General features: G+C 50.9%; 1 protein-coding gene across 1 annotated transcript in view; it reads left to right on the top strand.

Annotated features, from left to right (window-relative positions):
• The first annotated feature begins 141,695 nt into the window (after window positions 1–141,695).
• LOC119956726 (RNA-binding protein with multiple splicing 2-like) overlaps window positions 141,696–144,179 on the top strand; it is a 75,349-nt gene continuing 72,865 nt past the window's right edge. Inside the window, 1 exon segment of the mRNA XM_038784063.1 lies at window positions 141,696–142,346. Coding sequence (XP_038639991.1) covers window positions 142,302–142,346 — 45 coding nt within the window. The 5' untranslated portion in view covers window positions 141,696–142,301.

Below are 144,179 nucleotides of genomic sequence, written 5' to 3'. Positions count from 1 at the left end.
CTTGTATAGGTCAGGGTCGTCTGACTTGAATGCCTCAGACCTTCAGTAGGGAGTCAATCTCGCGGTTGAGCCATGGTTTCCGGTTGGGGAACGTACGTACTGCTTTCTTTGGCACACAGTCGTCCACACCTTTGCTGATGAAATCTGTGACGGTGGTGACATACTCATTTAAGTTAGTCGCTGAGTTCTTAAATATGGACCAATCCACTGTCTCTAAACAGTCACGTGAGAGCTCTATCAGGGGGCTGATAGTGCACACTAAGGGGCTGGTTTAGCACACTGGGCTAAATCGCTGGCTTTTAAAGCAGACCAAGGCAGGCCAGCAGCACGGTTCAATTCCCGTACCAGCTTCCCTGAACAGGCGCCGGAATGTGGCGACTAGGGGCTTTTCACAGTAACTTCATTGAAGTCTACTCGTGACAATAAGCGATTTTCATTTTTTTCAGGGTGCTCTTTTGGAGCGTCAGTGAAGACTCGATGGGCCGAATGGCCTCCTTCTGCACTGGGTTTGACTGAATTCCTCATTGAACCTGCCTTCCCCTCGGTGCCATGATGGAATGTGGACTCATAACTCCAGACCATTAGGTCAGGCTTCAGGATTGCTCATTCAGTAACATTCCCACTTTGAACGGACAACCTTCTGAGCTGGAGACAAATGGCAGGCTGGGCGGGGAGGGTGGGGGCACTAAGGGAGCTCTGAGTGGCGAATGCGAGGCCGAATGTTCAAAGGGGCCATGGGATAAAGGAATCATAAAGAAATGGGGAGAGCCAGGATGAACCTCACCGGACTGTGCCATACAACCTTCTCAATTCACCGGGCGGACCGCACTGCGTCACCAGGCAAAGCGAAGGGTGGAGGGGTTTGCCTCCTCATCAACTCCTCCTGGTGCTTGGATGTGGCGACCCTGGCGACCTACTGCTCCCCAGACCTGGAATACTTGACCGTGACGTGCCGCCCATACTATCTTCCACGTGAGTTCACTTCAGCCATTATCACAGCGGTGTACATCCCACCCCAGGCAGAAGTGAGGAAGGCGCTGGATGAACTGTACACAGTCATAAACAACTATGAAACAGAACACCCGGAGGCCTTGTTCATCGTGGCCGGAGACTTCAACAAGGTCAACCTCAAGAGTGTACTGCCAAAATTCCACCAGCACATCTCCTGTCCCACCAGGGGCGACAACACTCTTGACCACTGCTACTCAAAAATCAAGGGCGCCTACCGTCCCATCCCCCGACCGCACTTTGGGAAATCAGACCATAAGGCTGCGCTCCTTCTCCCGGCTTACAAGCAGAAACTCAAGTGGGGGAATCCAGCTAAGAAGGTTGTGCAGTGCTGGTCCAGGGAAACAGAAGAGGAAAAGCCCCTAGTCACCACATTCCGGCGCCTGTTTGGGGAGGCTGTTACGGGAATCGAACCGTGCTGCCGGCCTGCTTTCAAAGCCAGCGATTTAGCCCAGTGAGCTAAACAACCCTACCCAGGCTCACTCCCTCGCCCTATTCCCATAAGCCCACCTAATCTTTTGGACACTAAGGGTCCAATTGACCATGGCCGATCCACCTAACCTTTTGGACACTAAGGGCAATTTAGCCTGGCCGATCCACCTAACCTGCACATCTTTGGACTGTGGGAGGAAACCGGAGCACCCGGAGGAAACCCACGCAGACACGGGGAGAACGCGCAAACGCCACACAGTCACCCGAGGCCGGAATCGAACCCGGGTCCCTGACGATGTGAGGCAGCAGTGCTAACCACTGTGCCACCCCAATTAATGCTCGCCTCCTTAATAACAATCATGAAAACTACTGGATCTGTGGTTTAGTAAGGCCCCTTAGGGTGCCGTCCTTACCCAGTCTGGTTGACGTGCCAGCCCTGACCTTTGGCAGTGTGATCAACTCTCAACTGCCCTCAGAAAAGCCGCTCAGTTGTGCCAAACTACTCCAGGAAATACTGTGAATGTACTGGCACCACGTGGATCGCAGTGGTTGAAGGAGGCGGTTTTCAAGGACAATTAGGGATGGGCAACAAACCCTGGGCCTTGCTCACCTCTCAGGAGCAAATTTAAAATATAATCTCATACTTTACTTTCTCTGCTTGCAATGCTGATCTGACACTGACCCCTGTGCTTTGTAAGTCTGTTTCTCACTGCTGCAGGTAAATCGCCAGAAGAGAACTGTGAGCTGAGTGTGTTTCCGTCTGTATATAATTATTAGAAATCCCCACCAACATCAGTCCCGGATCCTCTTACGTAACATGCGCGACAGTAATCAGGACACTGATTAGTTTATTTCCTTAACTCAAGTTGGAGGGTTTGGACGTTTGCGTAAGGGTGACCTCAATGGGGATGGGACAGTTGGCGGCGTTGGGTGTTCTCTGCATTATATCCAGTTCGCACCCCCCCCCCCCCACCGTGACTGTGCCCCCCCCACCGTGACTGTGCCCCCCCCCCCCCCCACCGTGACTGTGCCCCCCCCCCCCCACCGTGACTGTGCCCCGCAGCCACAATCAGAAAACCCCGTTGATCGCAGTGGGGCAACGTACACCCAGCTTTAAATAAAAGCAAAATTACTGCGGATGCGGGAAATCTGAATTCAGCAGGTCTGGCAGCATCTGCAGAGAGAGCAACAGACGTTTAGTGTCTGTATGGCTCTTCTTCAGAGCTAAACATAGATACATGGAAAAGAGGAGCAGGAGGTGGTGTGGTCAATGTATAAATACCATTCATTCACCAGTATACTGTGTTACACTATACCATGCTATTAACCCTGTGGGCTCCATCTATGGGCCACTGTGTGGCTTCACCCACAGGGGGAGATGTGGAGCATGTGTGGGCTACGCCCATGGCTCCGCCCCTTATAGGAAGTATAAGAGCAGCAGACCTGCGGGACCGCCTTCAGTATTGTACCAGTCGCAGGCAGGCAAAGTTGTAAGCTGATTAAAACCACTGTTTACTTCGACTCGAGTCTCCAAGTGGATTGATGGTCGCATCAGGCGGCCATTCGGCCCTTCGAGCCTGCTCCGCTATTCGTCACGATCATGGCTGATCATCCAACTCAACAGCCTAATCCTGCGTTCTCCCCAGAACCCTTGATCCGATTCGCCTCAAATGCCATATCTAGCAGCCTCTTGAATATATTCATTGTCTTAGCCTCAACAACTTCCTGTGGTAATGAATTCCACAGGCTCAACACTCTTTGGGTGAAGAAATGTCTCCTCATCTCTAAATGGCCTTCCCCGAATCTTCAGGCTGTGAGGCCTGGTTCTGGACACGCCCACCATTGGGAACACCCTCTCTGCATCCACCCTGTCTAGTCCTGATAATTTTATAAGTCTCTATGAGATCTCCCCTCATTCGCCGGAACTCCTAACCTAGTCAATCTCTCCTCATACATCTCCCCGTGTCTGTGTGGGTTTCCTCCCACAGTCCATGGATCTGCAGGTTAGGTGGATTGGCCATGATAAATTGCCCTTAGTGTCCAAAACGGTTAGGTGGGGTTACTGGGTTACCGGGATAGGGTGGAGGTGTGGGCTTAAGTAGGGTGCTCTTTCCAAGGGCTGGTGCAGACTCGATGGGCCGAATGGCCTCCTTCTGCACTGTAAATTCTATGATTCTGTCATCCCTTACTCCACTTTCCTGCCTTATCCCTATAGCCCTTAATTCCCTCATTGAATAAAAATCTGTGTATCTCAGCCTTGCGCAACCTGCAATCCTCTGCGGTAAAGAATTCCACAGATTCACTACCCTCTGGGAAGAGATTCCTCCTCATCTCTATCTTAAATGGATGACCCCTTACTCTGAGATGATGCCCTCTGGTCCTAAACTCTCCCACGAGGGGAAAAGATGCATGGCATTAAGGGTAAAGTAGTAGCATGGATAGAGGGTTGGTTAATTAATAGAAAGCAAAGAGTGGGGATTAATGGGTGTTTCTCTGGTTGGCAATCAGTAGCTAGTGGTGTCCCTCAGGGATCAGTCTTGGGCCCACAATTGTTCACAATTTACATAGATGATTTGGAGTTGGGGACCAAGGGCAATGTGTCCAAGTTTGCAGATGACACTAAGATGAGTGGTAAAGTGAAAAGTGCAGAGGATAATGGAAGTCTGCAGAGGGATTTGGATAGGTTAAGTGAATGGGCTAGGGTCTGGCAGATGGAATACAATGTTGACAAATGTGAGGTTATCCATTTTGGTAGGAATAACAGCAAACGGGATTATTATTTAAATGATAAAATATTAAAGCATGCTGCTGTGCAGAGAGACCTGGGTGTGTTAGTGCACGAGTCACAGAAAGTTGGTTTACAGGTGCAACAGGTGATTAAGAAGGCAAATGGAATTTTGTCCTTCATTGCTAGAGGAATGGAGTTTAAGACTAGGGAAGTTATGCTGCAATTGTATAAGGTGTTAGTGAGGCTACACCTGGAATATTGTGTTCAGTTTTGGTCTCCCTACTTGAGAAAGGACATACTGGCACTGGAGGGTGTGCAGAGGAGATTCACTAGGTTAATCCCAGAGCTGAAGGGGTTGGATTACGAGGAGAGGTTGAGTAGACTGGGACTGTACTCGTTGGAATTTAGAAGGATGAGGGGGGGATCTTATAGAAACATATAAAATTATGAAGGGAATAGATAGGATAGATGCGGGCAGGTTGTTTCCACTGGCGGGTGACAGCAGAACTAGGGGACATAGCCTCAAAATAAGGGGAAGTAGATTTAGGACTGAGTTGAGGAGGAACTTCTTCACCCAAAGGGTTGTGAATCTATGGAATTCCTTGCCCAGTGAAGCAGTTGAGGCTCCTTCATTACATGTTTTTAAGGTAAATATAGATAGTTTTTTGAAGAATAAAGGGATTAAGGGTTACGGTGTTCGGGCCGGAAAGTGGAGCTGAGTCCACAAAAGATCAGCCATGATCTAATTGAATGGTGGAGCAGGCTCGAGGGGCCAGATGGCCTACTCCTGCTCCTAGTTCTTATGTTCTTATGTTCTTATGAAACAACCTCTCAATTTCTACCCTGTCAAGCCCCATGAGATTTCTCAATGTCGCAATAAGGTCGCCTCTCATTCTTCTAAACTCCAACGAGCACGGGCCCAACCTACTCAACCTCTCCTCGTATGTAAATCCCTCCATACCCGGGGTCAATGCAGTGAACCTTCTCTGGACTCCCTCCAATGCGAGTTTCCTTAGATAAGAAGACAAAAACTGTTGATGCAACCATCAATTCACCCTGAGACACGAGTTGGGAGTAAACTGTGGCTTTAATCGGCTTACAACTGAGCCTGCCTGCGACTGTGCTGAACTGAGGGCGGTCTCGCAGGATCGCAGCACTTATACTCCCTAAAGGGGGCGGAGCCTAGGGCAGAGCCCTGTACATGCTCCTCATCTCCCCCTGTGGGCAGAGCCGCGCAACGGCTCACAGATGGCGGTCCACAGGGACAACAGTAAGGTACAGTGTGAATTACCAGTTACACATTCACCACACCGGTATTCCTGTTCCTAATCAGGTTTCACTGCATTATCTCCGGGAAACAGCAAACATTCAAACATGCCTTCTGTACGTAACAATGGTGTCATTCTCCTCTTGCTTTGGGAGTTAAGGGAAGACAGGGCAAGAGGCCTTTCAAGCATGTCAATATTTGCAAGAGGTACCCCCACACGGAATGGTTTGAAGTTTCATTGACAACCTCAATCGAGGAAATCTTTTTTTAAACAAGCTGCAGCATTAATCACACTGCCTGAAAAATCAGAGGGCATTTACCAATCTCATCGCTTCAAGGCTGCATCATGTTCATCATTTACAGGTAACCTTGAAAGATCACTCAATCACGTACAGGTTCAGAAACCCGTATCGCTCTTTATGAAGATGGTCCCTTCAATAAATGTTTAAATATTTCACTTGGCCATTATCATATTACTTTGCAAAATGTACCCGCTTATTAGGAATGTTAGCAATTAATGAGATGCCATCAAATTAATTAGATTTTGGTGACTGCATTTTTTTGTGTCCATTATTTATCTAGTCAGAGAAACTGAATAATGAAAGGGCGGTCCCCAAAATTCTAACTTCCCTGGTTTTTTTCACCTGTGAGGGGTCCCTTCTTAGGCCCTTGACGGACTGACCAAGGTTCTAAAATCGTTTTAATCGGGTCTTCCATTCCTTTCTTAATCGCGACAAGAGGCTCTCTAGTTACACAGATTTGTCTCGTTGATTATTTAATCTGGTTAATGATGTTGTTACTGTTGGGGAGTTTATCCATGATAATGATAATCTTTATTATTGTCACAAGTAGGCTGACATTAACACTGCAATAAAGTTACTGTGACAATCCCCTACTTGCCCAACTCTGGCGCCTGTTCGGGTACATCGAGGGAGAATTCGGAATGTCCAATTCACCTAACAAGCACGTCTTTCAGGACTTGTGGGAGGAAACCGGAGCACCCGGAGGAAACCCACGCAGACACGGGGAGAAGGTGCAGACTCCGCACAGGCAGTGACCCAAGCCGGGAATCGAACCTGGGACCTTGGAGCTGTGAAACAACAGCGCTATCCACTCTGCTACCGTGTTGCCCTATCTACAATTGGATAATGGATCTGGGGCCTTCTAACGAAGAGATAAGCCCCAAGACCAGGGAGCAACCGGAGAGGACAAGTCCAATTTTAACCCAGCGGTCAATTCTTATCTCACTGGGCTATCTTCAGGGCATCTGTCCTGTCACAAGTACGCATCCATAGGTTGCGTCAAAAGGGGGGCCACATGAGGGTTATCTGGAATGTTCCAGAATAAACAGATTTATCTCTCTGGATCTGCAGCACACGATATAAACACACATGGGATAAATATTGGCCAGGACACCAGGAAGAATTTTCCCTGCTGCCTCAGCCCAGCTAGTGTCTCATATTTTTTAAACCTCGTGTCAGCAGCTGGTGTGGCTGTATATTCACTGGGATTACCCGGCCACAGCGCACTGTGCTCCCTCTCCGTTTGAGCGCCAGGATTAAGTGTCTTATTTTGTCCTTCGGTTGTGGGAGGCGTTAACAAGGCCGCTCCTTATTGTCCTTGCGAGTTGACATGGGTAGTGAGCGAATGATTGGTCTCGCCTTGATCTGTGACTACTCTGTACAACCAAAAGGTGTCTTCGAAATCGAGCAGGTTTTAAGGGGAACCTCCGAGCTCGACCACAAGGGGTTAATCCGGTCACGTGGGACCGGGGTCAGTCATCAACCAGGCGTGAGCAGACATGGCGAGTTCTATTCTCTGAATAACGTCATTTATGCTATTGTGACACCTCCATAGCCTCTGCCTGCTGTCAGATCAGCAGTTACTGAAGAAGGATCAGATATTTATGTGGGGTCTTTCACAACGTGGGGACGTACCAAAACACTTTCTCTTTTTTCTCTTGATGCACTAAGGCAGGCTTGTTTTTTAATATAAATTTAAAATGCCCAATTCATTTTTTTCCCCAATTAAGAGGCAATTTAGCATGGCCAATCCACCTACCCTGCACATCTTTGGGTTGTGGGAGTGAGACCCACGCAAACACGGAGAGAATGTGCAAACTCCACAACGGACAGTGACCCAGGGCCGGAATCGAACCCGGGACCTCGGCGCTGTGAGGCAGCAGGCAGTGCTAACCACTGCGCCACCCTGCCGCCCCTGCCAATGGCAGACTTTTGTCTATTTCCACAGCTAATATCGAACCCGGGTACCAGGCATTGTGAGGCAGCAGTGCTAACCTATGCTACCAAGCCAAACAAAAATGCACAAGAGGCAATATCAACACAGATTGACCATAAGAACACACTTTTCCCCATTAAGTTATGATATGAAACGCAGGCAGCCATCCTGCATTGTCCCCACTCTGTAACCGGATACACTAGTCCAGTCCCCACCACCTCCTCCGTCCACACAGATCACAACCACCTAAGTCGAGCAAATAGTGTGAACCAATTTCAGATGTCAAATACAAAGGTATAGCAAACAACGTATTGGCCGCAGCAAATATTTCATTCGATTCAATAAATTCCTTGCCTAAATAAGTAACATCGACCAGCTCCTCGCGCTGTTAACAATTACAGGATTTACTTCATTGTTCCAGTCCTTTCATGGCTTTGCCATTCTCCATGCATAGCAGGCAAATCGTGTTAGCACTGACCTGCTCCGTGTCTGTGGGGAGACTCGACACTGGAGTCTGAACTACTCGGAACCCGGCACTCAACCGAGAGTTTGCACACACGTACACGCCCCCACACAATGTCACCGAGGTGCGAAGGGGCAATTCGCCCCTGAGCAAAGCTGGGTGAGATGGGAGGGTGTGGTGAACCACTGTGTGCACCTGTATTAGGGGATGTAAGGTAGGACCTGTACCACAGGTTCGCCATTAGCCCCTGCCGGCCGGCTCCACCCACTAGGAGCTGTATAAATATGCGTGTCCTCCATCTGGAAAGACACTGCTTGATTAGGGATAGTCAGCACGGATTTGTGAGGGGTAGGTGTTGCCTTTCAAGTCTTATTGACTTCTTTGAGGAGGTGACCAAGCATGTGGATGAAGGTAAAACAGTGGATGTAGTGTACATGGATTTTAGTAAGGCATTTGATAAGGTTCCCCATGGTAGGCTTATGCAGAAAGTAAGGAGGCATGGGATAGTGGGAAATTTGGACAGTTGGATAACGAACTGGCTAACCAATAGAAGACAGAGAGTGGTGGTGGATGGCAAATATTCAGCCTGGAGCCCAGTTACCAGTGCCGTACCGCAGGGATCAGTTCTGGGTCCTCTGCTATTTGTGATTTTCATTAATGACTTGGATGAGGGAGTTGAAGGGTGGGTCAGTAAATTTGCAGATGATACGAAGATTGGTGGAGTTGTGGATAGTGAGGAGGGCTGTTGTCGGCTGCAAATAGACATAGATAGGATGCAGAGCTGGGCTGAGAAGTGGCAGATGGAGTTTAAGCCTGACAAGTGTAAGGTTGTCCATTTTGGAAGGACAAATATGAATGCGGAATACAGGGTTAACGGTAGGGTTCTTGGCAATGTAGAGGAGCAGAGAGATCTTGGGGTCTATGTTCATAGATCTTTGAAAGTTGCCACTCAAGTGGATAGAGCTGTGAAGAAGGCCTATGGTGTGCTAGCGTTCATTAGCAGAGGGATTGAATTTAAGAGCCGTGAGGTGATGATGCAGCTGTACAAAACCTTGGTAAGGCCACATTTGGAGTATTGTGTGCAGTTCTGGTCACCTCATTTTAGGAAGGATGTGGAAGCTTTGGAAAAGGTGCAAAGGAGATTTACCAGGATGTTGCCTGGAATGGAGAGTAGGTCTTACGAGGAAAGGTTGAGTGTGCTAGGCCTTTTCTCATTAGAACGGAGAAGGATGAAGGGTGACTTGATAGAGGTTTATAAGATGATCAGGGGAATAGATAGAGTAGACAGTCAGAGACTTTTTCCCCGGGTGGAACAAACCATTACACGGGGACATAAATTTAATGTAAATGGTGGAAGATATAGGGGGGATGTCAGAGGTAGGTTCTTTACCCAGAGAGTAGTGGGGGCATGGAATGCACTGCCTGTCGAAGTAGTTGAGTCGGAAACTTTAGGGACCTTCAAGCGGCTATTGGATAGGTACATGAATTATGGTAGAATAATGGAGTGTAGATTAATTTGTTCTTAAGGGCAGCATGGTAGCATTGTGGATAGCACAATTGCTTCACAGCTCCAGGGTCCCAGGTTCGATTCCGGCTTGGGTCACTGTCTGTGCGGAGTCCGCACATCCTCCCCGTGTGTGCGTGGGTTTCCTCCGGGTGCTCCGGTTTCCTCCCACAGTCCAAAGATGTGCAGGTTGGGTGGATTGGCCATGATAAATTGCCCTTAGTGTCCAAAATTCTATGATCTATGATTAATCTAGGACAAAAGTTCGGCACAACATCGTGGGCCGAAGGGCCTGTTCTGTGCTGCATTTCTCTATGTTCTATGATCTGCCATTTCGCCAGCTGCAGTCGGAGGCCACGCATCTGACTGCAATAAAGCCACAGTTGTACCCAACCTGAGTCTTTGTGCAATTGACCGAGCATCAATTTATTGCAGTCAGATTTTCAACGAAATGGCAGATCAGTGGAGGACACGCATATTTATACAGCACCTAGTGGGCGGAGCCAGCAGGCAGGGGCTACCGGCGAACCTGTAGTACAGGTCCTACCTTACATCCCCTAATACAGGTGTACATAGTGGTTCAGCACAGAGGGCAAAAGAGGAGGGTCACAACAATGGTCTGAAAGAAGGCGAAAGAGGTTGTGGGATTTAAGATGGGAATTCTGGAGGTCAAGGGCACCTGGTGCGAATACCCTGCGTCTGGCTTCCTAGGCAACTGTACAAAGATAAAAGAGAAAGTGAGAATGCAAGGCAAAACCTTACCACACATGCGGTCGGAGGGGAAGTAACATAAACTTTAAAGTGCTTAGATTGGTGATAATTGCTCAAATGATATGCCGTGAAAATGAAGCAAAAATAGAAGGGAAGACCAGAAGGAAAAAGACAGTAATAAAGGCAGGGAAATAAGGATGCTGGTCTGAACTGGTCTAGTATTTGTTACAACGGAGCACTTGCAAAAAAAACGGGGAGATAAAGTTAAAAGCAAATTTCTGCGGATGCTGGAATCTGAACCAAAAACAAAATACTGGACAATCTCAACATCTGGGTGACTCTTTCTCAAGGCTAGCGAGAATTGGAAATGGGGTCAGATTTATACTGTTGCGGGTTAGGGGGGGGGGGGGCGTGCGTGGAGCGGTGGGGCTGGATAGGTCGAGATAGACAAAGGCGTGGGCAGAAAGACAAAAAGTATGTAAGTGGGGGTGATTAAGGCTAAGAAGGGGGCTGATAGTGCTGGTTTAGCACACTGGGCTAAATCGCTGGCTTTTAAAGCAGACCAAGGCAGGCCAGCAGCACGGTTCAATTCCCGTACCAGCTTCCCTGAACAGGCGCCGGAATGTGGCGACTAGGGGCTTTTCACAGTAACGTCATTGAAGCCTACTTGTGACAATAAGCGATTTTCATTTTCATAAAGAGATTAGAATGTGTTAATAGCAGAACAGAGTTAAGCAATGTGTCAAAGGGGAACAGGGAACAGACAGCCCGTGTTGGCGGGGGGGGGGGGGGGGGGGGGGGGGGGGAGACAATGGTGAGGGGAATCCAGATCATTGGAAGAAATTAAAATAAATTGATAGAATAAAAATGGTGTGAAGGTGGAAGAGAGAGTTTCTGGAGAACAAGGATACTTGTCCAAACTGTTTTTTCCTATTGGGAGAAATGAAAGACATTAATGAGGCACATATTAGACAACTGGAAAATGGTGAAGTGGAGCAGGCTCGATAGCTCAAGAATCCTCCTCATACAAGATAGATACTCGGTGACGGGATAACAACATGGGGGCAGGAGGCGGCCATTTTGCTCCTCAATCTGAACATGGCTGATCTGACTTGTGACATTAACTCCATTTTCCCTAGGAAGCACGGTGGCGCAGTTGTTAGCACTGCTGCCTCACGTCGCCGAGGTCCCAGGTTCGATCCCGGCTCTGGGTCACTGTCCGTGTGGTTTTCACATTCTCCCCGTGTTTGTGCGGGTTTCGCCCCCACAACCCAAAGATGTGTAGGCTAGGTGGATTGGCCGCGCTAAATTGCCCCTTAATTGGAAAAAACGAATTGGGTACTCTAAATTAAGAAAAAAAAACAACTCCATTTTCCTGTCTGCCCCCACCCCAACCCACCATAACCCCCGATTCCCCTGTACATCCAAAATCCATCTAACGCAGCCTCGAATATATTCAACGACCCATCCTCCGCTGTTCTTAAATCCCAACAATCAATGACCCTTTGGGAGAAGAAATTCCTCTTTATCTCTGTCTTGAATGGGAGGTGCCTTATTTTGTAACTGCAACCCCCACTCATTCTGCCAATGTCTACGTGGATACCACTACGTAAACCAGACATGACCTGCTCAAATGGTGTGAGTCCTGATAATGAAAAATTAAAAATCGAAATAATCTTATTTTTTTATTCGTTCATGGCACCTTGACCACCGGAATCCCCTCCCTAAATCCCACAATATGCCAGTGGGGAACGCCCCACCGAGGCTGCACTTAGTCCTGTTTGCGGCACTGAGGGACTCCCCTCGCCAGAATTCCTCAGTGCGGGAGGAGGTCGGGGCACCATTTTTAAATGGCATCCCGATCTCTTGACCCCCCCCCCCCCCCAAAGCCCCAACTCACCTATAAGGGGGTCCCCGTGCCCACCCGCACCCCATCTCACATGGACAGCGCAGATCCCCACCTCAGGAAAAATGCCAGCCTGGCCACCACCAACCTGGCACCCCGGCAGTGCCACCTGGGTATTACCAGACTGGCACCCAGGTGCCACTGCCAGGGTGCCAGGTTGGTGGTGGCCAGGTGGCACCTGCCGTGCCAGGGTGCTACCCTTCTCAGAGGGCAGCCACCTGGGTGCCACCGATCCTCCTGGGAGACCCCAAAGTGCCCTCTGTCTTGCCCCCATTTGCGGGGACCAGCACTGAACGGCGCTCACCTGAGGTCTCCAAGGCAACGGGGCTACATCCCGGGGCCTCGGTCGATCAGGTGAGCGCGCACTTGAGCGAGACGAGATGTCTCACTATAATAATTAGATTTGCCCAATACAGATTCCAGCCACAAAGGGGGCCAGGATTCAGGTCGCGACATCCTGTGCTCGGTAACACAGTGGTCAGCACTGTTGCTCCAAAGCGGCAGGGTCCCAGGTTCGATTCCCGGCTTGGGTCACTGTCTGTGCGGAGTCTGCACGTTCTCCCTGTGGGTTTCCTCCGGGTGCTCCGGTTTCCTCCCACAAGTCCCGAAAGACGTGCTTGTTGGGTGAATTGGACATTCTGAATTCTCCCTCAGTGTACCCCAACAGGTGGCGGAATGTGGCGACTAGGGGCTTCTCACAGTAACTCCATTGCAATATTAATGTAAACCTACTTGCGACAATAAAGATTGTTAAAGATTAAAGAGATCCTGTTAGATCCCGCAAGGCATGGTGAGCCAGGTAGATCCCGGACGTGGGATCTCCCGGCGTCTACCGGTTGCGCCGCACCCACGTTCGTCCAAGGGGGGGGGGGGCAGCCGGGGGGGGGGGGGGGGGGGAGGGGGGGGGCAGCAGCCAGTAGATTGGTTTCCAAGATTTTCATACACATTCCACTGTAGTTTATCTCCCTCTCTCAGGCTCTCGCTCTCTCTCACTCTTTCTCGTCCTGTCTTTTGCTCTCTCTCTCTCTCATTCTGCCTCGCTCTGTGCGTCTCGCTCTGACTCTCACTCTCTCTCTCTCTCTCGCTGCTTTTCTCGCTCTCTCTCGCTCTCTCTCTCTCTTGCCCTCTCCCGCCCTCTCTCTCTCCCTCTTCCGCCCTCTCTCTCGCCTCTCCCTTCTCGCCCTCTTGAATTTGGGTCAGATTATGTCATGTTTGTCCTGCCCCAAACATTCGAGTTAACCAGCTGGGAGTTCCCTCGGCGTTTACTGTTTCCAATGTTGTTTCAGAATGCTTTCATTTGTGTCAAGATTAGTTTTGCATCAAAAATAAGTTACTGCGCATTTAAACCTCTTTCGAATTGACGTTTGGTAAAAAGCGACTTTCTTCTCAAAGACTTGAAAGATAAACAAATTGCCTTGGCTATTAATATCTCCAAACAAAATGCATCGGAAGGGCCTGAGAACTAATCTGCTGTCAAAGGTCAATGATCTGGGAGGCCTTTCCCAGGGCAGTCACGCTACACATCTGACAAATCAAACAGCATAGACGGCCAGTCCAGATTTGTTCACAATAACTTCCGTGCAGGAGAAACATAACAGTTCGCATGCAGCGTCTGGTGATCTGAAAGATCGGCAGGTCCCTCTGATGTGGGGCAAAGATGGAACTTGTTTGCAACGTTGGGTACTCCCTGCGAGCTGCCCCCTGGGAGCATTAAAGAAGGAAGTTATTAGCTGAGAAAAACACGCCGTTTTGGAGCTTTTTGCAATTTTAAAATACACAGTTCCCCCAGTTTTCATTTTGTTTTTGCCAGCAGTTTCAGGATTTTTGGCAGGACAAGATTATCTTCGTGTTCTTGATTTTGGCAATACCGTTTCTGTGGGTGGGATATTTGATGCTGTGCACGTGTACAGTTTGGGACACTGGAGCAGATTATTATGGCGATGTTATATTTTCTTTGCTGTCGCGAAGGGAAAAGGTACAGAGGTGCCGACACTCTGGATTCTTGTCGAACACGATGAGAGGTTTATTAAGGGTGTTGCTCGTACAGTCGAAGGGGGGGGGGAAACGCACCAAAACGCGCGCGAACATTCTGCTGACGTCACGACACGTCACGTGACGCAGAACCAGCAGGAATGGGCGGCAGGGTAGCACAGCGGCTAGCACAGTTGCTTCACAGTTCCAGGGTCCCGGGTTCGATTCCCGGCTTGGGTCACTGTCTGTGCGGAGTCTGCACGCTCTCCCCCGTGTCCGCGTGGGTTTCCTCCGGGTGCTCCGGTTTCCTCCCACAGTCCAAAGATGCGCAGGTTAGGTGGATTGGCCATGGCTAAATTGCCCTTAGTGCCCAAAAATGGTTAGGTGGGGTTATGGGGATAGGGTGGAGGTATGGGCTTAGATAGGGTGCTCTTTCCAAGGCCTGGTGCAGACTCGATGGGCCGAATGGCCTCCTTCTGCACTGTATATTCTATGAATTCTATGAATGTATTCCCAGATGCATAACACCCCTCCCCCTTTATTTCATTGGTGTAACAACATTGATTAATATTTATACAACAGATCCCCTTACGTATTATTTCTATACATAGATACAATTCAATAAGACAGTCTCTGAGGTGGACGTCTGTTCCCCTTTGATACATAGAACATAGAACATAGAACAGTACAGAACAGAACAGGCCCTTCGGCCCTCGATGTTGTGCCGAGCATTGTCCGAAACCAAGATCAAGCTATCTCACTCCCTGTCACTCTGGTGTGCTCCATGTGCCTATCCAATAACCGCTTGAAAGTTCCTAAAGTGTCCGACTCCACTATCACAGCAGGCAGTCCATTCCATACCCTAACCACTCTCTGAGTAAAGAACCTACCTCGGACATCCCTCCTATATCTCCCACCCTGAATCTTATAGTTATGCCCCCTTGTAACAGCTACATCCACCTGAGGAAATAGTCTCTGAATGTCTACTCTATCTGTCCCCCTCACCATCTTATAAACCTCTATTAAGTTGCCTCTCATCCTCCTCCGCTCCAATGAGAAAAGCCCTAGCTCCCTCAACCTTTCCTCATAAGACCTATCCTGCAAACCAGGCAGCATCCTGGTAAATCTCCTTTGCACCCTTTTCAATGCTTCCACATCCTTCCTATAGTGAGGTGACCAGAACTGCACACAATACTCCAAATGTGGTCGCACCAGGGTCATGTACAGTTGCAGCATAACCCCGCGGCTCTTAAACTCAAGCCCCCTGTTAATAAACGTTAACACACTATAGGCCTTCTTCACGGCTCTATCCACTTGAGTGGCAACCTTCAGAGATCTGTCGACATGAACCCCAAGATCTCTGTTCCTCCACATTCCTCAGAACCCTGCCGTTGACCCTGTAATCCGCATTCAAATTTTTTCTACCAATATGAATCACCTCGCACTTATCAGGGTTAAACTCCATCTGCCATTTTTCAGCCCAGCTCTGCATCCTATCAATGTCTCTTTGCAGCCTACAACAGCCCTCCACCTCATCCACTACTCCACCAATCTTGGTGTCATCAGCAAATTTACTGACCCACCCTTCAGCCCCCTCCTCCAAGTCATTGATAAAAATCACAAATAGCAGAGGACCCAGCACTGATACCTGTGGTATGCCGCTGGTAACTGGTCTCCAGTCTGAAAATTTTCCATCCACCACCACCCTCTGTCTTCTATGTGATAGCCAGTTACTTATCCAATTGGCCAAATTTCCGTCTGTCCCACACCTCCTTACTTTCTTCATGAGCCGACCATGGGGAACCTTATCAAACACCTTACTAAAATCCATGTATACGACATCAATTGCTCTACCTTCATCTGCACACTTAGTTACCTCCTCAAATTTGTGAGGCAAGAATTACCCTTCACGAATCCGTGTTGACTATCCCGGATTCAGCTGCATCTTTCCAAATGGTCATAAATCCTATCCTTCAGGACCTTTTCCATTAACATACCGACCACCGAAGTAAGACTAACTGGCCTATAATTACCAGGGTCATTCCTATTCCCTTTCTTGAACAGAGGAACAACATTCGCCACTCTCCAGTCCTCTGGCACTATCCCCGTGGACAGTGAGAACCCAAAGATCAAAGCCAAAGGCTTTGCAATCTCATCCCTTGCCTCCCAAAGAATCCTTGGATGTATCCCATCTGGCCCAGGGTACTTGCCGACCCTCAGGTTTTTCAAAATTGCTAATACAATTTGGGGTTCTTGAACTCAGCTACTTGCGACCTCAGAAGTGTCCTCATTCCTATCTGTAGATGGTACTTCTTGACTTTGTTATCTGTCACTGTCTGCATTGAAATATCATCAGAAACAGCTGAAACTTGTCATTGTCTCTGGTCTCCATTCCAAAGTATAGCTCTCTAGAACCTATTGAGAAGTTCCTGCAAACTCACTTTGTGGAGTGAACAACTAATCAGCACAATGTCGGCAAACTCTTTCATCGTCCGTCTGTACGGTGCATGATATTATTTCATAGAATTTAGAGTGCAGAAGGAGGCCATTCGGCCCATCGAGTCTGCACCGGCTCTTGGAAAGAGCACCCTACCCAAGGTCAACACCTCCACCCTATCCCCATAACCCAGTAACCCCACCCAACACTAAGGGCAATTTTGGACTCTAAGGGCAATTTATCATGGCCAATCCACCTAACCTGCACATCTTTGGACTGCAGATTGTGGATAGCACAATTGCTTCACAGCTCCAGGATCCCAGGGACCATGATGGTAAATCTCCCGTGCACCCTCTCGGGGGCCCCTCGCTCCCTCCCTAAACCTCGCTTGGGTCACTGTCTGTGCGGAGTCTGCACATCGTCACCGTGTGTGCGTGGGTTTCCTCCGGGTGCTCCGGTTTCCTCCCACAGTCGAAAGATGTGCAGGTTAGGTGGATTGGCCATGATAAATTGCCCTTAGTGTCCAAAATTGCCCTTAGTGTTGGGTGGGCTTACTGGGTAATGGGGATAGGGTGGAGGTGTTGACCTTGGGTAGGGGGTAGGGTGCTCTTTCCAAGAGCCGGTGCAGACTCGATGGGCCGAATGGCCTCCTTCTGCATTCTAAATTCTATGTAACCTATGTAAACGCCAGCAACTTTTTCAACTAGTTTTCAATTCCAGATTTTATGAATTGAATTTAAATTCCGCCAGCTGCCACAGTGGGATTTGAACCCGTGTCCCCCGAGCATCACCCTGGGCATCTGGGTTATTGGTCCAGTGAAATTACCACCGGGCCACTATCTTCCCCTTGTACAGTGTCCCAGAGGTCTCCTTGTCCAACTTGACTACTCACTCTACTGCCTTCAGGGATTAGTGGACATGGACGCCAAGCTCTCTTGGTCCTCTTTGTCTCAAAGTGTTTCACTGATGCAACGCCAAACGCAATTTAATGCCAAGGGCTCTGAGCGGAGGGGAGTGTGGCGTCGAGGGTCACAAAGGGAATTCCGAACCTTTATGATGCAGGGAGCTGAAGGACTGTCGCGAGTGGGGCAGCGATGAAAACAAGGATGCTCCAGAGGCAAGGATGGAAGGATTACAAAGATTCCCAAGGGCGGTTACAGGCATAGCGAGGGGCTGCGAGACAATAGAGAGATTTGAAAAGAAGGACGAGAAGTTTAAAGTTGAGACTTTGTTAGACCGTCAAGTCATGTGAGAGCACGTGGGGAGGCTGAATTAAATTAACCTGAGAGAACTGTAATAGGGGGCAAGAGTTTAAGAAACTAAGATGTTGTTAGATATGAATTGGATGGTGTGGTGTTCTTTGTGCTGCTTAATTCAGGATGGTTGGCGTGGTGCTCACAAAGACCACAAAATAGCTTTAACTTAAACAAAGCTAAATTTATTAACACTACTAATATGGATTCGACACCTACTCTTAAAGAATACACAGTTGATTATTAACATTTAAATACACTCATCTACAGCTAATCTTTATACTGATATAAACTATGATCTGCTCTCACTCACACTATTTGTACTTCTGATTCTCTCTCGCTAACTCCTACACACACTCTCCCTCAAGGCTCAGCATCTCTGCCTTATATACGTGTAACTGTAGCTCCCTCTGGTGGCTACTCTAGACACTTCATTAACCCTTGCAGTTCTTACAGTTATGATAATACCACAAAGGGGTGTGGCTGTACTCGAAAAAGACTCATTTCACAAGGGATTATCTTATATTATTGGAGGATCTAGTGGCCACAGACTAGTCTGAGGTGGGGGGTTAAGAGAAACTAGTTTTATTACGAGGTAATAGTATGCACAATACTCTTCAGATTCCAGCCGGGTCTGAGGTGTCAGTTCCAAACCTGGTCGACCTTTATATTAAAGGTTGTTAGAGTCCAATTGGGATCCACGCCTCTCATCGGGGGAGCTTGTACTCAACAAAACTCACAGAGAGGCTCATTACTTCTACCACGTTGGTCTTGTGCGGGTTACAATAGAGTAGAAACACTGTGAAACAGATATTTATTAATTTATCATTATTACAAGTCCACATCCAACTGTATTTAGTTCAGACAATCCCCAAACGAGCCTCCACCTTTTAAACTCCATTGTCACGTTTTTTTGTCGTTTGCTCGCTCCACGCTTTGGGAACGCTCGTTTCCTGAACTCTGAGTCCTCTGCTGAATGTTTGGAGATATTTTAGGAAATGAATAACCAACGCACTCTAACATGAGAACATGCGATCTGCCTTTCTATTGCTTTCGCAAGGGGAGACAAGAAGATTAATGAGTTTGACTTCCATTTAACAAGTCTGTGCAGTCCACATACCTGCCCATAATTGCTCAAGTACTCCTACATTGTACAAACTAGGACAATAGCAGAGAAAATCTAAACACAGTGTGCGGCTCTTTATAGAAAACACTGCAAGTTATGTCAAACAACACTTCGTAAATAAGTCCCTCTTCAAAACTTTCCACTTTGCTCCATTACGTCCTCAGGAACTCATTCCCAGCTCCACGTGGGAGGAAATTCCTGAGATAAGCAGATCTTTTAAGGTTCTGATTTTAACCCCCCCCTTGTCCAGGGTGGCCGCTGCGGAGGACAAGGATATTGGACACCAGACCAACAGCGTTGCAGTGTGGGCTGAGGGGGCAGACCGGTGGGGGAGCGTGGGCGGGCGAGGACCACCCTCAGCACAGCCCAGCCAGCCATGCGCACACCATGGCCAACGTGAACATGGCTTCCTCCCCTTTAATTAACACCTTTGCAAACATTGTTTTTTGATTGGCTGTGCGCAGGGGTCAGGAAGAAACCATTGGCGTGAGGCAGTTTCAGTCGCAGAGACGAGCACAGGTCCCTGCTGGAGCTTCGCTGTGCCAAGCGCAGGGCACAAAATGCCACGCAGATAGGCACCCAGCACCAGACAGTGTAGACCAGGTAGAAACCAGATTGCCCAGTGTCTAACCTGCCCACGTCTGGTGGACATACAGGGGAGTTCTGAGGAACAAAGGGACCTTTGGCGTGTTTGTCCGTTGATCTCAGAAGGCAGATTAATCAGGTGGTACAAAAGGCAAATGGAACGCTTGCCTTTATCAATCGAGGTGCAGATTACAAAAGCAGGGAGGTCATGTTGGGGTTGTATAGAACTTTGGTGAGGCCACAGCTGGCGTACTGGGTCCAATTCTGGTCATCACATTATAGGAAGGATGTGGTTGCACTGGGGGGGGTGCAGAGGCGATTCACCAGGATGTTGCCTGGGATGGAACACTTAAGTTAGGAAGAGAGGTTGGATAGACTCGGGTTGTTTTCGCTGGAGCAGAGGAGACTGAGTGGCGACCTGATCGGGGTTTACAAGATTATGAGGGGCATGGACAGGGTGGATAGGGAACAGCTGTTCCCCTTAGTTGAAGGGTCAGGTTCGAGGGGGAAACAAGTTCAAGGTCAGGGGCGGGAGGTTCAGGGAGGATTTGAGGAAATACCTTTTAACCCAGAGGGTGGTGACGGTCTGGGACGCACTTCCTGGGAGGGAGGTAGAGGCGGGTTGCCTCACATCCTTTAAGAAGTACCTCAGGGAAGCACGGTAGCGCAGTGGGTTAGCACTGCTGCCTCACGGCGTCCAGGTCTCAGGTTCGATCCCGGCTCTGGGTCACTGTCCGTGTGGAGTTTGCACATTCTCCCCGTGTTTGCGTGGGTTTCGCCCCCACAACCCAAAGATGTGCAGGGTAGGTTGATTGGCCATGCTAAATTGCCCCTTAATTGGAAAAAATGGATTTGGTACTCTAAATTTTTTTTTATAAAAGTACCTGGATGAACACTTGACATGTCATAACATTCAAGCCTATGAGCCAAATGGGATTAGGTAGGCAGGTCAGGTATTTTCAATGTGTCGGTGCCGACTCGATGGGCTGAATGGCCTCTTCTGTGATTCTGCGAAAACCGTTCTTCCTCACGTTCCCCCTGAACCTTTTGCCCAAAACCTTTAACTTGTGTCTGCTTCCACCTTGCAGCAATCATAGAAACATAGAATTTACAGTGCAGAAGGAGGCCGTTCGGCCCATCGAGTCTGCACCGGCCCTTGGAAAGGGACCCTACCTAAGCCCACTCCTTCACCCTATCCCTGGAACCCAGTAACCCCATCTAACCTTTTTGGACACTAAGGACAATTTAGCGTGGCCAATGCACCTAACCTGCACATCTTTGGACTTTGCACATCCATGGGAGCGGCTTTTCCTTGTCCACCTTATCCAAACCTGTCTCAATCGTGTGCACCTCTGTCAGATCTTCTCTCGATCTCCTTTGTCCCAAGGAGAACGGCCCCAGTTTCTCCAACCCTAATCTTGTGACTAAAATCCCGCCTCCCCGATCCCTGGGACCATGATGGTAAATCTCCCCTGCACCCTCTCGGGGGCCCCTCGCTCCCTCCCTAAACCTCACTGACCAGATTTGGGCTCACTACTCCAGTCGTGGCCTTCCCAGAGATTCGGAAACGGTTCAGCAGGACCTCCCTGATCCTGCCCTCAGTGCCGCTATTTGTGAAGCCCCAGATTCCATTTGCTCTTCTAACTTCTCTCTTAGTATGTGCTGACGTCTTCAAACCTCGACGAACCTCCAGAGCCCTTCCAGGAACTACCGAGGAGAGGCAAGGGGGTCAACTCCAGTCCAAAGAAGAATTATATTCGACTGGAAATGTTAACTCTGTTCCTTTGTCCATTACCCTGGCCGGCCAGGAATTTCTGATTTTACCACAATACATTGGAACAGATGGATCATTATGAGGACTCAGACGCACAGTTGTCTATTTCAATACTATATTGTCTATTATGTAATTAACTAAATTAGCACGTGCTAATTAAGTCTCTTCATATGTTATCCCTAATGGTGTAATAATTACACTTTTCAGGTTTCATGAAAATTAGACTTATGGGTTCTTGGAGTAATTAGGAGAGTCTATTTTCTAATTAACCTAATTATTATGAGTAAATGAGGTCTATTTAATGTAGCTCATTTTAATGTTGCCCCCTCCCGCCCCCATCAACTTGAGGCTTTGACATTGCGAGGCAACCCGCCTTGACATCCCTCCAAGAGCTGACTAAACGTATCTCGGCATGGCACGGAGTATTTGTGCTTCTTTGCACTGCAGCATGGAATCACAGGCTGAACTTTGGAGCAGAAAGTTCCAAGTGAGTTCCCTATCTTGGCTGCATCATCTGGAAAAGCACCAAGTTACAGCCGTGCCGTTAAGCAAAGGGACCACTCAGTTCTCCGGGAATGTTGCAACCGTTGGATTCCCCATTGACCAAGAAATCCTGGTGCATTATAATCTTGAACTGGAGGCTGACTTATTTCAGCTTGCTCCTAGACATAAACACAATTGGATAGCACGATGGCTTCACAGCTCCAGGGTCCCAGGTTCGATTCCTGGTTTGGGTCACTGTCTGTGCGGAGTCTGCACATCCTCCCCGTGTGTGCGTGGGTTTCCTCCGGGTGCTCCGGTTTCCTCCCACAGTCCAAAGATGTGCAGGTTAGGTGGACTGGCCACACTAAATTGCCCTTAGTGTCCAAAATTGCCCTTAGTGTTGGGAGGGGTTACTGGGTTGTGGAGATAGGGTGGAAGTGTGGATCTTGGGTTGGGTGCTCTTTCCAAGAGCCGGTGCAGACTCGATGGGTCGAATGACCTCCTTCTGCACTGTAAATTCTATGATAAGAACATAAGAACATAAGAACTAGGAGCAGGAGTAGGCCATCTGGCCCCTCGAGCCTGCTCCGCCATTCAATGAGATCATGGCTGATCTTTTGTGGACTCAGCTCCACTTTCCGGCCCGAACACTATAACCCTTAATCCCTTTATTCTTCAAAAAACTATCTATCTTTACCTTAAAAACATGTAATGAAGGAGCCTCAACTGCTTCACTAGGCAAGGAATTCCATAGATTCACAACCCTTTGGGTGAAGAAGTTCCTCCTAAACTCAGTCCTAAATCTACTTCCCCTTATTTTGAGGCTATGTCCCCTAGTTCTGCTTTCACCCGCCAGTGGAAACAACCTGCCCGCATCTATCCTATCTATTCCCTTCATAATTTTAAATGTTTCTATAAGATCCCCCCTCATCCTTCTAAATTCCAACGAGTACAGTCCCAGTCTACTCAACCTCTCCTCATAATCCAACTTCTTCAGCTCTGGGATTAACCTCGTGAATCTCCTCTACACACCCTCCAGCGCCAGTACGTCCTTTCTCAAGTAAGGAGACCAAAACTGAACACAATACTCCAGGTGTGGCCTCACTAACACCCTATACAATTGCAACACAACCTCCCTAGTCTTAAACTCCATCCCTCTAGCAATGAAGGACAAAATTCCATTTGCCTTCTTAATCACCTGTTGCACCTGTAAACCAACTTTCTGTGACTCATGCACTAGCACACCCAGGTCTCTGTTCAAACCTAAACAAAAACCGAATATATATCTTAAACACCATCGGAATAAAATCTTATTGGCTGTACTGCATCAAAGGGAATGTCCGTCTGGGATTAGTTCTAGTCTTTCTCCCCTTCCTTGAAGTTTGTTGAAAGGAAAGAAATTGCACGGAATTGGATGACAGTGGAAATCTCACCCCCCCATAGAATCACCCCCCCCCCCCCTCCCCCCCACCTCCCAACAATGGAAACACCTGGCCCCGGCACGACGTCTACTCATGCAACACCCATCCCCAATGATCACATGCCCCCTATCCCACCACCCAGCACTGCCCTGACCGCTAGCACTGAATCCTGCCACTGCAGTGCCAGGGGTATAACAGGTGAAACTATAGAGTTCCTCGGGGAAGTAGATAGTCTGAATCTAGACCACTGGTCAGTCACGGTCCAGGTTCAAGGGTGCAATACTATTTTTAAAATTGATGCGGTTAATGTATTAGCAGGTGACTTGGACTGGATTCATCCATCAAACACCAAGTTGCAAGGTCAAGGTGACATTGATTTTCCAATCAAAGAGTCATAGAACACCCATAGTGAAGAACGAGGCCATTCGGCCCATTGAGTCTGTACTGACCCTCTAAAAGAGCACCCTACCTCAGCCCAATCCTTCGCCCTATCTCGGTTACCTCACCTACCCATTGAACACTAAGGGGCAATTTAGCATGGCCACTCCACCTAACCAGGTAAAAGGCAGGATGATTGTTCCTCTCGGCTACAAGAGGCGACAGGTTGTTGGTTCTATGTCCTTCACAATCAACATGCATTCCTATTGAGTGGCATAATTCTGGGAATTTTGGAAAAGCCAGATGATGCTCATCATTTGAACGACTTTACTGCCTTTCAGGCAACAGCCTTCAATGTTTTATTTAGAAGCAGTGGAAAGTCAGCCTTCGGGAGTGGAAGAAATTGAAACGCTCAGCAGGATCTTTCCCAGAGACACCGTCCACTAGGGGGCAGAGTTTGAAGTCATGAGCCTCTCAATTCTTCATGAAGTAAGGTCAGGGGTGGAGGATACAGAAGACACTGGGGCAGACGGTGACCATTCCAGTGACACCCTGCCGGGCCTGAACTGGCTCTTCCTCAAGAGTGATGAGGAAGAATCCGCTGCGGTACTGAGTCATCTCTTGGAGATTGAGGTCCGAGAGAAGGTTTCACCATTCCCGCTGAGGGACGTGCCTTGTGAATCCAGCCCTTTATCTCCTGTTGTCCACGAAGAATCTTCCACAGAGAATGCTTTGCCTGAGTCCAGCTTAGAGTCATAGAATGTACATTGCAGGAAGAGGCCATTGGGCCCATCGAGTCTCTGGAGCATCACACCGCTGAGAGAGCTGGAATCTATCCTGCAGTCCCAGCTGAAAGTCTTCCTTTCTACAGAGCTGGCGATCAGCCTAGAAGCTACATCAGAATCTTTAGCAATTCTGAAGCTGTCGATTTCTATCCAGCAGTCTTGTCCCCCAGAGCACATTGTTTACAGCAGGGTTTTTTTCAAAGTGCAGGATGCGACCCGTGGGTGGGTCGCAGGGGGGTCATCAGGAGGCTTACAGGGTCATTGGTCCCGTTGTCCCCGTGGTGGGTCCCGATCCCTGGGAGAAGTGGCCAATGATCAGCTTGTACACCGAGAATGGCGGGTTGCTTCCGCCTTTTAAAGGAAAAGAGACGTGGCTCTGTGCAGCCAGAAGCGGCAGAGAACAGGTTACGCGCCCGCAACGTACACCTGACGTTAATCCCCCTCCATGTAAGTGCTTTTGGTATCAAATCACGGAGCAATGTTGCTTCCATTTTCTAGCTGTTGGCAAGAGGTCTGTGAATATGGATCATTTTTTAAAAAGTAAGAGATGTCCAGAGACTCAAATCGGCAGTGTACCTTCTGGACACGATCTCATAACAGAATCTGCTGGAGAGAGCAGCTCAGGAGAGTCCAGGGCAGGAGAGAGCAGTGCTTAGTGTTAGCTCTGTACAGAGCCCAAGGGCCTCTGGTTAACAACCATTAAAGAAGAAACTTAACTGCAACAAAGCAGTATAACGATGATTTCTGGAGGTATGGGGCGCCATTCTTCGCTCCCCACGCCGGGTGGGAGAATCGCGGGAGGACCGGGCGACTCATTTCACGCCCCCCTGGCGCCCCCCGTGATTCTCCCACCCCCCGCTCGGAAGATTGACGGCGACCGGCGATTCTCCGGCCCAGATGGGCCGAGCGGCCTGCCGTTCGCGACCGTTTCCCGACGGCGGCAACCACACCTGGTCGCTGCCGCATGAACATGGGCGCCAAAGGCCCGTTTGAAGCTTGTGGGGGGGCGGAGAGGGGAGTGAGCACCGCGGCCGTGCTCGGGAGGGGTCTGGCCCCCGATCGATGCCCACCGATCGTCAGGCCGGCGTCTCAAAGCGACGCGCTCTTTCCCCTCCGCCGCCCCGCAAGATCAAGCCGCCACGTCTTGCGGGGCAGCGGAGGGGAAGACGGCCACCGCGCATGCGCGGGTTTGAGCCGTCAGCCGTGCATGCACAGGTTGGAGCCGGCCAACCTGCGCGTGCGCGGCTGACATCACATAGGCGCCGCCGTCGCGTCACTCTCGGTGCGCCGCCTTGATGCAAGCGTCAAGGCCCGGCGGCCGAGAATAACGGAGTGCCGCTCCTAGCCCCCCGGGTGGGGGTGAATACGGTGAGAGGAGCGGCCTCCAAGGCGGTTGTGAAACTCGGCCGAGTTCACGACGGCCTTCCCGGGAGCGGAGAATTATTACCATGGTTTTGTCAATTGTGCCCATGAAAATAAGCTTGCAAAGCCCATGTGTGTATATACAGGGACGTACTGGCAAATGAGAGGAGAGGTTTCATATATTGAAAGGGAAAACAGTGGGTGAAAAATTTATTTTGGTATTGAGACCCCAGAGTTAGTTATTAACTTAGAGCAGACTCCAAATTAGAAGTCTATGCTGCTGTACCTGACTTGTGATACCATATTAAAATATAAAGAAAGGTCTTTGAGCTTACTTTCCCACCTACGTCTAAAGTTTCAATTAAGCAATATCCACACACAGGTCAAATGCCATTTATTAATAAAGTTAACACTCAGTGGCTTACAGATTTATTCAAAAAGTCCTTGGGAGAGAGTCAGTCTGAGGAACACACCTCCTTTCCTCAGGGCCCAGAGCAGAACTCGCAAATGAAACTGAAAGCAGACACAGGGCAGGGCTGAAAAAGAAACTAGCCCCTCCCATGAGTGACATCATAGGCTGCCGAGCTGTTAACCCCTTAATCACAGCTCTGGCAGACATATAGGAATGGATTCTCCAGTTCCTTAGCTGTGCGTCTCTTGGCTTCTGCTCTTGTTTTTTTGTTGTCAAGGGATTTCCCATTGCAGCCACCCCATGCCGTTGGGAAACATTGCCGGCGGGAATGGAGAATTCTAAAGGCCGGAGAATTCCAGCCATAATCTGTGCACCTTAAGCTAAGTTATTTTAATAACATGACTGCAACAGATACATAATGTGATGTATGTAAAAAATGTCTGCATCCATCACGGTACAAAACAAGTATATTTAGGGTAGCACAAGTGGCTAGCACTGTGGCTTCACAGCGCCAGGGTCCCGGGTTCGATTCCCCGCTGGGTCACTGTCTGCGCGGAGTCTGCACGTTCTCCCCGTGACTGCGTGGGTTTCCTCCGGGTGCTCCGGTTTCCTCCCACAGTCCCAAAGATGTGCAGGTTAGGTGGATTGGCCATGATAAATTGCCCCTTAGTGTCCAAAGAAGTTCGGAGGGGTTATTGGGTTACGGGGATAGGGTGGAAGTGAGGGCTTCAGTGGGCCGGTGCAGACTCGACGGGCCGAATGGCCTCCTTCTGCACTGTGTGTTCTCTGTTCTATATTGTTATGTATGTATTAACAAGTACTACTTCTAAACATAACACTGGAACCAGTGTTCAAGGGCCGCTGTGCTAAGGGGAATATTTATGGCAGGGCACTGGTAAATGTCAAAACAAGAAGGACACAATTGGATTGAGATACGTTCCACATGTCTTGTTATTTTTATGGAGCTGGATTGTTATTTGTGGTTTTGACAACATTCCCGTAAAAGGCCACAAGTCGCCTGCAGAATGTTGTCTCTGACCTTTGGCCTTTAGAAAGATTGTCCCTCTTTTAACCCTTAGAGTTATAGCCTTCAGCTACCTGGCCATGGAGAATAATTCAGCTTAAGTGACTTTGTTAAGGTGGGGTTCCACGGTAAAGATTCGCTGGCAGCTGGATAGATTTAGCAGCATCCATAGTGTGTTATAGAGGCATGGTTACATTAGAATGAGTGGAATGACGTTAGTTTATGTTGGATTCCCCGCTTAAAACAAAACAAGTTGGAACTATTCAGAGTATGACAAGTCCAATTTAGGAGTCTATTAGTGCCTTTCGTTGGTTTGTGACCTGCCAGTATAATCTCCGTGCCCAACTGCATGGGCACAGATATACAGGTGGGTATTGATTACTGCACCTTTCTTACAGTGATGGTCAAACCACGAGGCAGTTACAACCACCAATCTGCATTAATACGGGGGTCCGATTTCGCTCAGTGGGCTGGACAGCTGCTTCGTGATGCAGAGCGAAACCAGCAGCGTGGGTTCAATTCCTGCACTGGCTAAGGTTATTCATGAAGGCCCGGGGGGGGTCAGAGAATCGCCCGGGGCCGTCGCCAATCCCGCTCCCGCCGTGTCCCAAATTCTCCGCCCCCCCGAGATTCGGCGGGGACGGGAATCGCACCGCGCCTGTCGACGGGCCCCCCCGCGCGTTTCTCCGGCCCGCGGTGGGACGAAGTCCCGCCGCTGGCAGGGCTCTCCCGCCGGCGTGGTTTAAACCACCTACCTGACCGGCGGGATTGGTGGCGCGGGCGGGCTCCGGGGTCCTGGGGGGGGGCGGGGCGATCTGACCCCGGGGGTGCCCCCACAGTGGCCTGGCCCGCGGTCGGGGCCCACCGATCGGCGGGCGGGCCTGTGCCGTGGGGGCACTCTTTTTCTTCCCCCCCACCATGGTCTTCACCATGGCGGAGGCGGAAGAGACCCCCTCCCCTGCGCATGCACCGGTATGACGTCAGCAGCCGCTGACACACCGGCGCATGCGCGGACTTACGCCGGCCGACGAAGTCCTTTCGGCCCCGGCTGGCGTGGCACCAAAGGCCGTTCACGCCAGCCGGCGGAGTGGGAACCACTCCAACACAGGCCTAGCCCCTCAATGTGAGGGCTTGGCCCCTAAAGGTGCGGAGAATTCCGGAGAATTCCGCACCTTTGGAGCGGCCCGACGCTGGAGTGGTTCACGCCGCTCCGACACGCCGGGACCCCCCCTCCCCGCCGGGTAGGGGAGAATCCCGGCCCTTGCCCCTCACCTGAGGTATGGTGACTCCTCAAGGTTAAAACACCACCAGTCAGCTCTCCCCCCCCCTTCAAAGGGGAAAGTAGCCTATGGTCATCTGGGACTATGATGTAGAGATGCCGGCGTTGGACTGGGGTGATCACAGTAAGAAGTCTTACAACACCAGGTTAAAGTCCAACAGGTTTGTTTCGAATCACTAGCTTTCGGAGCACTGCTCCTTCCTCAGGTGAATGAAGAGGTAGGTTCCAGAAACACATATATAGACAAAGTCAAAGATGCCAGACAATGCTTAGAATGCCAGCATTTGCAGGTAATTAAGTCTTTACAGATCCAGAGAGGGGGGTAACCTCAGGTTAAAGAGGTGTGAATTGTCTCAAACCAGGACATCTGGGACTATGATGACTATACCTCTACTTCAACATGGTGAAATGTCGCAAAGTGCTTCACAAAGCTATTATCAAACAGCATTTGACTCTGTGCAACATAAGCAAATAGGCGATGAACACCTCGGTCAGGTGTCAAAGAGTGCCAGAAAGAAGGAGAAATAGTTTGAGAAGTTTAGGGAGGGAACACAGAGCTTCTGGGCCCAGGCCGCTGAAGGCACAGCCAAAAAATAGTGGAGCGATGAAAATTGGGATGCACAAGAGCCCGGAACTGGAGCGGCGCAGAGGTCTTGGATCATTGTAGGGTAGGAGGACGTTACAGCGAGAGGGATGGGGCCTCAGAGGGATTTACAAACAAGGATGAGAATTTCAAAATGCGGGGTGTTGCTGATTAGGAGCCAATGCAGATTAACGGGCATTGGGGTGAATAAAGAAAGGACTTGGTGCCAGATACTTCCATCAAAACAAACAGATCTGTGGAAAGGAAAAGAGCGGGGAAGAAGGACCTTACATTTATGTAGCTTTACATCCTCAGGACATCTTGGAACATAGAACACACAGTGCAAAAGGAGGCCATTCGGCCCATCGAGTCTGCCCCAACCCACTTAAGCCCTCACTTCCACCCTATCCCCGTAACCCAATAACCCCTCCTAACCATTTTGGTCACTAAGGGCAATTTATCCTGGCCAATCCACCTAACCTGCACGTCTTTGGACTGTGGGAGGAAATCGGAGCACCCGGAGGAAACCCATGCAGACACGGGGAGAACGTGCAGACTCCGCACAGACAGTGACCCAAGCCGTGAATCGAACCTGGGACCCTGGAAGTGCTATTTCAGCCAGAAAAATACATTTTAAGCACAGCCGTGTTGTAATTTTGGATAGTCAGCACGGATTTGTGAGGGGTAGGTCTTGCCTTACAAGTCTTATTGACTTCTTTGAGGAGGTGACCAAGCATGTGGATGAAGGTAAAACAGTGGATGTAGTGTACATGGATTTTAGTAAGGCAGTTGATAAGGTTCCCCATGGTAGGCTTATGCAGAAAGTAAGGAGGCATGGGATAGTGGGAAATTTGGCCAGTTGGATAACGAACTGGCTAACCGATAGAAGACAGAGAGTGGTGAGGATGGCAAATATTCAGCCTGGAGCCCAGTTATCAGTGGCGTACCCAGGGATCAGGTCTGGGTCCTCTGCTGTTTGTGATTTTCATTAACGACTTGGATGAGGGTGTTGAAGGGTGGGTCAGTAAATTTGCAGATGATACGAAGATTGGTGGAGTTGTGGATAGTGAGGAGGGCTGTTGTCGGCTTCAAAGAGACATAGATAGGATGCAGAGCTGGGCTGAGAAGTGGCAGATGGAGTTTAACCCTGACAAGTGTGAGGTTGTCCATTTTGGAAGGACAAATATAAATGCGGAATACAGGGTTAACGGTAGGGTTCTTGGCAATGTAGAGGAGCAGAGAGATCTTGGGGTCTATGTTCATAGATCTTTGAAAGTTGCCACTCAAGTGGATAGAGCTGTGAAGAAGGCCTATGGTGTGCTAGCGTTCATTAGCAGAGGGATTGAATTTAAGAGCCGTGAGGTGATAATGCAACTGTACAAAACCTTGGTCAGGCCACATTTGGAGTAGTGTGTGCAGTTCTGGTCGCCCCATTTTAGGAAGGATGTGGAAGCTTTGGAAAAGGTGCAAAGGATATTTACCAGGATGTTGCCTGGAATGGAGAGTAGGTCTTACGAGGAAAGGTTGAGGGTGCTAGGCCTTTTCTCATTAGAACGGAGAAGGGTGAGGGGCGACTTGATAGAGGTTTATAAGATGATCAGGGGAATAGATAGAGTAGACAGTCAGAGACTTTTTCCCCGGGTGGAACAAACCATTACAAAGGGACATAAATTTAAGATAAATGGTGGAAGATATAGGGGGGATGTCAGAGGTAGGTTCTTTACCCAGAGAGTAGTGGGGGCAGGGAATGCACTGCCTGTGGAAGTAGTTGAGTCGGAAACGCTAGGGACCTTCAAGTGGCTATTGGATAGGTACATGGATTAGGGTAGAATAATGGAGTGTAGATTAATTTCTTCTTAAGGGCAGCACGGTAGCATTGTGGATAGCACAATTGCTTCACAGCTCCAGGGTCCCAAGTTCGATTTCGACTTGGGTCACTGTCTGTGTGGAGTCTGCACATCCTCCCCGTATGTGCGTGAGTTTCCTCCGGGTGCTCCGGTTTCCTCCCACAGTCCAAAGATGTGCAGGTTGGGTGGATTGTCCATGATAAATTGCCCTCAGTGTCCAAAATTCTATGATTAACCTAGGACAAAAGTTCGGCACAACATCGTGGGCCGAAGGGCCTGTTCTGTGCTGTATTTCTCTATCTATCTATCTAACACTATAATCAAGATCTCATGACCAGCCATATGAAAAAAGAGCAGATTATCTGTTTTAATGATTCGGCTGAAGGATAATTGTTGGCTGGAACCAGGGGAGAATATCCTTACTCTTCTTTATAGAATAACACTTATAGCCTCCTGAGACTGGGTCAAAATCCTGGAACTTCCTCCCTAACAGCACTGTGGATGTACCTACACCACATGGACTGCAAGAAGGCGGCTCATCATCACCTTCTCAAGGACAGTTAGGGATGGGCGATAAATGCTGAACTGTAGACGGCGATGCCCAAATTCCGTGAAAAAAGGACAGCCTCGGTTTAACATCTCATCCGGTATCACCCTAGGACACCTACTCAAATCTCCGGAGTAGAACTCATGGCCTGTTCCCGAGAGGTGAGAGCATAGGGGTAATGTAACAGTAAAAGCTACAAACCTGGGGCTGGATTCTCCAATAATGGGGCTACGTTCACACGCCTGCGTCAAACAACGCTGACGTTTCACTCTGGACTTTCCTTAAGAAAGTCCAATGTGATTCTCCAATTTGCAGGAGGCTGGCACAGTCCCGGAGTGCTTGTCGCAGCTCTGGCTGCGGATAGGGGGCCCCGCAGTTCTGGTCGGGAGTCCGCACATGCCCATGGCGGACACCCCCTGGGACATGGCGAACTCGCACCACCACTCGCACCTAATGAAGTAGGTTCACTCCGAGATCGCGCGCGCCCGCGGATCGGTGCCACCTGATCACTTGCCTGGCCATCCATGAGACCCCTCCCCGGTGGTTAAGGATCCCCCCCCCCCCCGTAGCCCCCGACCCCCCCCACCCCCACCAGGGCGGCCGCGGTCTGAGTCCGCAGCTAGCACCCGAGGTATCCGACGGCCGATGCGTGGTTAGAACCACACCGTCGGGAACTCGGCCAGTTACCCTTGGTCAGGGGTGGGAAAACTACGGCCCGCGGGCCACATGCGGCCCGCCAAAGGTCTTTATGCGGCCCACCAAGTCATTAAAAAAAAAATTTTTTTTTTTTAAATTAAAAAAAAAAAAATTTTTTAATTTTGTTTTTAAGGTTAATGGGTGGGGGCTGTTGGGTTACTTACTGGTATAGGGTTGATACGTTGACTTGAGTAGGGTGATCATTGCTCGGCACAACGTCGAGGGCCGAAGGGCCTGTTCTGTGCTGTACTGTTCTATGTTCTATATGAGGCGCCCAGAATCATAACCGGGTGAAGTAATTATTTTACTTAATATACTATGCGGCCCTTTAAAATTGTGAATTTCTGAATGTAGCCCTTGCACGGAAAAGTTTGCCCACCCCTGCCCTTGGTGAATCGCCGGGGGGGCTCTGTCAATAATAATAATCACTTTTTGTCACAAGTAGGCTTCAATGAAGTTACCGTGAAAAGCCCCTCGTCGCCACATTCCGGCGCCTGTTCGGGGAGGCCGGTACAGGAATTGAACCCGCGCTGCTGGCCTTGTTCTGCATTACAAGCCAGCCGTTTAGCCCACTGTGCTAAACCCGACCCTGTCAATGGCCTCCTACCCACGCCGAGTAGACCGTGCGCGATTCTCCGGGGATTGGAAAATCGCGGGAACGGCACAGGCCACGACTCCCGCGCGAACGTCCATTATCCGCCCCCCCCCCCCGCGCCGAAATCGCAGAGTCCCGCCCATGTTTTTCAGGATATGGACGTGGCTGACAGGGCCAGTATTTATTTCCAATTGCCAGTTGCCCGTGGTGAGCCTTTTTCCTTGAAGGGCTGCAGACCCTGTGGTGAACCGTCTCCCACTGGGCTCTTGAGGGATGCTCGGGTCTTGACCCAGCCACAATGGAGGAACCAGAGGGGGAACTTACAATGAAAACACGCCATGCACAGGCACAGGGGCCCTGACCAGCGTAGGGGTGTGGGGGGGGGGGGGGGGGGGGGGGGGAGAGGGTGTGCACTGGGCATCCAATCAGAGCCTGCTTACTCTGCATCTGCTGATTGGCTCACCAAATAGCGCGTGTACAATGATCAACCTGTGTACAAGGAGAGGATGGTGGACAATGACAAGGAGAGGCTGAACTGAGAGGCCAGTAAGCCCGTGGGAAACACCAGGAAAGATGATGGTCGAGATAAAGTGAAGCACGTTAGCTGGGAAAGCGTACCCGCAAGATGATTGCAAGGACGTTGAATGTGGCCTGCAAAGTGAATTGAGCCAGCGATACTGAGATGATAAGAACATAACCCTCGGGTCAAAGCCACGGGAAGAGGGCCAAGTGCCCACAAGCGTTTGATTCACATGGAGAAAGCACGGACCTGATCCTTCCTGCTCATTCCAAAGACTCAGAAAGAACATGAAACGCCTCGGTGTAGGTCTGACAATTACATTAGGAACGTTCTGTGTATGGACAATCCTCGTTACAAAACAGACAAGAGTATGCACTACATAAACGGACATGGTCTACACAGTAGCGAACACTCGTTCGATTGACCAGATCTCTTGTGTTATACTGTATGTGTTTACAATCGAGAAGAACTTTGTTCTAATGGAAACCAGACGATTGATAAAGGTCCAAAAGAATTAAATCCATGCTGATTTACAAACACGACCAGATTGTAACATAAATCGAGCTTCTATCATGTTAGTTTGCTGGAATGTATATGTCCCTGGGCAGATGGTGAAATTTGCATCCAATAAAAATCTGGAATGAAAAGTCGAATGATGACCACAAATCCATTGTTGATTGTGGTAAAGATCTTTTCTGGTTCACTAATGTCCTTTGGGGCAGGAAACCTGGCCTACAGGTCCCTCCAGACCCACAGCAATGTGGTTGGCGTATAAAATACCCTCTGAAATGAGGGATGGTCAATAAATACTAGCCCAGTCAGAGACACACACATCCATGAGTGGTCAAATGTTTTGGCGAATGTACGAGGTCCTTTTAACCAGTGAAAGCTGTGTCAGAATGCGAGAAGACCATTCAGTCCCTTGAACCTCTTCTGCTATCCCATTTGATGCATGATCTATGATGCGAAAGCACCAACATTGGGTAAACATGTTGTGGGCTCCTTCATTTAAACTAGGCACATCAGAGCACATACTCATGGATGGTGAAGCTTTACGACAGATCAGGGGCAGAGCCCTGTGTGCGTGTGTTCCCCGCTGAAAAGCAAATGGGAAACTAAAGCTGGATCATCTGACACACTTCCTTTCAAGTGATGTCTTGCCTCCATCCCTTAAAGGCATATTGTCGCAATCTGCACCTCAAGTGTACAGCATGATTTTGAACACAAGATCTGACTCCTTGTTGAGTCGACTCCGAGATTACCGTGTATGAGACATGTGTAACATTAATCGGGGTGAGGGGGGGGGGAGGGGTCTGACTGGGTGCGCAGGGGGGATGAGCAGGGTATTGTGGGTATGTCCGACAGGCGGGGGGCGGGGGAGGGAGGTGCAGCAGCCACTAGAAATTCCTGCAATCACAAGGGGGCTTTTGATGGAGGCGCCCCCCCCCCCCCCCACACAACCCCCCCCCCCCCCCCCACCCCCTGCCCACTTCCCACCTGAGGTCTTTTTCCATCTTTCCCTGTACCAGGTAAATGCCCCCCCCTCCCCTCCCCCGCCCCCCGCCGAACTAAATAGTGAGGCAGACCAGGTAATGGCCAATAATTGGTGGGGGGGGGGGGGGGTCTCTTTGTAGGGTTTTGCAAGACCCTGTGCCTGTCTCTGACAGACAAGAAAGAGTTGGCATCGCACCTTGAGGTGCCATCTTCGGACTCCCGGTCAATTGGCGTACCACGGTCGGTCAACGCCAGGACCAAAATGGCCGACCTCCTGCAGAGTTAGAACATAGAACATAGAACAGTACAGCACAGAACAGGCCCTTCGGCCCTCGATGCTGTGCCGAGCAATGATTACCCTACTCAAACCCACGTATCCACCCTATACCCGTAACCCAACAACTCCCCCCCCCTTAACCTTACTTTTTAGGACACTACGGGCAATTTAGCATGGCCAATCCACCTAACCCGCACATCTTTGGATCCTGGGAGGATCCAGACCCACTCTCGATCGAAGTATCCCTCCTCCCCATGTCTCATAATTCCGCGTGTAATCATCCAGCCCGGTTTCCAGATGAATTCACTTCCTCTTTCCATTCAATGGGCCGGCTGTCTGCAAGCATGACTATCAAATAGGGCCCTGATGCGCACAGTGGCATTAACGCTGCTTAAGTATTCTGCACCCAGATGATTCAAGGCACTCAATCTCGATTCATTTTTCACTTTCCTGTTATGTTTTGTGGAGTGCAAAGGGTGAAGAAGATGGATTAAGTCCCATCCCTTCCACTAAGTGTCCCCATAGTGCATGGAGCTTAACCATGCATAGAGTATCTGCTCTCCAAGCAGAGGCTGTTTAATAGCTGAATTCTCTGTCAGGGTTCTTCTGGCTGCATCATCCCATCTCTCGGCAATCCATTAGGATAACCACCTTTGTCAAAAAAAAAAGTGCTGGTCAAGACATTTTCTCCAATAAAAATCAGGCTTACGTACCGGCGATTGCAAAGGTTTGAATCAAGACTTTCTGCCGGGGATCCTCTGTCAGAATCATTGACATAGATTGCTGAGCAGACAGATGAATCGGAGCGTATCGCGCACTCGGTCTTTGCACTGTACACCTGTACGTAGGAACGATTTATAATCACAAGCCGCTTGATCAGGTCCCCTCAGCCTCCAAACAAATGAAATGATCGTAGCTGCTGTGGGCCTACCCCCCCCCCCTTGACATGGCACTGAGTCATATTTTAGCGCTGGCAGATATTCTCATGTGGCGTGGTGAGTTAGTGTCCCTGTCTCTGGGCCCGAAGCTCTGGGTTCGAGTCCCCCCCCCCCCCCCCCCCCCAGGACTTATAGAACATAGAACAGTACAGCACAGAACAGGCCCTTCGGCCCTCGATGTTGTGCCGAGCAATGATCACCCTACTCAAACCCACGTATCCACCCTATACCCGTAACCCAACAACCCCCCCTTAACCTTACTTTTTAGGACACTACGGGCAATTTAGCACGGCCAATCCACCTAACCTGCACATCTTTGGACTGTGGGAGGAAACCGGAGCACCCGGAGGAAACCCACGCAGACACGGGGAGGACGTGCAGACTCCGCACAGACAGTGACCCAAGCCGGGAATCGCACCTGGGACCCTGGAGCTGTGAAGCATTTATGCTAACCACCATGCTACCGTGCTGCCCCGTGACTTGACGGCCAAGGTTCAGAACGCGGCCTAACGGGTTGGGTGTCAACCTGCAAAATCCTTCCACACACACCAATGGCTGACGGTAAGAGCGGGCGAGAGTCCTGGTCAGTCAGGCTCGATGTGTCGTGGCGCCCCTCAAACTATCGGCCCCTGTTCTGGATATCACTAGCTGTGGGAGCAGACCAAAGTCGACCAGGTGCAGGAAGAGAACTGGATTGGAGTATCCAGGGTGACACGCTGGTTAGCATTGCTGCCCTACAGCGCCAGGACCCCGGTTCGATTCCGGCCTTGGGTGGTTGTCTGTTTGGAGTTTGCACTTTCTCCCCGTGTGTGCGTGGGTTTCCTCCGGGTGCTCCGGTTTCCACCCACAGTGCAAAGATGTGCGGGTTAAGTGGATCGGCCATGCCAAATTGAACCTTAGTACATAAGAACTAGGAGCAGGAGTAGGCCATCTGGCCCCTCGAGCCTGCTCCGCTATTCAATGAGATCGCGGCTGATCTTTTGTGGACTTAGCTCCACTTTCCGGCCCGAACACCATAACCCTTAATCCCTTTATTCTTCAAAAAACTATCTATCTTTATCTTAAAAACATTTAATGAAGGAGCCTCAACTGCTTCACTGGGCAAGGAGTTCCATAGATTCACAACCCTTGAAGTTCCTCCTAAACTCAGTCCTAAATCTACTTCCCGTTATTTTGAGGCTATGTCCCCTAGTTCTGCTTTCACCCGCCAGTGGAAACAACCTGCCCGCATCTATCCTATCTATTCCCTTCATAATTTTATATGTTTCTATAAGATCCCCCCTCATCCTTCTAAATTCCAACGAGTACAGTCCCAGTCTACTCAACCTCTCCTCATAATCCAACCCCTTCAGATCAGGGATTAACCTCGTGAATCTCCTCTGCACACCCTCCAGTGCCAATACGTCCTTTCTCAAGTAAGGAGACCAAAACTGAACACAATACTCCAGATGTGGCCTCACTAACACCTTATACAATTGAAGCATAAGTATCCAGCATTGTGCAGGTTAGATGGGATTACGGGGATGGGGCAGGGGAGTGGGCCTAGGTAGGGTGCTCTTTCAGAGGGTCCCCCCCTTAACCTTAATTTTAGCATGGCCAATCCACCTAACCCGCACATCTTTGGACTGTGGGAGGAAACCGGAGCACCCGGAGGAAACCACGCACACACGGGGAGGACGTGCAGACTCCGCACAGACAGTGACCCAGCCGGGAATCGAACCTGGGACCCTGGAGCTGTGAAGCATTTATGCTAACCACCATGCTACCGTGCTGCCCCTAAGGCCACTAAGGGCAATTGTGGACACTAAGGGCAATTTATCATGGCCAATCCACCTAACCTGCACATCTTTGGACTGTGGGAGGAAACCGGAGCACCCGGAGTAAACCCACGCACACACGGGGAGGACGTGCAGACTCCGCACAGACAGTGACCCAGCCGGGAATCGAACCTGGGACCCTGGAGCTGTGAAGCGATTGTGCTATCCACAATGCTACCGTGCTGCCCCAAGCCCCCACCTTCGGAGAGCATTCGCGATTATTTTTCCTCCAAGGTTCATGCGCAGAAACATATTTCCCAGTGCTCGCGGCTACTGGTGTCATCGGAATCGTAGAATCGCCACAGTGCAGAAGGAGGCCATTCGGCCCATCGAGTCTGCACCCTACCTAGCCCCACTTCCCTGCCCTACCTCTGTTTGCCACCAATGAATAGGCCCTTAAGCGCTTTGAGGAACTTGTTTAAGGGGGCCTGGCATGGTGCGGAATGCAACTTTTCAACATTATTTTGGTGAACCCGCATGTTCTGGAGTGAGTTGCTACACAGCTGTCGCAATTGCCAGTGGGCTCAATAAAGTTTATTTGTCTTTGTCATATACCTATTTGTGCCGGAGCTGGTGCAGGAACTTGGTTTGGCTGCATAGATCTCAGCTTTCAATGCTCGCAAGGTGCTGCCCGCTCTCCTTGGCAAGGCGCTGGCAGTCCCCAACATGGCTGCCACCTGCCTTCGCCAGTCAGGCAGCTCCCCTCGGCCCTCCAGAAACCTGCTGCTCTTCCAGCGCCAAGAATTGTCCTCGGCCCAGTGTTGCTGACCCGGCACAATCCGATGTCCGGGGCTCGGTGCTGAGGGGTGGACCAAAGGTCGGGGCTGGCGCCACACGGGCACAATGGGGACAGGCTAGGACCTTTCAACCCTCGGACACCGTGGGGCTGGAAACTGTGCCGGACCCTAAGGCTGGATGTCTGATATGAAATGTTTATTGCGAACATCACGAATATAAAAATTGCATCGAGGCAGCTCAGATGCTGTGTGATGGAAAGTTGAATTTTATTGTACTTTTACAAATTTTCTGAATAATGCATGGGTGGGATTTTCCGTTACTCCCCTCCCCCCACCCCACCCGCCAGGCATTTTGTGGCGGCAGAGGTGGCCCTCCATTGGCCGGCGGTGACATCATTCAGTCCCTCCCCCTGCTGTGGCCATTTGCGGTAGTCGCTATGGTTATTTGGGGTGGTTGCTAGAATTTTTAGTGTAGTTGCTATGGTTCTGGGCAGCTGCTTGCTCTGGTCTTGGGATGGTTACTATGGTTTTTGGGACGGTTACTATGATTTATGGTACGGTTACTATGGGGCGCGATTCTCCGGAATGGAGACAGAGGGCGCTATTCTCCGCTCATCACGCCGGGTGGGAGAATCGCAGGAGGGCCGGGCGACTCACGACACGCCGCCCTGGCACCCCCTGCTATTCTCCCACCCCCCCGCTCGGAGAATCGGCGCTCGCCGTTTTTCACGGCAATGGGCGATTCTCCGGCCCGGATGGGCCGAGCGGCCTGACGTTCCTGACCTGTTCACGACGGCAGCAACCAGGTATTTGTTTGGTTCGTTTGTGGCTTGTGGGGTCGGGGAGGGGAGTGAGCAACAAGGCCGTGCTCGCGAGGGGACTGGCCCGCGATCGGTGCCCACCGATCGTCGGGCCGGCGTCTCCGAGCGACGCACTCTTTCCCCTCCGCCGCCCCGCAAGATCAAGCTGCCACGTCTTGCGGGGCAGCGGAGGGGAAGACGGCAACCACGCATGCGCGGGTTGGAGCCGGCCAACCTGCGCATGCGCAGCTGCCATCACTTAGGCGCTGCCGTCGCGTCGTTCTCGGCGCGCCGCCTTGATGCCAGCATCAAGGCCCGGCGGCCGAGATTTACGGAGCGCTGCTCCTAGCCCCCTGGGGGGGGTGAATAGGGTGCGAGGAGCGGACTCCGAGGCCGTCGTGAAGCTCGGCTGAGTTCACGACGCCCTTCCCGATGCCGTGCGGGAGCGGAGAATTCCGCCCAGAGTGTTAGCACCGTCGTGAACGCAGTCGCGTTTCATGACGGCGCGAAACGGGTGCGGGGTCTACCGATTCTGGCCCCCGCAGGGGCCAGCATGTGCTGGAATGGTTCACGCCGCTCCAGCCTCCCTTCCCGGCGCCAATGGCCGCCGCACCAACCCGCGCATGCGCGGGGGACTTCTCCAGCACTCCGGACCCACCGCAACATGCCGTGGGGGGGTTCAGGGGCCAACCGCGCAAGATGGGCCCCGATCGCGGGCCAGACCCCATCGGAGGACACCCCCCCCCCCCACCACCCCCCCCTAGTGACTGAGCGCTTTTCCCCGCCTCACAGGCCATCCCCCAACCCTTCGCGCAGAGTTCCCGCCGGCAGTGACCAGGGGTGAACGGCGCCGGCAGGACTCAGCCGTTTCCGCGCGGCCACTTGGCCGGAGAATCGGAAGCCTGGCCGCGCCGATTCTCTGCGGCGATTCTCCGGCCCGGTGCGGTGCTGGGAGAATCGCGCCCATGGTCTTTGGGACGGTTACTATGGTTTTCGGGACAGTTACTATGGTTTTCGGGATGGTTACTATGGTCTTTGGGACGGTTACTATGGTCTTTGGGACGGTTACTATGGTCTTTGGGACGGTTACTATGGTCTTTGGGACGGTTACTATGGTTTTCGGGATGGTTACTATGGTCTTTGGAACGGTTACTATGGTCTTTGGGACGGTTACTATGGTCTTTGGGACGGTTACTATGGTCTTTGGGACGGTTACTATGGTTTTCGGGATGGTTACTATGGTCTTTGGGACGGTTACTATGGTCTTTGGGACGGTTACTATGGTCTTTGGGACGGTTACTATGGTCTTTGGGACGGTTACTATGGTTTTCGGGATGGTTACTATGGTCTTTGGGACGGTTACTATGGTCTTTGGGACGGTTACTATGGTCTTTGGGACGGTTACTATGGTTTTCGGGATGGTTACTATGGTCTTTGGAACGGTTACTATGGTCTTTGGGACGGTTACTATGGTCTTTGGGACGGTTACTATGGTCTTTGGGACGGTTACTATGGTTTTCGGGATGGTTACTATGGTCTTTGGGACGGTTACTATGGTCTTTGGGACGGTTACTATGGTCTTTGGGACGGTTACTATGGTCTTTGGGACGGTTACTATGGTTTTCGGGATGGTTACTATGGTCTTTGGAACGGTTACTATGGTCTTTGGGACGGTTACTATGGTCTTTGGGACGGTTACTATGGTCTTTGGGACGGTTACTATGGTTTTCGGGATGGTTACTATGGTCTTTGGGACGGTTACTATGGTCTTTGGGACGGTTACTATGGTCTTTGGGACGGTTACTATGGTCTTTGGGACGGTTACTATGGTTTTCGGGATGGTTACTATGGTCTTTGGGACGGTTACTATGGTCTTTGGGACGGTTACTATGGTCTTTGGGACGGTTACTATGGTTTTCGGGATGGTTACTATGGTCTTTGGGACGGTTACTATGGTCTTTGGGACGGTTACTATGGTCTTTGGGACGGTTACTATGGTTTTCGGGATGGTTACTATGGTCTTTGGGACGGTTACTATGGTTTTCGGGATGGTTACTATGGTCTTTGGGACGGTTACTATGGTTTTCGGGAAGGTTACCATGGTTTTTGGAACAGTCACTTTGGTTTTTTTTGTGTGTGTGTGACTATTGTGCGGAGCAGGATGTTAAAATTAGGTTGGGCCTCCACAAAAATAATCAGGCCTTTTTAGCCACAAGGGACATGGATGCCAGAAAGAGCGGAAACAGATGCCAAGAATAGAAGGCCATCACGCCACGGGGGGGGGGGGGGGGGGGATTGATGTGATGGAGAAATGAATTCATGAAGGCGACGTCACCACAAAAATAAACGACAGAATTTACGAATGACAAAACATAAAGTAAAAATGGCAGATGGGATTTTTCTTTTCAAGACCTATGAAGAGGTTGGGAATATCTTCCCACAAATCACACGTTGCACATTGGTGGAACATTTCCATTGTCTTAGAGAATGACGCGGAGCCTCGGTGTCACCTGCTCAAATGTCTTCGAGCAATTCGACCGTCTCCAAAAGCCTCGCGTAAAGCATTGTCAGAATGTGCAGCTACCTCACTGTTATTTGTCCCTCTCTTGTGGTAAATAAAGCCTGTTTGTGGTTTGTGCTGAGCTCTGAGCCGCTCCTGTGCTGCCGCCGAGCTTGTTGTACTTTATTCCAATGGAGGTTTTTCCAAAATTCGTTCAGGGAACATATGGGCATCATTATTGGCTGGGCCAGAATTTAGTGCCCATCCCTAACTGCCCTTGAGAAGGTGGTGTGATCTGAAATCTTCAACCGATCCAATCCATTTGATGTAGGTGCACCAACAGTGCTGTTAGGGAGGGATTTGGAATGTGGCGACTAGGGGCTTTTCACAGTAACTTCATTGAAGCCTACTCGTGACAATAGGCGATTTTCATTTCATTTCTCATTTTATTCTCATTTCATTTCATTTTTCATTTATTTAAAGAGGGATGCCAATGCGTTGGCGATGCTTCAGAGGAGCTTTGTAGAATCCCGAGAGTGCAGAAAGGAGGCCATTCGGCCCATTGACTCCACGCTGGCGACCGGATCTCTCCCTGCAACGGGCAGTTCCGGCCTCCCCATTGTAATAAACGGGGCTGTGTGGGGCCTTGGCTGCGTGTTCCCCGTTAAGGCCCCTTATCCTACACGGGTCACGCTGAATAGCCCGTGTGTTTCTCAGCTCTGCCCGGAAACACGTGGCTAAATGCACACATTTAGGCAATAGGGCGGGGGTGTGGGCCTAAGTAGGCTAGTGCAGACGCAATGGGCCAAATGGCCCCCTTCTGCACTGCCGGGATTCTATGACCTATTTCAGGCAATGTTTTCCCCTGCTAAGTAATTGCCTAAAAGGGGCCTTTACCAACACTCGCACTTCATCAACAAATATTTAAACTTACTCTCTGTCCTGGAAATTAACAGCTTGAAATCCCATCCAATTTGCGAGCCAGTGCTTGCCAAAATGGTGCCAGAGCAAGAAGAAAAGAATTGGCAATTTAAATGTTTTGATTCTCAGATTTGTGTTTGTCGCCGTGTTGCTCACAGGCGGGCGTCGTGAGGCCCGGGAACGTATGGGCCTCCCTGGGGAAGGGTGCGGGCAGCGACTCGTCCCACCGCTTGTCTACTCCTTCGCAGCGGTAGATATTTCAGACGGCCCAGCTCTCCTCCCCTCCTGGCCATTTTCATGGAGTTGAGCCTATTTTGAGAGGCGATGAGGCCCATGGCACCTCAGACAAGCCGTGATCGTTGTGGGGGTTGGGGGGGTGGGGGGGATATCCAATCCCAACTAAGTAAAAGCCTGTTTCTGGGATTCCTTCATTGGATGATGATGAATTACAAAACAAACTGGGCTGGATTTTCCGGTCCTGAGGCTAAGTGCCGACGCCGACGGATGATCCGTGATGTTTCACGCCGGGAAGATCGGCGTGAGACCCTCAACAATTTCGCTACCGGTGAGGGGCTAGCACCGGCGCCGCGTGAAATACCCACAGGACGCGTGGAAACCGGTTGGGAACGGCCGGGTCCCGGGCTGCACATGCGCAGGGCTGACGAGCTGCAGCTGCGCGCACGCCTACACCCCCCCCCACACACACACACACGCACCGATCGAGCCGGAAAAGATGGCGCCGGCTGTGCAGGATCGAGTGGACACCCACCCCGACCCCACAGCCCACCTCTGGGCCACCCCCCCTCCCCCCCACCACTCCCCCCAGCCCTGGTGGAAGCCCCCCTGGCCAGCGGCATGGGTCTCGGCCGAATGTGGCGCCGCTGGTCACCGTCCTCTCTCTCTCTCTCTCTCTGCAGACGGCAGGTCAGGCTCCTGACCGCTGGGACTACACGTGACTCGAGCCGTCGGAACTCTGCCGATCGAAGGCGGAGCTTTGTGGGAGGGCCGGCTAATCCCACACCAACGGCGTTGCGACTGCCCAATGATACCGATTTGGAGGGGGTGGAGCATCACGACCCGGCGTCAATCCAGCGCCTGACCCGATTTCGGCATCGGGCTGCGGAGAATCTCGCCCATTTTTTTTTTATAGCTTTGACAGATAGATGCTGTATTGTGCGTTTAGATGTGTTTTTAACCTGTGTGATTCATTATGGGGCAGACATCCTGTGAAAGAATATGTGCGGGATCCTCCGTCCCGTCAATCAGCCAATGGGGGTTCCCCGTCCTCCCTAACCTCACTCCACATCTGCCCCTACGGAGGGTAATAGTTGGTGAGGTGTAACACTGGTGTCCGAACTGATCTCATGGAGTGACTCCGTTGTTAGCGCCCTCCTTTCTGAGTCAAGAGGCCCTGAGTTCAAGCCGCACTCCAGGGCCTGAGCACCAAAAAAATAATAAACGCTGACAATGCAGTGTAGTACCGAGGGAGCCCTGCTGGAGGTGCTGCTGTTCGGATGAGATGTTAAAGTTTGTATGTCTGTCACATCCGTCCTCCATACCAGGTCCTGAAAGGACATTGGCAGTCATCGACTCCATGGTTATGCTTGGTAAGAGACTCCAGTGGTTTACCATAACCTTTTCTAAGTGTTTGACCAGGAGACTCTCCCACTCTCACAGCCTACCTGAGGCATATTGGAAAGATGTGAGGGCCGATAATCAACCTGCTTGGCCACGCTGTGAGCACCTCCCCCCGGAGTGGGACCCGAGCCCAGAGCTCCTGACTCGGAGGCAGGGGACATTATCCACTGCGTCACAAGACCACCGCCCCGGGGGGGAGTTTTGCCTGTGTGTGGTAAACCACTGTTGCACTTATATTAGGTGCTGTACGGTAGGACCTGTACTACAGGTATGTGGGTAGTCCCTGCCTGCTGGCTCCGCCCAGTAGGCGGAGTATAAATGTGCGTGTCCTCCATGCTGCAGCCATTTCGCCAGCTGCTGTGGGAGGCCACACATCTTAGAGCAATAAAGCCACAGTTGTATTCAACTCTCGTCTTTGTACAATTGATCGTGCATCAATGTGGCTGCATCCAATGCTAATCCCTCTATCCTCAGCACAATAAAGCAGACGGTCTGGCCACTGTGCTGTTTGTGGGAGATGGCCGGGTGCAAAATGGCTGCCGTCTCTCCCACATTGTAACTGGCACCATGCGTGTAAAATGCACTTCATTGGCTGGAAAGCGCTTTGAGACTTTGGTGGCTGTGGAACGAGCTACATAATTGCATGATGCACAATCAATGGACCCGAAACGTAGGTGTAGTCCGAAACGAAAGGCTTTAATTAGCAAGAAGTGAGCCCAGCAGCAGACGTACAGAAATGGTCTGGCTGCTGGGGAACACAGGTTCTTATACCCCGCCTCGTAGGCGGAGCTACCGTCCACTTAGCCAATAGGAATACGGAGAACACGATACTTGGGCCAATGGGCAGCGAGCCCTCTGCACCAATGGCAGCTCGCACTCCCAGGTACCGTAATACCCCTAGTCATACTACCACATTGCAATTCCCTCTTCTTCAGATTTACCATCCGGCGTCACCCGCATTGGTGAGAAACTGTTCAGCGTATACAGCAGTTGCCCCAAGGGAGGCAGTGGAACAAGGGCCATTGACCGCGACACACGAATCGGATTGATTTTCCTCGGACTGCACTGTTTCGGGGTGACACAGTCTGTGAGTAACTGGGCTCCGGAAGCTGCTGGCCCAATCCCCCCCCCACTGCCCCCCACCCCTCACACACACACACACACACACACACAGAATCAAAACAGCTCTCCGTTCCCTACAACAATCAACAGTCCCTCGTGTGGACGGAGGGACTGAGGGCAGAGGTTGGTGGGCGGGGATTCTGCCCAGTTACTGGAGCTGCCGGAACATGTGTGCCGTATCTTTTGTTGATAAACGGAGCCAGAGCACAGCGCCAGCCAAGGGTCAGATTTAGCACAACTAAACAATTGTTTCCTTACACACGCACTCACGCTCACACACACTCTCTCACGCATACTCACACACGCACTCAGGACACCACCATCTCAGACTAAAAGGACCGTCCTTTAAATCTGAGATGAGGAGGAATTTCTTCAGCCAGAGGGTGGTGAATCTGTGGAACTCTTTGCCGCAGAAGGCTGTGGAGGCCAAATCACTGAGTGTCTTTAAGACAGAGATAGATAGGTTCTTGATTAATTGGATCAGGGATGTGGATGAATGGTGGAGCAGAATTGTGTGTCTGTATTGTGTGTGTGAGTGAGTGTGTGAGTGTGTGAGTGAGTGTGTGAGTGAGTGAGTGTGTGAGTGTGAGTAAGAGTGTGTGTTAGAGTGGTGAGTGTGTGTGAGTGTTTGTGTATGTGTGTGAGTGTATGTGTGTGTGTGTGAGTGAGAGTGTGTTAGAGTGCTGAGTGTTTGTGTGTGTGTGAGAGAGTGTGAGTATGTGTTAGAGTGGTGAGTGTGCGTGTGAGTGAGTGTGTGTCTGGCCTAATTCTGCTCCTATGTCTTATGGTCATACAAACACACACTCACACGCACACTCACCACTCTAACACATACTCACGCTCTCACACACACACACAGCACTCTAACACACTCTCACTCACACTCACGCACTCACTCACACAATACAAACACACATACACACACACTCACCTCTCTAACACACACTCTCACTCACACACTCACTCACACTCACTTACACACACACCCACTACTCTAACACACATTCTCTCACACACTCACACACACTCACACTCACACCTCTCTAACACACACTCACCACTCTAACACACACACACTCACACACTCTCACTCACTCACACACACATACACACACTCTAACTCACACTCACTCACCATTCTAACACACACTCACACACACTCACACACCCACACACACCCACTCACACACACACTCACTCACACACACACACTCTCACGCACACACACACTCACTCACTCACACACACTCACACGCACTCACTCACACACTCTCACTCACACACACTCACACACACTCACTCATTCACACACTCACTCACACACTCACAGCACTCACTCACACACACACTCTCACTCACACACACTCACACACACTCACTCATTCACACACTCACTCACACATAGACTCACAAACACACACATACACACTCTCACTCACACTCACTCACACACACACTCACTCACACACACACTCACTCACACACTCACTCACTCAATTACACACACTCACATGCACTCACTCACACACACACACTCTCACTCACACACACTCACACACACTCACTCATTCACACACTCACTCACACATAGACTCACAAACACACACATACACACTCTCACTCACACTCACTCACACACACACTCACTCACACACACACTCACACACTCTCACTCACTCACACACACATACACACACTCTAACTCACACTCACTCACCATTCTAACACACACTCACACACACTCACACACCCACACACACCCACTCACACACACACTCACTCACACACACACACTCTCACTCACACACACACTCACTCACTCACACACACTCACACGCACTCACTCACACACTCTCACTCACACACACTCACACACACTCACTCATTCACACACTCACTCACACATTCACTCACACACTCACAGCACTCACTCACACACACACACTCTCACTCACACACACTCACACACACTCACTCATTCACACACTCACTCACACATAGACTCACAAACACACACATACACACTCTCACTCACACACACACTCACTCACACACACACTCACTCACACACTCACTCACTCAATTACACACACTCACATGCACTCACTCACACACACACTCTCACTCACATACACACTCACTCACACACACACTCACAAGCACTCACTCACGCACACTCACTCATTCACACACTCACACATACACTCACAAACACACACATACACACTCTCACTCACACTCACTCTCACACTCACTCACACGCACACACTCACACGCACTCACTCACACACACACACACTCACTCACACACACTCACTCACTCACACTCACTCTCACACTCACTCACACGCACACACTCACATGCACTCACTCACACTCACTCACACACACACTCACAAGCACTCACTCACGCACACTCACTCATTCACACACTCACTCACACATACACTCACAAACACACACATACACACTCTCACTCACACTCACTCACACGCACACACGCACACGCACTCACTCACACACACACATTCTCACTCACACTCACTCACTCACACACACACTCATTCACACACTCACTCACACATACACTCACAAACACACACTCGCTCATTCACACACTCACTCACACATACACTCACAAACACACACATACACACTCTCACTCACACTCACACTCACTCACACGCACACACTCACACGCACTCACTCACACACACACACTCACTCACACTCACTCTCACTCACACACACACACACACTCACTCATTCACACACTCACTCACACATACACTCACAAACACACACACTCACTCACACGAACTCACTCACACACACACACTCTCACTCACACACACTCACTCATTCACACACTCACTCACACATAGACTCACAAACACACACATACACACTCTCACTCACACTCACTCACACACACACTCACTCACACACACACACTCACTCACTCACACTCACTCACTCAATTACACACACTCACACGCACTCACACACACACTCTCACTCACATACACACTCACTCACACACACACTCACACGCACTCACTCACGCACACTCACTCATTCACACACTCACTCACATACACTCACAAACACACACATACACCCTCTCACTCACACTCACACTCACTCACACGCACACACTCACGCACATCTCACACCCACACACACACTCTCCTCACCACACTCACTCACACACACTCACTCATTCACACATTCACTCACACATACACTCACAAACACACACATACACACTCTCCACTCACACTCACACTCACACACACTCACACTCACCCTCACACTCACCCACACCACACGCACTCACTCACACACACACACACACTCTCACTCACACACACTCTCACTCACACACACTCACGCACACTCACTCATTCACACACTCACTCACACATACACTCACTCACACACACACTCACTCCTCACTCACACGCACTCACCCCACACAAACTCTCACTCACACACACTCACTCATTCACACACTCCCACACATCGACTCACAACACACACACACATACACACTTCTCACACACACTCCTCACACACACACACTCACTCACACACACACCACTCACACAAACTCACTCACACACTTACTCACTCACTCACACACTCACAGCACTCACACACACACTCTCACTCACTCATACACACAACCACACACTCACTCACACCTACACACACATGATACACACACTCACTCATTCACCATTCCTCACACATACTCCAAACCACCATACACACTCTCACTCACACTCACACTCATCACACACCACACTCACACGCACTCACTCACACTCTCTAACACACACAGTACACTGTGTCTCACACTCACACACACACACTCACATCCACACACTCACTCAACACACTTACTCACTCAATCACACACACTCACATGCACTCACACACACACTCACTCACTCAATTACACACACTCACTGCACTCACTCACACACACACACTCTCACTCACACACACCACCACACTCACTCATTCACACACTCACTCACACATAGACTCACAAACACACACATACACACTCTCACTCACACTCACTGGCAGACACACTCACACACTCACTCTCACTCACTCACACACACATACACACACTCTAACTCACACTCACTCACCATTCTAACACACCTCACACACACTCAAACACCCCACACACACCCACTCACACACACACTCACACACACACCCACACTCTCACTCACACACCACACTCACTCACTCAACACACTCCACGCACTCACTCAACTCTCCTCACACACACTCACACACACTCACTCATTCACACACTCACTCACACATTCACTCACACACTCACAGCACTCACTACACACACACCCCTCACTCACACACACTCACACACTCACTCATTCACACACTCACTCACAATAGACTCACAAACACACATACACCTCTCACTCCACAACACACTCACTCACCACACACTCACTCACACACTCCTCCTCAATTACACACCACCCATGCACTCACTCACACACACACTCTCACTCACATACACACTCACTCACCACCACTCCAACACTCACCACGCACACTCACTCATCATCACACACTCACACATACACTCACAAACACACACATACACACTCTCACTCACACTCACTCTCACACTCACTCACACCACACACTCACACGCACTCACTCACACACACACTCACTCACACACACTCACCATCACTCACACTCACTCTCACACTCACTCACACGCACACACTCACATGCACTCACTCACACTCACTCACACACACACTCACAAGCACTCACTCACACACTCACTCATTCACACACTCCACTCACACACACACTCACAACACACATACACACTCTCACTCACACTCACTCACACGCACACCGCACACGCACTCACTCACACACACATTCTCACTCACACACACCCCTCACACACACACTCATTCACACACTCACTCACACATACACTCACAAACCCACACTCGCTCATTCACACACTCACTCACACATACACTCACAAACACCTACACACTCTCACTCACACTCACACTCACTCACACGCACACACTCACACGCACTCACTCACACACACACACTCACTCACACTCACTCTCACTCACACACACACCACACTCACTCACACACACTCACTCACACATACACTCACAAACACACACACACACTCACTCACACGAACTCACTCACACACACACACACTCTCACTCACACACTCACGCTTCACACACTCACTCACACATAGACTCACAAACACACACATACACACTCTCCACTCACACTCACTCACACACACTCACTCACACCACACACACTCACTCACGCACACTCACTCACTCAATTACACACACTCACACGCACTCACACACACACTCTCACTCACATACACACTCACTCACACACACTCACACGCACTCACTCACGCACACTCACTCATTCACACACTCCTCACACATACACTCACACACACACACATACACACTCTCACTCACACTCACTCTCACACTCACTCACACTCACACTCACGCACACTCACTCACACACACACACACTCTCACTCACCACACTCACTCACACACACTCACTCATTCACACATTCACTCACACATACACTCACAAACACACACATACACACTCTCACTCACACTCACACTCACACACACTCACACTCACACGCACTCACTCACACTCACACACACTCACACGCACCATCCACACACACACACACACTCTCACTCACACACACCTCACTCACACACACTCACGCACACTCACTCATTCACACACTCACTCACATACACTCACAAACACACACCACTCACTCACTCACACGCACTCCTCACACACAAACTCTCACTCACACCACATCACTCATTCACACACTCACTCACACATAGACTCACAACACACACACAACACACTCTCACTCACACTCACTCACACACACACACTCACTCACACACACTCACTCACTCACACTTACTCACTCAATCACACACACTCACATGCACTCACCACACACTCTCACTCACATACACACTCACTCACTCACACACTCACTCACACATACACTCACAAACACACACTCACTCATTCACACATTCACTCACACATCCTACAAACACAACACTACACACTCTCACTCACACTCACACTTCACTCACACAACTCGACAACTCAGCACGCACTCACTCACACTCACAAAACACCACACACGACACACTGTCACTCACCACTCACTCACACACAATTCACTCACACCCACTCACATCACTCACCACACTATATCTACTCAATCCACCACACTCACAACATGCACTCACACACACACTCTCACTCACATACACCTCACTCACTCACACACTCACTCACACAATACACTCACAAACACACACTCACATCTCATTCACAACATTCACTCACACATAGACTCACAAGACACACACACACATACACACTCCACTCACCTCACTCACACCACACACTCACTCACACACACACCTCACTCACTCACCACTTACTCACTCAATCACCCCACCACTTCACACACGCCTCACTCACACTTCACTCACACACACTCACTCATTCACACACTCACTCACACATACACTCACAAACACACTCACTCACACTCACTCTCACACTCACTCACACACACACTCACACGCACTCACTCGCACACACACACTCTCACTCACACACACTCACACACACTCACTCATTCACACACTCACTATACATACACTCACAAACACACATACACACTCTCACTCACACTCACTCTCACACTCACTCACACGCACACACTCACACGCACTCACTCACACACACACATTCTCACTCACACACACTCACTCACACACACTCACTCATTCACACACTCACTCACACATACACTCACAAACACACACTCACTCATTCACACACACTCACACATACACTCACAAACACACACATACACACTCACTCACACTCACACTCATTCACACACTCACACGCACTCACTCACACACACACTCTCACTCACACACACACTCTCACTCACACACACTCACACACACACACTCACTCATTCACACACTCACTCACACATACACTCACAAACACACACTCACTCATTCACACACACTCACACATACACTCACAAACACACACATACACACTCACTCACACTCACACTCATTCACACACTCACACGCACTCACTCACACACACACTCTCACTCACACACACACTCTCACTCACACACACTCACACACACTCACTCATTCACACACTCACTCACACATACACTCACAAACGCACACACACACTCACTCACACGCACCCACTCACACACACACTCTCACTCACACACACTCACACAGACTCACTCATTCACACACTCACTCACACATAGACTCACAAACACACACACACATACACACTCTCGCTCACATACACACTCACTCACTCACACACACACTCACGCACTCACTCACATACACTCACACACACTCACTCATTCACACACTCACTCACACATACACTCACAAACACACACACATACACACTCTCACTCACACTCACTCTCACACTCACTCACACACACACACTCACACGCACTCACTCACACACACACACTCTCACTCACACACTCACACACACTCACTCATTCACACACTCACTCACACATACACTCACAAACACACACACATACACACTCTCACTCACACTCACTCACACTCACACACACACTCACTCTCACACACAATACACAGAAACACACACACAGGGGGCTTTTGTAAAATGCTTTACAAGAATTTGATCTGAGCCACATAAAGAGATATTTGGTCAGGTGACCAAAGTGGTATGTTTTAAGGAGAGCATAAACGAAGGAAGGTGAGATCGAGAGGTAGAGACTGCAGAGAGGATTCCAGAGCTTAGAACACTGGTAATAATGATAATAATTGTAATAATCCACAGGAGGCAGGAGTCCCGTCACCACACCAATATTTATTGCCAATAATTATATACAAGAGCAGCTCCAAACAGTGCTGCTAGCATTCCAGTCAACTTAAGACTGGATCGCAAAGCCTACACAGGTGCTTATATGGGCCCCCTCAATGAGCTATCATTGAAATGAAAAATGAAATGAAAATCGCTTATTGTCACGAGTAGGCTTCAATGAAGTTACTGTGAAAAGCCCCTAGCGCCACATTCCGGCGCCTGTTCGGGGAGGCTGGTACGGGAATTGAACCGTGCTGCTGGCCTGCCTCGGTCTGCTTTAAAAGCCAGCGATTTAGCCCAGTGAGCTAAACCACTAGCTCATACTCCAATTGGCCAACCAATAATGCTAATTGGAGGTCATTACAATAATCTTTGTTAGTGTCACAAGTAGGCTTACATTAACACTGCCGTGAAGTTACTGTGAAAATTCCCTAGTCGCCACACTCTGGCTCCTGTTCAGGTACACGGAGAGAGAATTCAGAATGTCCAATTCACCTAACAGCACGTCTTTCAGGACATGTGGGAGGAAACCGGAGCGCCCGGAGGAAACCCACGCAGACACGGGGAGAACGTGCAGACTCCGCGCAGACAGCGACCCAAGCCGGGAATCGAACCTGGGACCCTGGAGCTGTGAAGCCACAGTGCTAACCACTGTGCTACCGTGGTAGATGATGGCATGACTGCCGATGGTGGAGGGAAAATCAAGAGGCCAACGCGGAAGAGTGGAAAGATGTCGGAGGGAGTTCGGATTTGGGGGGGGGGAAAGTATCAGGAGGGATAAGGCCGTGGAGGAATTTGAAAACGAGGAGGGAAATTTTAAAATCTAGATTTCGCTTAACTGGGGCCAATGTCAGTCAGCGAGCACAGAGGGGATGCGCGAGTTGGATTTGGAGCAAGACAAAATGAGGGTAGGTAGCAGGAGTTCTGAGCGATCTCAAGATTGCGGATGGTAAGACTCGGGAAGACAGCCACGGCTGTGTTGAAATAGCGAAGTCGAGAGGTAACAACGCCATAGTTTCAGCAACGGATAAACTGAGGTGACGGGGGAGGGGCAGAATTAGGCGATGTTATGGAGGTGGAAATAACTAGGCTTCGTGATGACATGGATATAGGGTTAGGAATCCATGCTCATATACAACACCAAGGTTGCGGCCAGTGTGGGTTAATCTTCGGCAGCGAGGGCGATAGAATCAGTGGCTGGTGAAAAATAAAGTTTGTATTGGGGAACAAAGGAGATGGTTTCGGTCTTCCTAATATTTACTTGGAGGAGGTGTCTGCTCCTCCAGCGCTTGCCAAACAGTCTGACAGGTTAACACAGTGAATATAAAACACATAGCTGACATCTTACAGACACAACAGAGCAAATAGCAATCAAGATTTGCTTTGATCTTTCCGTCTAACTCCCCATATTTGGCTTCACTTTGAAGTTGAATCTGATTCGTGACGCCGACTTAGATACATAGAATCACAGAATCGTAGAAGTTACAGTGCAGAAGGAGGCCATTCGGCCCATCAAGCCTGCACCGGCTTTTGCAAAGAGTACCCACGGCTCCACCCTATCCCCGTAACCCGGTACCCCGCCTAACCTTTTAGGACACTACGGGCAATTTATCACGGCCAATCCACCTAACCCGCACATCTTTGGACTTGTGGGAGGAAACCGGAGCACCCGGAAGAAACCCACGCACACAGTGGGACAGCGTGCAGACTCCGCACAGACAGTGACCCAAGCCGGGAATCGAACCTGGGACCCTGGTGCGGTGAAGCAACTGTGCTAACCACTGTGCCACCGTGCTGCCCATCTTACTTGTTAATTAAACCACTATGCCAGTTATACCGTTATACCCTAAGAAGTGAGAGGTGATGCATTTTGGGAGGACCAACAAGGCTGGGGAATACACAATGAATGGTAGGGTGTTGGGAAGTACAGAGGGACCAGAGGGACCTTGGGGGGGGTGGGGGGGGGGGGGGCATGTCCACAGGTCCCTGAAGGCAGCAGGACAGGTAGATAAGGTGGTTATCAAGGCTTATGGGATACTTGTCTTTATTAGCAGAGACATAGAATTTAAGAGCGGGGAGGTTATGATGGAGATGTATAAAATGTTTGTTAGGCCGTAGCTTGAGTACTGTGTACAGTTCTGGTCACCACACTATAGGGAGGATGTTGTCATGTTCTGTCGACTGGTCGAAGTGAACGATGAACTCCAGAACATCTAGTTTAAATAATTTATTGTAGAACAACTGCGTGATAAGATAACGAGGATAAATAAAATACTAAACTACGTAACACTAATGAACTATTGTAGAGCTGCGGCAAAATACGTCTGTCCTCCAGCACGACCTACTCCCAACTCCCAGACCACAGGGTCACGTGGTGAGTTTACACTGCCGCCTAGTGGTCGGAGGTCGTGCATAACATGTACACACTTGCTTTATGCATATCGTCACGGCATTGGAGAGGGTGCAGAGGGGATTGACCAGGATGTTGCCTGGGCTGGAGCGTTTCAGCTATGAAGAGAGGCTGGTTAGGCTGGGGTTGTTCTCCGTCGAGCAGAAAGGGCTGAGGGGGGATCTGACCGAGGTGGATAAAATTATGGAGGACATAGAAAGGGTAGATAGGAAGGAACTTTTCCCCTGAGTAGAGGGTCAATAACCAGGGGGCATAGATTTAAGGTGAGGGGCAGGAGATTTAGTGGGGATTTGAGGATAAACATTTTTCACCCAGAGGGTGGTGGGAATCTGGAACTCACTGCCTGAAAGGGTGGGGGAGGCGGGTGTCATAATATACACCAGTATATCATGGTGCACACACAGGGACCAATCAACATGTACAAACACCGCAGCCAATCACCAGTTAGAATACACACACTATAAAGGCAGAGGGCACCACGGTTCCCGCTCATTCTGGGTGCTGCCTCTCAGTGTAACAGGAACTCATCCAGCCCAGCACAGACTCACACCACGTGCTGAGAGAATCAACTAGTTCGGACAAAGCTTAGGTCTCTAGTTTAAGTTAGCATCATTTAGACCCACAGTCATCGTGTGTTAGTTAGCTAGAAGTAGTTAAGAAAATTGAGTTGAACTTTCATCAGTGTTGGAAGTGTCTGTTCATCTCTGAAGTCTACACTAACCAACACTTCAGCGGGAACCCTCACAACTTTTTAGAAACATTTAGTCGAGCACTTGCAACTCCGTAGCACAAACTACAGACCAAGAGCTGGAAAATGGCATTAGAGTAGATAGGTGCTTGATGGCCGACACTGACACGATGGGCCGAAGGGCTTGATTCCGTACCTGATTGCAGTGCGCGGCATCTCCAAAACACCGAATGGAATTGGTTTGAGGGCCATCATTTAAAAACTGAGCTTCTTATTTTTAACCGGACGTGGATTTCGAAAAGCAATGTGTTGGAATTGTTTCACTGATGCGGTCGAGCGTGTTATTTTTAATTGAAGAACACGGTAGCTTTTGAAATATTTAATAGTGTGTGCTCCAGTTCCAGACATAAAATTGCTTTAAATTGTATTTAATATTTGATACGCGGGGCCTCAAAGCCACAGTGGAGATTAGGATTGGACTGAATGGGAAATGTTGCACTGATAGGGCTGAACAGCTCCGTACAATTAAGAGCTGAGATTCAAGTAACTGTGAGATTCAATTGCAGAAAAACAGAGCAGGCGTTGCAAACTATTGGAGCAACAAAAATCCTTCTGCCTTAGTCACCCAGCGCATTGGAAGCTGTTTATTGACAAGAAGTGACTCGTATTTCATCTTTTCAAACTTTTCATTCTCTGGCGCCGCCCCCCCCCCCCCCCCCCGCAGTGGGATCCTCGCAAGAGGCGAGTGGGGTTTCCCATTGTGGGCACCCCCCCCACCCCGTCGGGAAATCCGCGGGCGGGAAAGCGCTGCCTGCGAAGCAGAGGAACCCGTCGAAGGAGAATCCCTGGCTTAACAACGTTTTTGTAAACATTAAAAACATGGTTGAAGTGCGCCTTTTCCCTGCATTTCCGTCATGATTGACATTTATGGGCAGCACGGTGGCCTAGTGGTTAGCACAACCGCCTCACGGCCCTGAGGTCCCAGGTTCGATCCCGGCTCTGGGTCACTGTCCGTGTGGAGTTTGCACATTCTCCCCGTGTCTGCGTGGGTTTCGCCCCCACAACCCAAAAAAATGTGCAGTGTAGGTGGATTGGCTACGCTAAAGTGCCCCTTAATTAGAAAAAAATAATTGGGTAATCTAAATTTATATTAAAAAAAAGATTGACATTTAAGTAGAACCATGGGCGACTTGTTTTTGACTTAAATTTGATTTTTCTTTCAAAATGGCGGCAGGGTGGCGCAGTGGTTAGCGCTGCTGCCTCGCGGCACCGAGGTCCCGGGTTTGATCCCGGCCCCGGGTCACTATCCGTGAGGAGTTCGCACATTCTCCCCGCGTCTGCGTGGGTTTCGCCCCCACAACCCAAAGATGTGCAGGGTAGGTGGATTGGCCACGCTAAATTGCTCCTTAATTGGAAAAAATTAATTGGGTGCTCTTGAATTTATTTTTACAAAATGGCTATTTCTGGGGGTGGTGGGGGAGGGGGAGTGTTGGGAACAGCCGGAATAGACAATGGGGGGGGGGGGGCGCAAAATCAAGGCCACAAAGGCAGGGACGAAGGGCCCCAGGACAAAATGGAGGCCAGCCAAGGCCTAACCGCCTGGTACGGGGAGGGGCACCAACCTCCCCCCAAAACCCCCCCGGATGGAAAAGCCCATACCAACCGGCAGACTAACAGAACCAGCTACGGGTCCGGGCAAATAAGATGAAATAGACCAAGACCCCAAAGGAACACCCAAAACAACGGGAGTCAGGAAACCTCCTTGCTCAGTGTGCCTGCATTGGAGAGAGCGTCTTCAACGATGGATGGGGTAGATTTCTGTGCTATTTCAAATTGGGCCCAATGCCCCTGGAGAGAGTTCACAGGCAGCCACAGAGGTTGCCAGGTGCGGAGGCCGGCTGTTCATTCGAACAATTTCACGTGTGAAAAAACATTTTTTAAAAGCCATTCATTGGTAAAATCTGCCTCTACTACAGCCCTATAAAAGTGTCAATGACCCAGACTATTTAAAGTATCAGGAGCATAAACTGTAAGCACTTGTGCAAAAAAATTATTGCACAATTGACAGATTAGATCATGGAGAAGGACCAATTGAGGAATGTGTTCCCTGGGGCGCAGCTGTTTCAACAGACTAATGGGTTTCTGGGCTCTCAGCCCAGAATGCATCTCTATACTTGCTGTGAGGTCTGGAGCCACATGTGGACCGGGTAAGGATTGGCAGATTTCCTTCCATGAAGGACCTTAGTGAACGAAATGGGTTTTTCGACAATCGACTAATGGCCATCATTCGACTTTTAATTATTGAATTCAAATTCCACCGTTTGTCATAGTGGGATTCGAACCCAGGTCCCCAGATATTTACGCTGGGTCTCTGCATTGCTAATCCAGCCACAATACCCACACCACTGCCTCCCCATTGTGTTCAATGCCCCTGTCAATAAAATCTAGGATAGTAAATGCTTCGTCAATTTGTTGTAAAACGAAGGATGACATTGAAGCAGCGAAGTTGGCCAAAGAGGGAGGTGAAGAGGCGAGGAGGTGTAGGGAGGGAATTCCAGAGCTTGGGGCCTGGGGAGACTGAAAGCCAGGCCAATTTATCATGGCCAATCCACCTAACCCGCACATCTTTGGACTTGTGGGAGGAAACCGGAGCACCCGGAGGAAACCCACGCAGACACGGGGAGAACGTGCAGACTCCGCACAGACAGTCACCCGAGGCCGGAATCGAACCTGTGTCCCTGGAGCTGTGAGGGAGGCAGCAGTGCTAACCAGATGGAGCGTATAATTAGGAATGCTCAAGAGGTCAAAATCAGAGGAGCGCAGATATCTTGGAGGGGTGTGGGGCTGGAAGAGATTACAGAGATAGGGAGGGGCGAGGCCATGGGGGGTGGGGGGGGGGGAGGGTGGGGGGGGGGTTGAAAATAAGGATGAGAACTTTGAAATCGGGATATTGCTTGACTGGGAGCCAGCGTAGGTCAGTCAGCAAGGCGATGGTAGACCAACGCTACAAAAAAATTACTTAATTGGCTTTAAATCCGGGAACATCCTGAACTTGTGAAAGATATTAGACTCATAGGCTGCACAGTGCAGAAGGAGGCCATTCGGCCCATCGAGTCTGGCCCAGCCCTTGGCTGGAGCACCCTGCTTAAGGCCAAGCCTCCCCGTAACCCAACAACCTTTTTTGAACACTAATTTATCATGGCCAATCCACCTAACCTGGACTGTGGGAGGAAACCGGAGCACCCGGAGGAAACCCACGCCGACACGGGGAGAACGTGCAGACTCCGCACAGTGACCCGAGGCCAGAATCGAACCTGGGACCCTGGCGCTGCGAGTGACTGCAGTGCTAACCTGTTCAACTCATTTTCACCTCACTTTCACTCCACTCCAGGAGGCCATTCAATTAGATCATGGCCGATCCTGCCTACCGCCCTCCCCCCCGACCCCCTGTTAACCTTTCACCCCCTTGTTATTCAAGAATGTATCTGCCCCGGCCTTGAAAATATTCAAAGAGTCCTTTTCCACCACCTTTTGAGGAAGAGAGTTTCAGAGACTCCCAACCTTCTGAGAGAGAGAAAAACACCTTCTTGCCTTAAATGGACCACGCCTTTATTTCTAGGCCGGGACTCCTGCTTTTAGACTCTGAAGTGATGTTGTGTGTGGTCCCGTGGTGGTACCTCCCAATTACCCTGGATAATTCCTTGGCACTAATGAGCCATTGGCCATGACGCATTTTCCAGGACTGTTTTGGCTGAACGAGTGCGGAGAATTGGAATATTGGCCAACTCAAACAATGCCGGATGCTTATTTTCTGAACGGTTTTGTCTTTGACTGTCTCTTGCACAGGCGAAAGAGGCCGGGGGGCAAGTCCCAGAATGACTGTCGCCTTATATGGGTGGTTTACTGCGGTTTGCAGTGGTTTTTGCATGACGGAGTGTGAATCAAGCGACTGAACAACATGCAAGTCTGTAATGACTTAATTCCTGGCAATTTTTGACGTGCTGCGATATTATCTCTTTGTCTTCAAGGACATTTTCCCAAAAATGGCAGTTGAGTGATTAGATCATATCAAGCTGGTTATTAATACTTCAGTGGACTGAGGTAATTATTTCAAACGTCAAATTCCACCCTACCCTGCACTCCCTTCCCCCCCCCCTCCCTACCCATCTACCTACCCTGCCCACCTTTGGGCTGTGGGAGGAAACCGGAGCACCCGGAGGAAACCCACGCAGACACGGGGAGAAGGTGCAGAGTCCGCGCAGACAGTCGCCCGAGGTGGGAATCGCACCCGGGTCCCTGGCGCTGTGAGGCAGCAGTGCTAACCACTGTGCTACCATGCCGCCATCTTTTCTCCTGAACATCGGAACTCCTGAAGGCAAACCTGCTGCTTCGCCCAACCGTTTATCGCTCGTGCGTGAATGAACCAACATCTTCTTTTCGAGGAAACTTTGAACTGAGATTCAATCAGGCTGCTTGGTTGACTTTTTGAAGACGGCAGCCCGGTGTTCAACATAACATTTTTGCCAATAAAATATTCACCACCTTTCGGCACTGACTCATTGGCCTGAATGGCTTCCTTCTCTCTCGCAATGACTCCATGGGCAGACGTTAATCCAGGCCTCACCCACCAGCTGGTGAAAGCTCAGCAATGCCTCCCATGGGGAGGGGGGGGGGGGGAGAAGGCCAAATCAGGCACTTAATTGGCCAGCAGCAGGTCCTACCCTGGGATCAGGGACCCTGGTTAAGGGTAATCCCACTTTTCCAAGAACTGCCGGCCCATCAGAGGTGGCAGCTGTCGACAACGCACCCACCAGACATCAAGTATCAGCGGGGACCCAGCGAGTGAGGGAAGGATTGGGGGGAGGGGAGAGTGGGGGGGGGGTGGGGGGAGGGGAGAGTGGGGGGGGGGGTGGGGGGAGGGCGGGGGGGGAGGAGGGCAGGGGGGGTAGGTATCACCACGAGGGGGCTGCGAGCTGGGGTTAGGGAGGTGATTCTCAGAAGCAGCCCAACTCCCCACACCGACCCCCTTCCCCCCTCATTCCCAATTGGACCCTTCAATCAGGCGCTGAGTGCCTGATGCTCTTGGAGCCCAGAAGCAAATTCAACAGCGTTTGCTTCTTGAGCTTCCAGCATGGTGAATCCCTCACCCTTCACTGGTTGCATAGGGCAGCACAGTAGCGCAGTGGCTAGCACAACTGCTTCACAACTCCAGGGTCCCAGGCTCGATTCCGGCTTGGGTCACTGTCTGTTCGGAGTCTGCACGTTCTCCCCGTGTGTGCGTGGGTTTCCTCCGGGTGCTCCGGTTTCCTCCCACAGTCCAAAGACGTGCAGGTTAGGTGGATTGGCCGTGATAAATTGCCCTTAGTGTCCAAAATTGCCCTTGGTGTTAGGTGGGGTTACTGGGTTATGGGGATAGGGTGGAGGTGTGGGTTTGGGTAGGATGCTCTTTCCAAGAGTCGGTGCAGACTTGATGGGCCGAATGGCCTCCTTCCGCACTGTAAATTCTATTCTATGAATACCAGCTTAGAGCTGAGGCACGATGAGGCTCCTAAGGGCCTCATTTGGCAATGAAGCAGGAAAGGCCGGTCCGTAAGCCTTCCCACCCTGGACTAAATTAGGGCAGAGACGAGAAGGTGGCTGGGTCCGCACAATCACGATCCCCCCCCCCCCCAACTGTCAGAAAATCCCTGCCTCCGAACTCGCCTCGAGGGGAGGCATTAAGTTTCACCCTCCGGCATTGTTTATGGCACCTTGCTGTGCGCGAATGAGTGGCTGAAACTCCCTCGATAACCGCACAGAATAGGCACCGGAAAGTAATTCATTGCCGATGAGGATCCCAAGGCCGGGAAAGTCGCTCCGTAAATGAAAGATCATTCTTTGATTGCTTTTTCCTTTCCTCTATCTTCATTGGCCGGACCTCCCTCCCCCAGAACACGGAGGGATCGCCATGACCACACAGACTGTAATGGCTCAAAGGGGGCGGCCGTCTCCACCGGCTCCTCCAGGGTGACCAGAGATGGCCATTGACTGCTGGCCTCACCAATACTGTCCTCAACCTGGGAGTGAATTAAATGAAGATTCCCTGAACAAACAGTGTAGTTGGGGGCTCGAACCATTCTATTTCCATCTGCCTGCAAATCTGGATTTCAGCTAAAACAGTTCATTGACGGAGGAGGCCCTGTGCGTTCAGCTTATTCAAACTGATGCCCCCACAATGCATCTCACCCTGGCACACCATTGTCGAACCTTTAGCCTGATGTAGGCCGCACTCTCCTGCAACAAACGTGTCGCATCCATTTTCAAGTTTTTTTTAAAAAGTTTAACTTTAAGAGTATTTTTCACAGTGAAGGGAAACTTTTCATTCAAGGGGATAATAGTCTCTGTGAATTACGTTTTAGTTTTTTGAAGCAACCCATTCTTTACATCTGGGGATTGCGTACACAGGGTGTAATTAAGGCTCAGAAGACAGGAGCAAGGACCTGGTACGCGGGTCTCCGCCATTCCCTTTTTAATGATGTCTTGGGGGTCATTAACTCAAGGCGACAGTTTAGTCGGCACTTACAGCACCAATATTCAGGGTGTAGCTCCAACCTATATTTGTCCTCAAGATCCGGCAATAAGGTTACCAAATGCAGCTGTGCCCAAAGAGGATGCCTTGGGTGGCACAGTGGGAAACATTTGTGGTGATATGCATCACTGTAGATACACAAAGGGTTCATGTAAGTACATGTAGACTAGCTCGACACTAGAGGGAGCACCAGAGACATGACACACAGCCATTCAACCAATAGGTCAGTTAGATAGGACACGACCAATGGGCATTCACGATACACACAGAGGTGACACTACCACAGAGGGGCATTACACCAACCCATATATAAAGGACACAGCACACATGATCTTCCTCTTTCCAGTGGAGACACTCAGTGAGTACAGACACAGGGTTGATTGAACATCACACCCACCACGTGGATTGTAGCAGACTGGTTCGTCAGTCTGAGTAGCTATAGAAGGATTAACAGTAGAGTCGAATCCAAGTAGGAGAATGGTTAATAGTTCAATAAATGTGTTAAAGCTATCTCCACGTCTGAACCTTCCTTTATCAGAGTGAACATCAAGGAAGCAGCTTATGCTCAGTCAAGAGTATAACAAGAAAACATTGTTAATAGCATCCAGGCTGGTTGGCCCCGAATTCAACTTGGTAGCAGGGGATGGCCGGCGTCAAGCTGAAATATTGGAAACTAAGAATTATTTTCAGACAGAAGGTTGGGATTTGGAGAAGATTGGATGAAACCGAGTGCGGGTGGCACGGTAGCGCTGTAGTTAACACTGCGGCCTCACAGCGCCATGGACCCGGGGTTTGATTCCGACTTCGGGTGACTGTGTGGAGTCTGCACCTTCTCCCTGTGTCTGCGTGGGTTTGCTCGGGGTGCTCTGGTTTCCTCCCACAGTCCAAGGATGCGCAGGTTAGACGGATTGGCAACAACTAGTTGCCCCTTAGTGTCCACATGTTAGGTGGGGTTGTGGGGCTAGGGTGGGAGAGTGGGCCTGAGTAGGGTGCTCTTGCGGAGGGCCGGTGCAGACCCGATGGGCCGAATGGCCTTCTTCTGCATTATAGGGATTCTTTCATTTCGTTTTTTAAAATTTAGAGTACCCAATTCATTTTTTCCAATTAAGGGGCAATTTTAGCGTGGCCAATCCACCTACCCTGCACGCCTTTGGGTTGTGGGGGCGAAACCCACGCAGACACGGGGAGAATGTGCAAACTCCACAGGGGCAGTGCACCGGGGCTGGGATCGAACCTGTGACCTCGGCGCCGGGAGGCAGCAATGCTAACCCCAGCGCCGTGCTAACCACTGCGCCACCGTGCTGCCCAAGGGAATCCACGATCCTAACAGAAACCCAGTTCTTCGAATTCCTAGGCGTGGACATCACCAACGATCTGCCCTGGTCCACCCACATCGACGCTACGACTGAGAAAGCACAACAGCTTCCTCAGGAAACTAAGGAAATTCGCCGTGTATTTACATTGTGTATTTAGGTATGTCCTGTGTTTTTGTCATGTATGGAACGATCTGTATGGACTGTACGCAGAACAATACTTTTCGCTGTACCTCGGTAGACGTGTGTGGTGAATGTATTGCATTAACTATTCACCATGTATGTAACTGTATCACGCTGTTGCCCATGAGGGCTCCACCTATGGACCATTGTATGATATTACCTGGAATGTATCATATTGGTGCCCTTGTGGGCTCCGCCCCTGGCTCCACCCCTTGAGGGGAGGTATAAAGAGCAGTAGCCCTGTAGGCGGTTCTCAGTAGCAGATCAGTCGCAGGCAGGCACTGTTCTAGTCGATTAAAGCCACAGTTTACTTCTACTCCTTGTTTAGTGTGAATTGATGGTCGCACCAACGTGACAATAAATCAAATCATTCAATCCTCAAATAGGGCATCTGAACGGGATTAGCAACACAATGAATCCTAAAAAGGTAGGCCCCACCCATTTCTCAGCCTCCATTCCGAGCCTTGGGCCCAGGAGCTGGGAGACGGGGCCTCAGTTTCACATCTCACCCAAACAAGGCCACCTCCACCAGTGCAGCACTCGCTCGGTACCGCGCATCGTGAGCGGCTCTTTGGAGGATGAATCTAAAGGCAGGACAATGACGGCTTTGAGGAAAAAGAGGCCTACCAGCTGAGCTGCAACAGATACCGGTGAAAACATAGGCCGGGATCCTCCGGCCCTGCTGCGGTGGGATGCACGCCGCAAGGGGCCGCAGCGGGTCAGCCAAAAGGCCGTTGACCTTCGGCGGGACCGGAAAGGTTCCAGCGGTGGGTGGGTGGGACTGGGAAATCCCCACCACAGACCTGAAAACGCCCCGCAGCCAATCCACTTCTTCCACAAGGCAGGAAAAGCCAACCCCAAGTCAGGGTTATTCATTTCAGTGACTATACGTTGCGTTGCAGGGGGGGCCGGGCGACGATATAGGCGGGATTTAGAGACTCAACGTAAGCCACCAGATGACCAAATCAATAAACAATTTATTGACGCACGAGAAGGCAAGTAGCCAAGTTCATGGTCGTATAAACGGGAAAAGGGTTCAGGTTACCGAGGCAGGTTTCCGTACAATCCGTAGGCAGGTGACCCACGGGTCATTGGATTTATTCAAGGCAGAGTTAAATAAGGGAGTCGTGGGTTTGGGGGTGGGAGCTGGGGGACGGACAGGAAACTGGAACTGAGACCACAAACCAGATCCACCATGAGTTTATCGAATAGCGAGGCAGATTCGAGGGGCTGAATGGCCTCATTCTGCTCCTCGGTCCCACGTTCCTGCGATCCCAAGGGCCTGCAATGACCCAGATGTGTCCCTTCGCCACCCAAACTGAAACATGGTGGCGACTGTCCATTGCCCACCAGCCCACAACAACAACTTGCATTTAGTTAACGCCTATAGCGCAGTTAAACGTCCCCCGGTGCTTTCGCAGGAGCGTTAGCGGGAAAATAGGTTTAACGCCAAACCACACTTCGGCGGGTTTCAGGATAGGAGACCCCCTCAAAGGTCAATCAAAGAGTCAGGTCCTTAAGGTGCATCTCAGAGCAAAAGAGAGGGGCGGAGAGGTTTAGGGGGTGGGGTCCCAGAGTTTGGGGCCTCCACGGCCGAGGGCACAACTGCCAGTGGCGGAGACCAAAAGGCCAGAACTGGGGGAGCGCAGGACGGGATGTAGAGCCGCTGGGGGTTACAGAGGTAGGGAGGGGCAAAGCCAGGGAAGGGTTTGAACACAAAAGACGAGAGCTGTAAATTTGAGGCACTGACAGACGGGAGCCAACGTTGACCAGTGAGCAAAGTCCAAAAAAATATAATTGCAACTCAAACTAAAATATTTATTTGTGCACGATACTCGGTAAAAGGTCAGCAAGCATAGGGGCCGGAAATTTCCCATTAGCCTCTTGGTCAGAGAAATGATGGCCCAAAACGTGAAGCCATGCCAACAGGGCCTAGTGCTGGTGGTAGACTCAGAAGGTTGGATCATTGCGAGGAAGCGTGGGGAAGTGAGATAAAGCTATCTCAGGCCCCAATGTGACAGGCCGTCTGCTGGTGATTGGCAATGTCTTGAGCTATATTAAGACCTCCGTGCCTTTTCCTTTCTCGGCAAGCGTTTCTGCCTTAACCTGTTTTTGATTACACTGGGCTCCGGAGGTACAGCTAGAGCAGCGAGGCAGGCTGATTTGTGGCTGGAATAAGCGAAAAAACCAGCTGTCGGCCAATGATGAATGAGCGTCAAAAACACATCCTCGTTTTTGCCTCAGATTGGAACAAGGCAGTCAAAAGTTATTGAGAGACCATTGGGCATGAGCGGAGTCGAGGGGAGAGTCAGAAGATGGCAAGGTGCCTTTGATCACCAAGGCAGTGACGGGCAAGTGAGAGAGCTGCATGAACATAGAACATACAGTGCAGAAGGAGGCCATTCGGCCCATCGAGTCTGCACCGGCCCACTTAAGCCCTCACTTCCACCCTATCCCTGTAACACAATAACCCCTCCTAACCTTTTTGGTCACTAAGGGCAGCCAATCCACCTAACCCGCACGTCTTTGGGCTGTGGGAGGAAACCGGAGCACCCGGAGGAAACCCACGCAGACACGGGGAGAACGTGCAGACTCCGCACAGACAGTGTCCCAGCCGGGAATCGAACCTGGGACCCTGGCGCTGTGAAGCCACAGTGCTATCCACTTGTGCTACCGTGCTGCCCACGGAAGGAGTGACCCTCCTTCATCTGACTGGGCCCCAAGCTCGAAATCGGGGCTTGTTCACTAACCATTGCCATAATATACACCTATGTATATAATGGAGTGCAGACAGGCAGCGATTGACACACAGGATGACCAGTGAGCACACAGAACACAGCAGCCAATCACCAGACAGGACACGACCACTATAAAGCCAGAGGGCACCAGTTTTCCCTCTCTCTCGGGATCCAGCCTCTGAGACAGTCAGAGCTCGTGAGCAGCAGCCAGTGCAAACACCATGTGGTAGTCAGTTAGTCTGGTCAGGTTAGCCTCAGGTCTCCAGTCAACTTAGCATTAGTGTCAACCCACAGTTAAAGCATGTAATATAGTTAGATGTTAAATAAAATCGTGTTGCATCTCATCAAGTGTTGGAAGCCTGTCTCTCTCTACACTGCATCAAGCGCAGTCCACATAGACCCAGCCTGCCCAACACATCAACCATGAACCCATGGATAAGATTAAATACATTTAATAAACGCCAAATATTTCATAACAATTTATAGAAAATGCTGAATCATTTATATATTGGCGGCACGGTGGCACAGTGGTTAGCACTGCTGCCTATGCTGCTGAGGACCCAGGTTCGATCCTGGCCCTGGATCACTGTCCGTGTGGAGTTTGCACATTCTCCCCGTGTCTGCGTGGGTTTCAGCCCCACAACCGAAAGATGTGCAGAGTAGGTGGATTGGCCATGCTAAATTGCCCCTTCATTGGGAAAGAAAATAATTGGTCACTCTAAATTAAAAAATAAAGTCATTTATATGTTATTTATATTTACGCTTTGGATGCAGAGCGAGCGCACGGCTCTCCTTAGCTGTTTAGCACAGGGCTAAATCGCTGGCTTTGAAAGCAGACCAAGGCAGGCCAGCAGCACGGTTCAATTCCTGTAACAGCCTCCCCGAACAGGCGCCGGAATGTGGCGACTAGGGGCTTTTCACAGTAACTTCATTTGGAGCCTACTCGTGACAATAAGCGATTTTCATTTCATTTCATTTCTTAGTCAATATTGTGAGCAATCAGCACGCGCCTCGCTTCACCCGCCCTCCCTACACGTGCGAATCACTTCAGTCACACCGGTGTGAAAAAAACTACACGGACGGGAATCAGAGGAATGTGGCGACCCCGCGCGTGGGCAACGGTCTAAAAATGTGGGGGCCGCACTCAGAACCCTGATGGACCGCATGGGGCCCTTGGGCCGCAGGCTGCCCACCACCAGCCTAAGCACTGGAATCCTCTCCCGAACCCTTTCAGGCTCTCGATCACCATCTCGTTTAAGATGAAAATGAAAATCGCTTATTGTCACGAGTAGGCTTCAATGAAGTTACTGTGAAAAGCCCCTAGTCGCCACATTCCGGCGCCTGTCCGGGGAGGCTGGTGCGGGAATCGAACCGTGCTGCTGGCCTGCTTGGTCTGCTTTCAAAGCCAGCGATTTAGCCTGGTGAGCTAAACCAGCCCCTCAGCACCTCCATCTTTGATCGAGCTTTTGGTCTCATGTCCGTACACACCTTGTGTGGCGTGTGTGAAATTTTGTTTTATAACGCTCCTGCGAGGGACCCTGGGCACCTCACTACACTGAAAGGAAAGAGAAAAACTTGCATTTAAATAGCACCTTTCACATCCATTCTAAAGCACTTCGCAGCCAATTAACAATTGGTCGAGTTGCAGTCATCGTTGACACAGCCACTTGTTAAGGACGATGAATTTATGTAATTCGTGAAGTGATGATGAATAAACAAGATTCACCTTGCAAAACCTCAATAAATTGTCGAAAACATCCAGACATAAAAGCTCCGAGGTGGGTGAAGTTTTAAAAAATGCATTTTACGGGATGTAGGTTCGGCCGGCATTTATTGCCCATCCCTAGTTGCCCTTCAGAAGGTGGGGGTGAGCTGCCTTCTTGAACAGCTGCAGTCCCTGAGGTGTAGGTACACCCACCGTGCTGTTAGGGAGGGAGTTCCAGGATGTCACCCCCAACGACAGTGAAGGAACGGGGATAGATGGTGAGTGACTTGGAGGGGAAACTCCAGATGGTGGGGTTCCCAGGATATCTGCTGCCCTTGTCCTTCTAGAATCTAGGCGGTAGTGGTTGTGGGTCCGGAATGTGCTGCCTAAGGAACCTTGGTGAGTTACTGCCGTGCATCTTAGAGATTATCATAGAATTTACAGTGCAGAAGGAGGCCATTCGGCCCATCGAGTCTGCACCGGCTCTTGGAAAGAGCACCCTACCCGAGGTCAACACCTCCACCCGATCTCCACAACCCAGTAACCCCACCCAACACTAAGGGCAATTTATCATGGCCAATCCACCTAACCTGCACATCTTTGGACTGTGGGAGGAAACCGGAGCACCTGGAGGAAACCCACGCACACACGGGGAGAACGTGCAGACTCCGCACAGACAGTGACCCAAGCCGGAATCGAACCTGGGACCCTGGAGCTGTGAAGCAATTGTGCTAACCACTGTGCTACCGTGCGGCCCTAGATGCACACGGCTGCCACTGTTCGTCGGTGGTGGAGGGGTTGAATGTTTGTGGAAGTCTGTGAACGTTGTGAGGTAAAGCACTGGAGGAAATCCGCTCATATTTTGAAATCAGTTGCTGTGTTCCAAGACCCACGTACAGGACTATTTGACTGATCGGTAACAAAAGGTTAAATGTTTCCAGAAGGAAGGCTGATTTTGGTAGGAAAGAAAGATTTGAAAGCGTGCCCCATTCTGGGTTTCAGATTTATTTTCAGTGATCGCAGCTATCAACAACATTTAGACTCAGATCAAAATATTCATCGCTGTTTTTGTTCTTTGGCCTATCGTACGTGAATCAGCCTTGCATATCTCCTGTACAGTATCCCTTATACATTCCCCAAACCTCCCTTGACTCCTTCAATTCTCTCAAGGTAGCATAGTGGTTAGCACTGCTGCCTCACGGCGTCAGAGACCCGGGATCGATTCCGGCCTCAGGTGACTGGAGTTGTGCACTCTCCCCGTGTCTGCGTGGGTTTCCTCCGGGCGCTCCTGTTTCCTCCCACAGTCCAAAGGCGCGCAGGTTGGAACAAAGAACAAAGAAAAGTACAGCACAGGAACAGGCCCTTCGGCCCTCCAGGCCTGTGCCGACCATGTTGCCCGTCTAAACTAAAGGTGGATTGGCCGCGCTCAATTGCCCCTTGAGCGTCCAAAGATGTGCAGGTTAGATTGAGGAGTTATTGGGATAGGGTGCAGGAGTGGGCCCAGGTAAGGTGCTCTTTCAGAGGGTGGGTGCAGACCCGATGGGCCGAATGGCCTCTTTCTGCACTGTAGGGATTCTATTCTATGATCCCTCTTTGACCAAGTTTTTCATTTGCCTGCCCTAATATCACCTTTCTTTTCTTTATCCGTTTATGGACTGTGGGCAACACCGACAGGACCAGCTTTTGGTGCCCATCCCTAATTGCCCTTGATCTGAGTGGATTTGAGGGCCACCTTCAGAGGGAAGTTAAGAGTCAACCACATCGCTGTGGGTCTGGAGTCACATGTAGGCCAGACCGGGTAAGGACGGAAGATTCCCTTCCCTAAAGGACATCAGTGAACCAGATGGGTTTTTAATGACAAAACATTGACGGTTTCACAACCTCGTTATTCTCCATTTATTAATTGAATTCAAATTTCATCAATAGCTATGTTGGGATTTGAATCCAGGTTATTAGCCTGGGCCTCCGGATAACTAGCCCAGTGACATTCCCACTGCCCAGGTATGTCCCATTGCACTCAGTATCACATTTTGTTACACGATGGGCGGGATTCTCCCAGTCCCGCGCCGGGCCGGAGAATCGCAGCAACCGCGCCCCGATGCCGGCGCACGATTCTCCGTGTTGCGGAGAATCGCCGCCATTTGCGGCGGCGCGTTTGGCGCGGCGCCAATCGTGGGCCGCTGTACGAAGCCGGGCCGCCGATTCTCCGGCCTGGATGGTCGAGCGGCTGCGCGGGAAAAGCAGAGTCCCGCCGGCGCCATCCACACCTGGTCGCTGCCGGCGGGAACTCTGCGCGAAGGGTCGGGGGACGGCCTGTGGTGGGGGGGGCTCTGTCCCCGAGGAGGGGGGGGGGTGGGGCTCTGATGGGGTCTGGCTCGCGATCGGGGACCATTAATCGGCGGGTCGGCCTCTCCCCCTCCCGTCTGGCCCCAGAACCCCCGCACCATGTTGCGTCGGGGCCGGCGTGTTCAGTAAAGCCACTGCGCATGTGGGGTTGGTGCCGCCTCCAGTGTGCGCCAGGATGTGAGGACGCAGCGGCATGAACCGCTCCAGTGCCGTGCTGGCCCCCTGTAGGGGCCAGAATCCCTAGTGCCCACGCCAGTACCGCGCCGTCGTTAAATGCGACGGCGTTCACGACGGCGCGGACACTCTGTCCTGTGATCGGAGAACCGCGCCCAATATTCCTGTGAAGCAGCTTGAGACATTTTACCAAGTTAAAGGCACTATGTAAATGCAGCTCTTGGTGGGAGAAAGAGGTCTTGCGGTTAGGGTTACCGTCCCTGTCTCTGGGACTGAAGCTGTGGTTTTGAGACCCACCCCAGGACTTGACGGCCAAGGAAGGTGCGTTCATAACGCGGCCAAACAGGTTGGGCATGTCAACCTGCAAAATCCTTCCAAATGTGCCAATGGCTGCCGGTAAGAGCGGGGGAGACTCCTGGTCAGCCAGGCTTGATGCGGAATGGGAGAGACTCCCGAACGTTCGCTGGTGGCGAGATTCTCTTGTCCCACCGGCAGCGCACTCCGTCAACAAGGCCTCAGGATCAGCAATTCTGGCCCCTACAGGGGGCCAGCACGGCACTGGAACGGTTCACGCCGCTCCAGCTGCTGATCCTGGCGTGAACTGGGCGCTGCGGGGTCCGCGCATGCGCAGTGGCCCCTTCAACGTGCCGGCCCCGAAGCAACATGGCTCAGGGCTACAGGGGCCGGCATGTAGGAAAGGAGGCCCCCAGCCAGAGAGGCCGGCCCGCCGATCGGTGGTCCCTGATCATGGGCCAGGCCACATCGAAGGCCCACCCCGGGGTCAGACCTCCCCGCCCACAAGCCGTCCCCCGACACTTCCACGCCGAGTTGCCGCCGGCTGAGAACAGGTGTGACGGCGCCAGCGTGACTCGGCTTTTGTACGACGGCCGCTCGGCCCATTCCGGGCCGAGAATCGCCCCCGACCGGCGCCGCGCCAACCACGGCGGTGCCAATGGCGCCGATTCCGCGCTCTGCGGAGAATCGCGTGCCGGCATCTGGCCGGCGTGCCGCGATTCGCGCCGGTCGCCGGGATTCTCCGGCCCTGCCCCGGGGCTGAGAGAATCCCACCCACTGTGTTCCCAGGTTTTGTCGTTTGGAAATGAGAAACCAGACTCCTCGGCACTGAGTGCATCTTTGGAACTAGTTGTGGAGGGAGTCGGTTCGATTGGTTAACTGGCAACTGGTGGGAAATAAACAGGAAGGCCTCTTACAAATTGCAGTAATCGCGATTGAGATGAATGATCTGCTGGGATCGAAAACAAGTCAAAAATGTCATCCTTTTGTCACGCCCACACAGTCAACTCCAACTCCTTTTGTCACGTTGGAGACTTTGTCATCTCTGATTGCCAACCCCGGCGTGATTACATGGAGTTTGGGCAGCACGGTAGCACAAGTGGTGAGCACTGTGGCTTCACAGCGCCAGGGCCCCAGGTTCGATTCCCGGCTTGGGTCACTGTCTGTGCGGAGTCTGCACGTCCTCCCCGTGTGTGCGTGGGTTTCCTCCGGGTGCTCCGGTTTCCTCTCACAGTCCAAAGATGTGCTGGTGAGGTGGATTGGCCACGCTGAATTGCCCTTTGTGACCAAAAAAGGTTAGGAGGGGTTATTGGGTTACGGGGATAGGGTGGAAGTGAGGGCTTGTGGGTCGGTGCAGGCTCGATGGGCCGAATGGCCTCCTTCTGCACTGTATGTTCTATGAGATTGTTTGCGGTCACTGTGCCAAACTCCGTTACCCAGCTACCATCGCCATCCCTTCCCCTGGCAATTGTCTGAGACTAAAGCAGTCCATTCACAACCTCGGTATCACATCCTACCCTGGGATGGGCATTTAACGTCATATGTGTGCCTAAGGCTGCCTATTTACACCTTGCCCGACTTTGCTCCCCCCATCTTCAAACTAAAATCTTCTCCACTTCTGGGGTCCGTATCCCTCTATTCCCATCCTATTCAATACATGAATAGGATGGGAATAGAGGGATACGGACCCCGGAAGTGTAGAAGATTTTAGTTCAGACGGGCAGCATAGTCGGCGGAGGCTTGGAGGGCCGAAGGGCCTGTTCCTGTGCTGTACGTTTCTGTGTTCTTGAAATTCGGCCTGACAACGGCCTGAGTTTGCTTCCCGCGCGATGCTTTCTGAGAGAATTGGGCAGAAGTGTTTCGACCTTGGAACTGAAAGGAACTCTCTTTGTCTCTCCCCTTCGTGCTGAAGTGAAAGAACTTCTTTATTGTTCGGAAAGCAGTGAGTGCCTGGCACATCCTTCGCTGTGACCCTGAAATAATGCTGAGTCTGCAGAGAAGGTAGACAACCTTGTCAGAGAAGCACCAAAACGAAAGCCTGAATTTCAGAAAGACATTGACTGGTAGTCATCCCAGTGCATCAGAGACCCTTATCCTTTTATTTTTATTTACATTTTCTGTCCCTTTCCACCATCCTTTCCCCTCTGTTGTTGTTTGTCCGGTGTTGCATTCAGAACTAATGTTTGCCCCGAGACCTCCATTTTTCTCACACCTTTCACAACCTCAGGATATCCCAAAGCATTTTACAGCCAATGAAGGGTCTTTTGAAGTGCCGTAATGCGGGAAGCGGAGCAGCCAACCTGTGCACAGCAAGATCCCAGAAACAGAAATGGAATAAATGGGCAGGCCGCCTGTTGCAGATCTTGGCTGGAGGGCAACCTCTGACCAGGGGGAACACGCACCAGCTTCTCGGCCGATGGTGTTGTGGGGTCTTGTGCGTCCGCTTGAGAGGGCCGGTGGGGCCTTGATGGAACCTCTTAGGCAAAGGGTATCACCTCTGACAATTCCCGCCCTGGGACTTGAACCCACAGCCTTGTGATTCAGAGACAAGCATGCTACCAACTGGGTCAGGGCTCACATCGCTGCCATTTTGGTAAGGTACTTACTACGCCAGAAGGGCTGACATCGCCGCCATTTTGGTAAGGTACTTACCGCACCAGAAGGGCTGACATCGCCGCCATATTGGTAAGGTACTTACCGTGCCAGAAGGGCTGACATCGCCGCCATTTTGGTAAGGTACCTACTGTGCCAGAAGGGCTGACATCGCCGCCATTTTGGTAAGGTACTTACCGTGCCAGAAGGGCTGACATCGCCGCCATTTTGGTAAGGTACTTACCGTGCCAGAAGGGCTGACATTGCCGCCATTTTGGTAAGGTACCTACTGTGCCAGAAGGGCTGACATCGCCGCCATTTTGGTAAGGCACTTACCGTGCCAGAAGGGCTGACATCGCCGCCATTTTGGTAAGGTACTTACTGTGCCAGAAGGGCTGACATCGCCGCCATTTTGGTAAGGTACTTACCGTGCCAGAAGGGCTGACATCGCCGCCATTTTGGTAAGGTACTTACTGTGCCAGAAGGGCTGACATCGCCGCCATTTTGGTAAGGTACTTACCGTGCCAGAAGGGCTGACATCGCCGCCATTTTGGTAAGGTACTTACTGTGCCAGAAGGGCTGACATCGCTGCCATTTTGGTAAGGTACTTACCGTGCCAGAAGGGCTGACATCGCCGCCATTTTGGTAAGGTACTTACCACGCCAGAAGGGCTGACATCGCCGCCATTTTGGTAAGGTACTTACTGTGCCAGAAGGGCTGACATTGCCGCCATTTTGGTAAGGTACTTACCGTGCCAGAAGGGCTGACATCGCCGCCATTTTAGTAAGGTAGTTACTGCGCCAGAAGATGTCGGGCACTTGTGGAGTCGAATCTTGATTGAAGTCAGTGCCTTCAGTGTGGGGAAAACAGAGGGGAGACACAGTGCAGCAATAAAATATGCCTTATATATACACCAGAGTTTCACAAAGGGGTCTGGTTTGTTTTTAAATAATTACAATATAACCTGACGAAGATATTAGGCAGCGCAGGACGGTGTTGGCAGAATCGACCAGGGCCTCCGTTAAGAATCACAAAGATCTGATCGGAAGTTTTCCAGTTGGCTGGTGGGGAAATGATATTTATATCGAGGTCGTGCAGTGAAATATGGACCGATTGTAATTAATACAATGCTATTTCAGACATGCTCCAGCTCTGGAAAAACATTTGCCCTTTTATGGCAATCGAGTTGTGTGAGGTTCAAACAAAAGTGGCAGAGCCTTTGGTCGACGATGAAACAAACGTCAAGAGGAGATAGAGACAGCGATAAATCTGCCGAGGACTTATTATGAATACATTGCTTAGGAACCAGAGTGAGCTGAACAGGGCTCGTCGTTGGCTCAATGCACAACATGGTGTCTGCTTCCAGAGGAGGGTTTTTTTTCCTTCCCCCCCCCCTCGAAGGCGAGGAGGTTTACATCACTTGGATCTTGTGGCATTCACAGCTTCACGCAGTAGCGCAAAAAAAAATAGTAGGAGACCATCAAAGCTCCCAAGGTCGACTGGCGCAGCGTAAACTATTTAATTTGGCTGCAGTTCACAAACTCACAGATTAATCAGTCACGAAGGAAGTACAAAATTGCAGCAACCATCGAGAAAACTTGCAACTTCCATCAGCTCAGCTAGATGGTCACTGATACTCCCTCTCGTATTATATCGGCCGATATTGTGCTATGGTTGCAGTTTTCCTGCATTATTTATACAGTCTTCCATTCTTCACTCTGGCCGCCAGTTGTCATTTGAGCAAAAGAGGCAGTTGCTGGATCAGTTCCGCAAAGGGCTTGCACGCTCTCCTGATCTTCCCTTGTACCTGCCGAAGGAACGCCACATACACCCGGGAGCCGCCCAGGCGTTAGCCGTCCCCTCCGTCGGAGCGATCGAGGTCCAGAGGGCGCCGGTCGGAGGTGATTGGCGGAAGGAGCAACGGGGGGGAACATGAGGAGAAGCCACTGTGCGCGGCGGGAGTTTCGGATCTCGGATGAGTTGCCCGAGAGCGCGGCGGAGTCGATCGAGAGTTTCAATTGGACAATTATGCGATGAGGAAAGATTTGTGGGGCTAGGGGGGGAGAAGACGGGATGGGGGGGGGGGGGGGGGGGTGGTTTGGGAAGAGGTGAGTTGCTCAGAGAGCCAGCACGAACTCAATGGACTGAATGTAACCGTACATTGATTCTATGTCAACCATTGGGAAATCATTCCCTGGAAAGGGGCGAACACACCGCCAATGTGTTTGTTAATATCTATCCACTGGGGCAGCACGGTGGCCTAGTGGTTAGCACAACCGCCTCACGGCGCTGAGGTCCCAGGTTCGATCCCGGCTCTGGGTCACTGTCCGTGTGGAGCTTGCACATTCTCCCCGTGTCTGCGTGGGTTTCGCCCCCGCAACCCAAAAATGTGCAGGGTAGGTGGATTGGCCACGCTAAATTGCCCCTTAATCGGAAAAAATAATTGGCTAATCTAAATTTTAAAAAAATAAAATAAAAAAAATATCTATCCACTGACTGAGAAACCTGGGCTGACTCAATGGAATTCTCAGACAAACCCGCAATCTCCTCTCACAGCGCATAGACGTTTGTCAGCTGTGTGAATCTCTACCCCCGGTTTTGTGCCAGCAGCCATCTTATGAGCTGTTTGTGGTTAGCAGGCCAAAGGCCTGGCACTCCCTCGCCAACAGCACCTTTACCACATGGGCTGCAGTCCTCCAAGAAGAAGGTTGAGAAAGAAGACGAGGGAAGGGCAATGAATCACTAAATAGATGCCCGCACGCTTAATCGAAGAATCATAGAGTCCCAACAGTGCAGAAGGAAGCCTTTAGGCCCTTCGGGTCTGCTTCGAAAGAGCACCCTACCTCGGCTCAATCCCCCGCCCCATCCCCGTAACATTTGGACACTAAGGGACAATTTAGCGTGGCCAATCCACCTAACCTGCACCTCTTTGGACTGTGGGAGGAAACCGGAGCACCCGGAGGAAACCCACGCGGACACGGGGGAGAAAGTGCAGTCACCCGAGGCTGGAATCGAACCGGGGTCCCTTGAGGCCGCAGTGCTAACCACTGTGCCATCTTCCGAGCAGCGAGAGCAGGTGAAGAAAGTAGACGGGTGTGCATTGCGGATTCAAAGTGGTAACGCTACATTCTTCGTGGGTTGCTAACAGCAGCCCCAGCCCGGGAGATCCGTTCTGGAAGATTCCTGGACAATCTGGGAATGTTGTGAGCAATCAGCGCGCTCCTCACTTTACCCGCCCTCACTTTACGCGCAAATCACTTCAGTCGCGCCGGTAGGAAAAAAAAACACGACGCGGACGGGAATCGGCGGAATGTGGTGACCCTGCCCGCGGGCAACGGTCAACAAAATGTCTTGTGGGGGGGCCCCACTCACAACCCAGGTGGGCCGCATGTGGCCCCCGGGTGGCAGGTTGCCCACCTCTGGCCTAGATTTTGTGCTTAAGCCCCCAGAATGCTGAAACTCCCGCCCACTTGTTGTGTATTGTGGAGAACTGGGAAGCAGGAGGGTTAAAAACTAACGGAGCTTTATTTACAAGGCGTGTTCACTACGGGCGGCTTCTTCACTCTGGCAGTTCCCCTCGCTAGCGACCTGCGATGTCACTTCCCAGTGATGACATGTATTAATGCACCGTGCCCATGGCAGCTACTGAGTCTCAATACAAGTAGAATTAACCATTCCTCCCCCTTTAAATCAAACATCCCCAACAATTCCAAATGAGTGTAACAGGAACGATAATCAAAGAACAACGACCAATATGTCAGACGGTTTGGAACCTGCCGCTCTCACTACAGCTGACGGGGGATGTCTGGTGTCTGTGCCAGTTGTAACCTCAGCATTTTGGCCTATGTACGGGTGCCATCAGTAGCTGTTTTGACCGGTGACAGCGTTATATCGAGAGGTTGACTGCTTGGTCCGGAGGTGAGGTGTTGTCTTCCACGATTATGTCTGTCGGTATCAAGGCTGTGATTCAGCTCAGGACTCGGATCTCCGTCCAGCAGCTGGTTCGCGTACCTCCTACAGGTGATAGCATCTCTGGTCTGAATGGTCCACGAGACAGGCCCAGTCTGTGTCAGGATCATGGGAGGAATCCAGTTTTGTCCTGTGGAATGGGTTGTGGCTAACATTCCTTGTCCTTGGTGAAAGACACGGTGGGCGGGATTCTCCGGCCCGGCGTAGCGTGCGTGGTTCTCCGTTCCTGCAGCCGGCCAATGGGGTTGCCCACTGTGGCCGCCTCACGCCGTGGGGAAACCTGCGGGCGTGAGTGCGCTGCCGGCGGAGCGGAGGATCCCGCCGAAGGAGAATTCCGCTGAGTGTTTTTTTTACGACGCCTCCATTCTGTCTGACCTTCTCGTTTCTGATGAACAAATTATTTCATTTTCGGAGGTCACAATAAGTCGACTGTAGAATGTCGTTGCCTCTTTATCATTCATAATACGGTAGAGATTTTAGTGAGCTGTAATCATATACATCAGTAAGAAATGATTGAGGCGTGTGGTGAATGTGTAACCACTATAAATTCACACTGTATCTTACTGTTGTCCCTGTGGGGCCCCATCTGTGAGCCGTTGCGCGGCTCTGCCCACAGGGGGAGATGAGGAGCTTGTACAGGGCTCTGCCCTTGGCTCCGCCCCCAGAAGGAAGTATAAGTGCTGCTGTCCTGTGAGTCCGCCCTCAGTTCAGCATAGTCGCAGGCAGGCTCAGTTGTAAGCCCATTAAAGCCACAGTTTACTCCCAACTCGTGTCTCAGAGTGAATTGATGGTCGCATCAAGGCGTTTGATTCTCGAACCTGGGGCGGGATTCTCCGCGAACTGGCGGGGCAGTCCACTCCGGCGCCGAGGAGTGACGTGAACCACTCCGGCGTCGGGTCGCCCCGAAGGTGCGGAATCCTCCGCATCTTCAAGGACTAGGCCGGCGGCGGAGTGTTTGGCCCCGCGCCAGCCGGCGCGGAAGGGCCTCCGCTGGCCGGCACGAGTTGGCGCATGCGTGGGAGCACCAGCGTGTACTGGCGTCATCCCACCGCATGTGCAGGGGGATCCTTTTCCGCACCGGCCATGGCGGAGGTTGACAGCGGCTGGTGCGGAGGGAAAGAGTACCCCCCACGGCACAGGCCCGCCCACGGATCAGTGGGCCTCGATCACGGGCCAGGCCACCATGGGGGCAACCCCCGGAGCCAGATCCCCCCCCCCCCCCCCCCCGGAGGCCTCTGCAGGCCGCCCGTGGAGCCAGGTCCCCCCCCCCCCCCCACCCCCACCCCCAGAGGACTCTGCAGGCCGCCCGTGGAGCCAGGTCCCGCCGGTAAGGACCTGTTGTGATTTACGCCGACGGGACTGGCTGAAAACGGGTGGCCACTCGGCCCATCGCGGGCCGGAGAATCGCCGGGGGGGGGGGGAGGGGGGCGCTGCCAATGGCCCCTGACCAGCACGATTCCCGCACCCGGTGGTTGGGGGGGGGGGGGGGGGTTCGGAGAATCCCGCCTCTTGGTCCCCTGATTCCTCTCAATGTGTGTTTCATGGTTTGAATGAAAGGTTCTGTTGGCCCGGTCATAGCAGGATGGAACGGTCCAGACCTAATATGTCGAATATCTCTTTCAAGAAACTTTCAAATTCTTGGGAGGCAAATTGAGGTCCGTTATTGTTGACCAATTGCTGTTTTGGCTTCAACTACTTCCTGTGGTAACAAATTCCACAGGCCAACCACACTCAGGGTGAAGAAATTTCTCCTCACCCCTGTCCTAACTGGTCTACCCCGTATCCTCAGACTGTGACACCTGGGGCGGAATACTCCGACCCCCCCGCAGGGTCGGGGACTCGCCCGGGGCCTCAGTAAATCCCGCCCCCCGCCGTGACCGGAATTCTCCGCCACCCGGGAATCGGCTGGGGCGGGAATCGCGCCCCGCCGGTCGGCGGGCCCCCCCCGCGGCGATTCTCCGGCCCGCGATGGGCCCAAGTCCCGCCGCTGTCAGGCCTCTCCCGCCGGCGTGGTTTAAACCACCTCTGTGCCGGCGGGATTGGCGGCACGAGCGGGCCCCGGGGTCTTGGGGGGGGGGGCGCGCAGGGCGATCGGACCCCGGAGGGTGCCCCCACGGTGGCCTAGCCCGTGATCGGGGATCACCAATCGGCGGGCGGGCCTGTGCCGTGGGGGAACTCTTTTTCTTCTGCCGCGCCACGGCCTCCACCATGGCGGAGGCGGAAGAGACCCCCTCCACCTCGCATGCGCCGGTGGTGACGTCAGCGGCCTTTCGGCCTGCCCCGACGTCGGTCGGCGAGGCAGGCCGTTGGCGCCAGTCGGCGGAGCGGGAGCCACTCCTGCGCGGGCCTAGCCCCTAAAGGCGCGGAGAATTCCACACCTTTGGGGAGGCCCGACGCTGGAGTGGTTGGTGCCACTCCGCTACGCCGGGACACCCCTCCCCACCGGGTAGGGGAGAATACCGCCCCTGGTTCGGGAACACGCCTCTACCCTGTCTAGCCCTGTTCCCCCCCCCCCCCCTCCCCCCCCATTCTTCTAACCTCCAGCGAATACAATCCTAAACGTCTCAATCTCTCCTCATACCCCCGTCCTGCTGACCCAGGAATCAGTCTAAATACACAGCTGTTACGACTCAACATAAATATACAACACCACTGAGCCCTGGTTAGCGCACAGTGACAGAGCATTGCAGCCAGGAACTCCGAGCTAACACCAGGCAAATATTTTTAAAATAGAAACGTCACTTTTTGACAATGTCCAAACATCTCAATCGGGAACTTTCACCGCACCGCATGACCTCCAACATTTTTAGCCACTGGTTCTCCATCTTGTTATCTGCCAGAGCAGAGCTATTGCATTGCGCAAACACCACCCTATCTCAGTACGGATAGAGCCTGTTGTTTTGTGTTTCGGGTTATCTGTGGACTCTGCTGCTGATGGCTGTTTATAGTTCTCCATCTCTTCAGTCTAAATTCTTCCTGTTGGTTCTTGACTCAGATAACCTTTTCCTCTCGAGTGATGTCGATGGCTCACCGAGGGTTGTGGAGTCTAATTTGCGTTGAAGAGCGGGATGGACTCGACAGCCCACAGCGAAGGCCAAGAGGGAAGTTTGGTCGAGGTTTAAAGTCAGGAAGAGGAAGGGGGGGTCTCAATAAAGAGAAACTGGTTCCGATGGTTGAAGTATTCGTCTTAGAATCGTGGCATAGTATCGCAGCATCCCTACAGTGCAGAAGGAGGCCATTCGGCCCATCGAGTCTGCACCAACCCTCCAAAAGAGCACCCCACCCAGGCCCCACTCCCCTGCCCCATTCCTGTAGCCCCACCCAACCGTCACATCGTTGGACTGTGGGAGGAAACCGGAGCACCCGGAGGAAACCCACGCAGACACGGGGAGAACGTGCAAACGCCACACAGACCTATCTAAGGAAAGATGTAAATGCATTGGAGGCAGTTCAGAGAAGGTTTACTAGCCTAGCACCTGGATTGGGCCGATTGTCTTTTGAGGAAACGATGGGCAGGTGGGTTTTGTCTCCGCTGGAGTTTCAGAGAGTAAGAGGTGACTTGATTGAAACATACAAGATCCTGAGGGGTTCTGACAAGGCGGAAAAGTGAAGTTAAGGATTGCCACATCAGATCGGGCTGGATTCTCCACACCCCGACGACGAAATTTCATTCAGCGCTGGGGCGGAGAATCCAGTTTCACGCATGGAATCAGGACCGATGCCGATTCCTCGATTCCCCGGCCCCCGAAAAGCAGCATACTCCCTGAGTACGGTCCGGGTCAGGCGCACGGCCGATCGGGGGCACTATTTCGGCAGTCCAGGTCCGCGGTCTGAGTCCGCCATGGAGCACAGTGCGGCCGCTGGAGGTCGCCGCCGTGCGCATGCGCGGCCTCTGACCAGAAGTGGGTGGGGGGGGGGGGGGGGGCCGTATCGGCAGCTGGAGCTGCGAGCTCCTCGACAGCTCCCTGCTAGCCCCCTGCAAGACAGTGAATCTGTGGCCTTTTGACGCCAGTTCTTTTGGCGTAAAGGACCACAGTTTTCACGGCAGCGTGGGGACATAGTCCCTTGGGCAGTGGTTAGCACAGTTGCTTCACAGCTCCGGGGTCCCAGGTTCGATTCCCGGCTTGGGTCACTGTCTGTGCGGAGTCTGCGCGTTCTCCCCGTGTCTGCGTGGGTTCCCTCCGGGTGCTCCGGTTTCCTCCCACAGCCCAAAGATGAGCAGGTTAGGTGGATTAGTGTCCCAAAAAGGTGACGTTGGGTTATGGGGATAAAGGGGGATAGATTGTGGGGCTTGAGTGGGGTACTCTTTCCAAGGGCTGGTGCAGACTCAATGGGCTGAACGGCCTCTTGCTGCACTGTAAATTCTATGTCTATGAAATGGAGAATCCAGCCCATGATCTCATTGAATGGCGGAGCAGACTCGATGGGCTGAATGGCCTACATCTGTTCCTACATCATCTGGTCTTATGGATAGAGTGGTTGTGTAGAGGCTATTTCCTCTTGTCAGAGAATCTAGAACAAGGAAGTCACTGTTTTGTTTAAAATGTCTATTTATTGGAATAATAAATTTTTCTTTTACAAACATTCACGTGAAACAAGCACAAGTCAAAAGAGGGCGACACATTTCGATGGACATCAGGTACAGCACAAAACAACAGTCACTACAAAGGTAGGAACATTAAGACTGGATAAATAAGGGACTAAATCCCAACAGGTTCCTACCACAGATAAATGACGTGTTGGCACCCAAACAGGAGCTGGTCATTGACTTCAGGAAGCGAAGTATCGTACACGCCCCTGCCTGCATCAACGGGGCCGAGATGGAGATACAAAAGAACAAAGAAAAGTGCAGCACAGCAACACGCCTTACGGCCCTCCAAGCCTGTGCCGATCATGCTGCCCGTCTGAACTAAAATCTTCTACACTTCCTGGGTCCGTATCCCTCTATTCCCATCCTATCCGTGTATTTGTCAAGATGCCCCTTAAACACCACTATCGTCCCTGCTTCCACCACCTTCTCCGGCAGCGAGTTCCAGGCACCCAATACCCTCTATGTAAAAAAACTTGCCTGGTACATCTCCTCTAAACCTTGCCCCTCTCACTTTAAACCTATGCCCCCTAGTAATTGACCCCTCTACCCTGGGAAAAAGCCTCTGACGATCCACTCTGTCTATGCCCCTCATAATTTTGTAGACCTCTATCAGGTCGACCCTCAACCTCTGTCGTTCCAGTGAGAACAAACCGAGTTTATTCAACCGCTCCTCATAGCTAATGCCCTCCATACCAGGCAACATCCTGGGAAATCTCTTCTGCACCCTCTCCAAAGGCTCCACATCCTTCTGGTAGTGTGGCGACCAGAATTGAACACTATATTCCAAGTGACGTTTCAGGGGCATCTTGACAAATACATGAATAGGATGGGAATGAGGATTTGGACACCCAAAGGCCAACGTAAATCCGTATCTGCTTCTCTGTGTCGCCAAGGGTCACCATCCAACATCACCACAGGACATCCATACCATCCATAAGAGAAAGAAAAACAACATCTCCACCAACTCTCAAAGTCAGAAGAAGAGTAAGGAGGAAGAGCAAGAGCTGTCAGAACTAACCCCTCGGATCCATCGTGTTATGACTAGACGAGGCCAGCCAGTCCCCATGTGGGCCTCATCCGACTCCCAAGAGGGACTGAACAAGGATGAGCACTGGACACTACTACCCTCATTCCTCACCTCTCCATGTGTGGGCCAACCACATCGGACCAACTCCCCCCTGCGGCAATCCCAACATGCTGACTCGACCGAGCCCAGGCGGTCAACAACCTAGGCTCCAGCAGCGGGGTGAAGGCCCGACCGGCTCAGGCGATCCCAACCCCTCTCGACCGACAGCAAACAGGATCACACAGAACCAGAGGTTGGGAGGCCAACCACACCCCAGGCCTTGGAGACAGGCTTAAAAGTGCTCCATCGAATTTGAGCTACCCCCCCCCCCCCCCCCCACCCCTACCTGCCCACCCAGTTCCAAATTCCCAAAACATGGCAACCAGTTCAGGGGCAGCACGGTAGCATGGTGGTTAGCATAAATGCTTCACAGCTCCAGGGTCACAGTTTAAATATAAGGGGTCGGTCATTTAAGACAGAGGTGAGGAGAAATTTTTTCCTCGAGGGTCTCTGGGCGCCTTCCTCGAGGGTCTCTGGCCGCCTTCCTCGAGGGTCTCTGGCCGCCTTCCTCGAGGGTCTCTGGGCGCCTTCCTCGAGGGTCTCTGGGCGCCTTCCTCGAGGGTCTCTGGGTGCCTTCCTCGAGGGTCTCTGGGCACCTTCCTCGAGGGTCTCTGGGCGCCTTCCTCGAGGGTCTCTGGGCGCCTTCCTCGAAAGGCCGCCGGAAGCAGAGGTTTTGAATGTCCTGAAGGCAGATCTAGGTGGAGTCTCGATCAACGAGGGGGGGTGAAAGGTTATCGGGGGTCAGGCAGGAATGTGGGGTTGAGGTTCCAATCAAATCAGGCATGGCCTCATTGAACGGCGGAGCAGTCTCGAGGGGCCGAATGGCCTCCTCCTGCTTCTAACTTGCATGTTTGTATGTGATGGGTCAGTTTGTTTTCCTTGGAGTAGAAGAGACTGAGGGGGGGGGGGCATGATTGAGATGTATAAAATGATGAGGGGCAGATAGGGTAGACAGGAAGAAACCTTTCCCTTTGGTAGAGGGAACAATGACTAGAGGCGTGGGGGATGGGGGGGGGGGGCATAGATTTTAGGTGAGGGGCAGGAGGCTTAGAGGGAATGTGAGGGGGAACCTTTTCACCCAGAGAGGGTGGTGGGAGTTTGGAACTCGCTGCCTGAAAGCGTGGTGGAGGCAGAGACCCTCGCGACATTGAAGAAGGATTTAAATGTGCATTTGCGATACCAAGGCTTTGAGCTAAGTGTTGTTAAATGGGATTAGAATAGTTAGGAGGTTGTTTTTGACCGACGCAGGCACACTGGGCCGAAGGGACCTTTCTGTGCTGTGGACCTCTTTGGCTTTATGACCACCGATTGTTCCATGCTCTATATTTGGTGCAGTGGAGGTTCTTAGAGTTGCAATCGGAAGGAAATACTAATTGAAAATAAGCAACTTTCTGCCCCCTTCCCCCAACCCCCTCAGAAAGGGAGTATTTTTTTGACAAAAATTCCCAAGTGACAGAGGCTGGGTGGCAAAGCAGAAATGCTATTCTTACATCTCTGGGACTCGTTCACATGTTGCCAAGACAGAGAGGATGGTAATCTCCTCTGTGCGGTGGGTGTTAAGGGTTTGAAGTCAAATTAATCTGGAAGTTTCAACTGAGCTGCCAGGGGAAACAAGTCAACGGCATAAAAACTGCCAATTATTTGACACTAATTGACACGGTAATGGAGTGAATTTGCTCAGATCATGAGGATAGCTGCCTTGCAAAAAAAAAAAATTACAGAATTGTGCAGCAGTCAGTGCTGTTCAAGGGACTCATTTAAGTTTATAGGGGCAAGAATTTTAAGTTATATCAAATTCATTAAACCTGAAGATTAGTTGCTGCCGCCTTCGAAAGCAGAGAAAGGTTTCAGTTCCCAACACGCATAGTGTAAGATTTGCACAAGTGGCCAATTTCCCCCCCACTCTGCTCCCCCTCCAGGCCCTCTGGGGCACGTTCTGACTCAGGTCAGCAATCAGCAACTGGGTAAGTCATAACGCTTTGGAAATGATTGGCATGGGTCTTGGACGTCTTAGATTGGAACTCCGGTTCAGACCATAAGAGCAGAAGTGGGCCATTCGGCCTGTCGAGTTTACTCCACCATTCAGTGAGATCATGACTGATCTGATACAATAATCCTTAATTCCACTTCCCCGCCTTATCATAGAATCATAGAATTTATAGTGCAGAAGGAGGCCATTCGGCCCAACGAGTCTGCACCGGCTCTTGGAAAGAGCACCCTACTTAAGCCCACACCCCCCTATCCCCGTAAACCAGTAACCCCACCTTAGCTAAGGGCAATTTAGCATGGCCAATCCACCTAACCTGCACATCTTTGGACTGTGGGAGGAAACCGGAGCACCCGGAAGAAACCCACGCAGACACGGGGAGAACGTGCAAACTCCGCACAGAGAGTGACCCAAGCCGGGAATCGAACCTGGGACCCTGGAGCTGTGAAGCAACTGTGCTAACCAATATGCTACCATGCTGCCCCGTAACCCCTTATCCCCATAACCCTCAATTCCTATTAAGACCCAGGAAGCTGAGCGGTTGGGTGAAGCCGGTTTATTAACGGTCATGAGAAGTTTGCAAACATACACAGAGTAAAGTCCCATTGGGACAACCAACATTCAGTCCCTGTCCAGGCCAGTATTTTATTCTATATTCTTATGAGCCTCAGCTGAACAGGCCTCCCCTCACCAGCGGGAATGCTCACTTTGCCTGAGTCTGTGGGAAGATCAATCCCCGTGGCCTCCTGGAGGTTATTACATTTCCCTCACAGATTAAAATCTGTCTCTCTCAGCCTTGAACACATTTAACGACCCGGCCTCTACAGCTCTCTGCGGTAAAGAATTCCACAGATTCACTTCCCTCTGAGAGAAGAAATTCCTCCTCATCTCTGTCTTAAATGGGCCACCTCTGAACTCTGAGATGATGCCCTCTGGTCCTAGACTCTCCCACAAGGGGGAAACAACCTCTCAGTAACTACCCTGTCAAGCCCCCTGAGAATTGTGGGCTGCACAGTAGCATAGTGGTTAGCACTGTGGCTTCACAGCTCCAGGGTCCCAGGTTCGATTCCCCGCTGGGTCACTGTCTGTGCGGAGCCTGCACGTTCTCCCCATGTGTGGGCGTGGGTTTCCTCCGGGTGCTCCGGTTTCCTCCCACTGGCCAAAGATGTGCAGGTTAGATGGATTGACCATGATAAAATTGCCCTTTAGTGTCCAAAAAGGTTAGGAGGGGTTGCTTGGGTTACGGGGATAGGGTGGAAGTGAGGGCTTAAGTGGGTCGGTGCAGACTGGATGGGCCAAATGGCCTCCTTCTGCACTGTATGTTCTATGCTCTACATCTATGGGCAGAATTCTCCGGCCGCGCCACTCCGTGGCGATCTTGCCGGGAGGAAGAATCCAGCCCTATTTGTCTCTCATTCTTCTAAACTCCAATAAGCACAGGTCCAACCTACTCAACCTCTCCTCATAAGGAAATCCCTCCATACTATGAGACACAAGATGGCTGCTCGTGGAATAGTATACCTACAATGTAGAAGGAGGCCATTCAGCCCATCAAGTCTGCACCGACCTGCCTAAAGAGCACCCTCGGCCCACTCCCGTGCCCTAGCCCCGTAACCCACCTAATCTTTGGACGCTAAAGGGGCATTTTTAGCATGGCCAATCCACCTAACCTGCACATCTTAGGACTGTGGGAGGAAACCGGAGCACCCGGAGGAAACCCACGCAGACACGGGGAGAACATGCAGACTCTGCACAGACAGTCATCCAAGGCTGGAATCCAACCTTGGTTCCTGGCGCTGTGTTGTGTAACCTGAAGTGTAGACTTGAGAGATGAACGGACACTTCCAACACTGATGAAGGTTCAACTCAATTTTATTAACTACTTCTAACTAACGAACACACGATGGGTCTAAATGATGCTAACTTAAACTGGAGACCTAAGCCTTGTCCGAACCAGTCGATTCTCTCAGCACGTGGTGTGACTCTGTGCTGGGTTGGATGAGTTCTTGTTACACTGAGAGGCAGCACCCAGAATGAGCGGGAACCGTGGTGCCCTCTGCCTTTATAGTGTGCGTATTCTAACTGGTGATTGGCTGCGGTGTTTGTACATGTTGATTGGTCCCTGTGTGTGTCCATCAGTGTGTGTCTGCACCATGATATACTGGTGTATATTATGACATAACCCTCGTGCTGTGCAACCATCTTCAAGCAAGATTCTGTGAGTTGACACTGAAGAAATAGAGCTCACCCTCCCTGTAAATTAAGTGCCGTTTGCAGCTGCCACAAAACCATGTCTATGTCACTCAATCGTGGTGATTTCTGGTGATTGTTCCTTTCAGGGCAACACAGCAGAGTAAGGCTCATCTGGCTTGGGGGAAACTAATTGGGGCTGAGAGTGAGTAATCAACCCAGAGTGTTAGATTGAAGACGTGTATGGGACGAAGGGCAGTCTTGCCAGCTGTTTGTACTACTGTACAATTTTTCTTATTAATAAATACTGTTTCTAACAAAGTCTGCGCATTATTACATCAATTAGTTAAAGAAAGCCAGAATCAATGTGTGTTATGTCACAACGTATTAATTAGTAATGACCCCTGACATACATAATCCTAGTTTATACAAAACTTTAGCCAAGTAAGAGCTGGCCTGGAATCCATGAAGGAGTGAGTGCTTCACTTGTATTCCACTCCATTGCAGAATCCAGGCCAGCTTTTACTCGGCTGTAACTTTTACCCAGATGGAGCTTTTTGCCCTTGTGCTGGGTCCGTGTAAAGTAGATTACAAATGACAGCGGCCATCACTAATTAATGCGCTGTGGCATCTGACATACACACATTGATTCTGGCCTACTTATTTAGAAAGTATCTAAAAGGGTTTCTGTGGCTATAAAAGCCCAACTTTGATGGGGAGGGTCAGCGGTATTTCTGAGCGATTTTCTCCATCCTTGAGCTGTTTATTCATGCTGAAACGTGAGAGTGGATTTGGTGCGTTACAGCACTGACTCAGCCGTGCCTGCTGACTCGTGAGCCTGGCTGTATTTGCTCCGAGCTGGCGCCGAATCAGCGAGCTGCAGCTGCTCGGCATGTGGGGCAATACAGAGGCAGGTGGGCGCCAACCTCTGCCCTGCCGACCAGAATCCCAGTGCCCCAACACCATATCCCACCCGCCTGCCATTTTCCCGGAAGTGGGATCGGCAGCGGAAGAGCAAGTGGCGGGTGCTATTTTGTGGGGCCACTGTTGAGCACCGTGTTGTATTCTGGGTTTGTTTGATGACTTGACGATGATGACTTGTATGTTTAACTATGAACCATTTATTGTTCATCTTTGGGGGGGGGGGGTGCCTAGGTAATTAATAATCTTTCTTGTCACAAGTAGGCTTACATTAACACTGCAATGACGTTACTGTGAAATGCCCCTAGTCACCACACTTGGGCGTCTGTTTGGGTACATGGAGGGAGAAGTCAGAATGTCCAATTCGCCTAACAAGCACGTCTTTCGGGACTTGTGGGAGGAAACCGGAGCACCCGGAGGAAACCCACGCAGACACGGGGAGAACGTGCAGACGGCGCACAGTCAGTCACCCAAGCCGGGAATCGAACCTGGGACCCTGGCGCAGTGAAGCAACAGTGCTATCCACTGTGCTACTGTGCTACCCTAGGGTGTTCTTTCAGAGGGTTGGTGTCGACTTGATGGGCCGAATGGCCTCCTTCTGCACTGTATTGATTCTATGATCCCCGGAATTAGGTCCGTGAACCAACTGTGAATCTTCTCTGAGCTGCTTTTTTACATTTAGAGATCAAAACTGTAGTGGCCTCACCAGTGCATCTACAGCAAAACATTCCTGATTTTATATTCTGTTCCCCTTGCAATAAACCTTTTTTTTGGTATCTGTGCAGTTCTCTCTCCACAAATGCATTTGTGTTAATAAATTTCCTTAAATCGAACCTCGAGGAATTTGTCTTTATTATGATTTCCACAACAGTATCTAAGTTTAACATGCACGTTGCCTTGTTGGTTTAGAATTGATGGATGGCACGGCAGCACAGTGGGTAGCACTGTTGCTTCACAGCGCCAGCGTCCCAGGTTCGATTCCCGGCTTCGGTCACTGTCTGTGCGGCGTCTGCACGTTCTCCCCGTGTGTGCGTGGGTTTCCTCCGGGTGCTCCGGTTTCCTCCCACAAGTCCCGAAAGACGTGCTGTTAGGTGAATTGGACATTCTGAATTCTCCCTCTGTGTACCCGAACAGGCGCCGGAATGTGGCGACTAGGGGCTTTTCACAGTAACTTCATTGCAGTGTTAATGTCAGCCTACTGGAGGCAATAATATTGATTATTATTATTATTCGTGCAAAATTGAAACTGTCAATGCACCCACGCAGACAGGGGGAGAAGGTGCAGACTCGGCACAGACAATGACCGATGCGGGAATCGAACCCAAGTCTCTGGCGCTGGGAGGCAGCAGTGCTATCCACTGAGCGACAGTATTCGGTCAGGAGAATGAATCAGTGACTGTGTTTTGATCACGCTGAACAATGGAACCACCAAAACGTCATGGGGCAGAATGAGGCCATTCAGCCCACTGTCACCCCTAAAAATCGTAAGACGAAACTGGCGCTCAATTTTAACCCCACTTTCCAGCCACTGGTTCGTAGCTTTGCGGGGGTTCCAGCTCTTCACAAGCACATCCTGGGGCCTTTTAAATGAGTCAGGCGTTTCGGCCTCAACCACCGACTGAGGCAACGAATTCCAGATGCTTCGACCGGTGAAAATGATTTTCCTCGTGTCCTGTCTGATCCTTCTGTCAATCACCTTCAATCGACGCCCCGTGATCAGCGACCCCTCAGTTAGGGAAAACAAGTACTTCCTGTCTACCCTCTTGATGCACCATCAATTGGACACGAGGCGAAGATGTGCTCCAAACAAAAGGCTTTAATGCACAAGATATGTGCCCGGCAGCAGAAGTACGGAAGAATGGCCGACTGCTGGGGAACATGGGTTCTTATATCCCGCCCTGTAGGCGGAGCTACCTACCTCTCAGCCAATCGGCTGAGAGGCACCTGACGTACCCGGGCCAATAGGGGCTGGGATCGAACCCGGGGTCCTCAGCGCCTTGAGGCAGCAACGCTGACCACTGCGCCGCCGTGCCGCCCCCTAGCCTCCTCTGTTCTAAGAAAAACAACCCCTGCCCATCCAGTCTCTCATCACAGCTGCAATCCTCAGGGTCCCCTGGCAGGGATGCTCATGGCTGCAGCGTTTGCCTGCTCTCTTCTTTCAGGTTACTGTTCCAAGCAGGAGAGCTCCCATTAATCGCCGCCGTCTCGAAGTTGTCGGGGTCAGCCAAGGAGCTATGGGGACTTTGGGGAAATTCCAGTTTCCGCATCAGTGGCTGGCTTCGTCTCACTTTCCCGAGATTGCTTTTCGCCCCTTTCGAAGTGCGGCACTGCAAGGTGTGACATCTGGGACGCAACATCTGGAGTGCGGGCAGGTACAGGCCAAGAAACCTACACAGAGGGAATTCGCCTGATACTTTGAACATCACACCCACTGTCCATTATCCCTGAAAGTGGCAAATCAATGACATTGTTAATGTCGGTGTATTCAATTGGGACCCAGCACCAAAAAAATAAACTATAATTCACTCGGATACGTCTTTGGATTCTACTATTTCATGGAATCAGAGAGAATCGTTTGGGGGTGTTTTGTGCGGTGGGTGAAACAGGCACCAAATGGGTGCTAATAGACATCCCTCATTGTTTAAACAGAGGGGGAGATTATAGCATCGTGATAATGTCACTGAGATAGAAATCCAGGTGGCTGGGTTAAGCTTCTGGGTGGGACGGTGGGGGCCAACATGGGTTCAAATCCCACCAAGATGGCCGCCGGAATTTAAGTTCAATTATTGAAAGTTGGTGGTCAAAGCCGGCGTGACGCTGGCCCACCTCGTGGCTGTAGAACACAGAACATACAGTGCACAAATTAAATGAAAATCGCTTATTGTCACAGCCCCTAGTCGCCACATTCCGGCGCCTGTTCGGGGAGGCTTGTACGGGAATTGAACCCGCGCTGCTGGCCTGCCTTGGTCTGCTTTAAAAGCCAGCTATTTAGCCCACTATGCTGGCCATTCGGCCCATCGAGTCTGCACCGACCCACTTCCACCCTATCCTCGTAACCCAATAACCCCTCCTAACCTTTTTGGTCACTCAGGGCAATTTATCATGGCCAATCCACCTGACCTGCACATCTTTGGGACTGTGGGAGGAAACCGGAGCACCCGGAGAAAACCCACGCAGGCACGGGGAGAACGTGCAGACTCCGCACAGACAGTGACCCAGCGGGGAATTGAACCTGAGACCCTGGCGCTGTGAAGCCACAGTGCTAACCACTGTGCTACCGTGCTGCCCCGTAATGTGCGGTTGGTGCTAAACAAGAGCAGCGCATTGGTTAGCACTGTTGCCTTACATGCCAGGGAACCCGGTTCGATTCCAGCCTTGGGCGACTGTGCGGAGTCTGCACGTTCTCCCCGTGTCTGCGTGGGTTTCCCCCGGGTGCTCCGGTTTCCTCCCACAGCCCAAAGATGGCCGCGTTAGGTGGATTGGCCACGCTAAATTGTCCCTCAGTGTCCAAAGGTGAGGTGGTGTTGCGGGAAAGTGGACATGGGTAAGGTGCTCTTTCAGAGGGTCCGTGCAGACTCGATGGTAGAATGGCCTCCTTCGGCTCCGTAGGGATTCTATGGTTCTGTGAGTGCGACTTCCACCCCTCACTGGGGCCAATCTGATTGGCTGGCAGCTCTGTGGAAGAAGAGTAAAGGCCCAATGGCAGCTGGAAACAGGTTAGGTCTGGAGTCTTGGGCAGGTCAAGGAGTGGGGGAGGGGGGGGGGGGCTGCTCTAAGGCTTCAAGTAGGTCAGAAGAAAGGGGCATGGGTTCTATCTTCGTGGTTGGAAACGGGCAACCACCCACCACCCCCACCTCCCTTTGAGGGGGTTACATTTTTTTAAAAAGAGGTCCTCCCACTCCTGCTCTGTTGCCCACGCCAAACATATCATGGAGTGTGCAGTGTATTATTAGCGCCAATTGGCTTTGTGACCTTTCTTTATCCATTTAAATATGGTGGTGGTGGGAGGGGGGGGGGGGGGTGCTGGTAATTTCAGTGCCCACCCTGCCCTATATCAAGGGGGTGAGCTTGGGATTGGGTGGAAAGGTGATGAAAAGGTGAAGGAAATTTGCCGTCCTTCCCTGACTTACTTTCCTAGGGGTGCACATCACCAAAAATCTGTCCTGGTCCACCCATGTCGATGCTACCACCAAGAAAGCACAACAGCGCCTATACTTCCTCAGGAAACTAAGGAAATTCGGCATGTCCACATTAACCCTTACCAACTTTTACAGATGCACCATAGAAAGCATCCTATCTGGCTGCATCACAGCCTGGTATGGCAACTGCTCGGCCCAGGACCGCAAGGATCTTCAGAGTCATGAACACAGCCCAGTCCATCACACAAACCTGCCTCCCATCCATTGATTCTATCTACACCTCCCGCTGCCTGGGGAAAGCGGGCAGCATAATCAAAGACCCCTCCCACCCGGCTTACTCACTCTTCCAACTTCTTCCATTGGGCAGGAGATACAAAAGTCTGAGAACACGCACGAACAGATTCAAAAACAGCTTCTTCCCCGCTATTACCAGACTCCTAAATGACCCTATTATGGACTGACCTGATTAATACGACACTCCTGTATGCGTCACCCCGTGTGTCTATGTAGTTACATTGTGCACCTTGCGTTGCCCTATTATGTATTTTCTTTCTATTTCCTTTTCATGTACCAAATGATCTGTTGAGCTGCTCGCAGAAAAATACTTTTCACTGTACCCCAGTACACGTGAGAATAAACAAATCCAAATCTAACACGTGACTCCAGACCCACAGCAATGTGGTTGACTCTTAGCTGCCACTTAGTTCAAGGGCAATTAGGGATGGACAACAAATATTAGCCACTCCCGCATCCCAAGAAAGAATGGGAATGGGAAAGAGGGTGGCTGTGGGCCTAATTGGATGGCATTTTTCAAGCAGCTCGCACAGGGGCGATGAATTGAATGCCTTTACTGCGCCCTGTGTTTCCATTAATCTCTGATCTCCAAAGTTGCAAAACGGGTTCTCCGTTTTATCAAGGTCCTGAACAATCACATTATTCATGTGGTATCTGCTCTGAACCTATTAACTATTAGCTAACATACTGTCAACATGTTTGGACTTCCTCTATTTGCTCATTATGTCAATTTGTTGAGAGGAGTGTTAGACAAGTTAAGAGTGTCAGACGCACAAAGCACCCAAATATTATTATCGATGGGCATTTCTCAGTGGTTAGCACTGCTACCTCATGGAGCCAGGGACGTGAGTACAATTCCGGCCTTGGGTGACTGCCCGTGTGGAGTTTGCACGTTCTCCCCGTGTGTGCGTGGGTTTCCTCCGGCTGCTCCGGCTTCCTCCCACAGTCCAAAGGTGTGCAGGTTAGGTGGATTGACCACGTTAAATTGCTCCTTAATGACCAAAGGTACGTAGGGTCAGAGGATTAGCCATGATCAATGCGTGGGGTTACAGGGATAGGGCAGGGGACTGGGCCTGGGTAGAGTGCTCTTCCAGTGAGCCAATGCAGACACAGTGGTCTGAATCGCCTACTTCAGCACTGTAGGGATCCTATGATTCGATATTATTCAGTAAAGGCCCCAGTCTTGACACAGGTGACTGGTTACAAGTCCGCTTCATCAGGAGAGTGCCCTGAATGTGTGCCACCTTGCACCTGTTCGCCTTTGGAGCCATCACCCTCTTGTTGGGGTCTTCTATCTCTACTTCAGTCCAGACGTCATGCAGTTGGAGAGATGATGTTCCCTCTTGAAATCAGGTCAACCGGATGATTAGATCAGCTCATCAGCCAGGGAGAGTTGTTAGAATATGCCCGTTGGGTGCGTACATTACCAGCTGCTTGGAGGCATAGGTAAGAGCTGAGGACACCACAGGACGCCAATGATTGTTAAACTGGAGTGTATGGTTGGTAATGACTCCGTGGTGTTGGCCCTGTGACAGAAATCACCCACACCCCAATTCTAATTTACGCAAGGCTCGATATCAAGGGTGATCGGGCCTACACATTCTGGAGTAAGGATTGGGCCCTATTACCAAATCACTTTGGTGCTTTCCAATTTCGCCCCCATTGACTGAGATCTTCCTTCTCCCAAACCGAATCCCAAGCCGTTTTGAGAAGTTGGTTGTCAGATTTGGGGCAGCACGGTAGCATTGTGGACAGCACAATGGCTTCACAGCTCCAGGGTCCCAGGTTCGATTCCCGGCTGGGTCACTGTCTGTGCGGAGTCTGAACATCCTCCCCGTGTGTGCGTGGGTTTCCTCCGGGTGCTCCGGTTTCCTCCCACAGTCCAAAGATGTGCGGGTTAGGTGGATTGGCCATGCTAAATTGCCCGTAGTGTCCTAAATTGCCCTTAGTGTTGGGTGGGGTAACTGGGTTATGGGGACAGGGTGGAGGTGTTAACCTTGGGTAGGGTGCTCTTTCCAGGAGCCGGTACGGACTTGATGGGCCGAATGGCCTCCTTTTGTACTGTAAATTCCATGAAATGTCAATGGTTCCACATAGTTCCTTATCAAAACGGACAATCTTCTTGGGTGAAGCTAGACCACAAGATTTTTTTCAGTGATCGTACCCTGGAGGTAAGGGCGGGTGGCCGGTGGGGGGGGATGTTGCCAGGGGGAGGAGTATTACAGATAATTACAGACGTTCAAAGTGCATGCGCCCACATCTTCCTGCATGGTTCACCAGGAACAAGAACAGAAAATCTGACTGGCAATTATCCTCAAAGACGTCCTTCCCTTCCCCTTTTGAATGGTCTGATGGGCTCCATCAATATTGAAACTGCAACACTGCGTCTTGTCCAAACCTACAACCCCTTACCTTTCAGCCCTTTCGAAGTAGATGACACACACACACACACACACATAGTAACCCAATCTCTGCTCTATTCTCAGAGACCTGCTTCAACACCAGGATCTGTTCAAAGACTGCCAAACAGAAAACACTGGCTGACCCAATTCCACGGAAGTTAGCTTTCTATTTACCCTTTGCTATTTAGCTGTTCACCGTCATGGCGACTTCTGGTCACAGGGGCAGTTAATGGAACCTAATGATGTCATAATCAGGGGTAACGTTACCCCTCTTTCAGAACCTTCCCCAGACCCCTTTGTTCTCAAAGAGATATTGCAGAAAATAGATTTCCCGGCACTTGGGTCATTACATAGCAGTGTGCAGACTGGAGCGCAGACAGCGGCTAGCTGCCTTTTCACAGCCCTCACTATTTACATAGAACATAGAACATAGAACAGTACAGCACAGAACAGGCCCTTCGGCCCTCAATGTTGTGCCGAGCCATGATCACCCTACTCAAACCCACGTATCCACCCTATACCTGTAACCCAACAACCCCCCCCCCTTAACCTTACTTTTATTAGGATACTACGGGCAATTTAGCATGGCCAATCCACCTAACCCGCACATCTTTGGACTGTGGGAGGAAACCGGAGCACCCGGAGGAAACCCACGCACACAGGGGGAGGACGTGCAGACTCCACACAGACAGTGACCCAGCCGGGAATCGAACCTGGGACCCTGGAGCTGTGAAGCATTTATGCTAACCACCACGCTACCCTGCTGCCCCGATCAGCCAATAACCAGCAGGCAGATTTAAGCAGCTTTCAGGGAAGAGGCAGCTTCTGATGGATGACCTAGATCTCCAGACAGTCTGCACTGTGGCTGCAGGAATTGCTGAAAGCTATTGATTACCCTGATAACAATCCCTCCTGGGGCCAGCTTAGGTACGTTGGAATTTACAGACCAATGCAAGTGTTGGTTCTCTCGCTCTGCAGCCACGTCCTTGACTTTTATTAGTGTAATAAAGGTGCTTCAAAGGATTGTTATTGTCCCTGGGTGAGGTTGCCCCAGTCTCTGTCTCCCCAAACTCCTTCATAGGTATTGCATGATTCTCTTTCAAAATAGCAGTCACCTGCCTGTGCTCAAACGGGTGTGGACTGACTTCCCGAAAGGGTGTGATATTCCCACTGCCAAACTCACGCCAGAAGGTGAGGGGGGGGGGGCTCAGGTGTGGTAACACCCGGGTCAGTGAGCTCAGGTGCCACTCTGCAGGATTTGTAAACAGAATCTAGGCGGACGTGCCAGTGCAGCAAAGAGGGAGTTCCACACTGTCAGTGCAGATGTATAATGAAAGGCCGTAAATTGAGGTGAAAAGTTCTTTTGCTGCTATTTGAAGAGTAGGAGAGCTCTCCCAAGTTTCCAAGACAATATCCACTCACAAAATCATAAGACATGGATCATAAAACAGATCACCCTTTTAGGTCAGAGATGAGGAGAATGTTTTTTTCATAGAATCCCTTCAGTGCAGATGGAGGCATTCGGCCCATCCTCTGAAAGAGCACAGTACCTAGGCCCACTCCCCCGCCCTATCGCTGTAACTCCACCTAACTTATACATCTTTAGATACCAAGGGACAATTCTAGTGTGGCCAATCCACCTAACCTGAACATCTTTGGATTGCGGGAGGAAACCGGAGCGCCCTGAGGAAACCCACGCAGACACGGGGAGAACGTGCAAACTCCCCCCAGACAGTCACCCAAGACCGGAATTGAACCCGGGTCCCTGGCGCTGTGAGGCAGCGGTGCTAACCACTGTGCCACCGTGTCAGAGTGTCGTGCAACTCTCTTCCTCAGGAGGTAGTGGAGGCAGGGTCGTTGAGTATTTTTAAGGCGGAAGTAGATCCTTGTTCGGGAAGGGAATCAACAGTTATTAGGATAGATGGGAATGGGGAATTCGAAACACAAATAGATCAAACCGATCAAAACAGAGTAGGCTTGAGGGGCTGAGTGGCCTACCTCTGCTCCTATTTCGTATGTTCATATGTAGGACCAGGCCATTCCATTATTTGAGCCTACCCTGCCATTCAATGAGATAATTCTACCTCAGTTCCACCTTCCCATATATCCCCAAATCCCTTAATGTCAAAAAACTATGGATTTCGGCCTAGAATATTTTCAACTCCTGACACTAGACCAACATCACAAAAACACACAACCTGGTCATTCAACCTTCACAATGTTTGGGACACCGTGAGGTTATGAAGCAGTCACTAACGGTCCCCTGTTGAGGCCTCCTGCTACAGGCCATCTCATCCGGCATCAACCACTCTATCAATCTACGGGGCCTATTTAGTGTTAATCTGGCTGCCAGGTGGGAGCATAGGATTCAGGAGGAGGCCATTCTGCCCTTCGAGCCTGCTCCGCCATTCAACATGACCCTTGACCTCAATGCCATATTGCCGCTTTCTACCCATACCCCTTGATGCCCTTAAAATATAAACAAAGTCAATCTCTTCCCTGAATACATTCAGTGACTTGGCCTCCACAGCCTTGTGTGGCTGAGAATTCCACCCCCCTTTGAGTGGAAACATTTTTCCTCATCCCAGTAGACCAAATGGTCTACCCCGTATTCTGAGGCGGCCATTTTGGATGAGCGGAGACAGAAGTGGCTGCTGCAATCCAATCGGCCTTGAAGGCTTAAAGGTTTAACAAATTGACATTTGCTCGAAAGGTGGGCTGACCTCAGCATTTTGGTTTCTTTTTAAAAAAATAAATTTAGAGTACCCAATTATTTTTATTTTCAAATTAAGGGGCAATTTAGCGTGGCCAATCCACCTAATCTGCACATCTTTGGGTTGTGGGGGCGAAACCCACGCAGACACGGGGAGAACGTGCAAACTCCACACGGACAGTGACCCAGGGCCGGGATTCGGACCCGGGTCCTCAGCGCCGTAGGCAGCAATGCTAACCACTGTGCCACCGTGCTGCCCCAGCATTTTGGTCTCTAACGTTTGGAAATCAGACGTGCAATTTAGCATTTTTACTTTCGGGGAAGAATTTTTTTTTCTTGAGGTACGACAGGGCGGCACAGTCATTAGCACTGCTCCCTCACAGCGCCAGGGACCCCGGTTTGGATCGGCCTTGGCCTTTCAGAGGAGGGCTGGAGAACACTCAATGGGCCGAATGGTCTTTTTCTGCACTGTAGGGATTCTATACATTCTATGGAAAGGCAAATGGCTCAGTATGACTCGGCCATAGACGTGCAACAATTGTTTACATAGTTTACATAGAACATGCAGTGCAGAAGGAGGCCATTTGGCCCATCGAGTCTGCACCATCTCACTTAAGCCCTCACTTCCATCCTATCCCCGTAAGCCAGTAACCCCTCCTAACCTTTTTTTGGTCACTAAGGGCAATTTATCACGGCCAACCCACCTAGCCTGCACGTCTTTCGGGACTTGTGGGAGGAAACCGGAGCACCCGGAGGAAACCCGCGCAGCCACGGGGAGAACGTGCAGACTCCGCACAGACAGTGACCCAACAGGGAATCGAACCTGGGACCCTGGCGCTGTGAAGCCACAGTGCTAGCCACTTGTGCTACGGCGCTGCCCACTTGTGTTCTATCACATGACGGTAAACAAAAGAAATAGCATTTAGATAGCACCTCCCATCATCATAGGAAAGCCCCAAAGCTCTTCACAGCCAGTGAAATACGTTTGAAGTGTATTTTGCTGTTGTAAATAGAGCAGAGCAAACTCCCACAAATGACACTGACCAAGTCAGTTGTTTCTGACTGAGCTCGGAGACAAGAGCGTTGGGGAGAACCTCCAGCCCCTCTTTGAAATAGCGTCGTACGACCCCCTCGGGCCGAGTTGTAAGGTGTGGCGGGTGACGGGGAGGGGGGGATGGGCCCACCAACCCAGGAACAACATCGGCGTGGAGCTGACGTGCCCCCTGCTGGCCGGGCCTGCGACATCAGGAAGGTGTCGATGGCCTTCAATGGTGGGGCGGGGGGGGGGGGGGGGGGCACAATCACAAATTTGAGGAGGGAACAGGTGCGTTTAGTTTACGGAGATGGGGGCGGGTTCGAACGAAGAGAAGGGTGGGGCTTCACGGGAATTGTTAATACTGAACTGGTCTCCTTTTCTGGGAAAGTGAGAAGGAGGGAGGGGTGGTGGGGGCTTAAAAAAAACAAGACATAGAAGAACAAAGAAAAAACATAGTGGTCAGCTGACCCATTGGCAAACAAACAAATCATCCCGTTTTGATTCTAAGAATCACTGCATGACCTCGCTCAATGGTCTGGGGTGGCAGCCAAACTAAACTGAAACTCAGAGCTGATCCAAAGTCAGCTCATTTGGGAAAATGTAACTTCCCCCATTCGGACTTCTGATTTTTTGAAAAGGCGGCTGCTTTTTTGTTGTTGTTTTTCTTGCACTTCCGCTTAACGCCTCATCGAATTTCCGCGAATCAAGTTCTTGAAAACCACATCCAGGTGCGCAACAGGATAGATTCGCTCAAAAGAAACAGGACCTCTGCCGAAAGTGGCTTAGTTACGAGGGCGCATGTCCAAACTTTGGATAACATTGATACTGGTTTGCGCCTTTCGCCGTATCTTTATCAATGAAGGTATATGAATGAGTATAGTGGATTGCCCGCCCCTACAATAATCTTTATTGTCACAAGTAGGCTTACATTAACACTGCGATGAAGTTACTGTGAAAATCCCCTAGTCGCCACACTCCGGCGCCTGTTCGGGTACACGGAGGGAGAATTCGGAATGTCCAATTCACCTAACAAGCACATCTTTCGGGAATTATGGGAGGAAAACGGAGCACCCGGAGGAAACCCACGCAGACATGAGGAGAGCGGGCAGACTCCGCACAGACAGTGACCCAAGCCAGGAATCGAACCTGGGAACGCTGTGAAGCAACAGTGCTAACCATCGTGCTACCGTGCCGCCCATATTACAGAATTCCCAGTTTTTCAGAAGGTCAGGCTGGCTGATCCAATCCAATTCTCTTCCCGCACCTAACGGCAGACCTTCGTCCGTGTCCAGGGCTAGTAATTCCCGGAACAGGTCGCTAGTCTGTCGCCAGGTGGCTTATAGCGTGGCTGAACAGGAGTCTCTCTCACTCTTACCATCACCCATTGGATGTTTGGAAGGATTTTGCAGGTTGATGCTCAACACGTTTGGCCGCGTTATGAACGCATCTTCCTTGACCATCAAGTCCTGGGGTGAGACTCGAACCGGGATCTTCTGTCTCAGAGGCTACCCACTGCACCACAAGACCACCTAGCTGATCCAACACTGTCCATTTAATTCTACCCCATCAAATTTGTAGTTCATTCCCTTCGCCCTTGAGGCACTGTACAAATGCCTTTCTCCGTTCAAATTGTTGTCTTTTAATGTATTCTTGCATGGGTTATGGGCATCGCAGGAAAGGCCAGCAAATGTTGCCCATCCCTAATTGTCCTTGATTTGAGTGTCTCGTTCGGCCATTTCAGAGGGCAGTTAAGGGTCAACCCTATTGCTGTGAATCTGGAGTCACATGTAGGCCAGACCAGGTAAAGACGGCAGATTTCCTCCCCTGAAGGACATTAGTGAACCAGATGGGTTTTTATGACAATCGACGGTCACCGTTAGTGAGGTTAGCTTTTCAAAACTCCCTGATTGTTAATTGAATACAAATTCCACCAGCTATTGTGTCGGGACTTGAATCCTTGTCCTGCCGAAAATCCGCCTGGGCCTTTGGATTAGCAGCTGCATCACCATCCTGCCATCATGGCTACACTTCAAATGTACCTCATGGTACGTGCTTGTAGGATTAGAATAGCGGTTTTAATATACTCACAACAGAGCCAGCCTATTAGCCATTGAACTTTCGGTGAACTGGCTGGCTGACCATGTGGCACTGATCTTTATACAGCAGCTTTAGGGAACTTTTGGGTAGGGAAAGTCACTATATAAATGCAAAGCTCCTTTTTTTGCTTGCTTTCCAGCTGAGAGGTTATGTCTGAAGTGGAACCATTGCCCGACTGAGTCTGTGAACCTCATTCCTTTCCCACCCCTGTGCAGAACATTCTGATGTGTTAGGCAGGTTGGTTCAACGTTGACTGAAACCGGATGCAGGGAAGCTAGAAACAAACGCCTGACACCGGAGATGATCCAACACTGTTTTATTGAACTATGAACTGCTGTACATGTTCAGCTGTGGGTTGACACTCTACTAATCCTACTGATGACCTCTTACTGGCTCGACCAGACTTACTAGCTACCGCATGGCAGTAGCGCCCACTAACTTGTGCACTCTGACTGTCTCAGTAGCTGGGTCCTGAGAGAGGGAGAGTCTTCATGCCCGGTGGGCTTGATAGTGGTGGTGTCCTGCCTCCTGATTGGTTGTTCTGTGTTGTGTGTTCGTTGGTCATCCTGTGTGTCAATCACTGCCTGTCTGCATCTCATTACATACATGAGTGGATATTATGACACATTCTATCATGGATTCTCGTTACCCGAGAACGGCACGGTGGCGCAGTGGTTAGCACTGCAGCCTCACGCCGCTGAGGACCCGGGTTCGATCCCGGCTCCGGGTCACTGTCCGTGTGGAGTTTGCACATTCTCCCCGCGTCTGCGTGGGTCTCACCTCCACTACCCAAAGATGTGCAGGGTGGGTGGATTGGCCAAGCTAAATTGCCCCTTAATTGGAAAAAAATAATTGGGTATTCGAAATTTATTTTAAAAATGGATTCTCGTTGGCCCATGTAATAACCTACAAAGAAGGCACCGAAAACTATCTCCATAAATCCTTTGGGTAGAAACTAGGTCGCCTGCACCATCTACCAGCTGCCAAAACAGCTGTGGAGCTTTGCCGGCAATATTGGTAAAATTAGGGGGGGAGGGGGTGGTATAAATATGCCAGACAACCAACTGTGTGTGGTGAATGTGATTTACACCGGATTATAATCTCCACATGTGTCTATATTGTAAGTGCAGTTGCACTACCTGTCCTCCAGGGGGAGTAGCTCTGGGAATGCTCGAGTTGTACGGGGCTTCTCCCTTGGCTCTGCCCAGGACTCCTTCCCCGGAAGCTGCTGTATAAAGATCAGTGCCACATAGTCAGCCGGCCAGTTCACCGAAAGTTCAATGGCTAATAGGCTGGCTCTGTTGTGAGTATATTAAAACCGGTATTCTAATCCTACAAGCACGTGTCCGTAGAATTGCTGGTTCCAACACTGTGGTTCCCTATCAATCTAATTCACTGTCATGCAAAATCTCATTTCTAACGGACCCACAACCAATATTGAATCTGTATTTGTCCTTAACGCTTTTCCAGTTTAATATGGACGGCTCAGACGCACTGCTGCCTCACAGTGCCGGGGACCCGGGTTCGATTCTGGCCTCGGGTGACTCTACAGGTCCTCCTCTGATGGGGCATTCAACCGAGGTCCTGTCTTCCCTGTCAAGGATGTAAACGATCTCAATGCTCGATCCCAAAGAGCAGGGGGAATTCTCCTCGGTGTTCTTCCCAATATTTGCCCTCAAACACAGGTGACCTGAGTATTATCGGACCCCTGTTTGTGGGACTTCTTGTGTGTAAATTATCTGTCACATTGTAGCGGCAGCTACCCTTCAAAGCACTTCACTGGCTGTAAAGCAAAGTCATCCATTTAATTTTCTCCGTTAGCGAGGAGGCCGGGGCCCACTGATCTCCTCACAGCCAGTCAACAGAAGGCGACCAACACTCTCAGATTGTCCAAGAATCTTCCAGAACGGATCTCCCGGGCTGGAGCTGCTGTTAGCAACCCAGGACGAAAGTAGCTTTGAATCTGCAGTGCATACCCATCTACTTTATTCACCTGCTCTTTAGGCAGCCTCTCACAGCCTCGTAAGATTTGATATGGCGAAGCAGTTAGCACGGTTGCCTCACGGTGCCAGGGATCCCGGTTTGATTCTAACGTCGGGCGGCTGTCTGTGTGGAGTTTGCACGTTCTTCCTGTGCCTGCGTGGGTTCTTTTCCGGGTGCTCCGGTTTCCTCCCACAGTCCAACGATGCGCAGGTTAGTTGGAGTTACGGGTTATCGTGTCGGGGAGTGGGAGTAGGGTGCTCTTTCAGAGGGTCGACGCAGACCCGATGGGCCGAATGGCCCCCCTTTTGCGCCGTGGGGATTCTACCGCACTCACACCTCCAGCTCAGTTTTCACTTCGGTCCTGCGTGAATAATCAGCTCGCATCTCCAGTACGCGTTCCCCTCAGCGTTTTTAAAACCTGCATCGCGCCTCTCTTCCCGTACCAGCCTCCCCGAACAGGCGCCGGAATGTGGCGACTAGGGGCTTTTCACAGCAACCTCATTTGAAGCCTACTTGTGACAAAAAGCGGTTTTCATTTTTTTCATTTTCAATCTTGGCCGGGGGACATCCACAATCTTAGTGGGTGGGTAATCAGGAAATAGAGAAGTGAGCCCATTTGGTGTCTATTTATTGTCAAGCAGCCGGAGTCCAGTCGATGGAGGCTGCTGGGGAACTTGGCAATTTGGAATGTTCTCTCCTCACAGCTGAGAAAACAGACACTAACAAGATGAGAGAGCTGTGGGGGCAGGGGGTTTCCACACAATGACATAGAATGTAAGGCACAGGAAGAGGCCACGGGGCCCAACTGCTCTGACTTCACACAAGCCGCGCCCCCCCCCCCCCCCAGCCCCCACTCTTCATTGAACACCATCAGAATATCCTTCTATTCCATTCTCCCTCACGCATTGTCACTATTCACTCTTTGCGTCCGTCATCTCCATGCACTTCCGAAACGAACTGTGGAACATGACTTCAAACTTCATTGTAAGAAGTCTTACAACGCCAGGTTAAAGTCCACCCAGGTTTGTTTCAAACACGAGCTTTCGGAGCGCAGCTCCTTCCTCAGGAAGCTCGTGTTTGAAACAAACCTGTTGGACTTTAACCTGGTGCCGTAAGACTTCTTACTGCGCTCACCCCAGTCCAACGCCGGCATCTCCACATCAAACTTCATTCTCCTTTACCCACCCCCATCCCACCCCCGCCGGCCCCCACAACTCCCGCCAAGTTCCTCGCACCAGTGCAGATTCCGTGCAAATGGAATTAAGCGAAGAACTCTCCTCCGTGACATCCTCGATTTCTTTGAGGCAGGTGCGGTGATTTTGCCGCGGTAAGGGTAAAAAAAGCAGGGTAAAAGAGCAAGCCAGAGTCTAACTCAGTCGGAACAGGGATCACACCCCACCCTGTTGGCGTTATCCTGAAACACACGCTTAGCCGTTTAGTCAACTGAGCTCATTGAACCATCAGTGGGGGTAGTCTCCAGATTAAGCTCACCTCCAGCCATCGCTCGTAGTTGATTGATTGCAAATTTATTCTGATGCGTCTCCATCTATTTTACTCTCTCATTGTGTCACGGGCAAGGCCAGCCTTCATTGCCCATCCCTGTTCACCCTTAAGAAGATGGCAGCTGCCATTTTGTATCGCAGTAGTCCATACTGTGCTGTCACTGCGGTAGCGAAGGAATGCCGATATATTTCCAAGTCACGGTGGTACGTGTGACTTGAAGGAGAATTTGCAGATGGTGGTGTTGCCATACATCTCATAGAATTTACTGTGCAGAAGGAGGCCATTCGGCCCATCGAGTCTGCACCGGCTCTTGGAAAGAGCACCCTACCCAAGGTCAACACCTCCACCCTATCCCCATAACCCAGTAACCCCACCCAACACGAAGGGCAATTTTGGATACTAAGGGCAATTTAGCATGGCCAATCCACCTAACCTGCACATCTTTGGACTGTGGGAGGAAACCGGAGCACCCGGAGGAAACCCACGCAGACACGGGGAGGATGTGCGGACTCCGCACAGACAGTGACCCAAGCCGGAATCGAGCCTGGGACCCTGGAGCTGTGAAGTAATTGTGCTATCCAACAGTGCTGCCCACCACATCTGTTTGCCCTTGACCTTTTAGGAGGTAGAGCTCGTGGGTTTGGAAGGTGCTGTCAAATGAGCCTGGTTGATTGTCTGCAGAGCAGCATGGAGATGGCACACACGGTTTCTACTGTGTATTGGTGGCGAAGGGAATGGATGTTTAAGGTGGTGAATGGGGCACCAATCAAGCGGGGCTGCTTTGTCCTGGATGGCGTCGAGCTTCTTGAGTGTTGTTGAAGCTGCACTCACCCAGGCAAGAGGAGTGGATTCCTGACTACTGCCCTGCAGAGGGTGGGTAGGCTCTGGGGAGTCAGGAGGTGAGTTACTCACTACAGTATTTATATGGCTAGCCCAGATCAGCTTCTGGTCAATGGTAACCCCCGGGATGTTGATCGTGGGAGATTCTGCGATGCCTTTGAATGTCCACAGAAGGTGACTGGATTTTCTCTTGTTGAAGATGATCATTTCCTGACACTTGCGTGGTGCGAATATTATTTGCCACTTACCAGCCCAAGCTTGAATGATGTCCAGGTCTTTCAGCATTTGGACGTGGACTTCTTCAGTGTCTGAGGAGTCGCACATGGGGCTGAGAATTGTGTAATCATCAGCAAACATCCCCACCTCGGAGGAGAGGTGGGAGTGACTGCCCTTGACATCAAGGCAGCATTAGATTGAGTGTGGCATCAAGGAGCCCGAGCTAAACTGGAGTCGATGGGAATCAGGGAGAAGCACTCCACTGGTTGGAGTCATATCTGGCACAAAGGAAGATGGTTGTGGTGACAAGCGGTCAATCATCTCAGCTCCAGGACATCATTGCAGGAGTTCCTCAGGATGACTTCTTAAGGGCGAACAGGGATGGGCAATGAAGATGACTGGCCCAACCATCTTCAGCTGCTTCATCAATGGCCTCCCTTCCATCATAAGGTCAGAAGTGGGGATGTTTTGTTTGCGGATGACTGCACAATGTTCAGAACCTTTCGTGACTTCTCAGATAATGACTTCTCAGCCCATGTCCAAATGCAGCAAGACCTGGACAATATCCAGGCTTGGGGCTGACATGGGGCGAATTACATTTGTGCCACACAACTGCCGGGCAATGACCATCTCCTACAAGAGAGGATCTAACCAAACCCCCTTGACATTCAATGGCATTATCAATGGGGCTGGTTTAGCTCACTGAGCTAAATCGCTGGCTTTTTAAAGCAGACCAAGGCAGGCCAGCAGCACGGTTCGATTCCCGTATCAGCCTCCCCGGACAGGCGCCGGAATGTGGCGACTAGGGGCTTTTCACAGTAACTTCATTGAAGCCTACTCGTGACAATAAGCGATTTTCATTTTTTCATCGCTGAATCCCCCACAATCAACATCCTGGGGGTTACCATTGATCAGAAACTGAACGGGACCCAGCCACATTAATACTGTGGCTACCAGGGCAGGTCGATGACTAGGAATCCTACAGCGAGTAACTCACCTCCTGACCCCCCCCCCCCCCCCCCCCCCCCCCCACCCCCCACCCCCCAAAAGCCTGTCCACCATCTACACGGCACAAGTCAGGAGTGTGATGGAATACTCTCCACTTGCCTGGACTTGCAGCTCCAAGAACACTCAAGAAGCTCAATACCATCCAGGACAAAGCAGCCCCGCTTGATTGCTCCTCCTTCCACAAACATTCAAACCCTCCACCACCGATGAACAGTGGCAGCCGTGTGTGCCATCTGCAAGTAACTCAGCAATGTTCCTTAGGCAGCACCTTCCAAACCCACGACCACTACCACATATAAGGACTGGAGCAGCAGATACCTGGGAACCCCACCACCTGGAGGTTCCCCTCCAAGTCACTCACCATCCTGACTTGGAAATATATCGGCCGTTCATTCACTGTCACTGGGTCAAAATCCTGGAACTCCCTCCCTAACAGCACTGTGGGTGCACCTACACCTCAGGGACTGCAGCGGTTCAAAAAGGCAACTCACCACCACCTTCTGAAGGGCAACTAGGGATGGGCAATAAATGCTGGCCTCGCCAGCAATGCCCACATCCCTTAAATTATTGACCTTAAGACGGAGGGAGGGTCATTGATGAAGTGGCTGAAGATGGCTGGGTGTTGGACACTAACCTGAGGGACTCCTGCGGAGATGTTCCGAGGCTGAGATGATTGACCTCCAACCACTACGACCATCTTCCTTTGTGCCAGTCACGTCTGCAAGAAGTGGTGACTTTCTCCCGCTGATTCCCAATGACAGTCCATCGGGGCCCTGGACTTGTTCGTCTCTTGTACCACAAGATTTTGTGGGTGGTGTGGTGAATGTAACATGATAATTCACACTATATCTTTGTAAGCGCAGTAGCGTTATCCGACCACTGGGGGGGGTAGCTCTGGGAATGCTCAGGAGCTTGTACAGGGCTCCACCCTTGGCTCCGCCCACGACTCCTCCCCCTAGTGCTGCTGTATAAATGCCCTTGTCCAGAGTCAGCCTGCAGTTCACTGAGAGTTCATCAACGGGTAACAGGCTGGCTCTGTAGTAAGTAGATTAAAGCCTATATTCATATCGGAAACACATGTCTGGCGAACTGATGGTTCCATCAATTTAATCTACTTAAGAACAGTCAAGATCGATCATGGAATCAGCCCTCAAGCCTGGACGCCTGGAACTCGACCCGCAGGATGCAGAGGCTAAAGAAATCTTCTCCCACTGGCTGCGGTGCTTCAAGGCCTACCTGGCAGAAGCGAGCACAGCAGAAACGACTGAGGAACAGAAGTTAAGTCTACTGCACGCGAGGGTGAGCCACAGAATCTCTACGCAACTAAACTCGGCCGGTTCATATACTGCGGCGCTAGCGGTACTCGATAAGATATATGTAAGGCCCATTAACGAAGTTTACGCACGACTCGTAATGTTCACGACTCGCCGCCAGCGGCCTACAGCCGTTTCCCATTCGCTATCCCGTGCCCCGACATGACCTCCCACACAGTCATTAGGGCCATGCATAGCACCTTCACCCTGTTTGGTTTCCCCAGCTACGTACACAGCGACCAGGGTTCGTCCTTCATGAGCGACGAGCTGCGTCAGTACCTGCTCGACAAGGGCATTGCCTCGAGCAGGACTACCAGCTACAACCCCAGGGGGAACGGTCAGGTGGAGAGGGAGAACGCGACGGTCTGGAAGACCGTCCTACTGACCCTCCAGTCTAGAAAGCTCCAAGTCTCCCAGTGGCAGGAAGTCCTCCCAGACACGCTCCACGCTATTAGGTCCCTTTTGTGCACAGCGACCAATCAGACCCCTCACGAGAGGCTCTTCATTTTTTCCAGGGGCACAACCACGGGGGTCTCACTTCCGGCATGGCTGAGGACGCCGGGCCCCGTACTTCTGAGGAAACACGTCAGGGTGCACAAAACCGACCCCCTTGTTGAGAAGGTGCGCCTGCTCCACTCCAACCCCCAGTACGCCTTTGTCGAGTTCCCTGACGGCCGTCAGGACACAGTATCCCTCCGGGATCTGGCACCCGCCGGATCCAGCACCCCCTCTACCCCCACAGGACCTCTCACTCTACACCCCATGCTGCCGCCCCCTCGCGCTCCCGAGCCCCCGAGCTCGTTCCACCAGGTCCACGCACCCGCGCCGGCCAGCCCCCAGCGCCCCCAGTCGAACCAGGAGAGTATGAAGCTCGGATACAACCCTCCCTGGAGTCCGCCATCGTACCCCAGCACACAACACCCATCCAGCCACCGCAAGAGGCTGCAACCCCGGTGCTCCGCAGATCACAGCGGACAATTCGACCACCGGACAGACTGACTTTGTAGACCACCACCCCCCGCCGGACTTGATTTTTATTGCAGGGGGTGAATGTGGTGAATGCAACATGATAATTCAAACTATATCTTTGTAAGCGCAGCAGCGTTATCCGACCACTAGGGGGAGTAGCTCTGGGAATGCTCAGGAGCTTGTACAGGGCTTCACCCTTGGCTCCGCCCATGACTCCTTCCCCAAGTGCTGCTGTATAAATACCCGTGTCCAGAGTCAGAGAGTTCATCAACGGGTAACAGGCTGGCTCTGTAATAAGTAGATTAAAGCCTATATTCATATCGTAAACACGTGTCTGGTGAATTGATGGTTCCATCAGGTGGCACGGTAGCACAAGTGACTAGCACTGTGGCTTCACAGCACCAAGGTCCCAGGTTCGATTCCCGGCTTGGGTCACTGAGGAAACCCACGCACACACGGGGAGGATGAGCAGACTCCGCTCAGGCAGTGACCCAGCCGGGAATCGAACCTGGGACCTTGGAGCTGTGAAGCAATTGTGCTAACCACTATGCTACCGTGCTGCTCACAATTGGAGTGAGGCCAGGCTTAAGCCTCGCCCCCCCCGACCCCTGAAAAATTGAGGACAGGTCGGGTAGGTGGGTGTCGGAAGGGTCAGATGGGTAATTTTACACATGGCTGAGGGTCAGTAAAATGCTGCCCTCGATTCTCAAGGGCAAAGGTTGGAAGAAGAATTCCAACAAGCAACGCCCAATCAGGAATCTCAATATGAAATGAAATGAAAATGAAAATCGCTTATTGTCACGAGTAGGCTTCAATGAAGTTATTGTGAAAAGCCCCTAGTCGCCACATTCCGGCGCCTGTCCGGGGAGGCTGGTACGGGAATCGAACCGTGCTGCTGGCCTGCTTGGTCTGCTGTAAAAGCCAGCGATTTAGCCCAGTGTGCTAAACCAGCCCCAATAGCATGCAATTAGGCAGCAACTAGATCTTCCATTACATTTTGAGATGAGGAAGGAAAGGATTTGTGTTTTATACCCTAAGGACATCTCAAAGTACATTGCAACCAATTAATTAGCTGGCCGTTCAGTCAGCACCATCTGGAGGCAGTCACAAAAGCCAATGTTCACATAGCATGTTCCTCACGTAGTTCAGAAATAACTGACGTCTGGACCTGTTTGACTGCCACGCCGGTTGAGGGGTAAGAAACGTTAGCGAGGATTCCAGGGAAAGACCTTCTTGAGCTTTTCAAAAAAAAAACAAAGACTGATTCTTTCACGGTATGTGGGCGTCGCTGGCTGGGTCGGCGTTTATTGCCCATCCCTAATGACCCTTGAACCCAGTGGCTGGCTCGGCCATTTCAGAGGGGAGGGGGGGAAGGCGGGGCTAAAGAGTCAACCGCGTTGCTGTGGGTTTTGGAGTCACGTGTAGGCCAGACCGGGTAAGGATGGCAGATTTCCTTCCCTCGAAGGGGGATTAGTGGACCAGACGGGCTTTCACCACAAACAACGATAGTTGCCACGGCCACTGGCTCCCAGTTCCAGATTCTGTGAACTGAATTTTAGATTTCGCCAGTTGCCGCACTGGGATTTGAACCCATGTCCCCAGCACATGAGCCCAAACCTCTGGATTACGAGCCCAATTACATCACCCGTTCACCTGCGGACGGGTCGACCGCCCTCTTTGCTCCCATTCGCCTCCAATCAAGCCCGAGGTCTTTCGCATTCCGAGCTATTTTGCTGGTTCATTTATTCCTCCCAGACGGGGGGACTTGTACTCCTCATCCCCCTTCATGGAAGGATGAATTTTCCTTTAAACTATCAATAAGCTTCCTCATTTATTGCCCTGGCGCCTGAATTCTAATTCTGTGACACTGAGCACGTGGCAGTAAATGTGATAGGAAGTTTTAAGTATAGACCAAATTAACAGATACAGCCAACTGTAATAACTTCCATTTCTGTAGCACCTTCGGTGTCAAAATATCGCAACCGACTTCACAAACGAGAGTCGTCAGAGGCAGTATTAAAACTGCAGGGAGAGATTCAGGGTCCCAGGTTCGATTCCCCGCTGGGTCACTGTCTGCGCGGAGTCTGCACGTTCTTCCCGTGTCTGTGCGGGTTTCCTCCGAGTGTTCCGGTTTCCTCCCACAGTCCGAAGACATGCAAGTTAGGTGGATTGGCCATGCTAAATTGACCTTATTGACCAAAAAAAGGTTAGGTGGGGTTATTGGGTTACGGGGGCTAGGGTGGAAGTGAGGGCTTAAATGGGTCGGTGCAGACTCGATGGGCCGAATGGCCTCCTTCTGCACTGTATGTTCTCTGTTCTAAGTCGGTGATGGGAGAAAAGACGTGTCTCAGGTAAACGTTGAAAGACGGAAGGTGGAAGTGGAAGGAGATTGCCGAAGATTTTGGGTTAGAATGCTTGGAGCATGGCTGCTCGATGGCGCTAGCACCACTGACAGAGCGGAAGCAAAGCGATGTGGGCCGGAATTCTCCGTTCCCGCCGGAAGCGCACCCTTGCTCACGGGTTTCCCGGCGACACTAGATGGCTTCGATGGAAATCGCATTGACAAGCGGCGGGAAGAGAGAATCCGGCCGCCAGCGAGCGGCGGGGCATCGCGGAACACGAGGCTGGGGGACCGGAGAATCCCGCCCTTAATTAGGATATAAGACTGGAAAATCTTGGAGGTGGCGCAAAGCTGTAAAGATCTGAGCAGTTTCCAGTTGGAAGACAGCAAGACCATTCGTGTCAGCAAAGAAAGACTTTTCTAAAAATTCATTGGAGGGATGTGGGCTTCGCTGGCAGGGCCAGAATTTATTGGTCACCCCTGACTACCCTCCATGTCGCTGTGGCTCTGGAATCACATGTAGGCCAGACCGGGCAAGGACGGCAGATTTCCCTCCGCCCCCAAAAGAACATTAGTGAACCAGATGGGCTTTTACAACAATCGATAATCATTCCATGGTCATCATTAGACTTTTAATTCCAGATTTTTATTGACCCGGGTCCCGAGAGAATAATAATAATCTTTTATTGTCACAAGTATGAAGTTACTGTGAAAAGCCCCTTGTTGCCACGTTCCGCCGCCTGTTCGGGTAAGCTGGTACGGGAATTGAACCCGCGCTGCTGGCCTTGTCCTGCATCATAAACCAGCTGCCTAGTCCACTGAGCTAAAATCAGCTCGCACTATCCTGGGTCTCTAGGCTACTTCCCGTACCAGCCTCCCCAAACAGGCGCTGGAATGTGGCGACTAGGGGCTTTTCACAGTAACTTTATTTGAAGCCTACTTGCCCAGTGACAAAGCCACGACGCCACTGCCTACCCTTAAAGATGATGAGCAAGCGGACGAGGTGTGGGATAGATGCTCGATAACTGTACTTACAGACTTGGTGAGCCAGTGGACATGGGGAAGGACAGATTCTTGATAACTGCTTCCCAGACGGATTAAGTAATCGGTCTGGATCAATTTCTACCCCTGACTTCCTGCCACCTTGAAAATAGCCCCAAGCTAGAGACAATGATTGTTACATGAAGAGAGAGGGGCAGATGGTTTTCATGGGCCACCAGATTTCATTAACCCACCACCACTGTGTTCATTGGCCTACATCAGCTTCCAGTCCAGCAACACTTCTTATCTGTTTAAATCTGTCCATGGCTTCTCTCATGAATACAAGAGTTTTATAGACATTTGGCCACAAACTATTCCTCCAGCTAGTGCTCATTCCTTCCTTATATTTGTTCATGGGATGTGGTCATCGCTGGCATTTATCGCCCATCCCTAATTTCCCTTGAGAAAGGGCGACACAGTGGCGCAGTGGCTAGCACTGCCGTCTCACCGCGCCGGGGAGCCGGGTTCGGTTCCGGCCTCGGGTGACTGTCTGTGCGGAGTCTGCACGTTCTCCCCCCCGTGTCTGCGTGGGTTTCCTCCGGGTGCTCCGGTTTCCTCCCACAGTCCAAAGATGTGCGGGTTGGGTGGGGTTAGGGGGATAGGGCTGGGGAGTGGGCCCAAGTGGGGGTGCTCTCTCGGAGGGTCGGTGCAGGCTCGATGGGCCTCGGTGACCTCCTTCTGCACCATAAGGGCCCTGTAAAAAAGGTGGTGGTGCGTTGCTTTCTTGAACGGCTATGCTGTTCTCACCTGGTTCAGGTTCCATTGAACTGCAACAATCTTGGCCTCCGCTGAGCTTGACTATTTCTATACCTTGTCATGATATGTACTCATGCACATAATGAGATGCAGACAGGCAGTGACAGACACCCAGTACAGCCAATCAACACACAGAACACAACCAATCACCAGGCAGAACACTGGAAGGTGGTCTCCCAATATAAAACACACAAGGCATCAGCACCTCTTTCCACTGGTGACAACTGTAGTGACAGTCGGGGTGTATATATCAGTTAGCACCTTCTACACGTGGCTCAGAGCTAGTCTGGTCTAGTTAGTTACAGTTAGCACACTTAGAGTAGTAGAGTGTCAAACTCACAGCGCACTGCTTAAGAAGTTCAATAAAGCGTAATGAACCAACATCACAGTTTGGAGTCTACTTTCAAGTACAACTGCATCCAGTTGCAGCCCGTGTTACACCCAAAGTGAATAACACGACATACCTGATCATTCAACAAATATTTTTTTGTCAGGGTAATATTTGGTGTCTGCACTAATTTGAATTAAGAATCCCAAAATGTTATACTTTTTCAAGCACATTTCCAATTTCAATCCTCCAGCGATTTTGAATTAAGCAAGTAATCAAATAGGAGTTGACTCCGACAACAGCTATAACTTACATTGATACGGGATCTTTATTACAATGAGACATTGCAAAGCTTTTAACAGGAGCGTTATTAAACAAAGTTTGGCACCAAGCCAGATAAGGGGTTGAACTTTTGAGGTGGCAGGGTTTCACGCCCCGCCATCGAGAAAGTTGGCAGGCTACATATCCCAGCTCTTGACAGACCCTCCGCTGCCGGGGGGGCCTTCCGCTGCCACCTGGGAGGAGGCCTCACCTCAGAGAGCTGACAGGCAATCTGATGGGCTGACAGCTCGCCGGTCCCAACAGCGCCACCGGGAGCAGAGGCCACTGCTGGGACTGCACTGAATCCCGCAGAACCAAATGGCAGGGCCCAGGATGCATGTAAATCTGGGGGGGCCTCTCGTAAGCGCTAAGGAAGGGGGTCCCCGGGGGGGGGGGGGGAATGGATGGGGTGGTGGGGCCAGAAGGATGGGGGCCAAATTGGAAGGCCTGAGGACATCTTGGAGTGGGAGAGGGGGAAGGCATTGGCGGGCTCCCGATCAGGAAGGGAGGACAACGACGGAGGTGCCCACGTCCTACCCCTCCCTGCTCCCCACCCCTTCCCTAATGCCCAAGGAGACTTATTGGGCCGGAACGGTGGCACAGTGGCTATCCCTGCAGCCTCACAACACCAGGGCACCGGGGACCAAGGTTCAATTCCCACCTCGGGTGACGGTGTGGAGTTTGCACGTCCTCCCCGTGTCTGTTGCTCTCCGGGTGCTCCGGTTTCCTCCCACAGTCCAAAGATGAGCAGGTCTGGTGGATTGGCCATGCTAAATTTCCCTTAGTGTCCAAAATTGCTCTTCGTGTTGGGTGCGGTTACTGGGTTATGGGGATAGGGTGGAGGTGTTGACCTTGGGTCGGGTGCTCTTTCCAAGAGCCGGTGCAGACTCGATTGGGCCGAATGGCCTCCTTCTGCACTGTATAATCTATAATCTATGATAATCAGCCGCCTGAGGGGACACACGGTGCCTGTAGGTTTAACGTTGCGTGAGAAAGACAGTACCTACAGCAATGCACCACCCCCTCAGTCCTGCGCTGTAGGGACAGCCTGGATTAGGTGTTCGAATCGAAGCGTTGGGGGCTTGGATCCGGGATTTCTGGCAATGAGGCCAGAGTGGCAACGTTTACGCCAAAGGCTCACCAGTCCAGATAATATCAGCGGTACATTGGGAACACGTTTCCTGTCTGTCTCCCACTCTTCACGCCTCACCGTCACACATTCAAGTGTCACACACTAATTCCAATTAAACAGCAGAATGTACAGGGACATTCTATCAGAACAGAAAGTACCAAAACTGGAATGTCTGCCGCCTCTTAATTGATCGAGCCAACGACGCTGAGGAAAAGGTAAACCCATCCAGTTTTCTGATTACATGGAACGCTTGGCATGGAAACAGGCCACTCAGCCCATCTAACCTGTGCTGGTATTTATACTCCACGTGAACCTCCTCTCAGTCCATCCGTCTCACCCCCAACCTCTCAGCATCGCTTTCTATCCCCCTTTCCTCTCATACACCCGTCTAATTTCTTGAGCGCCCTGCCTCAACAAAGCCTCGTGGAAGCAGGCCGCGCACACTTTTTCAGGGAGCTAAATTTCTCCTCGTTCCCCGAGTGGATGCATTCGTAACGATCTTGAATTTGTGAACTCGAATTTTGGGTTCTCTCCAAAGTGGAAGCGTTCGCTCCACATCAGCCCTGAGCAGCCCATTCAGAATTTGAAAGATCTTCATCGAACCACCACCACCTTAAAGAAATGGATCCCATTCTATTCACGATTAGCTGCTTCAACAGCAATTAAACACTGACGCTCTGATAGTCGGTGATATTTCTTGACTCCGGAGTGGATATTGTGCCTGGACGCTGTCGTGGTGGATTCTCCTCTTATACCTCATCCGCCTTGGTCAGGATTCCTCAGGCGAAGAAGGGAGTATTGCTGGGTTTCCCATCACCGCCACCCCCAGCTCCCATCGAGCCAACGACGCTGAGGAAAAGGTAAACCCATCCAGTTTTCTGATTACATGGAACGCATGGCATGGAAACAGGCCACTCAGCCCATCTAACCTGTGCTGGTATTTATACTCCACGTGAACCTCCTCTCAGTCCATCCGTCTCACCCCCAACCTTTCAGCATCGCTTTCTATCCCCCCTCTGGGTTACGTAGGGGAACAGGGAACCAGGGGTGTTCGCTGTCGCCGTTGTTGTTCGAGCTGGCGATAGAGCCCTTGGCAATGGCCCTTAGGGGTCTGTGGAGTGGCAGGAGAATTTGGGAGGGAACAGGGAGCACCGGGTGTCGTTGTACACGGATGACCTGTTGTTCTTCATGTTGGATCCATTGGAGAGTACGGGAGAGTCACCCATGATTTACGGTAAGGTGGGACACGGACGCAGAGCGTGGGTTGACACCATTTGGTGAACTTCCTGTTCCACTCCCAGTGCCTCGAACAAAAGGGGGACTTTTTTTCCCCCCAAAAAAGCCAGCACGCAATGCAACAACAACATCTCGCATTTATGCAGCACCTCTAACAGATTTAAACGTTCTGAGACGCTTCACAGAAGCTTAATCAGATCGTACTTGACGCCGATGTGGCACAAAGTCGGTTTCTCGATGGCGGGGTTTGACAACGGGCAAGGCTCGCACCTGACCACGGTGGTGGGATAATGGCGTGTCGCCAATCCAGCTACAGGATGTTGGGAAGCCCTCTTGTATCTTATTGACCCCGACTGGCTGTGGGAGGGGGGGGGGGGGGGGGGGGGGAGGGGGTGCGATGGTGGAAGAGGTTCAGAAGGGCGGGCTTGCGCTGTCTACTGGTGTGTGCTGGGGGAGGGGGGTGGTGGGGGTGGGGAAGCTGAGGGAACTGAAGGGATATGAAGGGATGGTGGAGGTTGAAGGGGACTGTGCAGGGGGAGGAGGAGAGTCCGGTGATGGTGGGTGAAGGGACACTGAGGGTGAATGGAAATAGATGCGGGTTCTGAGGATTAGCAGGTTGAGGGGGCGTCTCTAGAGTTACTAGGGTGCGACGCCCTGGGGGGAAGGGTGCTGCTTGGGCAGGGGGGGGGGTCAACGGTAACGCCAGGAGGGTCAATTGTTATGGGGGAGGGATGGAGCGTGGGTAAAAGGGGGAGGTGAAAGTTATTGGACTGCGCCTCAAAGTGACCATGAGCGCTCACAACTATCCAATCCAGTGTGTTGGAAACATTGTGTCATCAAGTGGGTGGGGCTGCGTCGGTGTGGGAGCGGATGGAGGCGGCGTCATGTAAAGACACAAGTTTGGGAGCACTGATAACGGCACCTCTCCCGTTCTCGCCGGCCCGATACTCCACAAGTCCGGTGGTGGTAGCGGCTCTGAGAATCTGGGGGCAATGGAGAAGATATAAGAGAGTGGAGGGAGCATCGGTCTGGACCCCGATTTATAATAATCATCAGTTTGTACCGGGCAGGCTAGATGGTGGGTTCCGGAGATGGCAAAGGGCAGGAATTAGAAGGATGGGGGATTTATTTATAGATGGGAGCTTTCCCAGCTTGAAAGCCTTGGAGGATAAATTTGAATTGCCAGCAGGGAATGGGTTTAGATATCTGCAGGTGCAAGACTTCCTGAGAAAGCAGGTTCCGGCCTTCCTGCTGCTGCCACCACGGGGGACACAGGACAGGGTAGTCTCCAGTACCTGGGTGGGAGAGGGGTAGGTATCAGATATTGACCAGGAACGTTTCGAATCAGAGGAAACTCCGGTGGAGGAGCTTAAGGGCAAGTGGGAGGATGAGCTGGGGGGAGAAATAGAGGCAGGTCTGTGGGCGGATGCCCTAAGCAGGGTTAATACGTCCTCATCATGTGCCAGGCTTAGCCTGATACAATTCAAGGTAGTTCACCGGGCACACATGATGGTGGCCCAGATGAGCAAGTTTTTTGGGGTCGAGGACAGGTGTGCGAGGTGCATGGGAAGCCCAGCAAATCATGTCCGTATGTTTTGGGCAGGCCCGAAGCTTAGAGGGTTTTGGCAGGGTTTCGCTAAGGCAATGTCCACGGTGCTAAAAACACGGGTGGTGCCAAGTCCGGAGGTGGCGATCTTTGGAGTGTCGGAAGACCCAGGGGTTCAGGGGGCGAAAGAGGCCGACGTCCTGGCCTTTGCCTCCCTGGTAGCCCGGAGACAGATCTTATTAATGTGGAGGGACTCGAAGCCCCCGAGTGTAGAGACCTGGGCTAGTGACATGGCTGGGTTTCTCAGTCTCGAGAAAATAAAGTACGCCTTTAGAGGGTCAATGGTTGGGTTCTCCCGGAGGTGACAGCCATTCGTCGACTTTCTCGGGGAAAATTAAAATGTCAGCAGAAGCAGAATTCCAAAGGGGGGAGGAAGAGGGCCGGATTGTTGTTTTATGGTTGGGGTGTGTGAAGGTTGTGATGGGAGTGGAAATGTTTGTTATACCGTGTTTATGTCGCTGTTATTGTTATTATAAAAACTTGCAAATACCCTAATAAAAATATTTTTTGTTTTAAAAAGTGGTCAGCCGAACGGGGCAACTGAAGGGAGCATGGGGTTCTGTCGAAGAGAAGGGTTCGGTATCGAAGAGGGTTGGGAATGGGAACGGAGCAGGGTGTGTGGGAGGCTTCTCGCGCACGGTTGGCAAGGGCCTTGGCAAAGACCGATGCCTCCCTGCACAAGCCCGCTTCCGGGGGACACAGACCCAGCCAGACGATTACCGATTGCAATAATAGGACATCAGATCTTCCAAAAGAGCAGATGGCCATATAGTTACCGAAGTGCATCCACGTTAAGCAACGGCAGTCAGCCCTCGGAACTACATGCGGCACCAGAACGGCTCATTGCCAGACAATGCGTTTAGGTGCTACCCTGGCACCCACAGCAGAGGTGGGGGTGGGGGGAAGGGGGGTGGGGGGGGGGGGGGGGCTGCAGCCTGCTGATAATAATCCCTTTTGCCCTTGATGACTTTGGTGGACGTTCTCTGTGTCCTCGGGGTGTTGAGGTCTTGGCTTACTTTGGGTACCCAGCTCTGGGGCAGCTGCACCCTCTGCAGTCACAGGGGGCCGAGGTTGACGGGGGGGGGGGGGGGGGGGCACAGACTGAGGGGACTCCGAAGGGCCGCCCAGTCTCCAGTGAGGATCCCGGAGGTGTCTGTCTCCCGCCCCTCTTTGGGTTGCCCAAGGACGCCTGTCTCACTCCTCGAGGAGAAGGGGGCACCAGAACGGAGGTCGAGGTGAGCTGCGTCCACTTTTGCGAAACCTTACCTGTGCAAACTGTGACGGAGTGCAGGTCCAAGCACATCTCCGGCAGCAGCTGGATATTCTGCTGGACGAGGGGTTGCCATGGCATCCACCACAATCCCCACGGAGACCTCAATACGCGCTTCATCAGACAGCAGGCGGACAGACTCCGCCACCTCACGTGCCACTCTGTTGAAATCCTTCGCCAACTCTGCCCGATGCTTTTCTTGCTGTTGTGAGAGGAGCGAGAGTGGGTGGGTGGGTGGGTGGACTGCCTCCGACGTGGCGCAGCGCCTGACCCTTGGGTTACTAGGTCCACACGTTAAGCATTGTGCCTGACAGGATGGAGTTTGGAGGCCTAACCAGCCGTCTGCGCACGTCCGGTTCCGCTTCTCCCCTGCCAGCTGGGCAGCCCACTCTCCATATGGGGTGAGCCACGGAGTTGAGCCATGCCCCCTTCCCGTCTTCCCTCTCTCCCGCTCATTGTGCGCCAACTTGCCCTGTACAAGTTGATGGTCTGAGAGGCACTCGGGGGAGGGGGGGAGGGGGGGGAGGGGGGGTTGGAGGTGGCATTAACGACCCACTGGCTACTCTACGCCACATGATGGATTCGCTGTGTTTAACCCACTGGGGTTCTTTGGCAGCACCCTCCAGAGCGCTGGGCTCACACAGCTACCAGAATCAGGCTGGAGGAGGCCTGGCTGGCATCACTCGTGCCCTCAATGCCAGGCCCCCTCCCCAGCTCCATATTGGAGGGCAGCGTCCCCCAGTCACTTCAGTGAAAGTGTGATTTTGAAAAGTAGGATCATTAGCTGAACTCTGAACTGGCTGGTGTTTTTTTTTTAAACGGATGGCCTTTCTCTGGCCGCTCTGCGATCTGAATTTGCTGTATTTCCAGCACATGCAAATTCCACTGGGAATGGTGCGTGATGGAATCAGGAACGCATTTCTATCGATCACAAAACGCTGAGTGCGTTTACAGAAATATGCACGGGATATTTGACGAGAGGCAATTAGCGGAGTTTAATACCCCCCCCCCCTCACCCAGTCGCCCACCCACCTTCCCCGAGATGGGTTCGGAGGGGGAGGGGGTTGGGTGTAAACGAGCCGGAGGGTGTGGGTTGGAGACACTTTTCCCCCCGTCGGTCCGGGGGGGGGGGGGGGGGGGCGATATGCAGACTGAGGCCTTTAAGTGGGCCTTCAGTATCCAGGGCCTCATCCCACAGCTGCGTGTATTCACCATGCGGTGGGCGGGGGGGGGGGGGGGGGGGGGCGGGGGGGGGGGCATCGCTGCATAGGGAGCTGGAAACGTAAACCCAAGCGGGCAACTGGAGGGTCGGGGGGGGTGGTATGACTTGGGGAGGGATCCCTCATTGTCAGGCACTCAGTGACTGAGGTATCCAACGTCGGGAAGTGGGGGTGGGGGCTTCCACTTAAACTCCTCCCCACCACTAATCCCAACTCCAGTCACGGGGTGGCTGTGATGATATGCAGAAGCAATCTTGCATTTAATAATGTACACGACCTCCGACCACCAGGTGGCAGTGTAAACCCACCACGTGCCTCTGTGCCTGGGGGGAGTTGGGAGTAAGCGGTGTTGGTGGATAGATGTACTTTGCAGTAGCTCTAGTATTGTTAGTTAGTGAACATAGAACATACAGTGCAGAAGGAGGCCATTCGGCCCATCGAGTCTGCACCGACCCCACTTCAGCCCTCACTTCCCCCCTATCCCGTAACGCAATAACCCCTCCTAACCTCTTTTGGACAGTAAGGGCAATTTAGCATGGCCAATCCACCTAACCTGCACGTCTTTGGACTGTGGGAGGACCGGGAGGAAACCCACGCAGACACGGGGAGAACGTGCAGACTCCGCACAAGTTGGTGTGGAGCAGAGGCGTGACATCCTCTACCTGGGTTTCCGCAGAGGTCCATCAAGCAGGGTCAACCCCACCACCCCCCGGCCTGGGAGGCTGTGGTTACAATGACGAACGCAAGCTCGCTCCATAAGAGGGCGAGGCTACGGTACCAGAAGAAGATGAATGACTGTCCACCCCACCCGCCATGACGCCCGCCATTGCTGAGGTGATGGGGGGGGGGGGGGGGGGGGGGGGAGAGGGGGGAGAGTTCCCGCACATAATATCCTTTTACAAAAATGTTTAACGTGTCAAAAATATTCCTTGATAGATTTGGGACTGGTAGCTTGGTGTTAATACAGCAGGAAATGAAGGGGAAACTTTAATCGGCTTGTCACCTTTGATTAACCCAATTTTGAAGAACTGAAAACGACTTTCAAAAAAATGCAGCGAATTATTGGCTAATTATATCAGTGCCGTTTTTTTTTTTAGTAAATTGAAAAGTATGATTCCAAAAGCTTTTAAAATGTGTAATTAGAATGCCAAAAGGAAGCAGCTTAATTTTAAGAGCCTCCTTAAAGAAACGCGCAATTAGCAGAAAAATCACACTGGTTGTTAATGCAATATTGAGGATGCCACGTTTTGTGAATGGGGCTGGCTGCGAAGGTGATTATTTTTTTTAACTTGTGCAAAAAATAAAAATCTATTTGTGCCAAGCGCGTGTGAAATTTCTCCGTCGTTTGCACTGGTTTCACTGATTTTCTGGGTGAATTGCAGCGTGAACTCCAGGGTAGGGATGTGTCAATTTATCTGAGTTCGTATCAATGCTATTTATGTGTTTGAACAAGTTGTGGAAATGGGAGGAATCCTTCTCAGGACATAGAATTTCATAGAATTTACAGTGTAGAAGGAGCAGCAGGGGCAGCAGGGTAGCATGGGGGGGCAGCAGGGTAGCATGGGGGGGCAGCAGGGTAGCATGGTGGTTAGCATAAATGCTTCACAGCTTCAGGGTCCCAGGTTCGATTCCCGGCTGGGTCACTGTCTGTGTGGAGTCTGCACGTCCTCCCCCTGTGTTCGTGGGTTTCCTCCCACAGTCCAAAGATGTGCGGGTTAGGTGGATTGGCCATGCTAAATTGCCCGTAGTGTCCTAATTAAAGTAAGGTTAAGGGGGGGGGGGGTTGTTGGGTTACGGGTATAGGGTGGATACGTGGGTTTGAGTAGGGTGATCATGGCTCGGCACAACATTGAGGGCCGAAGGGCCTGTTCTGTGCTGTACTGTTCTATCTATGTTCTAAGGAGGCCATTCGGCCCATCGAGTCTGCGCCGGCTCTTGGAAAGAGCACCCTACCCAAGGTCAACACCTCCACCCTATCCCCACAACCCAGTAACCCCTCCCAACACTAGGGCAATTTTGGACACTGAGGGCAATTTATCATGGCCAATCCACCCAACCTGCACATCTTTGGACTGTGGGAAGAAACCGGAGCACCCGGAGGAAACCCACGCACACACGGGGAGGATGTGCAGACTCCGCACAGACAGTGACCCAAGCCGGGAATCGAACCTGGGACCCTGGCGCTGTGAAGCAATTGTGCTATCCACTATGCTACCGTGCTGCCCACTAAGGCTCTCTCTTTCTCAATAGCCTCGCCTGATTCACACGGTGAGCAATAAGTGTGCCACTATCCCTCTTCGTCAACTGGCTTCCAGCGATGGGCAATCCAAATGTCAAATCTCTCCACCGTTAATGGTGTTGGTGAATTGGTGTTGGTCCCATAGTCAGAGGGCTGTGCATTCCAGAGATTCGAGTGCCAAATCCAAGCTCACACTCCAGAGCAGTAACTGAAGGAGTGTCGAGGGTGCTGTCTTTTCGATGCCTGCTTAAAGAAATGCACAATTGGCAGAAAAATCACACTGGTGAGGTCCTGTGGGTGGATGGACGATAGAGGTCCCTTTACTCTATTTAGCGGAAGGGTGGGCAAGTTATCCCCGGTGCCCTGGCCAATATTTATGCTGCCGTTGAAACAGATTATCTGCACATCACCAGCCTGCTGTGTGGAATTTTGTTGTCGTGTTTCGCATCTCGCGACTGACTACACTGAAATGGTTGAGCGCTTATCGAATATGCTTCGGTCTATTTTTTATTCTTTCGTGTGATGTGGACAAGACCAGCATTTGTTGTACATCCCTAATTGTCCTTGCTAGTGTCATAATATCCACTCATGTACACAATGAAGTGCAGACAGGCAGTGATTGACACACAGGATGACCAATAAGCACACAGAACACAGCAGCCAATCACCAGACAGGACACGACCACTATAAAGCCAGAGGGCACTAAGTTTCCCGCTCTCTCGGGACCCAGCCTCTGAGACAGTCAGAGCCAGTGCAAACACCATGCGGTAGCTAGTAAGTCTGATCAGGCTACTACTAGGTCTCCAGTCAGTTCAGTATAGCGTCGACCCACAGCTGAATATGTTTATCAGTTCTATTGTTGAATGAAACAGTGTTGGATCTTCTCCAGTGTTAGACGTCTGTTTCTAGCTTCCCTGCATCGAGTGCAGTCCACATCCAACCAACCTGCCCAACACATCATGGTACCAGAGTGGTACTGAAATTGACGAACCTACCTCGAGTGAATCAGCGTTGACCAGCAAGCAGCCATCCGGTTACATGGAAAACATCCAGCCTCCTCCGCAGCTCCACATCTCCGGCAACCTCAGCGCCAATTGGAAGATCTTCAAGCGAAAGTTCCTCTTGTCCATCGAGGCCTCCGACCTTGAAGCAGCATCGGATGCCAGGAAGATCGCACTATTTCTCTCCACAGCTGGGGACCATGCCATCCACATCTACAACTCTCTTACATTCGCTGAAGGCGAAGACAAAACGTAATTCAACACAGTCCTGCTGACGTTCGACAGCCACAGCGACACTGAGGTGAATGAGAGCTTTGAACGGTACGTTTTCCAGCAGAGGCTTCAGGGTAAGGATGAACCTTTTCAGTCCTTCTTGACCCATCTCCGCATCCTCGCGCAGTCATGTAACTATGACTCGACAGCTGATTCCATGATCCGGGATCAGACCGTTTTCAGGGTCCACTCCGACTCCCTTCGGCAGCAGCTCCTGAAAGTCAAACAGTTGACCCTCTCTGTCGCTATCGAGACGTGTGTTGTCCATGAACATGCTAAGAATGGTTACTCCCACATCAGGGCAGCAGAGACTGCAAAGCTGGCCTCCCACGAGGCGGGACGGGTGCAGGCCATTGCAAAGACCCAGGGCCTGAGCATCGAGGACAGTGGCCGTTTCTCGCGCTTTTCCCGGGTCCCTGCGCATGCGCGTCACGACCGAGTGGACGACGATACCGACAACCCGACTGCGCAGGTGCGTACGTCGATCAGCGGAACGGGCTGACATCGGCGTCATGACGTGTCCGAATTGTGGTTCCGCCCACTTAAAGCGGCAATGTCCGGCAAAAGGACGTCTACAGTGTGGCAAGCTTGGCCACTACGCAGCCCTTTGCAGATCTGCTCCACCGCTCAGCAGCCAGCGGCCCCAGCTGCGGCGCAGAAGTGTCCGCTCAATACACCAAGGCATGTCAGATTCCGATCTCGATAGCCCAACAGACCCTGATGCTGACTGCCTCAAGTCCCCATACCGGGTGGGCATCATAACTACACATGTGCTGCCTTCCACCACAACGGCAAAATGCCTCTCGATCCTCAGTGTGGATCCCGATGACGATCCCGATAATGAGTGGTGTGCTGTCCTCACAATTAACAAGGCTCGCATCTGGTTTAGACTGGACAATGGCTCATCGGCGAACCTCATCTCGAAATCCGACCTCAACACCGGCCTGCCAGCTCCTTGACTACAATGGCAATGCCATGGCTGCCAGTGGCTCGTGCCACCTGGGGGTATCCAATAAGGCGATCAAGGCAACATGTGGTTTGAAATCGTCGGGCCTGACAGAGCATCCCTGCTCGGTGCTCGAGCCTGCAAGCTCCTGAACCTGGTTCAGCGCGGCCACACCATGTCATCATCACCGGCGACGGCCTCGCTTGGTGGAAACTTGCAAGCCGACATAGATGACATCATCACGCAGTACCACAGCGTATTCGATGGAATGGGCGCACTCCCAGACCGATATAAAATCCTGCTCAAGCCGAACGCCACCCCTGTAATTCATGCACCACGCCGGGTGCCGGCGCCCCTCCAGGATCGTCTGAAGAAGCAATTACAGGACCTCCAAGACCAGGGCATCATCTCAAAGGTCACATAGCCCACAGACTGGGTCAGCTCCCTGGTCTGCGTCAAGAAGCCGTCAGGGGAGCTTCGCATTTGCATTGACCCTAAGGATTTAAACCGCAACATCATACGGGAGCATTACCCGATACCAAAACGGCCAGTGAGATGGCTCATGCCAAATTCTTTACTCAGCTGGACGCCTCCAAGGGTTTTTGGCAAATACAGCTGGCTGTGCACGTTCAACACCCCATTCGGTCGCTACTGCTACAACCGCATGCCTTTCGGCATCATATCTGCCTCCGAAGTATTTCACTGCATCATGGAGCAGATGATGGAGGGCATCGAGGGGGTGCGAGTATACGTTGACGATGTTATCATCTGGTCCACAACACCCCAGGAACACATCGCTCGCCTCAAGAAGGTTTTGCAGAGAATCCATGAACATGGTCTCCAGCTCAACAGGGCCAAGTGCTCATTTGGTCAATCGGATCTCAAATTCCTAGGTGACCACATCTCGCAGCAAGGCGTGCGGCCAGATGCCGACAAGGTCTTGGCGATCAACACCATGAAGACCCCGGAGGACAAGAAGGCAGTCCTCCGCTTTCTCAGGATGGTCAACTTCCTCGGGAAATTCATTCCCAATATGGCACCCCACACCACGGCCCTCCGCCATCTCGTCAAGAAGTCGACGGAATTCCAGTGGCTGCCGACGCATGAAGAGGAATGGCGTGAGCTGAAAGCAAAGCTCACCACAGCCCCAGTTCTGGCGTTCTTCGACCCAACCAAGGAAACCAAGATGCAACTGATGTAAGCCAGGACGGCATTGGGGCGGTGTTCCTTTAGCGAGATGATTCCTCGTCCTGGGCTCCAGTGGCGTATGCTTCCAGGGCCATGGCGCCCATTGAGCAACGGTACGCTCAGATTGAGAAGGAGTGTCTGGGCTTCCTGACAGGGATTGTCAAGTTTCATGACTATGTTTCCGACATGCCAAAATTCACGGTAGAAATGGACCACATAATCCAGAAGAATTTAAATGACATGACACCTCGGTTACAGCGAATTCTTCTTAAACTACGCCGCCAAGACTTCGAACTTGTCTACATGCCAGGCAAAGAGCTGATCGTTGCAGATGCCCTATCCAGGTCCATTACCACACCGTGTGAACAAAGTGACTTCATCTGCCACATAGAAGCGCAAGTGCAGTTGTGTGCCACCAACCTTCCGGCCTCTGACGAACGGGTGGTCCAAATTCATGAGGAGATGGCCAAGGATCCTCTGCTGCAGCGTGTGATGCAGCACCTTACCAATGGCTGGCAGAAGGGACAATGTCCCCAGTTCTACAACGTAAAAGACGACCTGACGGTGGTGGAGGGAATCCTTCTGAAACTCGACAGGATGGTAATTCCTCAGAGCATGCGGGCTATTGTGCTGGGCCAAATCCATGAGGTCACCTTGGGGTCGGTAAATGCCAACGCAGAGCTCGGGAGGCGGTCTATTGGCCGGGCATCAGCCAGGACATTGCCGACACAGTCCTCAACTGCCCCACCTGTCCGAAGTTTCAACCAGCTCAACCCAAAGAAACGTTGCTGCAGCACGAGATCGTGACCTCTCCGTGGTCCAAAGTAGGTGTAGACCTTTTCCACGCCAAGGGGCGTGACTATGTACTCCTGGTCGACTACTTCTCCAGTTACCCAGAAGTGGTGAAACTGTCCGACCTCACGTCGAAGGCGGTGATCAAAGCCTGCAAAGAAACGTTCGGACTGGCATGGGATACGGCTCGCGGTAATGAGCGACAACGGTTCCTGCTTTTACAGCCAGGAATAGTCTGATTTTGCATACTATGGGCGGGATTCTCCGACACCCTGCCGGGTCGGGGAATTGCCGGAGGTGGCATGAATCCCGCCACCACCGGCTGCCAAATTCTCCGGCGCCGGAGATTCGGCGGGGGCGGGAATAGCGCCATGCTGGTTGGCGGCCGCTCGCTGCGTACCCACCCGGCGATACTCCGTCCCGTGATGGGCCGAAGCCCGCCCGTTCTATGCCAGTCCAGCCGGCGTAAATTGGACTAGGTCCCTTACCGGCGGGACCTAGCTGCGCGGGCGGGCTCTGGGGTCCTGGGGGAGGCGCGGGGCGATCTGTCTCCGGGGGGCGCTCCCACGGTGGCCTGGCCCGCGATCGGGGCCCACCGATCTGCGGGCGGGCCTGTGCCGTGGGGGCAATCTTTTCCTACGCGCCAGCCGTGTCAGCCTACGCGATGGCCAGCGCGAAGGTGAACCCCCCCCGACCCTGCGCATGTGCGGGAATGACGTCAGCAGCCGCTGACACTCCTGCGTATGTGCGGACCTGCGCTGGCCGGTAGAGTCCAATCGGCTCCGGCTGCCACGGTGCCAAAGGCCTTCCACGCCGGCCGGTGGGGTGCCAACCACTCCGGGGCAGGCCGAGCCCCTAAAGGTGTGGAGGATTCCGCACCTTGGGCGGGATTCTCCCATACCCAGTGGGGCGGGGGCTCCCGGTGGGGCGGAGTGGTATGAACCACTCCAGCGTCAGGCGCCCCAAAAGTGCAGAATCCTCCGCACCTTTAGGGGCGAGGCCCGCCCCGGAGTGGAAGGCCTTTGGCGCTGCGCGAGACGGGGCCGAAGGGACTCCGCTGGCCGGCGCGTGTCCGCGCATGCGCGGGAGCGTCAGCAGCTGCTGACATCATCCCCGCGCATGCGGAGGGGGGGTCACCTACGGGCCAGCCATCGTGGAGGCTGACACGGCCGGCGCGTAGGAAAAGAGTGGCCCCACGGCACAGGCCCGCCCGCGGATCGGTGGGCCCCGATCGCGGGCCAGGCCACCGTGGGGGCCCCCTCCCAGGAACCTGGAGCCCGCCCGTGCCACTAGGTCCTGCCGATAAGGGACCTACTCCAATTTACGCCGGCGGGACTGGCAAAGAACCAGCGGGACTTCGGTCCATCGCGGGCCGGAGAATCGCTGGGGGGAGGGGGCCACTGCGAGTGGCTGCAGACCGGCATGGAGCGATTCCCACTCCCGCCAATTCTCCGGCGCAGGAGAATTTGGCGGCCGGCGGGGGCAGGATTCACGCCGCCCCCCCGGCGATTTTCCGACCCGGCGGGGGGTGTTGGAGAATCCCACCCCTTTGGAACGGCCCAACGCTGGAGTGGTTCACGCCACTCCGTCCCGTCTGAACCCCCCGCCCCGCCGGGTACAGGAGTATCCCGCCCTATTTTTAAAAAATAAATTTAGAGTACCCAATTATTTTTTTCCAATTAAGGGGTAATTTAGCGTGGCCAATCCACCTACCCTGCACATCTTTGGGTTGTGGGGGTGAAACCCACGCAGACACGGGGAGAATGTGCAAACTCCACACGGACAGTGGCCCAGGGCCGGGATTCGAACCCGGGACCTCAGTGCCATAGTCCCAGTGCTAACCACTGCGCCACCATTCTGCTCCCGTGTTTTACATATTAAGCTGCGCAATTTCAATCAGTTACACTCCCTGTGCACACTTGAGGATCGCTAATCCTTGGCCGTAGCCAACTTGAACGCTTTCTCTCCAGATTTAGGTGAATCAGTTTGCATCCCGAGAGCTACCTGGACTCCATCTGGAATTCCGAGTTGGTTAGTGTCATAATACACACCTATGCACACCATGAGGTAAAAGCAGGCAGTGACAGACACCCAGGTGAGCCAATCAACATACAGAACAGAACACAACCAATCACCAGACAGAACACCGGGGGGGGGGGGGCTTCAATCTATAAAGCACACGAGGCATCAGCACTCTGCCTCTTTCCACTGGGGGCAACTGTAGTGACAGTCAGGGTGTACAAATCATTCAACACCTTCGACACGTGGATCAGAGCTAGCCTGGTCTAGATAGTTAGAGTTAGTTTACTTAGAGTAGTAGAGAGTCAACCCACAGGCAGCTGTTTGCTTCGTTACTGAAGTTCAATAAATCTTATTGAACCAACGCCTACGTTTGGTGTGTGCTTTATCGTTTAACTGCATCGTGTTGCAGTCCGTGTTACCCCAGGGTGAATAACATGACAGTTAGTTCAGAGGTTCTTCAGTATGGCAATACACAACTTTGTTGACCCAAGGGAAAGGGTTAGGTTTCAAGTCACCAGACGCGGGATTCTGCAGAAACGTGTTTTGGCAAATCAGCAACTTGTGGATTCAAGCCCAATTTAAGGGCATTGGGCGCATAATCTAGCTTCAGTACAGCACCCAGGAAGCACGTTTGCCACCTGCGATTAAATGTGTTCCTGGGATGTTCCCTCACATGTCTATCCCCCACACTCCGGCCATTAATCGGCCAACACATCCATCCTCGTGACACACGGCCATCCTCCACCATTTGCAAAGCAAAAAGACTCATTACCCAATTGGAAGATGCTTGGCTCAGTGTGGTGATGTGCATCACTGTAAATACACAAGGGGTTAATGTAGGTACACTGCAACCAAGTAAACACTAGAGGGAGCACCAGAGACATCAGGACACACAGATATTCAACCAATAGGTCAGTAAGATAGGACACGACCAATGGGCATTCACGATACACACAGAGGTGACACTGCCACAAGGGGGCTACCCATATAAAAGGACAGGGCACACATGCTCTTTCTCTCTTTCCATAGGCGACACTCAGAGAGACAGGGGCAGATCAGGAAGCATCACACCCACCACATGGCTTAGAGCAGACTGGTTAGTTAGATTGAGTTACTATAGCAAGATTAGCAGGAGAGTCGAACTCAAGTAGGAGAATTGTTAACTGTTCAATAAATGTGTTAAACCTATCTCCAAGTCTGAACCTTCCTTTGTCAGAGCATACATCAAGGAAGCAGCTTGTGCTACATGAACAACATAGAACATAGAACAGTACAGCACAGAACAGGCCCTTCGGCCCTTGATGTTGTGCCGAGCATTGTCCGAAACCAAGATCAAGCTATCCCACTCCCTGTCATTCTGGTGTGCTCCATGTGCCTATCCAATAACTGCTTGAGTTCCTAAAGTGTCCGACTCCACTATCACAGCAGGCAGTCCATTCCACACCCTAACCACTCTCTGAGTAAAGAACCTACCTCGGACATCCCTCCTATATCTCCCATCCCGAACCTTATAGTTATGTCCCCTTGTAACAGCTTCATCCACCCGAGGAAATAGTCTCTGAACGTCAACTCTATCCCCCTCATCATCTTGTAAACCTCTACTAAGTTGCCTCTCATCCTCCTCCGCTTCAAAGAGAAAAGCCCTAGCTCCCTCAACCTTTCCTCACAAGACCTACTCTGCAAACCAGGCAGCATGCTGGTAAATCTCCTTTACACCCTTTCCAATGCTAAGCATAACACAACATTCTGGCGCTCCCTCCCGTGTTTACTTGGTTGCAGTGGACCTACATTAACCCCTTGTGTATTTACAGTGATGCATATCACCACACTCTGCATTTTTAAAATCCCAGTTTTCAATATTTCTATCTGCGGGAAAGAGAAATGTTCAAAGAGCACTTAATCTTTTACTGTCGCAATGCAATTTTCCTCCTGGGTTTCACCTGGCGGAGATCGGCCTTCAATTCCTGGGGATTCCAGGCCAATACTGGAGAGCTAGCGACCTTAAATAATCCTCCTGATGCTTATTTAAGGGAACACTGTAATCTTTCCCCACCCTCCACGTGGTTTAGATCACACATGCTGGGCAGCATTGAATGTTTCTAATCAATCGAACCGTGAAATCTGAGTAAGACAGTTTTGGCCAATTGGCTTAACAGTGCATCTTATCATAGAGCGTGTGAGTTTATAAACCGCTGACTCTTTCGCACACATGGAATTACTAACCAAACTTCCACCCTGACTTCAGTGACTAAATGCCACTGAGATTTATAGAGGAAACCCCACTGACTTTTATTAGTCTTTCACAACAATGCTGTTCACGAAGCAGTTAGCTTAGGCCGCACTGTGTAGTATTCAGCAATACAGAGGACGAGTCTGCAAACCCAGGCAACAATCATTGTGACAGTCAAAAAAAGATTGTGTTTTTTTTCCCAAATGTTCCCAAATGTTCCCAAATCGGGGCAGCAGGGTAGCATGGTGGTTAGCATAAATGCTTCACAGCTCCAGGGTCCCAGGTTCAATTCCCGGCTGGGTCACTGTCTGTGTGGAGTCTGCACGTTCTCCCCCTGTGTGCGTGGGTTTCCTCCGGGTGCTCCGGTTTCCTCCCACAGTCCAAAGATGTGCGGATTAGGTGGATTGGCCATGCTAAATTGCCCGTAGTGTCCTAATAAAAGTAGGGTTAAGGGGGAGTTTGTTGGGTTACGGGTATAGGGTGGATACGTGGGTTTGAGTAGGGTGATCATGGTTCGGCACAACATTGAGGGCCGAAGGGCCTGTTCTGTGCTGTACTGTTCTATGTTCTTTGAACATCTCTCTTGAGAACATATCGAAAATGGGGATACAAAATACTGAGCCAAGCATCTTCCGATAGGGTCTTTTTGCTTCCCGTGTTTCGCAAGCATTTATATAGCAACTTTCATGATCATCAGATGCCTCGAAGAAATTTACAAACCAATCGACACTTTTTTGAAGTTCTTTGCAGCAAGCAATTTGTACACGTCAGGGTCCCGCAAGGTACCGCAGTGCGAGGATGACCCCGATAATCATAGAATCCCTGCAGTGCAGGAGGCCATTCGGCCCATCGGGTCTGCACCCCGCCCTCGCCCTATCCCGTACCCCACCTAATCTTTGCCCCGTAACTCCACCAAACCTTTGCCCCGTAACCCCACCTAACGTTCGGACACTAAGGGGCAAATTATCGTGGCCAGTCCATCTAACCTGCTCATTTTTCGACTGCTGGAGGAAACCGGAGGAAACCCACGCAGACATGGGGAGAACGTGCAAACTCCACACGGGCGGTCACTCGGGGTCGGAATCGAACCCGAGTCCCATGGCGCTGTGAGGCAGCTGTGCTAACCACTGTGCCATCCAAATCCTTTCCAGTGATGCTGATTGAGGGATGAACATTGGCCAGGGCACTGGGGATAGTTCCAGTGCTCTTCTGTGAAATGATGCAATCTTATCCAGCCCCCCGAACGAGTCTCGGTTTGAGGACCCATCCGAGGGACAACAGTGTAGCTCTTCCCTCAGTACTGCCTTGATTTCTGCGCTCAGAGACTGGCGTTCGATTTGAACCCAAACTCTCTATGGCTCTGAAGCAAGAGCGCGCTGGCACTTTAATGTGGAGATGCTTTGTTGTTCAGAATTGCTCATTGAATAATGTGGAAATTCCCTTTGTTTTTATGAACAACATCCAACTGAGGAACTGCTGACATGTCATCATCTGTCCAAGTGCAGGAAAATGGGTATTGTGTCACTTTAGCAAGTTCATTAAAGGTGAGCGTTATTGTGAAATCAGATTAGTCAGGTTGTCCATTGCCTGTTTTAATCGTTTCACAAAATCACAGAATAATACAGCGCAGAAGAGGCCCTTCAGCCCATCGAGTCTGTACTGATGCGTGAAAAACACCTGACCTGCCTACCTAACCCCATTGGCCAGCACTTGGCCCACAGCCTTGAATGTTCTGACCTGCCAAGTGCTCGTCCTGGTACTTTTTAAAAATAAATTTAGAGTACCCAATTATTTTTTCCAATTAAGGGGCAATTTAGCGTGGCCAATCCACCTGCTCTGCACGTTTTTGGGTTGTGGGGGCGAAACCCACGCAGACACGGGGAGAATGTGCAAAGTCCACACGGACAGTGACCCAGAGCCGGGATCGAACCTGGGACCTCAGCGCCGTGAGGCGGTTGTGCTAACCACTTGGCCACCGTGCTGCCCTGTCCTGGTACTTTTTAAAGGATGTGAGGCAACCCACCTCTACCACCCTCCCAGGCCGTGCATTCGAGACCATCACAATTTTGTGTCCTTCAATCACGTCACCTTCTCTGTACCCAAGAGAACACCACATCCAGCATTTTCACAGTTGCCAGAGGCTTACTCTGTCTCCAAAAGCTATAATTCTTTCCATTTGGCTAACTTGGCCTTACAAAAATAACAATCTTTATTAGTGTCACAAGTAGTCTTACATTAACACTGCAGTGAAGTTACTGTGAAAAGCCCCTAGTCGTCACATTCCGGCGCTTGTTCGGGTTCCCGGAGGGAGAATTCAGATTGTCCAATTCAGCTAACAAGCACGTCTCTCGGGACTTGTGGGAGGAAACCGGAGCACCCGGAGGAAACCCACGCAGACACGAGGAGAACGTGCAGACTCCGCACAGACAGCGACCCAAGCCGGGAATCGAACCTGGGACCCTGGCGCTGTGAAGCCACAGTGCTAACCACTGTGCTACTGTGCCGTCCAACTGACATCCCTTCAACTATGGGGAACAGCTGCTCCCTATCCTCCCTGTCCAAGCTCCTCATGATCTTGTTCACCTCGATCAGGACGCCCCTCAATCTTCTCTGCTCCAGCGAAAACAACCCAAGCCCATCCAACCTCTCTTCATAACTTCAATGTTCCATCCCAGCCTGGGGGGTTGAGGGGAGTATGTTTTGATTCTCTCAGTCAGATGAGGCTATCTATGCATGTTCATCCACTCCTTAAATGATCTACAGAGAGAACCTGTTCAGCCCATGTGCCATGTTTCTCTGGGCGAGCACATGTTCGAAATAAACCATTGGACAATAGAAGGCCATGTAGCCCATCGGGTCTGCATGGTCCCTCCGAAAGAGCCTATGCCCACTCCACCGCCCTATCCCTGTAATCCCATAACCCCATCTCACCCACACATCTTTTGACACTGAGGGACAATTTAGCGCGTCCAATCCACCTATCCTGCACATCTTTGGGCAGTGGGAGGAAACCGGAGCACCCGGAGGAAACCCACGCAGACACGGGGAGAACGTGCAGACTCCGCACAGGGTAACCACTGAAGGAGGTAATGAGAAACATCAAAGAGGTTGGTTTTAAGCAATGCTTTGAAAGGAGAGAGGTGCAGAGAGATGAGGAGAGTTGGGAAGCGGAATTTTATGACTTGTAGCCATGACAGAGGGAAGCATAGACATCGATCTTGGGGTCTGGGCTGGAGGGGGTGAGCGAGAGATCAGAGCCACATGATTACAGAGTGTTTATAGCTCAAGAAGGTCACAGAGAATGAAGTCTGATTTGAATGATACACATGACTTGTTTATTCTCGTTTCTGAGGGGGGAATGGTTAGCACCGCTGCCTCACGGCGCCGAGGTCCCGGGTTCGATCCCGGCCCCGGGTCACTGCCCGTGTGGAGTTTGCACATTCTCCCCCGTGTCTGCGTGGGTCTCACTCCCACAACCCAAAGATGTGCAGGGCTAGGTGGATTGGCCACGCTAAATTGCCCCTTAATTGGGGGGAAAAAAATGAATTGGGTACTCTAAATTGATTTTTTTAAATCTTCTTTTCTGAGTGTGTTTTGGGTAGCGATGCGAACATTACAGGCAAACCAGCTCCTTGTCAAATGGCTGACTTTGTCACTTCGTGTTTACTTTCTGATGTGAAGGTAATTGTGACACTTTAAGTGCGATGGGGAGATAAACAGAAACATATATTGTAACATTCCGGCATTCATTAATGGTTCAGGAATTCTGCTGCAAGTAACGCACCTCCTGACTCCCCAAAGCCTGTCCGCCATCTACACGGCACAAGTCAGGAGTGCGATGGAATACTCTCCACTTGCCTGGCTGAGCGCAGCTCCAACAACACTCAAGAAGCTCGACACCATCCAGGACAAAGCAGCCCCGCTTGATCAGACTACCACCCACTACGGTAAACATTTACTCCCTCCATCACCGATGAACAGTGGCAGCCGTGTGTACCATCTAATAATAGTGGGCAGCACGGTAGCATGGTGGTTAGCATCAATGCTTCACAGCTCCAGGGTCCCAGGTTCGATTCCCGGCTGGGTCACTGTCTGTGCGGAGTCTGCACGTCCTCCCCCTGTGTGCGTGGGTTTCCTCCGGGTGCTCCGGTTTCCTCCCACAGTCCAAAGATGTGCGGGTTAGGTGGATTGGCCAGGCTAAATTGCCCTTAGTGTCCTAAAAAATAAGGTTAACCGGGGTTGTTGGGTTATTGGTATAGGGTGAATACGTGGGCTAGAGCAGGGTGATCATTGCTCGGCACAACATCGAGGGCCGAAGGGCCTGTTCTGTGCTGTACTGTTCTAATTCTAATTCTAATAATAATAATTTCACTGTCACAAGAACACTGCAATGACGTTACTGTGAAAAGCCCCTAGTCACCACACTCCGGCGCCTGTTTGGGTACACGGAGGGAGAATTCAGAATGTCCAATTCACCTAACAAGCACGTCTTTCGGGGCTTGTGGGAGGAAACGGGAGCACCCGGAGGAAACCCACTCAGACACGGGGAGAACGTACAGACTCCGCACAGACAGTGACCCAAGCCGGGAATCGAACCCGCGTCCCTGGTGCTGTGAAGCAACAGTGCTAGCCACTGTGCTACGTTGCCGCCCCTTCTCAAGGGGCAGTTGGGGATGGGCAATAATGAAATGAAAATCGCTTATTGTCACAAGTAGGCTTCCAATGAAGTTACCGTGAAAAGCCCCTAGTCACCTCATTCCGGCGCCTGTTCGGGGAGGCTGGTACGGGAATTGAACCGTGCTGCTGGCCTGCCTTGGCCTGCTTTTAAAGCCAGCGATTTAGCCGCGTGCTAAAGTTGGGGAGAGCAGATTTCAGAGACAATGTCAGGGTTGAAGGAACAAAATAGGGAAGGATGATGCTGGAACTGTGAAACATTGTCAGAGCATACATAACTACCTTGTAAGCAGAGAGAGAGAGAGAGAGAAATAGCTCATTGCATCCTGTGTCTAGTGTCTCGCTTCAGTTAAGTTGCTCAACTTTGGGTTTTTAGTAGTTAACGATTGCCAATCGGGGAGATAGCTATGAGCTGTAAACAAAGCTGGTCTCCAGAGAAAGGAATCGTGCGGTGGGGCGGTTTTTCGCTCTCCTCGTTAATTATTGACGTGTTTAAGTACTTGGGTAGGTACTTGTACAGCAGATTAATGTACCGCCAGAGATTGAGCAGGACCCACTGCATGGGTGTATCGACTTCAAGCACATTACAGAAAACAAGTCAAGATGACTTTCGTTAAGTGTGGCATGTCAACTCCAAATAATAAGCGATTTCTTCTGAAGCTTTAAACAACAAATCCTTCAGAGTCCATCCCTGTCCAACCTGCCACATTCCTTCAATAACAATTTTTTTTTCTTAAAACCACAATCAAAATCCTGACAGTAGCAATAATTTTCCTGAGGCTAATTTCGAAAACGCTGCTTGCTCCGTGCATTGGTTAGAAATTCGATGATTGTTTCCATTCTGGGGAAGAAATGTGGGGTGTCGTATGGTTGTCGATAGTTTAACATGTATATATCCTGGCCAGGTGCATAATAAGCAGTATTTCCCTTATTATTAATCGACTCGTTCCCTATTTCACATCTCTGTCCGTCCAGCACCCGTCTCAGCTCCCCATACGTCCCATCTGGGAATTTCCAATGCAACTTCAAATGCTGCAATGGCCACAATTGGATCCATGAGGATTGAAGTCGTCCGGAATATGGGACTAGACTTGCCAATTCTACAATATTGTCTAGGGGTCAATTCTTTAAACTCTTTGTATTATTAGGTTGAACAAATCTGTGAATGGAAAAATAGTGTTTGACTGGGGTGGGTCGAATGAGAGATAATCCATTTGAATCCTCCAGGGAGATATCCAAGGGGAGTTGGCAACCCCTAATCCATTATCCCTCTCCCTCTCCAGGTTAAACTCTGCTCCTCTCTCTCTCTCTCCACAGATGTTGCCAGACCTGCTGAGATATTCCAGCAAGTACTGTTGTTATTTCAGATTCGCTTCTATCTCCCAAGCAGAATATTTCATTCCCTTTTTATTTCAATATTCGTCTTGCACAAGCTCTCTGTCTCCATGCCATTACCTACCCTTCCTCCTTCCCCCCTACCCCCTCTTTGCCCACCTGGAGCTGATGTTAGGGCAGCTTTTGCGGTATCGTTGAACCCGAGGAAATCAGGGATCTTTGAAGAACTTCTATTAATTTCAAAACAAATAAGAGGGCAGGGGATGTAATCCTGGGCGGCTGTCTAAAACTAGACGGTCTCCCCGCAACAAAACATTCTTTGCGATTTTAAACTTCTGAAAATGATACACATTCTTCGACACCTCTTTTTGAAATGACTTTTCCTTCTTTCTCCTGTTACAAATAGATTAGATCTCCTGTTTGGGGGGTGATTATATTTTCTATCTGTTACTTTCGCCAATGTTTTTAAAAAAAAAATAGCTGTTTAGCTGTTGCTCCCCTTGATCTCTCTATCTCTCTCATCACAATCCACACAAATGGCTATATTTGTCTCTCTCTCTCTGTGTTGTCGTTACACTCCTGGGATTACACCAGTCGGAAACAATGAGTTTTCACATTCAGATCTTTAATTGCACCTATATATGGACCCTGAGGCTGACTATCTCGCCTTTTCCAAACCCACACAGCTCCCACCCAAACGCCACTTTCTCCTGCCCCGAGGAATGACAAATTAAACAGAAACCCAAACATTGAAGCAGGGCATTTGACATGACCCAGTCTATTTTTTTTCGACGTATTGAAAAGCGTCTGGAGGTCAGAGAGAGAGAGAGAGAAAACCCCCTTCGGTGTCTCTGAAACACTGAGTCCCGCACCCTCGCGTTATAGGGGACAGTTCCTCCACTTTGAATGGGCCTGGAACTAACGACAGCATCTTGCCAACCAACCTCCAGTTTCAGCCCTGGACTCCAGTTGAGTTACTTTATCGGATCCACTCCATCACCCCCGAAATATATCTGTACCAATTATCTGGAAAATAGATTTTATAGGTGACAATTATAAACCCCAAATCATTTTATGTACAAAATACCCTTCGGTGAAGACGCATTTCTGTAATACGTTGTAATTTTCTAGCTTTTGTATAAGCTGCGGGTGTATCTTTATAACTGCCGTGTGTAATGTATCTACATTACTAAATGTATCTATAACTGATTCAATGTAACTGAATGTATCTAGATTGGATTGGATTGGATTTATTTATTGTCACGTGTACCGAGATACAGTGAAAAGTATTTTTCTGCAAGCAGCTCAACAGATCATTCAGTACATGGAAGAAAAGGGAATTAAACAAAATTCAAGAAAATACATGAGAATACATAATAGGGCAACACATGTATCCATAACTGAATCTATGGAACTCGATGTATCTATAACTGAATCTAAACAACTGAATGTATCTGTAACTGAATCTATAGAACTGAATATATCTATAACTGAATGTATCCATAACTGAGTCCATATAATTGAATGTATCTAGAACTAAATGTATATAACTGAATGTATCTAGAACTGAATGTATCCAGAACTGAATGTATATAACTGAATGTATCTGTAACTGAATGTATATAACTGAATGTATCTGTAACTGAATGTATATAACTGAATGTATCTGTAGCATTGTGGATAGCACAATCGCTTCACAGCTCCAGGGTCCCAGGTTTGATTCTGGCTTGGGTCACTGTCTGTGCGGAGTCTGCACATCCTCCCTGTCTGTGCGTGGGTTTCCTCCGGGTGCTCCGGTTTCCTCCCACAGTCCAAAGATGTGTAGGTTAGGTGGATTGGCCATGATAAATTATCCCTTAGTGTCCAAAATTGCCCTTAGTGTTGGGTGGGGTTACTGGGGATAGGGTGGAGGTGTTGCCTTGGGTAGGGTGCTCTTTCCAAGAGCCGGTGCAGACTCGATGGGCCGAATGGCCTCCTTCTGCACTGTAAATTCTGTGAATCTATATAACTGAATGTATCTGTAACTGAATATATCTAGAACTGAATGTATCCATAACCGAGTCTATATAACTGAATTTATGTATTTTTTTATTTTTTTTAAATTTAGAGTAGCCAATTATTTTTTCCAATTAAGGGGCAATTTAATGTGGCCAATCCACCTACCCTGCACATCTTTGGGTTGTGGGGGTAAAACCCACGCAGACACGGGGAGAACGTGCAAACTCCACACGGACAGTGACCCAGGGCCGGGATTCGAACCCGGGTCCTCAGCGCCGTAGGCAGCAGTGCTAACCACTGTACCATTGCTGCCCTCTGAATGTATGTATAACTGAATCTATGTAACTTAATGTATCTATAACTGAATCTATATAACTGAATGTATAAAACTGAATGTGTCTAAAACTGACTGTATCTATCACTGAATGTATGTATAACTGAATGTATCTACAACTGAATCTATATAACAGAATGTATATAACCGAATGTGTCTAAAACTGACTGTATCTATCACTGAATATATGGATAACTGAATGTATCTATAACTGAATCTATATAACTGAATGTATGTATAACTGAATGTATATAACTGAATATATCTATAACTGAATGTATATAACTGAATGTATCTATAACTAAATCTATATAACTAAATGTATGTATAACTGAATCTATATTACTGAATGTAGCTATGACTAAATATATATAACTGAATGTATGTATAACTGAATCTATATAACTAAATGTATCTATAACTGAATCTATATTACTGAATGTAGCTATAACTAAATCTATATAACTGAATGTATGTATAATTGAATCTATATAACAATGTATGTATAAGTGAATCTATATTACTGAATGTATGTATAACTGAATCTATATAACTAAAATGTATCTATAACTGAATCTATATTACTGAATGTAGCTATAACTAAATCTATATAACTGATTGTATGTATAACTGAATCTATATTACTGAATGTATGTATAACTGAATCTATATAACTGAATGTATCTATAACTGAATCTATATAACAACGTATGTATACGTGAATCTACATTACTGAATGTATGTATAACTGAATGTATGTATAAGTGAATCTATATAACTGAATGTATGTATAACTGTATCTATATTACTGAATGTATGCGTAACTGAATTTATATAACTGAATGCATTTATAACTCCACCTATATAACTGAATGTATCTATAACTGAACCTATATAACTGAATGTATCCATAGGTAAAGGTATTTCCAAATCATGATTTTCACCCAGCCCGGTGGGGAATAACGATTAGTGTATGCGAGGGCTGATGGGTTAACTTGATGACACCAGAAACACCTCCTGTTTGTATCAAAGTTCCCCCCCCCCCCCCCTTGCCCCCCAACCACCCACCACCCCACCCCGAGTGGAGGGGAGAGGAATGTTTGCAGCCCTGTACACAGAGAGTGTGACAGCCAGCGAGTTAAAGCTCTATTGGTGATAACAACCGTCCTGAGCTGCAAAAGTAAGAAAGATTGAGGTTGGGGGAGGGGAGGGGAGGGGAGGGGTGTATGGCTGGGGGAAGAGAAAGTTCAGTCGCAAAGCGCATCAAAGTTAACTTTTGTTTTACACAGAGAGAGAGAGAGAGAGAGAGGTGCAGGAAGCAGTCTGATTGGAGCTGGGTTTCCATTGGAGACATGACGCAGGAGCTTTGGCTTGTGTCCCAGCCCCAGTAACATTGTTCCATTAAAATCCTGCTCTCTGTCCTAATTGATGATCAAATTGAAGAGGAGCTTCGTTGGGACCGGAGCTGATTGCCTCCTCCTCCTCATCCACCACCCCCCGCCCACCCCACACACACCCCCCACCCCTCTCCACCCACCTCCCTAACTTACACCTTGTCCAAACCAGTTTAGTGGCCTATTCACCCCCCTTACTGGCCTTTGCTTATCCTTTTAAAAAAAAAACCTGCAAAACACGTGAACGAGATTGACGTGTGTTTAAAAAGAAAGGCAAGAGAGGGGAGAACAAACTGGTCACTCCATCCTTTTCCTACCTCCACTGCACACCTCCCAATGCACCTCCAGTCCTTTTTTTAAAAGAGAAAATATTTTTTTTTAAAATTTAAATGGTGTTTATTTTTTAAAAGGACATCTTCCACTCACCTCCCTCCCTCCCTCCCTCCAGCACCAGTTTCACCAGGAACCACTTTCTTGGCTCACGACCTGTCAACCTTTCTCGTCCCGTCCGGGCACCAGGTTCTGAATTCTCTGGCACCGCGGGGAGAGGAGAGTGGGAGGAAAAGGAAGGAGAGCCGAGAGAGAGAAATCCTTGCAAAGAACAGACAAGACACCTTTGCTTCCTCGCCTGCCTGGAGGGCAAAGCGGCCCCGGAGGTAGCGTCCAGCCCCTACAGGAGGAGTGGAGCCAGCTATGAGTACAAAAAGCGATGAACCGAACAATAACAATGAGGAAGAGGTAAGAACGGTGGGAGAGAGAGAGAGAGGGGCTTGTGTACATTTCAGAGGCTCTCTTGTCGATTTCAGCTCCTAATAACATTTTCTGGTTTCATTACATGGGCTGAAAAAAAGTTTAGATGCTTTTTTTGTGTGTGTGTGTGTGTGTTGGACTCTGATATCTACTAGAATTCTTTTGTCTTCAAATGAGGTTGAAACCCTAAAGGACACTTCATGTGAAGTTCCACCTTCTGGGTTGAGACAGGTCTTCCTTAACCTCTTCCCAGTGTCTATTTTCTTATCTCTCTCAGAACGGAAGTCGTTTTAAAGTTGAATTGAATTTTGAGGGATGTGGACTATATTCAAGGGTGTGCAGTTCATGAGCCGAACGGTTTAAACGTTGACTTGCAGATACCAATTAAAGCTGCGATTGAGTTCCTCGCAATGGGCATAACTGGTGTCGAAGCTGCATGTTGTAAAACGCTCGAGTAACCCGGGCCAAGGCTACACATTTCTAACCTTAACAGGGGAGGATTCGTGTCGAGAGAGAGAGAGAGAGAGGGAGGGAGGGAGGGGGTGGGAGTTATCTCGTTAGAGTTTGCCAGCAGCTGAAAAATGTTAAGTGCGATAACCTCCGCTCCCCCCTCTCTCCCTCTCTCTCTCTCTTTCCTGTAGCAACACACACACTTTTCACAACTTGTGGCTATAATACAATCTTGTTCTCCAGGAATCTGCCAGACAGTTTTAAGCCATATCTGTAAAATATGTTGGGGGCATTGACCCTCTCGCCTCCCAGGTGAGTGGGGGGGTGGGAAGAGGGGATGACGAGAACAGATTTTGTTTTCGAAGTACGTTTTTTGCCAATTAATAATGGCCCATTCGGCCCATTTATGTCCGTGCTAGCCCTGAAAGTGATCCAATTAGACCCACTAAATTGCTCTACTGTTTCCCCCCCCCCATCCCCTTTCCAACTTATCTATCAATTTCTCTTTTCTGAATCTGCCCCCCCCCCCCCCCCCCCCCCCCCCCAGTAACTTGCTGTGCAAGAAACATTCTCACTCTGCCCCAGGTTCTTGTGTGAACTATCCTGTGGTTATCAATCCTTTGGCCATTAGGGGAGATATCCTTTTCTATCGTTTGTATTTCTCCAGTTGATTGTGGTCAATATTTAAAAAAAATAAAATGCTAATACTTTAAAAATATTTAAAAAAAAATTTTGCTTCTCAAGTCTGTCTAAACTAATGTCTATCCCAATTAGTTTGGGTCTGGACACACAAGCTGTCAGATCGATGACTAACCACTGGCTTTCATTAGTATGATCTAAAATCTAGGTCGCAATCTTTAAACAACTTCCTCTTCTCATCTCCTGGGAGAGGAAGGGAGTCTGTAGGGCTGGTGAACTATGTTGTCCCCAACCCAAAACTCTCCTGGTTCAGAGCTAGGGCATGTTGGGACAAGTTGTCAAACGTTTAAATCAGTTTCTGAAAGTTTTTAGTGTTGCAAGCGAGCATGCTTAATGTCACTTAGCAATGGGACTTTTTAATCCTGACTTTCAATTGCAGTAGGTTAGTGACTTGGTCTAGTGCGGCCGGGTCTTAGCAAGAGCTGATCTAACTGCCAGGGAACATCAAGCAACCCTCCCGCCTATCATCCCATACCGTATTGTGTTCTGAGCCACTTTTTGTTACTGTCCCACACTTGTGTTGTAACCCTGACTTGCAGTAAATCGAGACAAAGTGAATCTGCAGCCCACGCCCACTGTTAGCAGTTTGAGGGCAATAGATCCCAGAATGGTTCTGCTGTGTAGAGCTGGGAATACAATTGTTTCCAGGGCAGGTATTGAAAGTTCCTCTTC

The sequence above is a fragment of the Scyliorhinus canicula genome, chromosome 24 (genome assembly GCF_902713615.1).
Source record: "Scyliorhinus canicula chromosome 24, sScyCan1.1, whole genome shotgun sequence".
Classification (NCBI taxonomy): Eukaryota; Metazoa; Chordata; class Chondrichthyes; order Carcharhiniformes; family Scyliorhinidae; genus Scyliorhinus; species Scyliorhinus canicula.
The sequence above is the reverse complement of the archived record's forward strand: the minus strand, read 5'-3'. Positions and strand labels throughout refer to the sequence as shown.